General features: G+C 37.6%; 2 protein-coding genes across 4 annotated transcripts; one reads left to right on the forward strand and one right to left on the reverse strand.

The window, feature by feature from the left end:
* The first annotated feature begins 31,068 nt into the window (after positions 1–31,068).
* KIF2A (kinesin family member 2A) lies at positions 31,069–105,719 on the forward strand. Of its 2 annotated transcripts, none has more exons than XM_065905723.1 (20): positions 31,069–31,334; positions 74,583–74,677; positions 75,073–75,192; positions 76,973–77,027; positions 78,062–78,184; positions 78,743–78,843; positions 80,634–80,729; positions 82,690–82,744; positions 83,116–83,278; positions 85,422–85,512; positions 85,610–85,673; positions 86,234–86,325; positions 86,684–86,826; positions 87,136–87,340; positions 88,621–88,731; positions 91,759–91,826; positions 96,026–96,176; positions 99,438–99,539; positions 101,763–101,898; positions 104,012–105,719. In XM_065905723.1, exons 1-20 carry the CDS (start codon positions 31,271–31,273, stop codon positions 104,095–104,097), a joined length of 2,121 nt encoding a protein of 706 aa, XP_065761795.1. In that variant the 5' UTR covers positions 31,069–31,270; the 3' UTR covers positions 104,098–105,719. The 2 variants fall into 2 exon arrangements, with proteins under 2 accessions (XP_065761795.1, XP_065761796.1); XM_065905724.1 differs by having other exon boundaries at positions 31,070–31,334; positions 78,062–78,127.
* A 1,579-nt stretch (positions 105,720–107,298) lies between these two features.
* Positions 107,299–118,363, reverse strand: DIMT1 (DIM1 rRNA methyltransferase and ribosome maturation factor). 2 transcript variants are annotated; one of them, XM_065905725.1, is made up of 12 exons: positions 118,128–118,363; positions 117,706–117,779; positions 115,682–115,768; positions 113,916–113,977; positions 113,737–113,830; positions 113,599–113,648; positions 112,685–112,808; positions 111,953–112,045; positions 111,071–111,135; positions 110,394–110,457; positions 109,109–109,215; positions 107,299–107,663 (listed from the first exon to the last, which is right to left on the reverse strand). In XM_065905725.1, exons 1-12 carry the CDS (start codon positions 118,204–118,206, stop codon positions 107,621–107,623), a joined length of 942 nt encoding a protein of 313 aa, XP_065761797.1. In that variant the 5' UTR covers positions 118,207–118,363; the 3' UTR covers positions 107,299–107,620. The 2 variants fall into 2 exon arrangements, with proteins under 2 accessions (XP_065761797.1, XP_065761798.1); XM_065905726.1 differs by lacking the exon at positions 117,706–117,779 and having other exon boundaries at positions 118,128–118,286.
* Positions 118,364–128,237: the final 9,874 nt, after the last annotated feature.

Consider the following 128,237-nt stretch of genomic DNA (forward strand, 5'->3'; position numbering starts at 1 on the left):
ACTGTTCTACCCAGAAAGGCACCACAAGTGGTGAACTGATTTGACTCCACTCCCTCCTTTAGGCCACCATGCAGACCTTCAGGAATTCCAATTCATTTCAATTCTTAAGACCCTATGTTCACTGCCACACCTTCATTTAGGCGCACAACTTGAAGTCATAGAGACCTAAATTCAAGTCCCAGTCTTGCCACTTACTAATTGTGTGACCTTGAGCAAGTTACTGAACCTTCCCCAAATAGGGATAATAGTAGTAGTTGCCTCATGAGATTGTTATAAAAATTGAATAATACTTCATGTAGCAAAACACAGACCCATAATGCCCAATAAATATCTATTATTATGGCTATACCCCTACTGGTTTTACTTATATTATACTATTGTTACGGCTTCCCTGGTGGCTCAGATGGTAAAGAGTCTGCCTGCAATGCAGGAGACCAGGGTTCGATCCCTGGGTCAGGAAGATCCCCTGGAAAAGGAAATGGCAACCCACTCTATTATTCTTGCCTGGAGAATCCTTTGGACAGAGGAGCCTGGCAGACTATGGTCCATAGGGTCATATAGGGTCGTGACTCAGTGACTGAACACACATACTATTATTAAAGGAGAGAGTTTAAGTTACTGAGAGTTCCCAACTCAATTGCTAATAGACTCAATCATAATTTTTTTAGGAATCTATTTTAATGATTGCAATAATGTAAATAAAGGACTTTGTTTTATTACAGCATACTAAAGTTATTTTAATTTAATTCAGGTTTCTAAAAAGTAGGATATATTGATATTTATAGAAGATTTGATATACCAGATACTCTAATAAGCATTTTTACATACATTTTCTAGTTTAATTTATAAAGATGATACTATCTCTATTTTAAAGATGGCAGAACAGAGGCTTACAAACATTAACTTACCAAGGGACAGATCTGGGGTCCAAATCCATGTCTGTCTGACTCTGAAGTCCCTACTCTCTGCACAGTACTATTTAATCTCCTGATTCCTGGGTATATTTTTTAAATATTCATTTCGCTGTGTCAAGTCTTAATTGAGGCACGCGGGGTCTTTCTTGTGTCATGCTGGAATCTTCCCATCGCAGCACACGCACTGCGGCTGCGGTGCTCGGGCTCAGTAGTCACTGCGCGTAGGCTTCAGCAGTTGTGGCACCTGGGCTTAGCAGCTTTGCAACATCTGGGATCTTAGTTCCCTGACCAGGGATCGAACCCAAGTCCCCTGCATTGCAAGGTGGAGTCTTAAACACTGGAACATCCTGGATATATTTTTACACTGGACAGAGATTTAGGAAGATTCATGACAACAATTTTGGTATATGCTCTTGTAACCGTATCATTTCAACCTCGTGTGATAGCTACCAAGAATCTATTTTTAAGGAAATAATCATCTGAGCATGTTGAGTACCCTGAAACTCTGCTATCCCTAAGTCGAACCCCTTCATTCCACCTTGCTTGCACAGCAAACTGAAATGACAGTACTAGCCGCTTAGATGGCACTCTGGGCAGCTTTAAAATAAGCAGAAATTTGAATTGTTGATGTAACAGATATAAAGAGTCTGTCAATATACCAAATGTTATTGAGGTATAGATATAGGCATAGATGGAAATACATACTGAATTCACAAGATATTTGGCATCTAAGGCTTTAATAATAGTTAATTAACATGAATTTGGAATACATACAATTTTTCTTCTTGGTAAGAAAATTTAGAGCACTGCAACTTTTCCAGAACTTTCTCTTTTTTGATGGGAACCATTAATGCAGGCATGTTTATAACTCTTCTTGTCTGAGGGTATGTATTACTTTCAGATAAATTTAAGAAAAAGGAAACAAATTCAAAGGACTTTTGATGCATCAAAAATTAAAAATAAAAACTAAAAAAGGTATTTGCTTTTATCATTTCAAAGACTTTTGATGTTCTGAAGGTTATAAAAACAAGTTACACTGTAACAAAATATGCTTTCCTTAAATACAAATTCAGATGAAATAAAAAGAAAATACTTTAAAAATGTGTGCTCAATGTTTAAAAAATCACTGTCTTGTTTAAGAACAAAGTTTAATTTGCTTCAATACAAAAAGCAAAACATATAGTTCATCTCATTCTTTAAAAATCTGACTGGTAGGTAAGTCACTTGGCCTAATGCGAACAGAATATAATTTCTCCTACACAGTGTTTTATGTTGAGTCCTCATAATGTGAGAATGCCTTGCAACACAGACCACTGTTTGGATCTTCTTGAAACCAAAATATGTTTGAGAGTGCACTTTTACTGGGGTGTTTAAAAAAAAACACTCAGGGATATTTTAAAATAGGAAAATATCTTTAGTCGAGCATGTTGATTATATTGCTACTACTGCTATGGTATTTTCCTAATCCTATTTTCCCCTCCATAAGCTTCTTCAGTGTGCATTCTCTGCTAAAATTGAGGGTCAGAAGAGAATCACATTTCTGGTTCCTGCTGATAGTGTGAACCCAGAATAGCAGCCAATGAAAGCAATCATCTGTCAAAGCTTAGTCAGAGCAGTTACTCACTAGTAACATCTCTTGAAGTGCCCCTGCTTTTACTCTCAGAAAAAAAGTCTGATGTGCTTGTTCAGTGTTTAGACCAGCACCCTCTAATCACCAAAGCTATCGTCTAGGGAAACGATGTGTACAGAAAAATAGCTTTCCCACCAAAATTGAAGTGGGAGATAATGCACACCACCAAAAGTATTGAGAACTCAGTAGTACAGACATCAATCAATACAAATGGGATATAGACATCAGATTTTCCAAATTCAAAATATTTTATGGCAAAGCCATACCCGTCATTGAATAAGATCATATGTATTGATACAATTGGTGCTTTTCACTAAGTAAATATCATTAGTTAAGAGTGACATGTTAGTATTCAAATTCATCAACAATCCACTGAACAAAAAATTTATTTCTCAGTTTTAAGGATACTGATGGAAGGCTTGGATGCAAATGGAACGACACTGATTCTCCCTTGTAGATGACTCATCCAGGGAAAAATACCTCGGAAAAGCAAAGCTATCTACACATGGTGTATATATTTATAAATCTATGTAGCTTTCCTAACATAGATTCCTAGCGGTATGGCAAAGTTCCTTTTTAAAACATTTTTGCTGACCATCCTTAACAGCAAGGAAAAGCACAGATTGCCCCACCACAGACTCTAGCAATATCACGATGCCCAAGAAATCCATTCATTCATCCAGCAGTTCTTTACTGAATGAATTATTGGGACTTCCCTAGTGGTCCCATGGTTAAGACTTCAAGCTATCATCGCAAGGGACACAGGTTTGATCCCTGCTTGGGGAACAGATCCTGCAAGCCATATGGTGTGACCCAAAAAAGTATTAAAAAAAAAAATTCACTGATTATTAAGATATGATTAAGAAAAAATGTTATAGAAAGTCTCTTTGCCAATTATTCATACGTCACAACTGGATCTGACTGATTTCTTGCACTTCTAGCCAATGTGTTAGAAGTGTTGAAGTGAAGTGAAGTGAAAGTCGCTCAGTTGTGTCCAACTCTTTGTGATCCCATGGACTGTACAGTCCATGGAATTCTCCAGGCCAGAAAACTGGAGTGGGTAGACTTTCTCCTCTGAGATCTTCCCAACCCAGGGATCGAACCTAAGTCTCCCGCGTTGCAGGCAGAATCTTTACCAGCTGAGCCACAAACATCCATTTTACTAGAACAACTATCTTATCCTGAATCTGAAATTATACATTTGGATTTCATTATTTTATGAGTAATTAGGGTCACCAGAAGTCAAACGATGGACACTCTTTGTCCCTGGCCTTGTTTTGATGCATTTTGCATGGCCAGCCCTATCAAGGTCAATTTCTTAGACTGCCTCATATCATTGACTCTACAAAGAAATCTGCTGAAAATGTGGATATGACATTCTTGATTTGCTCTCCCATCCCCATTCTGTAGACTCTAATTTGCACATTATGTTGACCCATTTCAAAGTGGCACTAATGGTACAGAACCTGCCTGACAGTGCAGGAGACATAAGAGACCTGGGTTTGATCCCTGGGTCAGGAAGATCCCCTTGGAAAAGGACATGGCAACCCACTCTAGTATTTATGCCTAGTATTCAGGCTCCCATGAACAGAGGAGCCTGGTGGGCTATGAACCATAGGGTCACAAAGAGTCAGACATGACTGATCAATTAACACTTTGCATTGTTTGAAATTAAGAGAAGTCAAAGAGGAATCTGGCTGTTGCAAAAGGATACTGTGGTAGGTTAAAAAGATGGCTCCCTGAAGACCTGCCCACATGCTAATCTCCAGAACCTGTGAATGTCATCTTTAGGTGAGATTGCCCTAGATTCTCTGGGTGGCCTTAATGCCAACATAAGTGTCCTTATAAGAAAAAAACAGAGGACAGTTTAACACAGATACATAAAGGAGAAGATGATATGAAAATGGAGGCAAAGACTGGAGTGATGGGACCACAGACCAAGGAAACTGAGGAATGCTGATAGCCACCAGAACTTGCAAGAAGCAAAGAACAAATTGTCCTTAAAGTCTCTAGAGCGAAGTCCTTTATTTTTGAGCTTCTGGCCTCTAGAACTGGAGGAGAATAAATTTCTTTTGTTTTAAGTCACAAAATATGAGGCAATTTGTTACAGAAAACCTAGGAAGCTAACACAAGTACCTTTATTCAATTCATCAACTTGACTTTGCTGGTCCTGAAAATTCAGTTTCATTAGTCCAATCATACATGCTCTGATGCTACATGCCTACATCCCACTAATCAAATTCACAAAAAAATGAAATAAAAACCAGATTATGAATCTATTCATTTACCAAGGAAAACATCCATGCTTTAATAACTGGAGCTAATGATATACTTAGAACTTGTTCTATGTTTAGAAAGAACAGGATTCCTCAGACTCGGGCACTAGTTTCCGGGACCTCATTAGCTTAGTCTGGGGAGAAGACAGACAAGACCTAGGGACAGCGGGAGAGGTTAGGAGAAAAGTGATCCTGCTGTAGAACCAGTGTTGGCACAAGTGAAAGTGTTAGTTGCTCAGTCGTGTCTGACTCTTGGCAACCCCATGGACTGTAGCCCGTCAGGCTCCTCTGTCCCTGGAATTCTCCAGGCAAGAATACTGGAGTGGGTAGCCATTCCCTTCTCCAGGGGATCTTCCCAACCCAGGGATCAAACCCAGTTCTCCTGCACTGCAGGCAGACTCTTTACTAGCTGAGCCAGCAGGGAAGCCCGCTAAAGGCCACTGGAAAATAAAATGTCCAGTACTCTAAGAAATGGAAAAAATCATGTTTGGGACAGGCAGGTAATAGCATTGGTGAGAACAGATACAAATAACATGACAGTGGGAGAAGAACCAACAAAGAACAAAGAAGAAATCTCAAAGTCAAGGGGTAAAGTCATCAAGGTTCAGAACAATGAATCATTATCATTAGTAGGCTCTCCAGAGAAACAGAACCATTAGGATGGAAAAAGAAAGAGATTTTAAGGAAGACACTCAACTGTGGAGGCTGGCAAGTATGGGATGGGCAGGGGGGCCAGCAGCCTAAAGACCCAAAGGCAGACTAGAGCCGGAACTCCTTCTTCCTCAGTCTTTTCTCTTAAGGACTTCAATCAGTTGGATGAGGCCCACCCACACATAATTTAAGGTAATCTACTGAAAGTGTGCTGATGTAAATGTTAATCACACCTTAAAAATACCTTCACAACATCTGGCCTGATATTTGACCAAACAACTGGGTGACATAGCCTAGTCAAGTCAACACATAAAGTTAACCATCACTCTGCCTATTCCTGACAGGACTCCAACCAAGAGATAGAGAGCAGGAAATGCAGGCTCTAGCTCTCCAGAGAAGAAGGTGAGGGAGTGGAGTGAAGGACCCAGAGAAACCAAGCCTAGGAATTATTGAAGATTATGAAGAGGAGTAAAGAGCGCTAAGGATTGAACCCTTATCTATGGCGACGTTAGTACAAGACACTATCACCAATAGAAAGGGAACATCTATCATATTTAAAGTGGGGTCAGGTCTTAGATAAAAGTGTTTACTTTGCGTTTTACCTTAAAATATAGTTGCAACCTACTGACCTCTCTACATTTCGCATTAAGATGTAGGTGGCTGCCCAGTAAGTCTAGAAGCAACTGGAATCATCATTCCAGCCAGCTGGGTGACCGCACAACTTCTGGGCTATGATGTCAGTAGGCACAGGGAGACACAATCAAAATCAATTCCAAAATCTACAATCAGAATGACTGGAAACAAATCCAAAACAAACAAGGTGATGGTGCCATCCAAAGAATTAAAGCCACACAGGGTGAAAAACAAAATCAGAAACATGTCTTTAAGATTTTGTTGATTAGAGGGCAGCGAGGGTGTGGTAAATAAATACCTGTCTGAAGTATCATTTATTCCTCTGGAGAGAGTGGGAATAGGGGAACCTCTGAGGATTACCTGCAGGAGATGAAAGGCAAAGAGCGAAAGTCGGAAGGTCAACTTTCAGAGAGACTTTCGGAAACTCTGGGCACAGTAGGGTTACTTTGGATCCTGAGATGAAAAGAACTCTATGACCCAGAGTTATGGAGCAGATGCCAACATCAGGAGATGGCAGCCTTAGTACAAGACACTGTCATCAATAAAAATTTCAGATATTTTTATACCTCATTACAGTTGTTACAGATGTCTCAAAAAATCATTATAATCAGGACTGCAGCCCATAGGGCTCCTCTGTTCATGGAATTCTCCAGGCAAGAAAAGTGGAGCTGGTAGCCATTCCCTTCTCCAGGGGATCTTCCCAACCCAGGGATCAGACCCAGGTCTCCTGCATTGCTGGCAGATTCTTTACCATTTGAGCCACCAGAGAAGCCTGTATTCATCACCATGTACTTCAAAATTATGGTAATTATTGGACACAATCACTTGATTTAATGGATTGACAAAGAAATCCATGCATTATTTTAATCTCAATTTTCAGAAATACTTTATTTCTTCAATATATTTGATTTCCTTTGTAATTTTGCATGTTTTATTTTATGTATTAAAAGCTTTATTCTGAAGTGGCTTCGTTAGACTGCCAAAGAAATCCAGACACAGAAAGTTAAGAAGCCAGAATAAAATAATCTATTATTATATCCCTATTTATATTTATTCATTTAACAAATATTTATTGGAACTTACTTTATTTCATGCATGAATTCCTAAGTCAAAAGTGTTTGGGAGGAATTTGGGAGAAGGTTTTTAAAAAGAAAACATAGAAGATAGTAAAGTATTAATTTAAACCACAACATAAATGCCACAAAAATAATGACACAACGAAAGCCATGAATTTAGAGACAAATCCATTTGAAGGATTTCTTAGCACTGTGTAATTTGTTACTGCTAAGCTTTTGATTACTGTATAATCAGGCTGACAGATGACTAATACTGGGCAGGTCCACACAAGTGAATTCTAGCTTTGTTTGGGACTCTGTCTCCCCATCTCTGTGCAGAGTCTTACAGAATGTAATGGCCCTACCTCCCTTTGAGCTGTCTATCTCTCTGTAGGACTGACAAAAGTTTCATAATTTTTCTTATCTAGACCACAGACAGATTGATTACCCAGAAGCTTAGAACACATTAACTTTACTTATTATTCGTTTTTAAAAATTATATTCAGAAGTGGAGAGAATATACAGATTTTTCCAAAATGTGAAACATTTTGGTAATAAAATACTTGAAAATAAATAGAAGACAGAAAGAAGTGTATATCTGCCAAAATGCATAGAATTCACTTTTAGGAGTTGACCATTGATTATTTAAAGGAAACAGAATTATAATAATAATGAGCAGTAGATGTTGGCCTTGATGAGTCTGAGAAGAACATTACATCAAAATTTGAACCTCAAAGTAGATAAAAAATCAATGAATGAGAAGAGTCTAGATGAAGGCTAGAGTTTAATGGAAAAGCTAGTGGCATTAAACATAGTCCCAGAAATGTGAAAAAGCCCAAAGTCAGGAAACATGGAAGGCCAGGGAAAAATGAGCACGGTAACTTAACAGGCAGTGGGGGAGGTTGGCATATGCTTCCTCCTCTTTCAGCCCACACACAGGTGGAAATGAGTGGATTGCCACTGGTGTTGTGGCAATCATGCTTCCCTGGTTCTAATGCTGACTTCAGTGGTACCACTAAAAACATGGTGAGTGTAGTCTACGATAAACAATAAAATGGGTAGTTTTGATTGGGGGGCATTGAAGAAAGGATCTAATAGGCTTCATTCTTCCTAATCCCTCCCCTCATAACACACACACACACACACACACACACACACACACACACACACACACACACTATCTTATCCTTGCTGATTTGAAACCATTTATTTGATAGTAAACTACTGGGGCTTAAATATTTTTGTTCCCCCTAAATTCATATGCTGGAATCCTAACCGCCAAGGTATTCGGAGGTAGAGTCTTCAGGAAGTAATTACGTCTTGCAAGCAAAGCCCATGGAATTCCACCCATGGAATTAGTGCCTTTTAAAAGAGACCCTGGGACTTGCCTGATGCTTTAGTGGTAAAGAATCTCCTGCCAGTGCAGGAGACAAGGTTCAATACTTGATCCTGGAAGATTCCACATGCTGCAGAGCAACTAAGCCTGCGTGTCCCAGCTATTGAGCCTGTGCTCGAGAGCCGGGGAACCATGACTACTAAGCCCATGGGCCACAGCTACTGAAGCTTGTGTGCCCTAGAACCTGCACTCCACCAGAAAAGAAGCCACGGCAAAGCCTGTGCACCGCGCCTAGAGAGTGGCCCCCACTCACCTCAACTAGAGAAAAGCCGGTGAAGCAACAAAGAGCCCGCACAGATAAAGTAAGTAAATTAATAAAATTATTTTAAAAGAGACCCTGAAAGTTTCCTTGCCTGTTCTGCCGTGTGAAGTTATGACAAAAAGAGAGCCATCAAAGACGCCAGCTCTCACCAGATACTGAATCTGCTAGTGCCTTGATCTTGGACTTCCCAGCCTTCAGAACTGTGAGAAATGAATATCTGTTGATTATAAGCTACCAGTATTTTGCTATAGCAGTCCAAAACAGACTAAGAAAGGAATGTTGTAAAGAAGTAACTTTACCGTGATCATAATTTCTCTCCCTTTAAAAACTAGATCAAGAACATATTCTTCTATACTTTCACATTCAGTAGTCTTACATTTTCTGTTTCTACTGTAATAACATTTGTAATGGAGGTCTTAAAACCTTTTAGAGACACTTTCTTTTTTGCCAAAGTACATGAAACAAAAAAGAGTAGGTAGCATCAAAAAACATTTGTGTTTAAATATAGGCATTAAACTCCCAGATGCTGAAGTCAGTTATTAGCAAATCTACCGCTGTTGTCACCAAAATTTTAGAAGGAGGTAGGTGTTATAAAAGTCATCTGGATCCTCCTTTACGGCTAAATAATGTAGTTAATGCTGTAATCTATAGTTAATCTCTTCTGACACCTCAACACATCAGGAAAGGAAATTAAAATCTTAATTAAACCCTTTTCATTACATGGAGCAATACAGACAGTGATTTCACCCCAGCCAGGATGATGTTGTAATTATGACAAGAACATGAGAAATATTACCCTGCCTCAGACCAAGATTCCAGCCAATCATTTCTCACAGTGACATGAAGACTATCTTGGGACTTCACATCAAGCTCCAGACACTGTGTTGGACCTTGGACAAACTTCATGTTTTATAATGAATATGTCATCCTTTAACTTATCTAAATCTTCATGGAAGAGATGCCTATTATTTTGTCTACCCAGCAGCTCTTTTCCAGGAATTGCCTCCACCCCATGGTCCAATCTCTAGGGTTGCAGCAGCTTTTGCAGTATTTTTTACAATGTGACACTGCCCCCCAAGCATGATCAGTTTGCTTTGGGAAGGGAGACTTGACCTTAAAGGAGTCTATCAGTCATTTCCCAAGAATTTTACAACTGGAACTGAGAGGAACAGATCATCTCTCTCTAATCTACTCTACTATAAATACTAACTTGAGAACCATTCCTACTGACTTGTGGTTTGAAAACAAGAAAGCTGGTCAACACTGAAAAAGTGAAGCAGATGTGCGAAGAGAGCAGGGATAAGGGTCACGAGGAGAAGAATTTCTGGGTTTCCTTTTGTACTACAGTTAGTGGTTCTAGTCTTGAGGACCTGGAGCCTCTCGGATTCCATTAATCACCCCAGTTTACCCTCTTTTTATTGTTAAGCTAATTTGAGCTGGGCTTCTGTTCCTGGCACCAACAAATAAGTCTTATCAAATTTTCATTTATTCAATAAATGTTATTTATTTAATGTTGAATATAAATTATTCATACTTTAGCCTATTCTAACTTTTGCACTTACAAATTCCATAAACTTCTAACTCATTTCATCTATAGAGCATGTCTTTCAAGTGTCAAGAAATTTAATCTGAGATTTGATGTTGATTCTATACACTAACCATACCTTGAATTATTTAAGAACTCTGCTCATGTCCTCCTCTGTTTGGTTCCATTCAATTCATGTATATTTAGCTGTCTACTTTGTGCCAGGTAATGTACTTGGTGATGTAGACTCAAAGATGAAAAAAGAGATCTCATAATCTAGTAGAAAAGAGACAATTGTAAATTGATGACTGGGATATAGAATGCCAAGAGGTAACACAGAGATTCATTCAAAGCATGAATAATAGTGTTTTTAACACTGTGACTAGTATCAACATTTATCTTTCCCCCAGCAATCTTCCCCTGATTTTTCCAGATATTTCTTTTTCATCTACTCTGTCCATATAGTGCCTCTTCCCTTCACTCAAAGGAGTGGAATGTTTTCCTGTGATATCATATTTTATCCTCACTCTGCCTACATAGACCAAGAACCTAATGCAAGCTGTGCAAATTACAAACACCTTGGCATCCATCGCCTCAAATTATCCCAGTGAATCTCACCTCCTGTCATTCACACATGCGTGTAGTCTCCTCCCACACTGAATGAGGCTGACCTATATAACTACTAGGATATTAAGGAAAAACAGAGTATGACTTCTATGTCTAGGTCACAGAAAATATTATAGCTTCATAATATATTATTATATGTGTTATACCTCAATAAAAAATAAAAATAAATTTTAATAAAAAGTAAATTAAAAATGATATTACAGCATCTTTCTTGCTCCTTTAGATCACTCACTCTGGGGGGGGAGCCAGATGTCATGTCATGAGAACATTCAAACCATTCAAGCAGCTATGAATATTTCCAAATGGCATGGAACTGAGGCCTCCAGCATTAACTTAGCAGGTGTGTCTATTTTTTTTTTTTTTTTTTTGCTTTTATTTCCAATATTCTGGGAGGTGGGTCATAGAGGATCTTGCTGTGATTTATGTCGGAGAGTGTTTTGCCTATGTTCTCCTCTAGGAGTTTTATAGTTTCTGGTCTTACATTTAGATCTTTAATCCATTTTGAGTTTATTTTTGTGTATAGTGTTAGAAAGTGTTCTAATTAAACTTAAAAGCTTTTGCACAACAAAGGAAACTATAAGCAAGGTGAAAAGATAGCCTTCAGAATGGGAGAAAATAATAGCAAATGAAAAAACAGACAAAGGGTTAATCTCAAAAATATACAAGCAACTCCTGCAGCTCAATTCCAGAAAAATAAATGACCCAATCAAAAACTGGGCCAAAGATCTAAACAGACGTTTCTCCAAAGAAGACATATAGATGGCTAACAAACACATGGAAAGATGCTCAACATCACTCATTTCAGAGAAATGCAAATCAAAACCTCAATGAGGGACCATTACACGCCAGTCAGAATGGCTGCTATCCAAAAGTCTATAAGCAATAAATGCTGGAGAGGGTGTGGAGAAAAGGGAACCCTCTTACACTGTTGGTGGGAATGCAAGCTAGTACAGCCACTATGGAGAACAGTGTGGAGATTCCTTAAAAAACTGGAAATAGAACTGCCATATGACCCAGCAATCCCACTCCTGGGCATACACACCAAAGAAACTAGATCTGAAAGAGACACGTGCACCCCAATGTTCATCGCAGCACTGTTTATAATAGCCAGGACATGGAAGCAACCTAGATGCCCATCAGCAGATGAATGGATAAGAAAGCTGTGGTACATATACACAATGGAATATTACTCAGCCATTAAAAAGAATACATTTGAATCAGTACTAATGAGATGGATAAAACTGGGGTCCATTATACAGAGTGAAGTAAGCCAAAAAGATAAAGACCAATACAATATACTAACGCATATATATGGAATTTAGAAAGATGGTAACGATAACCCTATATTCAAGACAGATAAAGAGACACAGATGTATAGAACAGATTTTTGGACTCTGTGGGAGATGGTGAGGGTGGGATGATCTGAGAGAACAGCATCGAAACATATACTTTATCAAGTGTGAAACAGACCGCCAGTCCAGGTTGGATGCATGAGACAAGTGCTTGGGGCTGGTGCAATAGAATGACCCAGAGGGATGGGATGGGGAGGGAAGTGGGAGGGGGGTTCAGGATGGGGAACACATGTAAATCCATGGCTGATTCATGTCAATGTATGGCAAAAACCACTACAATATTGTAAAGTAATTAGCCTCCAACTAATAAAAATAAATGGAAAAAAAAAAAACTTAACAGGTGTGTAAATGAGTCCCCTTGGAAGTGAATCCTTCAGCCTGGTCAAGCCTTCAGATCATTGCAGCTCCAACTGACATCTTGACTGCAACTTCATCAGAGATGCCTTCTACTTCTGCCCAAGACAGAAATCTAGCAAAGCTGCTCCTAAATTCCTGGTGAACAGAAACTGTGAGATAACAGATAGCCATTGCTTTCTAAAGCTTCTAAATTTTGGAGTAGTTTATTATACAAGAATAGATAATTAATATCTTACTCCATCCTTTGATACTACATAATTTATCCAAGGATGGAAAACTAACCCAAGTAAAACCACTAAGTAATTTCCCCCAGATTTTTTTTGATGGACTATCACAGAAAGTACAAAGACAGTTTAATGATTTAAGTGACCACATCTCTACCAAGTGAAGGAAAGCTGTTTTAAGTGAAAAAGGATGAAGTTGACACGGACAAACAGAATAGCAGGAAGAAAGCCATGGTGGTTTAAGATGTTAGTTCCAACTATTCCTGACACTCAGCTGAAACTTGCCTTTCCTTTGACTTAGGTATTTTACTCTTCTCCAGAGTTCCCCATCCTGATATTATTGCTTTAACACCTTTGCATATCTTGGTCATCTTATTCTGTTGGCCCAATCTCTCACTTTAGTAGCTGTGGAAATGTCATCTCACCAATGAGACCACCCTGCCCAAACTAGATTATTCAATGTGTGCTGTGTTTCTTAATTTATCAAATGGGCTGAGTGGAACATTTCTTAGAATTCACTTTCTTTTTTGTGTCCACTTACAGCGAACCACAAGGAAGATTCTTGAAAGATTTAGAGGATATTAAGGAAACAGCAACTGCTCTATCTTCCCCTGGATCATCCTTCAGCTCCTCCAACTTCTGGTCCAAGTGTGTATTTTTTGTCTCCACACTGAAGAGCCCTAGCTTCTGCAATATACACTTATCATCATCAGGTATCATCATCAGAGGCAACAAGAACAAAAATACAGGTTACTGTTTGTCCTTGTGGGATTGCACCTCAGGGTTATTGGATCCCTGCCTGTCCTTAGTCATCTTTCCCGCTTTACATCCTTCTTCCTTCCCAGTATCAGCAGAGATAGAGATAATAGTCCCACATGGAGAGCACTCAACTAGCTCCAACAGTTGCATAAGGCCAAATATAGATGATAGATAAGATGTGTGTGTATGTGTGTGTATCTACATTAGAGAGAGAGAGAGAAAGTAATAAAATTTTGAAGGTTAAAATGGTTTTCATGAGCTTAAAGAGAGTTGAGGGAGAAAAATGCTCCAAACCAAGGAACTAGCATATTCAAAGACAAAGAAATATGAGATGGCTTATTAGGAAACATGTTTCCCAAAACAAAGATGGCAGTGATAGTGGTAGCACAAAAAAATTAAGAGGTGATAGAAGTCAAATGCTATAGAGCCTTATACACTCTGAAAAGTTTAGATTTATCTTACAGATTAGCATTCACACCTAAATTTGTGTATAAAAACCACTTTCTAAATATACAAGTCAAAAATGCAAACTTCAGGGTTATATCCCCAGAGATTCTAAGTCTTCTGTAGGGCCTAGGAATTTGTATTTGTAATATCCCATCCAAGTGATTCTAGCCAAAGGTGTTCTAAGGACCACACTTTGATAAACAACATAGTAGAGGCTTCCCTAGTGGCTCAGACTGTAAAGAGTCTGCCTGCAATGCAGGAGACCTGGGTTTGATCCCTGGATCGGGAAGATCCCCTGGAGAAGGGAATGGCTAGCCACTCCAGTATTCTTGCCTGAGAAATCACATGGACAGAGGAGCGTGGCAGGCTACAGTCCATGGGGTTGCATAGAGGCAGGCACGATTGAGCAACTAACAAACAAACATAGTACAGTAGTGACCTGCTGGAGGGTTTTATTTTTTTATTTTTTATTTTTTTTCTGGAGGGTTTTAGACAGGAGCATCACTTCATGAGATCTGAATTTTAGAAAGACTGCACTAGAGCAGTGTGGGAAAATTTGAAGGTAAATCTGGATGTAGAGAAATTGGTTAGAAGGTTGTCGCAATAATTCAAATGGGAAGTAGTCATAGCCTCAACTAAAGCAAGAGAAATAGTGACGAGATTCTAGAGAGATGTAAAATATAAAATCTGTTGATTGACTGGGATGATGGGGAAGCTAAGGAGAATCCAGGATGATTTTCTATATTTTTTCCCATGAATAAGTAGGTGGGCGATTAGATAAAAATACAGTTGAAAATACAGATTGGAATGTATTAGAAAATAATGAGTTCAGTATGAAAGACTTTATGTTCAATATACCTATGTGACATATCTTAGTGTAGTTGTATACTAGATAGTTACATGTGAACTATTAATCAGGAACATTTCTCCCCCCACCTGATGTTACCATGTCATGGTACTTCCGTTAGAATAACACTTCAGTCCTCCTTTTTTCTCATCACCCACTGACCTCCACAGAGCAGAGAGGCATCTGATTGATGAATTTGGAAGAAGAAATTAAGGCAAATTCGATTCAGCCCATTCTTTCCTCTTCCTCTGAGATTTGCCTGCCTGTAGAATGCAAATATTGTATGGATGTGCAATTACATATAGAAAATGTATCAATTAAGGGGACTTGAGGACAGACGCTGTAAGGCTGTCCCGGCAACCACCAGCGGAAAGAGGTGATGTTCTTTCGGAGAAGGTCTTTGGAGTTGTCCTAGTCTACTCAGAGTGCTGCAATAGAATACTATGGACTGGGTGGCTTATTTGTTAAACTTTATTTCCCACAGTTCTTTAGGCTGGGAGATTTTAGGAAGCCCAAGATCAAGGCACTGGCAGATTCTTTTGTCTGGTGAGGACTTGCTTCCTGGTCCATAGCTGGTCACCTTCACATTACATCCTCACATGGTGGAAGGGGTGAGGGACCTCTCTGGGTTGTCCTTTATAAGGGCATCAATTCCACTCATGAGGGCCCCTTCAAGAGCTAATCACTTCTCAAAACCCCAAGCTCCTAAAGCCATCACACTGGAGGTTAGGATTTCAACATATAAATGGGGGGGGGGGGGGAGCGGGCTGGAGAACATAAACTTATTTAGCCCATAACAGGAGTAAAGGATGAAAGAGATCCTTAGTATGAGAGACAGCCAAGATGACTCTGAGAAGTACCCAGAGAAAGTCTCACTTGCCATCTACAAGGTACCCAGAGAAAGTCTCACTCGCCATCTACAAGGTAGAAGCCATCACCTGGCAGAGTCCAGCTACTGAGAACAGGTTTGAACAGAGTCAGAGGAAGACCTGTTATACAAGGCAATCCTACCTCTCCTCCTAGAGAATTCTTACCCAGTGAATGAGAAGAGAGGGGTCGAGGGAAGAGCCAAAGAGCTGACTTTGAAGGTCCTTAGACCACCGATCAAGTCTCAGTTGGTGGAAAAGTGAAAATGTGGTTAGAGTTTAAAGTGGAGTCCAGCACTGTTTTTAGTCTAGAAAGCTGCGGGTTCTTCCTGACCCATCATGAAGGACCTATTTTAAGGAAGAGTTGATATAACATTGCTAGAGATGGGAAAAAAGTAAAATCTTTACTGTTGGTATTCTATTAAGTTATTCTACTAAATAAATTGGTGATGTTTATATGGACAGTTTTCTGGGGTTGAAGGTCATCATATTCTCAAAGAGTTATATGAACCAATAAAGGAAAGGAATGCACAATGATTCACTGTGAGAAGAGGAGAGGACTAAGGGCAGAACCTAGGAAGCATCCCAGCTTTAAAGAGTCAAGAATGGGAAGAAGAGACAATAAAGAAGACTGGGAAGTCAGACGAGGCAAGCCAAGTGCGGAGGTCAGGAAGGAAGTTGTTCTGTGTCATTTATGTTGCATTAATGCCACCTGACTGGCCCCAAGTGCCACCAGTCTATGAATACAAATCTCCTTGCATTCATTCCCAGACTTCACAGGCCTCACCCCTTATCTGTATAAGTGGTAATAGCCTTCCCCCATAAAGTCTCCTCTTCTGTGAGTTCTTCAAGGTAATATTGTCTCTTTGCTGCCTTTCAATTCTGCAATATCTGAAACCATGAAATCCTGAATAAGCTAAAAGGACTGCCTTTCATTTATTCCTCTGTGCAGCAAAACCACATTCTCTTCCCTACAAAAATGGGGAGCATGATAGTAGCAGCTATTGTATTCGATGTCCTTTCTGTCTGTTTGCTGTCCTAGGCCACCAAAAATAAAGGCTACGTAATCCAGATTTCCTTGAAGCTAAGTATGGCAATGTGATTAGATTCTAGCAACAGACTGAGCAGAAGTAGCACATGCAACTTATGGGACATTTGCTTTTCTTTCTCTCCCTTCTTCTAGCTGGGTGAATACTGGAGTTACAGCAGCCGTCATGAACCACAGGTGACCTTGGGAATGAAGAGGCCACAGGAACAGATACTGAGATGTACCTCCCAGCATTTCTTCAATGAATGTTGCTAGGAGTGATGGTAGTAGATAGTCCAGAGCTTTTAGTCCCCTTAGCTGCAGAGAGCCACCTTGCTCAAGGTCACAGCCATTCCAGGGTGGCCCACATCCAATAACAGATCACTGTGGGAGTATAAAGGTCTGACTATTTAGGCCTGACTCAAGACAACTCTGAGGGATTGGCCATGGCTGCATCACAGCTTGCATCATCACCTCTGTTCACTCCTGCTCTTCCTCAGACCAACCAGATAGGACTTTGTGTGACTGCTTCCTCAGGCTGTGGTGCTCTTTGCCCATGTAGTCATGTAGTCACAGAGTTAAATTCCTTCAGATCCCTCTGATCTGTGTTCACAACCCACTATCTCAATGAATCTTGCCCAGATTCTCCTCCTTCATCCTGCAGACTATCCGCCCCACCTACACTTCTCGTCCTTTTTATCCTGCTCTACTTTTTTTCCCCATATACCTATCACCCTCTAATATATCACTTAGTCACTTATTTATTATGTTTTTATTTACTTTCTTTACAATAGGATGTCAGGTTCCAATAACATGTGGACAAGGATCTTGGTTTTGTACACTGATGTGTCCCATGCACCTACAATAATGCCTGGCACATAGCAGGTATTCAGTAGATATTTGTTGAATGAGTGAACAAGTGAATTATTTTCAAGGAGAATTTGGCAAAATTCACTCTTCAGGATCTCCATCTCAGAAACAGTTCAGGAAGGATTCTTTGGCAGCAGATTCACAAATATAATATATTCTACACTATCTAATAAGACAAAATTGGTCATGTATTTTTATGGAGTATCCTAAACTCTTCCTTTTATAGTTTACATTCATTAGCATTTCATACACTGACTCACACATACACACACACGTAAGTATTATGAGGCTTTATTTCCTAGGTAAGGCCTATGACTTCTGTTCCAATGAGATAACCATCAAAAAGATTGATTGTCCCTAGAATAGGAAACTTAGAAAAAGCAAACCTGAATTTCTCAAGTGTGGTAATCCAGGGCAGTTTGCTGGGCTACATGATAGGGTACAGTTACATCTAACAGGAACTGTCTGTTCCCAAGTACAATTCATTGCAACTGAGTTTGGAAACTTTGTTTTGCTTCATATTACCAGCTTCTGAAAGAGGTCAGTATTTGTAAGGTTTCAGGAAGTTTCCTTTGAAGTCAGCACTCCAGTAGAAACATGAACTAGATCAACTGAGCACCCTTGGAATTGGCCTGAGGATTTATTTCTGTAGCTCTGAACTCTTAGGGGGATTTCCTCTCCTGGGCAAGTTCCCACTTTTTCCATTTGTCTTAAGAGTTAGTAAAGGTTATCTAAATGTCATTGTGTGAATTAGAAAGTCATGGGGTTATGAATGAATATAATCAAACCAGTCATTTTTATAAAAATTAAAGAATATAATTTTAAAATATTTACAAGTATAAAACATCTTTAACTACGAATAAAATAATTATTATTTAGTAACAAATTATTAGCTATTAAAAGTACTGGTGCCAAGATATGGAATCAACCCAAGAGTCCATTAAAAGATTAATGGATAAAAAATGTTGCATACATATATGCAAACTTATATAAGCAATAGAATAGTACTCAGTCACAAAAAAAGATGAACCTTGCCATTCACAACATGAATGAACCTATAGAGTATTACGCTAAGTGAAATATCATAGGAAGACAAATATATATAATTTCACTTACTTGTGAAATCTAGAAAAAAACAAATAAACAAACATAAGAAAACAGAAATAGACTCATAGGTACAGAGAACAAGTTGGCAGTTGCCAGAGGAGGGGGATGAATGCAATAGATGAGAGAGATTAAGAAATATAAACTTCCAGTTATAAAATAATAAGTCATGATATGTAATGTACAGCATAAGGAATGTAGGCATTAACATTGTAATACTTTTGTATGGTGACAGTTGGTAACTAGATTTATAGTGGTGATCATTTTGCAATGTATAAACACATCAAATTATTATGCTCTACATTTGAAACTAACATAATATTGTAAATCAATTATACTTCAGTAAAAAATAAAGAGAAAGATTATATAACAATAAAAAAGTACTGGTGAGTATACAAATGTTAATTGTGTTCTTTTTTGGGGGGACGGTAATGTTAATATCTTTGAGGAAAAAAAGTAGATACTCCATCAGTGCAGTTCTTTTGTTACCCCTGGAATATTATTGCCCTCAATCTACAACCTCGGTCATTCAGAGTCTATGAAGCAATCAGAGTTTGGGATGTAATTTTAAAACTTTAGACTATGCTCCAAATGTGGTTTATCTTTGGGCAACTTTTCTACTCGTTCAAGACATTATTCTGAAGCAAATACTAAAGACTCATTAAGAGAAAGATTGCCTTCTTTAAAAATGTATTAAGAATCAAGTTTTAAAGACCCTACTGAACCTTTGTTTTGATCATTTTAATAGTCTCCAACTGGTTTTCAATGAAATATTATCAACAAATGGGTAATCAGAAAGTCAGTGAAGGGTAACAATTAGAAGCTGTGCTTTATTTCAAGCAGTTATCTTTAACCGGGTCTTTTGGTTAAAACCTCCAGGGAGATTCCCCTACTTCCCCCATCTACCCATCTTCTGCTCTGTTAATATTATTTTCTCAAACTCCTTGGCATTCAATACAGACTTTACTAATCCCTTGGCCTTAGTAGGCAGTCTCCCTCGTAAACAATAAATAGCTCCTTGGCTTATTCATTAAAAGCATATTGTCACTCACGACCCAGCTTCTGGAATATTTCTGAAGTGGATATGTATTGCACTGCCCAGACCCATCTTTAAGGCGTTAATTTCCCGTTACAGGAGTGTTGGCTTCTGAGGACTCCCAGCCGAATTCCCCTTCAGGCGCTGCCCACTGCCAAAGGAAGCTGCCTCATCCAACATCTTCTCCCCTCCCCCAGGAAAACCCATATGCAAAAACTGGCCCTCATTCAGGGATACAACTGCTCCCTCATTTCAACTTGAGAATCTTTGAAAGAATATCCTAGCTCTAAAGCTCTCCATGCAATTGCATTGCCCTTTGTTGCCACGGCATCTCAATACAACTTCTCCTTCCGCCCAGTCCTGCTTATTATGTTCTCCTGAAGGTGTTGATCCTTAAGCCACTTCCTACTAAATTTCCTACATACGTGTAATCTCTATTTCAGAGTCAGTTTCCTAGGAAACCTGTGCCCTGTGAGAATTCTCTGGTCATAATCAAACCACCACTTTTAGTTATCATTTAATAATCTAAAATGCTGATGGTGACTTGTGTATTAATCGTAACAGACTAACTTCTGTAATAAACAATATCAAACTATTAGTGACTTAATCTGATAAAAATTTGCTTCTTATTCAACACATAGTGCATTGTAGTTCAGTGGGGAGAGGGACAGTCATTCAGGATTCAAACTCCTTCCAGTTTTGGGCTTCACCCATTTCTGGGAGTTCTGTCCTTTCAACTGAAAGGTGAGGGGAAAAAATGAGAACAACGTAGGAAGGTTTGATGGCTTGAAAGAGTGCATATCAATTCTATTAACCTTCCATTAGCCAGAACTCTATCATATGGCCGCTCTAAAACAAGGGAGACTGAGGATCACCAGCAGTTTCTGCTATTCCTTTATAGAACTCTTGTGATTTTCATATCTTCCATTTTCCATGACATGTGACATTCTTGTATCAATCTTCAACTTGTAAGGACTGAAAATTTCATCTTTATCAAAGAGTTTAAAAGATTCATGGTGTCTCCCCTTTGATAAAAGTCTCTGTATGGTGTGGGTGTGCATGTGCACACGTGCATGCATGTGTGTGTGTATCTTTAACAAATAAGGGATATTTTTAAATACAATTTTTTTTAAAAAAGAGAACAATGATGTCACTTTCACACCCAATAAAATTAAAGATGATTCTTTAATATTTACAACATTCAGTATGTGTACACATTCTGATTGTTCCTCAAAAGTCTCCTTCTGAAGTTCTTTTAATTCCTGGACAGGTACTGATGGTTGTGTCAGAGTTCAGCAAAATCTTCCCAAAACTTCTGCAGGATCCACTTATTCCTTCTCTTTGAACTGCTCTGAAGGTTTTTGTCACAATCAGAGCCATGCATATTTAAAAACCATAAACTAAACCAGCCTGGATTCTCTAACATCAACTGATATTTTACTTATATTTTCTTTTCCTTTTTCAGATAGTCTTCACCCATTTCCTTAGTCATCACTCTTTTAAACATGGCTCCGGCTAGCCCTTCAACAGCAACTCTTACAAATGCAAGTCTTGGGGCCACTCCTGCTACAGTCTTTCCAGGTCTAACATGATTTATAGGGAACTGCTTCTACATTCTGAGAAAAATTACTTTTTATTTATTTATTTATTTTTTTATCAGTGATTCCTATTTTTTTTATTTCATAAGCTGATTCTTTAAAATTACTTTTTAAAAAAGGATTAAATCTTTAAGTTCAATAATAAGGACATATGTTTACTCAATGACTTGTTTCAAATAGCACCTTAAATCTTCAGATTGTATTTGGGATCTTACATAAAGCCAAGTTTGAACTGATTTCAAAATGAAATCTTAAATTTCTCATTTTTTTAAACAGCTGTTAATGTAGTACAAAGACTTCTCATCAAGAGGTTAGAAAATAAACTAAAAGGACTCACCCAAGCTACTTTACATCTTTAGCCCCATTTCTTCCAGTACTTGGCTAAAGGTAAAATGAAGCTTGATAGGAGATTGCTAAAAATAATTTTTAGAAGACAATTGATAATAAATCTACTAGTGAGACTATTTTAAATTCTATATCCCTGTGGGAATTTGAACCTTAGGGACTTCAGCTTCTGCTATAAACTCTGTCAAAGCACAAATTCAAACCCTAACCTTTGATCCATTTTCTGCACATGACAACGTCCTACAGAGTTCAAGACAGTACTAAGTGTCTGACACACAAGTGCCATGTCACCTGTATTTACTGGGATTTTTGGTTGCAGAAAGGAGAAAATTCAGCTTCAATTAGCTGAAACATTGAAGTGAATTTATGGATTATGTTGCAGGAAAACTCAGAAATAGATACGCCTTCTGGTAAGCTTTCACTCAGCCCAACAGGTCAAGAATCAGGACAAGCACCCAGTTTCTCTCCCTCAAAATTTTGGCTCTGCTTTGTCAATGTTGAGTCCATTTTTTTCACCAGGCTCTCACTTTGTGGTCACAAAGATGGTTGCTAACAACTCTGGAACTACTTTCTTCAGGTTCATTTAATAGCAGAAAAGTGGGAGTTTGTTTACCTAATTACTCAAACCAGTTCTGAGAACGGAGACTATTTGCACCTATTGGAATATTTTCATCTATGCAACAAACATTGAGTCAGGGGGATGAAATCTACTGACTGGCTTATACTAATCAGGACCTACCCTTGGAGCTGTTGGAGGAGAGGTCAGTCCCACTCAAACTGTATAATTGAGAAATTCAAGGTATTACTAGGAAGAAAGAAGAGATTATTGAGAAGGAAGCAACACATGTTCACTACAATACCTAATCTAAATTGACTGACTTGGGCATTCTATCAAAATAAAATACAAAGTAAATTATAGCTTTTTAAATAAATTGGTTTTTTGCTTTGTCATACCTGTCCTCAAAGGAATTCCCCACTGATGTCTCTACCAAGGGTCAACATCTCTGCACAATGTTCAAAGCCCATCACAATAATATCCATCTTCAAGGTGTCTCTTATCAGCTGTGTCTCTTCAGTCTCCCTCCTATAAACACTGGTGATTCTATATTTTGTGAAAAAAATCTGATTATAAGAAAAACACGTGCTAATTTAAAGGTCAAGCAATACAAAAGTGACTAAAGTAGAACGCAGAAGTCCACCATATTTAGCATGAGCATTAGAGACAATACAGATATCTGGTTGTACACATCCACATTGATTTAAGGCAGAAATCATGACTTTTACATTTTAACTGGGCTGTCCTACCTATGATCAAAATGGCTTCATTAAGTGGTTGTATGAAAAATATCCTACTTCTGTTTATGGGTTTTGGTTTTTTTTTGGCTCGTTTGCTTTCTACTCTGCTATTTAGATCTCTGTCTATATGGATCTCAGTCACCATTCAGGGCCTAGCTGAAATCATACCTCTTGATCCCTACTCCTTTTTTAAAACTGAACTTCTTCAATGGTCATAAACAAAATATAAAAACATGAAGAGTATTTTAAAAATTCTTTCCTGACTTCTCTAGTTCAGATGGACTTTCTTCTCTACTTAGAGCCCACACTACACAATCAGCATGTAACTACAAATTATTTATATAGTTTGTTATTGTTCCATATGTGTAGGAGTAGGTGAGAAGGATGTGGGCGGAACTGTTTTATGGAGTCCTGGGCTGGGGTGTGGACTGACAGAATCATGACATAGCAGTGAGTACAAGGGAGGTGTGGAAACAGCTAGCCCTGGGAAATTACAGAAAATTGGGCCATAAATTTAAAGCAGGGGTCTGAATCAACTCCTGAGGCAGGCTTTGTACACAAGTTAGAAGTCAGAACAAGGCAGTATGTCAAGGCCAAGAATTTGGTTAGATATCTGGAAATCTATAGGAATATCAGGGCATAGATTAACATGATGATATATTATGCTTAGTTCAAATAATGTGTGAAACATAATTGATGTATAACATCAAAAATATCAAAATAACATAAAGATTGCTCAATTTTACCCAAAATTGTAAATGTGACTATCCTTTGGCTCAGCAATTCTACTTCTAGGATATTATCCTATAGAATGATTCACACAACTGGACAAAGTGAATGTATTCAACACTGTTGATAAGAGCAAGAGATAAAATGGAAACAATCCAAATAATTATCTAAATGCTTATTTGCCTATACTCTACTATTCAAACATACAGTGGAATAATAACCAGCTATTAAAACAGAGATAGATCTGTGAACATTGTCATGGAAAGGGGTCCAAAATATATTTTAAAAGAAACTTTCAGAACAATATATAAAGCATGATTTCTTTAAAATATAAATTATAGGCATTACTACATATGTTAAATGATTTTTAAAAAATTTTTTGAAAGCATCATCATCTATTTGTATGAAAATCACCTAAAGTACCTAGAGTACATGTTAAAAATACATATTCTTGGACTTCATACAAGATCTTCTGATCTATTAGATCATATAAGATCTTCTACTGAACTAGCATACTAGACCTACTGAATCAAAGTCTCCGGTGACTGAACCCTCGACTCTGCATAACAATCAACCCACATGAATCTTATGCCCAATACAGTTTGAGGATTACTGGATTGATATAGTATTAACAGGGGTTCCACCCAGTCCAAGGAACTTGGAGGGCAAACGAGGGTGAGGGAATATGTGAGAGGTCGAGGGGGGTGGGGTGGAGGGCTAAGAGTTTTCCCTTTCATTTTACTTTATACTCTTTCACATTTAAAAATTCTTTATGAGAATTCATTACTTAATAATTATCTGTATCTACTAGAGGTTTTTGAGGTTTAGAAGAAAAAACATTAAATATGGATTTTCCAGGTCTTGTAAATAACAAAATACATTACCAGCTTAGCCAATTCAAGAAAAGACTATCATATCAGGAGTTAAACTTTCATTCTTTCAACAAATATTTGCTGAGCATCTGTGTTTCAGGTACTATTGCATGAGTCGAATATGTAAGAAAGAACATTAGACAAGAGTTGGGGGGAGGCAGATAAATCCAAAAGTAAATAATGGCGCAAGATAATTGCAGGTCATTTCATGTAACAGAATGATGTGATAGAGAGTGAAGTGGGGTTAAGTTTGGGGGTAAGGGAAGACTTTTATCAGCAGGTATTTTTTTTACTCAGATCTGAAAGATAACAGAAAAAGTCATATAAAAAGTTGAGCAATAGCCACTATCTTGATCTGGGGAAGAGCTTGAAATATTTAAGGGAAAGTAAATAACTCAGTGAAGGTAGAGCAGAATGAGCAGGAGTGTGTGGTACCAGACTAGGGTGGAGAGATCACCAAAGCTAGATCATGTGTTGTTTTGTAAGGAATTTAGATTTTATTCTAAGAAGCTGGTGATTGGTTCTAAGAAGGAAGTGATGTTATCTCCTTTGCAATTTAAGTGATAACTTTCATATCCTTTGATGTGATATTTTCATTTAGAGGAATTTTCCCACAAAAAATTTTTTTCAAAGATGTTCCTAATTAGAATTTTATATTGAAGATAACCCAACAATACAGTGAATGTGTAAGCAAAAAATGATTTAGAAATACATGGAATAGCACAGGAATTCCCTGGCAGTCCAGTGGTTAGGACTCTGCTTTTCTGCAGTAGGGGTCATGGGTTGGATCCCTGATTGAGAACTAAGATCCCATATGCCCCAAGGTGTGACCAAAAAAAGAAAAAGAAGAAGAAATATATGGAATAGATATGGCTATTAAAAATTATAAATATATGGGACTTCCCTGGTGGCACAGTAGATTAGAATCCACCTGCCAATGCAGAGGACAGGTGTTCAATCCCTAGTCCAGAAGATTCCACATGCCACAGAGCAAGTAAGCCCATGTACAACTACTGAGACCACGCTTAAAGCCTGCATGCCTCAACAAGAGAAGTCACCACAATAAGTCCGTGCAACTAGCCCCACTCTCTGCAACTAGAGAAAGCCCGTGCGTGGCAACGAAGACCCAGCACAGTAAAAAAAAAAAAAAGAAAATTATAAGTATACGGACTATAAAAAAACACTGAAATAGTCATAAGAAGTGAAGTCAAGCAAAACTAATATTTTAAGAGATTAAATCTACAATGAAAAAAATGTCTTTGTTTCCACTGTTATGTGCTTACTTTGTCCTAGCTAGGTTCCGATCATGGTACATAACATGTATGTTTGATTTAAAGAATGAATCCAAACAGCCATAAAAGTAAGTATGTATATTAACAAAGATTAGGGAAATAAGGTATGTTTGGGGTCTTAATATTTATAGGAAACTTTGCTTTCTGTAAAGATTTTTATGATTACATCATAACAGCAACCAAAAAATCAGATGGTATCCTTTAACGACGAGAAATATTTCAGGGAAACTTATTATCTCTAGCTAAACTTGACTTACATTGAATACATTGAACAAACTAACACCAGTCATAGTTTTTTAAAATAATGAGTATGGGTAGCACAACATTAATCATTCTATTTTACTTCATTGATGTTCCACAACAACTCTATACAAGAGTTTACTAAGCTCTCAAATTAATAACTATTGTCAGTTCAGTTCAGTTCAGTTCAGTTCAGTCACTAAGTTGTGTCCGACTCTTTGTGACCCCATGGACTGCAGCACACCAGGCCTCCCTGTCCATCACCAACTCCTGGAGTTCACTCAAACTCAAGTCCGTTGAGTCAGTGATGCCATCCAACCATCTCATCCTCTGTCGCTCCCTTCTCCTCCCGCCTTCAATCTTTCCCATTATCAGGGTCTTTTCAAATGAGTCAGTTTTTCGCATCAGGTGGCTGAAGTACTGGAATTTCAGCTTCAATAACTATTGTAATAATATACAAAATAACTATTGTAAGGATATATAAATGATTTTCACTTTGAATATATTACTCCAAATGGTGAAAAGACCATTTCTTGTTATTTATGAGCTATACTCATCAAATTACTGAAAATCTGGTGTAAGGGAAAACCTCTACACTTCCTATATTTGAGAGGCATCAGTAGTGTAAATGAAAAGGCAAACACTTCATGACAAATATAAGGATTAGGAATACTTCAATGCAGACAATAATTGAATATGATGCCACATTATTGATATTTCTATACAGATCTAAGTCCGATATGGACCTTAAAAGGCCTTAAAATTAGCTTTCTACCAAAAGTTTACTGTTAACATAATCCAATACACTATCAAAAGGTATAGATGAAAGTATACTATCAAAACAAGTTTGATAAGGAGACTATCGAAAAGTATACATGAAAGAATTATAACAAAGAAGGTGGACTAGATAAATAACCAATCAATGTCTGTTCAGTACCTAGTCTCTAAGTGGCCAGTGTATAGAAAATACCAAATTATGGAAATTCAGGGATAATCAACAGTTCTCAACCAGCTATACATACATTTCAGAATCTTCCTGATGAGTTTTTTAAAAACAGACCACATTAAGTTCCCCTCTGGAAATTTTAAACTGTTAGGCCTGGAGTAAAGTTTGTGCTTACGTATTTTTATTAAAATATTTCTTTAGTGTGTCTGATGATCATGGCTGGGGGAGAATCACTCAGACAGAGCAGTCATTATGGATTAGATTGAGTGGACAAAACATCATAAAGAAAGCCCGCGTGCCTACAGCTGCGCTTTGCCACATGGAAAAGGTTTAAACAGAGAATACGGGAATTCCCTGGCAGCCCAGTGGTTAGGACTCTGTGCTTCCACTGCGGGGGTCATAGGTTCGATCCATGGTCGGGGAAATAAGATTCCGCAAGCCATGCAGCACAGACTAAAAAAGAGGAGAGTAAACCATTTACTCTGTGAGCATAAACTGAGGTGAGAATGGGCAAGGTATCATTTGGGAGAGAGCAGGTCGGCCATTCTCCAGAGAATTCAAGGTATTAAATAAAGATGGTAGTGTATACTGAATGAGGTAATTACAAGGTAATTGCTGACTTTAAAAAAAATAATACAGTAGAGGACTGAATCCAGGTTTAGGGGTTAGAAAATGAATGAGTGATGTGGAATCAAGGTAGTGAGTATTTAAAGCAGTCATTTGAGAATTTGGCAGGGGAGGGCAAGAAAAAAAGAGAATGGAATTTGAATAGGAAGAGAAGGATCAAGAAAATTTTTTTCTGAGACAAAGGAGTCTAAAAATGTTTGCAGGCAGGAAGAGAAATCCAACAGAGAAAAAGCGCAGATATTACAGAGTGGGTACAATTGGGATTCTTATCTCCCAAGTGTTTTTAATTTATTCATTTAAGGACTAAAATATATTACAGTAAAATTACAACAGTTTAATTAGAATTAAAATCTGAGTAAATTTAATAGGAATGGGAATCACTGACAAACAGAGTCTCCCAAACAGCCTAGGACAGAAAGTAGACAATAAAGTCAAAGAAACTTTCTATCAACTCTATTATCCCTCCATTCGATCCTAGATTCACAAACTTTGTGGAAGTAACTGAGAGCAGATGCAAACAATGAATGGAAAATTTCAAATAAGATGTAGACAAGTACATATAATTTGAGCTAGAACTGAAGCCAGGCCCTTTCTCTGCTCTTTGCCAGAGGAGCAGTAACTGGTTCTGGTGAGTGCTGGCCTCTGCTTCAAATCTTGCTCACTGACTTACTAGCCTCTTTCTTGGAATAATCTCTTAATGTTTATGTACTCATGACTCCAAAGCAGAGAAAAAAAAAATTTAATCTAGGCTTTATAAGGAGATTGGCTTGACTTTATTACAGAAACTATGATTTTTTTGAAATGGTTTATCAATTTAGTATAGGGAAGGACAACAGCAGCCACTATTAATAGGATATGACTTGATGGAAATTATCCTTGAGCAAAATTATTCTTTAAGTTAAGGTAGGAAGGACTCAAGTCGGTAGAAGAATACAGACAGGTCTGTTAAGCTCTTGCTATCCTCTCAGATATGAGGTGTCGAGGGTCAGAGGCAAACTGCAAAATGTGTTTAATTTTATATCACTGGATATAAGATTTGAACTAATGATTTGAAGATTACAGTAAAGTATTAGGCTCTGTTTTATAGGGTGGTTTACTCTCTTTTTTAACTTGATTATACTTATAAATACAAAATACTATCACATTTTATTATTTCATTTGATCCGCATGAAAATTTTCTGCATTTGAGAGAATAGAAGTTATTTTTCCAGGCTGTTCAAGAAAGTAACAGAGATTTGGAGCAATTTAACAAGTTAATTCATTGAACAAATGTCTGAGTGCCTACTATATGCCAGTCACTGTTCTAGTCAGGGTTGTGCAGTTTGCTAACGCTGGAGCCAGAGTCAGAATTCTTGATATATGATGTTGATGGAAACGTAGCCGCACTGCATTTATTTACCTGTGCTCACTTCAGAAGGCCATTGGCATAAAGCCCAAGATGCGAGTCTAGGGTAATATAAATGCTGGGTGGGGTATAGGGAAAAACATACGCCTTTTGGGTATGACCTATAAAGGAAAGGTTTTTATGTTTGACAAGTAGCACATCTCATACATTTTTTATAGAGCAGGATAATGTAAATATTTTTTAAATACCTTTGACTATGGATTAAAGGTTTAGGCTTCTTAATTATATAGCCCACGGAGGACAAGGTATGTGTCAGCAACCATGATAAAACACATTTTATGAAGCAATTTTAAATTTAATAGATGTATAGCTTGATTTCTTTGTATTCTTTAAAGAATTTGCAAGCAAATACATAGATACTTTATACGTCAGTCATAGAGACATCAGAGGCATTCTACTAGACAGAAGCTCAGAGTTCAGATAAAACGCTCAAGATAATAAAAAAAAAAATAAAAACTGAATCCTGATTTGGTCGAATCTTATTTTGAAAGAGGTCCTAAATTGAGATTTACAGTAATGTCATTTCTGATATGTAAAAGCTGGTTATTTTCAAAGTTGTCTACCTAGTGTTTTTCTCACAGATGTTATTTTTACTTTAGACTGGATCTAAGAAACTTTGTTCTTTGACAAGTATGCCTTCAATACATTTAAGTTACAAACAGAATCTAAATCTCTCAACAAAATTTTTAGGGTCTACTTGACTTGATTATATTAGGATAAAAACTCTAGCCATTTGCATATATTCCTACACACACTTAACACACATATGTCCAGTTTCCAATTTTTAAATTTTAAAACCGTTTTATTTTTATTTTTTTAAACTGTATGTTTTAAATTATCATTACAGGGAGATTAACAATGATTAGAGAAAGTAGGGCACGGTAAGTGTGTTTCCTCCATGTCAAGTCCTAAAACTAGAAGCAAATGTCACACGTTTGGAGGTTTGTACACAGTGCTGTAAAGTTTCCACGGTCCCTGTCCACAAGGCCTTCCTGTTCTGCCAGGATGAAGAATCCTGCTCTCCACACGCTGGTGTGGTCAGACTCATCAACTGACTACCGAAAAGGCACATTCCTTAGTCAACTTTATTCGGCCCTCCGTTCTTGAATCATAGTTACTGGTTTTATGGTCCAGGACAAATAGTCTTGAACTCCACAGCAGAGCCAAGACATCTGCATCGGATGCCTCATAAATCCAGCAGTCAACCCCCCCAGACCCCGCCCACGCCGTTTCTTTTTGAATGGCGATGAGCTATAAGTCAAGGCCATGAAAAGCGGATCTTCATTCCGACCAAGTGTGGGTGACACCCCAAAGGTGTTTCTTCTTCTACCACTGGATGGGAAGCCTTGGGGCATCTCCTCGCACAGGCCACCTCTAAGAAGCAACGGAGGTGACAGTGTCAGATGAGACCCTGAACCCATGCTGTCAATGGCCGCCCCTAAATGCACATCCCCCAGCCTCGCGCTACCGCCGGAAAGCCCAGAAACCGCAGGGCGCTTAATCTATTCCAGCAACAGTGCAAATTCTTGGAAGCGCGGATTCCCGCCTCTTCCAGGCCGCGCGCAGAAATCAAACTAGACGCAGGCTCCCTAGGGGCCGTGCCGCGCGCGCTCCGCTCGCTCCGCCGGCCTAGCCTCGGCCGCCGCCCGCCCAGCCGCGGAGCTGGGCGGGGCCGCCTCCAGGCAGCGGGGCAAGGCGGGCTGACCAGGAAAAGACGCGGGAGGCACGCTCTGCGCAGGCGCGGCGCCCCGCCCCCCCAGCGTCGGCTCTTGGGCGGGCGGCGCGGGCCCTCCCACTCTCCCCCGCGCCGCCGCACCGCCCCGGCCCTCGCTTCACCCCGACGCCCCGGCGTGCGCGTCCTCCCGCCGGCCTGCAGGCCAGGGGCCTCTGCCTGCCAGCCCGCCGCTGCTCCTCGCGGCCCCGGCTCGCGTTCACGCTGTCGCCCGGGCCGGCGCGGCCGCGGGCAACCGCTCCCCCTCCCACACCTACCCCGCCCCCTCCCCGCCTTTTCCGCCCTCCGGTCCCCCTCCCTCGGCCCGCCGCCGCTGCTCCAGATGAGGTGATGGCAACGGCCAACTTCGGCAAGATCCAGATCGGGATTTACGTGGAGATCAAGCGGAGCGATGGTGAGCCTCGCCGCCGGCCCTGCCGTCCGGCCCCGCTGTCGGCTGTGCGCGGCGGAGACGCGGGTGCCGGCCGCCTCATTGATTGCTCCGCCGGGCTGTGGGGGCGGGAAGGCGGCGGCCGCGGCGCTTTTGTGTGTGGCGTGTGTGCGAGTGAGGCCAGCTTGGGGTCCGCCCCGGGTGCCGCTGCAGTGCCGGGCCGGGGAGGGGCCCTGCGGGGGCCTGGGCCGGGGGGAGGCCGACGGGGAAGGGCCCGGGGGTCTTCGGATGGGTGCGCCGGGGGGTCCCGGGTTGGGGGGCCCCCCGCTCCTTCCCCGCGTTCTCCATTCTCCCCGGGGACCCCCGCCCAGGGACAGCAGGCTCCGAGAGGATTGACCCAGCCTCGCGGCTCACCCCGGCCTGTTCATTTTCCGGCCTCATCTCTGAGGGGATGGGGGGTGGGGAGAGCGTGAAGAACAGAGATTTCAGCATTTAGGGAACCGACTACTGGTCCGAGGCCAAGGTGGGAGAGATAGGCCAGCCCCACTGGTGTAAACTGTTCGGTTGTCAGGTTTCTTCGTTTTTCATTTCTCGAGCACGCCTCTTTCTTTTTTGCCAGTCCCTTCCTTGGAAGAAGGATGGGGAGCCTGTGATGCTCAGCCATGAATAAGGGTGGGGGAGCGAAGGGAAGAAGTATTCGATAAGCTTCTCAAAGGTGATGAGACAGGAAGCGAAGGAGCAGGATGATGTGAGGCACTCCTGAGAGGGTGGGGGCGGACGACCGGATGTTGATATTCTCACACCCTCCTGAGAGGTAACAGAGAGAAGTGTAAGTCGAGGTGGAGGCACATGCCTAATTAAAATTATAAAGAGAGAGAAAGCCCTAGGCTTGTGTCTCTTTCTATAGGTTTCTCTTGGGGAAAATGTTTTACGCCCCTAGCCAGCCAGGTTTGGAAATTAATTTAAAGGGGAAAACGCTTGGAGGCGGGTAAAATCATGTTTCAATCCAAACATTGAGCGAAGTAGAGGTGTGTAATACCGAGAGGCGTGCGGTGTATCTTATTCTGTACCTTTAGGTTATGGCTTATTAGCGTTTAGCCTAGTCAGTGGTAACTGTCGCTGTCTCATCGGCTTCTACCAGGTTTGATCAAGTTATGTGAAGCTTAGATTGATTGTCAGGTTTATCTTTGATAACATATATTGGAAGACCCTGTGCAGCTAATGATTTTTTTCCCTTTCCCTATATCTGGCATAATTTGTGTCAACAGCTGGAAGCATTATTATCCTGTATGTGAAAAGAATTAATATACCACATAGTGCTTTAGAAGTTACCCATAACACTAGCGGGAAAGAGATGTCTCTTTTACTTTGGTTGGGGTTTCTTCGTATTTTCTCTTCAAATTGCTTTCCTTAAGCTGTGCTATTACTGTAATTTCAATTTTACTTAAATGCAGGTTCACTGTGTACTAGCAAAAGTAGGGTTTATATATATTATTTAAAATTTGGGGGAGAGGCAATAAAATGTGTGAGGTTTTTACGTTCTAAGACTTTTAACTGTGATTGTAGGTTTAACTGTAGAATTTGTCAGAAAAAGTATCATGATACTTGAAAGGTTTGGTTAATTTTATGTTTTCTGGGCTGACATCTTTTTAAATGTGTCAGACTGGAGACAATTTTGGTTTGGGGGGATTCTAGGATATTCTTTATTTAGTACTTTATTTAGTACTCTTTCTGCCTTCATCTTCTGCCTGTGTCAGAAACCCAGACATCTAAGAGCTTTGTGTTCTTACATAAGTGCTAGTAACCTAAAATCACATTTCAAAGCAGTTTGCCCTTGAGAAATAATGGAAATCATTACAGTGTATCCCATCTTCACTTACAGTCATGTATGTATTTATGCTTCTCAGGTGCATAGTAGAGTTGAAGGTAACAGATAGTAGAGAACTTAAGGGAATGATCATTTGCTTTGGGTAGTGGTGTTTCCTAGTAGAAATTGACGTCTGGGAGACTCACCTAAAGCTTTTTCCCTTTCTCACTTTAAAGAAGCTGTTTCCTCCCATTTCTATGGTGTATCTGTTTGGATAAAACGCTAGTGATCATTTTAACAGAAATAAACTTGGTAGTTGGATGAGCACTAATGTAATGCCTGAGACAATGGAAACCACATGAATGAAGAAGGGCTGTTTTAGACTGCTGTTCACTGGTGATTTGATGTTTCTCTGCATGCTTGCTAAGTGGTGATCCTTGTCCTTGTTTCTGAGCATCCCATCTGTGATGCTCATATATTAAAAAAATATATATATTTCCAGGCAATTAATGTGAACTTGTTAGTATCTTTCAACACCCTGCTCGAAACTAATTCCCAATATGTTTTCATTGATTACTAAAACTGGATGGCCAGTCAGTCACTGAATTCCTAAGTCATTGGGAGACTCATGAGACAGCATATTTCCTTAAGTATTAATGTTTGGGTACATTTTTCTTAATATTATGTTTTCAGACTGCACTAGAGAAGGGGTGGTGTGGAGAATGCTATTGATGGATGGCAGACTGCCCACTCCCTCTTCAGCCACAGGCTGGTCATTACAGGATTTTAAATGTTCAGAATTCATCTGCTCCTCGATGAGTTCCTTGCATATAGTTTTTGAGTGAATCATTCATTATTGGACTTAGTTTTCTAACATTATTTTGATTAATCATTATGACAAAATCTTACCTGGAAGGAAAACAGTTCCATCTATGCGCATCCTATGCTGCCACTTCCTTATTCTGCTCCCCCACCCCCACCCCCATGCCTCATACAGGCCTCTTAGTTCAAGATGCCCATTGTTGATTGAAATTGAGTGATCTAGCAAGGCTAATTGGACTGGTTTCTGGAAATGAACACTCAATGTTTGTTTTCTTGCATGTGTCTTTCGATTATCTTTCTGATTCAGTTTCTCTTTGAAATCTAATGACTCTAAAAACTGCATTCTTAACTGTTGTGTGGCTAGGTAGTCTTCATTAGGAGGCCTGACACACACACGCACACACACACAAAACTACACTGTTAAATTATTTCTTGTTTGTTCTACAGTAGCTTTGACTATCCTTTGGAGGCTGGGGGAGTGATGAGAAATGTTTTGCATATTTGGAAGCTGCAGCCACAATGGAATTAGTCTTCGAGATGTCTTAGTCACAGAATTGATAGATGTGATCTGAACAGAATCATACACTATTTCAACCAGACAGATCCTTGGAGATAATCAAGTTCTCATTTTTGAAGATGTGGAAACTGAGTCCCAAGTCACTGTAAGTGACTTATTTAGATTCATACAGTGGCAGCCAAGAACCTGGATTATGTAGCATAGAAACCAGACTATTAACAACTGTGACAGGAAAGGAAGAATTCTGTTAATTTGGGAACCATATACAGCTTTCTCTAGCCCAGTTAAGAAGTAGGAAATTGTTTCTCACTCATGGGAAAGTCACTGGAGAGCAGCGTTATAGAGCCCAGTTGGACTGATCCCGGTAAAAAGTGTTGTGGTATGTTTACTAGGTTACAAAACTCAAAAATTGTGAGAGGAAAAAATACATCTGTTTTTTAATTAAACAGTGAAAAGAGTGCTTTAATTAAGCATCTGAAATCCAGAGGAAAGAAGATTTCAAAGGACCCATCAGGAATCTTGGAGTTTAGGGCAGGCCATCTTTAGAAAAGAATTTAGTGACCTAATTCTCTACCTAGTTTGCCACATTTATTCTTCTGCTTGTTCATTTTTCTATGTCATTAGATAGGCTTTTAGAGAATGGACTGTGAATTTAGTTAATCAAAATGAACCACATAGCAGTATAGTTCCTTTTGGTACAATTATGTGATTCTGATTATGGAGTGGGTGGAATGGAGGGAATTGTGGATTCGGTTCAGGTCAGTTCAGTTGCTCAGTTATGTCTCTTTGCGACCCCATGGACTGCAGCACGCCAGGCTTCCCTGTCCATCGCCAACTCCTGGAGCTTATCCAACTTATGTCCATCGAGTCAGTGATGCCATCCAACCATCTCATCCTCTGTCATCCCCTTCTCCTGCCTTCAATCTTTCCCAGCATCAGGGTCTTTTAGTGAGTCAGTTCTTCACATCAGGTGGCCAGAGTATTAGAGTTTCAGCTTCAGCACCAGTCCTTCCAGTGAATATTCAGGACTGATTTCCTTTAGGATGGACTGGTTGGATCTCCTTGCAGTCCAAAGGACTCTCAAGACTCTTCTCCAACACCACAGTTCAAAAGCATCAATTCTTTGGCGCTCAGCCTTCCTTATAGTCCATCTCTCATATCCATACATGACTACTGAAAAAACCATAGGTTTGACTAAACACATCTTTGTTGGCAAAGTAATGTCTCTGCTTTTTAATATGCTGTCTAGGTTGATCATAACTTTCCTTCGAAGGAGCAAGCATCTTTTAATTTCATGGCTGCACTCACCATCTGCAGCGATTTTGGAGCCCCCAGAATTAAAGTCTCTCACTGTTTCCATTGTTTCCCCATCTATTTGCCATGAAGTAATGGGACCGGATGCCATGATCTTGGTTTTCTGAATGTTGAGTTTTAAACCAACTTTCTCATTCTCCTCTTTCACTTTCATCAAGAGGCTCTTTCATTCTTCTTCGCTTTCTGCCATGGTGGTGTCATCTGCATATCTGAGGTTATTGTTATTTCTTCTGGCAGTCTTGATTCCCACTTGTGCTTCATCCAGCCCAGCGTTTCTCATGATGTACTCTGCATATAAGTTAAATAAGGATGACAATATACAGCCTTGATGTACTCCTTTCCCTGTTTGGAACCAGTCTATTGTTCCATGTCCAGTTCTAACTGTTGCTTCTTGACCTGCATACAGATCTCTCAGGAGGCAGGTTAGGTGGTCTGGTATTCCCATCTCTTTAAGAATTTTCCACAATTTATTGTGATCCACACAGTCAAAGACGTTGACATAGTCAATAAAGCAGAATTGTGGATTAATGATTTCTTTTTACATGGTGATTAGCATGATGTTGGATATATTTTAGGTCTTCATAATTTTTCAAATAGGTTATCTACTTGGATCCTCCTAGAAACCCTGTGAGGTAAGTAGGGTAATTGGGTGGCAGATGCGTTGCTTTATAGGTGAGGAATCTGAGATTGGAGAACTTGCCAAGATCATATGGTTAATAAAGAGGCATGACTTGGACCAAAACCTGAGTCCTTTTGCTCCCAGCTCTCTTCAGATGCTGGCAAATGTTTAATGATGATAGTATGAAGTTTATCACTTTGTGTGCTTTGATTTTTTTTTTTTTCTTTTTTGAGATATAAAAGCCTCTTTAGCTTTAGATAACCTACAATTAGTAATGTTGCTTAAATTTGCCCAACCGGTGAGATCAAATTGATTTCTCATATTGTATTAACTGTAAGTGTTAAGATTCATGAATCTAAGGCTCTAAAGCCCCTTTCAATAGTCTGTCACTTGTTGCCTCCAGAACTACCACAGAAAGAAATCTATATTCTTTGCCTAGTCACTTGAATTTTGTGACAGAAATTTTGGAACTGTGGAGAAAGGCTATTTGTTGTTTTGTGTGTAATAATTTTTTAAATATCTAGAGAAAAGAGCAAAGAACCAATTAAGCTTGTGTCCCTTCAAATAGGAAGAAGGTACAAATATGGAAAATCCAGACCAAGATTCCTTGGAAGATCATCCAGATCCATTCTTTCTAGTCACAAGTATACTTGTCATTAATATTGCACTTACCTTTTGCAAAGCTTAATTCTTAGAATTAACCACCCACTTTGCTTTTAACACCTCTATCCTGTAACTTGAAATAATCTTTTAAGGTGTTTGTTTGTTATAAGATTGTAGTTTTGAGCTTGAGAATAGATACAGCTTTTAAATCCTGGGTAAAACTAGTTTTTCACTCTTGTGGTCCAATTGTGGAGCAAATATAGGAGGGTTGCCCTTCTGTCACATACTAACTCCTATAATTAAAATAGTACTAATGTTATTATAGTGTGTAAGTGAAAATAGATGTTAGAACCTCACCGTATTAAGCATTTAAGTCCCTAATTACACATAGTGGATGCTGTGCCATATACTATGTGTATGAGAACTAAATACAAGTTACCGATCATGGGAAATGTCTAGTGAAAGCTTACACAAACTGAAATGGAGTATCGCTTCATTGTAGGTTAACCTTTCATTTAACTTTTTGCTACTATATCCCAAGGGTAAAGGCTTCCCAAGTCGTACTAGTGGTAAAGAATTCGCCTGCCAATGCAGGAGATGAAAGAGATGTGGGTTTGATCCCTGTGTTGGGAAGATCCTGTGGAGGAGGAAATGGCAACCCACTCAAGTGTTGTCTGAAAAATTTCATGGACAGAGGAGCCTGACTGGCTACAGTCCATGGGGCAGCAGAGTCAGACACGACTGAGCAACTGAGCACACACAGTCTAGAGTGAAATAAGGGGGGAGTGTCCCTTCTGAAAGTGGTGCTTCTCAATCTAGTCCTGGGCTTTCCCTTTTGGGCCATTGCTGATTTGTCTCTGTACCTACTGCAATCAGCTTGCTGTTCAAATGGGCATTTACTAGAGTGAGAGAGTATTTTTGTGTGTAGACCTTAAGTGATTATGCCCATATCACAAAATAATGTGATCTCATAATTCTTTGTTTCCTTATTACAGAGTTAATAAATACATCTTAAAAAAAACTTTATTCATTTATTTTTGGCTGCACTGGGTCTCCGTTGCTACTCGGGCTTTTCTCTAGTTGTGGCGAATGGGAGCTGCTCTAGTTGTGGTGCCTTCTCTTGTCGCGGAGCACAGGCTCTTGGGCACACGGGCTTCAGTCGTTGTAGCAGGTGGGCTGGGTAGCTGGCACCTCATGGACTCTAAGAGCGCAGGCTCAGTGGTCGTGGCACACCGGCTTAGTTGTTCTGTGGCGTGTGGGATCTTCCTGAATCAGGGATCAAACCCGTGTTTCCTGCATTGGCAGGCAGTTCCTTTACCACTGACCCGTCAGGGAAGCCCGAAGTACGCTTTTATTAATAGTTACATATGAGGCATTCTGATAGGTGCTGAAGTTCCTGCCCTCAGAAACAAATAAATGATTTTTGTGTAGTATGATTAGTACTGATAGGACTATGCCATTCTGTGGGTACATCATTACCACTTACCTTTTTTGATGTAGATTCTCAGATTACACTCTCTAAGGTATGAGTCTTCTGGATGGAAAATATATGTCATACATGCTGCCCCCTTCACGTCCTCTGCCCATGACAGTATCCATTATCTCTCATGGCATGCTTTCCTGATGAACTGATATATTCAGTCTCAGAATTCTCCTTAAAATACAGCGCCACCAGTTCTGGTAGCCCTTGTCAGTTGAAATTGGCATTATTTGTCATTCCTAGCCTATTTTCTATTCTCTAATAATCATTTGAAATTTTTACTTTATACCTTTTAATCTTTGTTTTGATACCTAAAGAAGCAAGGTTTATTTACTCCATTTTAAATTTCTGGCAGACCAGACCCTGGCAGCAGGTTCCTCTCTTGATATCCTATGTTGGGATGCTTGTAAACACAGGGACCAAGGAAGCAGATAGAGCCAGCTGCTGGCGCGTCTGTGTAATTTGAGAACAGCCTCCTCACACGGTGTGGCCAGGGGACTGTAAGAATTAGGCATGTCCCTGGGCTGTGTTTTACTTACTTTCAAAGACTTTTTCTCCAGGTTTTTTTTGTTTGGTTTGGTTTTGTTTTTGGCATTAATTTTAACCAGATTTCACCTAAATAGGATTTTTTAAAGGAAAGTTTGCATCAGAATGAGACATTCTTGTGGTAAAAAATTTGTCGAGTGTTTATACTATAAATGAACGCTTTGATTAGAGCTCTTGTCCAGGAGCTGTCTACTCAGCCTCATCCAGATAGCTGTGTCTTCCACACTGCCACTTAAGTTTTGTTTCTTAAAAAGTGAGTCCACGTGTTATTCTTGATACCTGGAGGGGTTTAACGTTTGTGCCTTTTATAATTCAGTGCTAAATGTATGATAATCTTATTTGACTTTTGTGACATCCCTATAATGTACACAGTATCTTCCCCATTTTACAAAAGTGAAACCCTACACTTGAGTGTATAAACTACTATAAAGTGTTTAAGCCTAATGATGGACTATTTTAGATACTCACATTTTATGTGTTGGTCAAGGCTGTGTAGTAAGTGTATTTTATGGATGTGGATATGTTTAGGGAACATAAATGTTATGGGAGTTCTGTTTCTAGCCTGGGTAGAGTTAATGTAGTGGTTCATGGCCTTGATTGATTAAAATCACATGTAGGGCTTTGGAATAAACAAGCAGATATGAAAAGCTCCCCACCCGTCACCACCAGTATCTGGGTACTTTGCCCAGAGATTCTGTTTTAATTGATCTGATATAAAGCCAGGGCCTCAGTATTTATGACAACTCCACTGGTGAAACAACTTCATACACACTGATGATTCTAGTATATAACCCAGAATTATGATCCATTATGTTAGAAAAAGTAGCATTTTCTAGCAGTGATCTGACAAGACCTCATGGCAAGTGAAGTTAAAATGATGGAAGATGACCAGTAGATTGTCTTGGGGGAAATGAGGGATTCCAGGCACATGGCACCAACATGTGATCTGGAAATAGAGGACTGTCAGGTAAAGGGCATTTAAACCTGGCCTAGCAGGGCTTCCCTGGTGGCTCAGTGGTAAAGAATCTGCCTGCCAGTGCAGGAGACATGGGTTTGATCCCTGGTCCAGGAAGATCCCCTGGAGAAGAAAATGGCAGCCCACTTCAGTATACTTACCTGGAAATCACCATGGACAGAGGAGCCTGGCAAGATACCATCCATGGGGGTCACAAAGAGTCGGACGTGACTTAGCAACTGAACTGCTGAACAACGAGAAGGTGATAGATGAGGAAGGGAAGAAAGGAGGAGTAATCTGGGGCACCTTATTAAAAAGACTTGGCAACAAAGGTAAGGTAATGCACCTTGGAATTAATTTCTAGGACACTTGGAAACTGCTGTAGGACTTAATCTCCTAAGAGCAGTAATAGGAGTTAGCTAGTGATTAGTGATAGATTAGAGGGAGAGAAGTACTGAAAATGAGAACTAGCAAGGATAAGATTGCATCAGTTGAGGAGGGTAAGCAATGATTAAGAAAGAGATGAGACACAGAATACTGAAAAAAGAATTGATGCTATATGCATATATCACTTGTGCTGAATAAAGGGCAGATGTGTTGAAAAGAATGGACTTAACATTTGAAAAGTCTGAGTGTGGGTTATAAAATCTCTTCAGTCTGTTTAATCAAGCTAATCCTATTCGTGAGTACAGCATAGAGAACTGTAGAGCCAGTGTACAGTGTGCTGTCCAAAAGCATCCAGTCAAGAGTGTTCGTAGTTTTGCCACTAGTATCTTAAAAGTGAGTGAGTCTAAGATATGAGTCACTTCCAGTAAATGTTTATATGGAGATCAGGAATTTACTTAAGCTATAACTGCTTTGCCTACTTAAGAAGACTCAGTTATAGTGTATTAGCCAAGACCCTCTTAAAATTCCTAGAACGGAAAGGAAAAACAGTACTTAAAGGATCTGGCTTTGGCTCTTTAAGGGGTGGAGTGTTTTGATTCTTAAAATGCAGCTGCTCTCCTTTACTTTTCCTTTGCTCTTATTTTTGGCCTACTTTTTTCTGCCCTGACTTTTGCCTTCCCTTTTCATCCTCAAGATTCTGAATGTCATTTCAGCACTTAGAATCTCTTAGCTACTATTTGCAGTTTAGGAGTTAAAAATCGGTTTTTTCAGTAGTCATGTACGGATGTCAAAGTTGAACGGTAAAGAAGGATGAGTGCCGAAGAATTGATGCTTTTGAACTGTGGTGCTGGAGAAGACTCTTGAGAGTCCCTTGGACAGCAATATCAAACCAGTCACTCCTAAAGGAAATCAACCCTGAATATTCGTTGGAAGAACTGATGCCGAAGCTGAAACTCCAATACTTAGGCCCCCTGATGCGAAGAGCTGACCCATTGGAAAAGACCCTGATGCTGGGAAAGTTTGAGGGCATGAGGAGAGGGGGGCAACAGAGGATGAGATGGTTGGATGGCATCACTGACTTAATGGAGACAGTGATGGACAGGGAATCCTGGCGTGCTGCAGTCCATGGGGTGGCAGAGAGTTGGACACAACTCAGCAACTGAACAACAACAAAGTAAAAGGATGAATAGACAGAACCCAGTGGATTTTTAGGGCAGTGAAATTATTCCTTATGATACTGAAGTGGTGGTTTACATGTTGTAAATTTGTCAAAACTCAAAGAGACAATACCAAGAGTGAACTCTAATGTAAAATATGTACTTTGAATAGCAATGATGTGCCAGTCTAGGTTCATTGATTGTAACAAGTGTTCCCAGTGTGGGATGCTGACATTATGGGAGGCTATGGGTATGTGGGGGCAAGGGATATATGGAAGATTTCTGTACCTTCTGCCCAGTTTTGAAAACTACTGCTCTTAAAATTACTTTTAAAGGAGGGAGGTAGATGCAAGCTTTAGGGGTTAAGTCAGAGCTATTCTTGAAATAATTGACCCATTAATGACAAGAATTTATACACTTTAAGAATAAGAACCCAATAGTGTTGCAGTTAAGGTAAATTTTTGCTCTTCATTTTTGTTATGTTTAGTCTGTTGGCCAATATGAGAGACTTGGGGTTTGCTGACAGAATTTTTAAGTGAACTGTAGTGAGAGGATTCAGATAATGCTTACCAGCTTTAGCTCCATCTCTTTACTTTGGCCCACAGACATTTTGAGTTATAATTCAAATACTATAACAAATGTCCAAGTAGTGTACTAGAAGTTTCATCCTTGAAATTGGCCAAGGTTTAGTTTAAATAAGAGTTTACCTGTTCTAGTTAAACTTTAGGTAATTCGTGCTCTTAAGATATGCATATGAAATCGAATTATGTGTCATCCTATGAAAAGTTAGTTGGGAGTGCAAACAGCATTAAATTTTGGAAGGTGAGGAACGTGATATTTTTAAGCCTGAAGTTTACTATGGACAGCCTAAAGAGAAATGGATATAGTGATTTACCTAAGTGGTTCTTAGGAAATTGGAACAAATTTGAAGCCATGATTAATGAGGTAAGTCTTAAAATTTAAGCACAGACAGTTCTCTAATGAAATACTGCTACTGGTCAAAACTTGGTTATTTTTCTACAGTGAGGAAATTGACTTGTCCACAGTCGTACATAAAGTAGCAGAAATGGCAACCCACTCCAGTATTTTTGCCTGGAACATAACATGGACGGAGCCTGGCGGGCAACACCCCATGGGGTCACGAAGAGTCGGACACGACTGACCGACTAACACACATGAGATTGGAACATAGATGATCTGCCTATAATTCCTCTACACTCTTAATTCCTTCAGAGTTCTTTGAATGTACCAGGCATTGGAAGTCAGATCATTAATTGAATAATGCTTTTACTTTTCTTTCTATAGTAGAGATTGCCTTCAGGTGTTTTTATTAATCCAGCTAGCATTTGCACCATGACTTATGATGAGTCCCTTCATCTGATTCCTTTGAGGAAATAAAAGACTTCCCCCTAGAAAAGACTACTTACTTTGTTAGTTACAACAGAATATTAAATAACTATTGTACTCAATGAAAGTACTCTGGCTATATAATTTCTTCTGAAAAAGAAGTTCTAGGGGCTTCCTTGGTGGTCCAGTGGTTAGGATGTCCTTTCAATGCAGAGGATGTAGGTTCTGTCCCTGGTCAGGGAGCCAAGATCCCACATTCCATGACCAAAAAAAATAGACTGTCTGCATTGCCTAAAGTTTAGGCTCTCGTTCACAAACTTCCAAAAGTTGGACAAGTACATATGCTGGCATGTGGAAGAATTCTTCTTACTAGATGAGCAACTATATTGTCAGGGAAATATAACTACTTGCTAGGAGTCCGCTGGTAAACTTGATTAATTTGGGGGCCTATCGAAGATTCAGTGATCTTTATTTTTATGAAACTGTTATTTGAAATTATTTGGGGATAATATGTGTTGCATTTTTACAAATTGTTTTCTGTCAGTTATAACTGATGTTGAGAGTTGACTAAAACATGGTCCTAGAAGTTGGGATGTAGTTTTATTAAGACTGATACTCATCAGAAAGTCTACAAATAATAAATACTGGAGAGAGTGTGAAGAAAAGGGAACCCTCCGACACTATTCGTTGGAATGTACATTGGTGCAGCCACTATGGAAAACAGTATGGAAGTTCCTTAAAAAATCGAAATTTGCACATTATGACTTCCCAGGTGGTGCTAATATTAAGGAATCTGTCTGCCTCTGCAGGAGACATAAGAGACGCAGGTTTGATCCCTGGGTTGTGAAGATCCCATGGAGCAGGGCATGATAACACACTCCGGTACTCTTGCCTGGAAAATTCCATGGACAGAGGAGCCTGCTGGGCTATAGTCCATGGGGTCGCAAAGAGTCGGATACGACTGAAACAACTTAGCACATACTTCATTTAAAAAAAAAACTAAAAATAGAGTTACTGTATGATCCAGCAGTCTCATTCCTGTGCATATATCCAGAAAAGATGAAAACTAATTCGAAAAGATAGATGCATCCCAATATTCATAGCACTGTTTATAATAGCCAAGATGTGGATAAGTGTCCATCAACAGGTGAATGGTTAAAGGTGTGTGTGTGTGTGCGTGCCTGTACACACAGAAAGAATATTACTCAACCATAAAAAAAGAATGACATATTGCCACTTGCAGCAACTTGGATGAACCTAGAAATTACCGTAGTGGGGAATTCCTGGCGATCCAGTGGTTAGGACTTGGCGTTTTCACAGTGGTCCAGGTTCAATCCCTGGTCAGGGAACTAAGATTACACAAGCCATGAGTTGTGGCCAAAAAGAAAGAAAGAAGTTATCACACTAAGCAAAGTAAGTCAGAGAAAGACATGTTATATCACTGTATGTGGACTTTAAAAAATAATACAAATGAACTTATTTACAGGACAGAAACAGACTCACAGACATAGAAAAAACTTGTTACCAAAGAGGAAGTTAGGGGAGAGATAAATTAGGAGTGTGGTATTAACATATACACACCACTGCATGTAAAATAGACAAACAACAAGGGTTTGCTGTATAGCACAGGAAACTATATTCAGTGTCTTGTAATAACCTAAAAATGGAGAAGAATCTGAAAAAGAATATGTATGTCTGTGTAACTGAATCACTTTGCTGTACATCTGGAACTAACACAGTATTGTAAATCAGCTGTAGTGCAATGGAAGAATTCTTGGTGTAAAACTAAAAACCTTACCTGCTCTTTTGGATCTATGAAAATGCATCTTTCACTCTCCGTTTTCTAAATGTTGGTGTTCTTCAGGGCTTGGTCCTGACCCTGCAGTACTTGGCACAGTGTTCTCTCTGGGTGAGCTTAATGCCTTTGTTCACCTCAGACTAGCTGAAGACCTGTACTATTTGTATGTCTAGTGAATTACTGATTATTTCCACTTGGATAGCTCATATATACCTCAGATTCAGCATGTCCAAAATTGAACCTAGTACCCATTCCCCAGATCTATTTCTTCTGTATCTCTCACCGCTTTCATTCACCCTGTTGCCCCAGTAAGAGACCTAGATATCTTTCTTGACTCCTTGTTGTCTCTTAACCTCCTATCCTAACATCAGGTTCTCTTAATTTAACTGCTTAAGTACTTCTTCAGTCCATGCACTTTTCCCCCCAACTCTCTACTGTACTTTGGTCAGACTAGCATTATGTCTCATCTGCCACAAATTCATAACCCTAAGGTCTCTTTACCTGTAGTTTGATTACTCTTAAAGCTGCTTAAAACTTTTTAATAATGTCCTCTATCTCGATTATGCTTTGGATCAAGCCCAGGCCTGTAACATAGGTTACTGACTAAGCGGAACCGCCTGCCTTTGTTTCCTCTGTCATCCCTTGCCACTGACCTGCGACTCTCCAGACACGCTGAACTCTTAGAATTTGTACCTAACCAGTCTAACTGCTGTTGCTCCTTTTTGTCTCTGTTAATCATTTCGTCCTCCTTTGATTCCTAGACCACGGTGTGTCCCCTGCTTTATGTTCTCTGAATCTGTCTGTTTACTCTGTCAGAACAATCAGGACGGTGTTATGTGTTTTATTGTCTCTGGTCATACTCCAGTTTTGTCATATCCACAGTGCCTGGCACAGGACCTCTATATACTTACTAAATGATCTATTTGCTAATTAAATGAATAAATATCTAGCTGTGCTATTCTGTCACTATGTCTATTCAGATTTTGACATTCTGGTAAAAGTTGATTTGCGTTCATTCTCCAGGTGTCAAGAATATGACTTAATTCAGTACATGTCATTGCTTTTCTTATCTATTTATTTGGCTGCGCTAGGTCTTCATTGCAGCACGCAGCCTCTTTGTTGCTCGGAAGACTTCTCTAGGTGGGGTGAGAGGGGTTCTCTAGACTCAGTACAGCGACTTAGAACAGCGCACAGGCTTAGTTGCAATATGTAGGATCTTAGTTCCCCAAACAGAGATCAAACCTCGGTCCCCTGCATTGGGAGTTTTTAGTCTTAGCCATTGGACCGCTAGTGAAGTCCGAAATGTCACTGCTTTTTTAAAAATTTTATTTACTTAATTTTGGTTGTGCTGGGGCTTGCTGCACGGGTTTTCTCTAGTTGGGACAAGTTGTAGTGTGTAGGCTTCTCATTGCAGTGGTTTCTCTTGTTGTAGAGCACAGGCTCTAGGGAAAGTGGACGTCAGTAGTTGGAGCGAGTGGATTTGATAGTTGAGGCTCTCACGTCCTCCAGAGTGCGGGCTCAGTAATTATGGCACATGGGCTTAATGGCCTCACAGTAGGTGGGATCTTCCTGGAGCAGGGATTGGACCTTTGTCCCCTGCATTGTCGAGTGGATCCTTAACCACTGGACCACCAGCGAAGCCCTGCTTCGTGATTTTATTTTCGTTTAATAATAACAATCTCTTGGAGAACCTTTGAGTATGTAAATAACAATTATTTTTCTTTTTTTAATTTTTATTTTATATTGGAGTATAGTTGTGTTAGTTTCAGGTGTATTATTCTTTTTCAAATTCTTTCTGCATTTAGATTATTACAGAATATTAAGCAGAGTTCCCTGTGCTATGCAGTAGGTCCTTGTTGGTTATCTATTTTAAATATAGTAGTGTGTACGTGTCAATCCCAAACTCCCATTCTGCACTGTCCCCCCTTTCCTCCATGGTAACCATAAGTTCCTTCTCTAAGTCTTTGAGTCTGTTTCTTTTTTGTAAATAAGTTCATTTGTATTATTTTTTTAGATTCCTATAAGCAATAGCATATGATATTTGTCTTCCTCTGACTTACCTCACTTATTACTTTTCATAGCTGTATTTTATTAGTGATTTAATATACCACTAAAGGTTATGCCCATTCTGTAGCTATTGTAGAGCTAGTACTATACTGAATAACCTTGAACTTACATCATTTTTTACATGCATGATTATATCTGTAAGATAAAGTCCTAGAAGGATGATTGCTGGGTCAGAAAATTGTACGTTTTAAAAGTTGATAGAGCTTGCCAGTTTGCTTTCATAAAGAGTATGTGAATTTACCTTGTTTGCAGAAGTGCCTGTTTCCTCATACCGTGTCCATACAGGATACAAAAACACATTTTTGAGGTTTGCTAGCTTGGATCATGGAATTCATACTGGACCTAGAGAATGTGTTTTTCTGAACTTAAATGGCCCATAGAAGGTAACCGGTTTAATTTTTAAAGTGTTTATGATTTCTGGACGTATAATGAAAAACACTCAAGTTCTTGTGTTGTGAAAGCCAGTGTGAAAAAATAAGATTTTGTGTATTGTGTCTGATTATGAGCAGAAAGTGATTTTTTTAATGAAAAATTTTGAAAAATGGACATTATTGTTTTTAACTTAATAAACTTGAACAGCCTTACTAAATAATTGATTGGGATTTTTCAAACTCTGAAGACAGTTATACTAATTATACTAATGAATTATTTGCCTATATTTCTATCAGTTTGTACTTGGTTAACTCACTTAATTGTCTGATTATGTCAGACCAGAATCAATTAACTTAATCTCTATAATAGAGATGAAAAGATCAGTGATTGCTTATGATTATTAGTGATTATTGGAGGAATGGGGAGGTAATAGCTAAGGATAAAAGGGTACTGTTTTGAGGATAAAAGGGTATACTTTTGAGGTAATTAAAATGTTATAAAATTGACTATGGGAATTGCGTTTAAAGTCAAATCTCAGACCCACCAGAGACACTTGGCGGGTGCAGACAAAACCTTGTGCACACCAGGAGCCAGGGAAAGGAGCAGTGGCTCCACAGGGTACTGAACCAGACGCACCCTTGAGTGTTCCAGTGTCCCCTGCGGAGGCACAGGTCAGCAGTGACAGGGGACAGGGGCTCTGGCTGCAGCAGACCTGGGTGGCACGGCCTGTGGCGTGAAGTCCTCTTGGAGGAGGTCGCTGTTAGTGCCACTATAAAGCCGTCGAGCAGACGACCCACAAACTGGATAATAATTATACCAAAGAAGTTCTCACATTATTGTAAAAGTTCTAGGACTCACAACAGGTTTCTCAGTCTGGGGATCCTGCAAAAAGACTGAGAACCCCCAGGGAATTTGACTTGGAAGGCCAGTGGGATTTGATTACAGAACTTCCAGAGTACTGGGGAGATAGACTCTTGGAGGGCACAATAAAACCTTGTGCACACTGTGACCCAGGAGAAAGGAGCAGTGACTCCACAAGAGACTGAGCCAGACTTTCTATTTCAAATCCTAAAAGATGATGCTGTTAAAGTGCTGCATTAAATATGCCAGCAAATTTGGAAAACTCAGCAGTGGCCACAGGACTGGAAAAGGTCAGTTTTTATTCCAATCCCAAAGAAAGGAAGTGTCAAAGAATGTTCAAACTATTGCACAATTGCACTCATTTTGCATGCTAGCTTAGTAAGGCTCAAAAATCTCCAAGCTAGTCTTCAACAGTACAAGAACCGAGAACTCCCAGAAGCTCCAGCTGGATTTAGAAAAGGCAGAGGAATCAGCGATCAAATTGCCAACATCTTTTGGATCATAGAAAAAGCAAGAGAATACCAGAAAAACATCTCCTTCATTGACTACACTACAGCCTTTAACTGTGTGGAACACAACGAACTGGAAAATTCTTAAAGAAATGGGTATACTAGACCACCGTACCTGCCTCCTGAGAAACCTGTATGCAGGTCCAGAAGCAGCAGTGAGAATAGGACACGGAACAATGGACTGGTTCCAAATTGGGAAAGGAGTACGTCATGGCTGTATAGTGTCACCCTTCTTATTTAACTTATATGCAGAGTACATCATACAAAATGCTGAGCTGGATGAAGCATGAGCTGGAATCAAGATTGCCAGGAGAAATATCAATAACCTCAGATATGCAGATGACACTACTCTTGAAAGCAAAGAGGAACTAAAGAGTCTCTTAATGAAGGTGAAAGAGGAGCGTGAAAAGGATGGCTTAAAACTCAACATTCAAAAAACTTGACCATGGCATCTGGTCCCATCACTTCATGGTAAATAGATGGGGAAACAATGGAAACAGTGAGAGATGTTATTTTCTTGGGCTCCAAAATCACTGCAGGTGGTGATTGCAGCCATGAAATTAAGAGATGCTTGCTGCTTGGAAAAAAGCTATGACAGATCTATAGACAGCATATTAAAAAGCAGAAACATCACTTTGCAGACAAAGGTCCATCTAGTCAAAACTATGGTTTTTCCAGTAGTCATGTATGGATGTGAGAGTTGAACCACAAAGAAGACTGAACACCGAAGAATTGTTGCTTTTGATCTGTGGTGTTGGAGAAGACTCTTGAGAGTCCCCTGGGGTGCAAGGAGAGCAAACTAGTCCTACAGGAAATCAGTCCTGAATATTCATTGGAAGGACGGATGCTGAAGCTGAAGTTCCAATACGCTGGCCACCTGATGCGAAGAGCCGACTCATTGGAAAAGACACTGATGCTGGGAAAGATTGAAATCAGGAGGAGAAGGGGCTGATAGAGGACAAGAGGTTGGATGGCATCGCTGACTTGATGGACATGAGTTTGAGCATGCTCCAGGAGATGGTAAAGGACAGGGAAGTCTGAGGTGCTGCAATCCATGGGATCATAAAGAGTCAGACACAACTGAGCAACTGAAAAACAGCAAAATTGGTGTGGCCACTGTGACTACCATATAATCCAACAATTCTATTTCTGGGTGTTAGTGGAAACAAAGGTCTGTCTCGGAAAAATATCTGCATTTCCATGTTCATTGCAACATTATTTATAATAGCCAAGACATGAATTTGACTTAAGTGTCCATCAGTGGATGGATGGATAAAGAAGATACAAGGGTGTGTGTGTGTGTGTGTGTGTGTCTGTCTGTCTGTCTTCATATATGCGGCAGAATATTTCGCTGTAAAAAAGAATGAAATCTTAACTTTTGCAACAGCATGGATAGTCTTTGAGGGGATTATGTGAAGTGAAGTAAGAAAGAGAAAGACAAACACCATATGATCTCACCTATATGTGAAATCTCAAAACAAAAAATTCAACTCATGTGCCTGAAATAGATTGATAGTTGTTTGAAGTGGGAGGTGGAGGGGTTTGAGGGTTAGGAAAATGGGAGAAGGGTTTGGATCAAAAGGTACAAACTTCCAATTATTAAATAAGTAAATCATAGGATATAATATGCGGTATGGTGACTAGTTAAAACTTTATTGTGTTTTTGAAAATTGCTTTCAGAAAATTGCTTTCAGCAATACGTGAACCGTGAACTTCCAAATGGTTTTAGAAAAGGCAGAGGAACCAGAGATCAAATTGCCAACATCCACTGGATCATCGAAAAAGCAAGAGAGTTCCAGAAAAACATCTATTTCTGCTTTGTTGACTATGCCAAAGCCTTTGACTGTGTGGATCACAATAAACTGTGGAAAATTCTGAAAGAGATGGGAATACCAGACCGCCTGACCTGCCCCTTGAGAAACCTATATGCAGGTCAGGAAGCAACAGTTAGAACAGGACATGGACCAACAGACTGGTTACAAATAGGAAAAGGAGTACGTCAAGGCTGTATATTGTCACCCTGCTTATTTAACTTATATGCAGAGTACATCATGAGAAATGCTGGGCTGGAAGAAGCACAAGCTGGAATCAAGATTGCTGGGAGAAATATCAATAATCTCAGATATGCAGATGACACCATCCTTATGGCAGAAAGTGAAGAGGAACTAAAGAGCCTCTTGATGAAAGTGAAAGAGGAGAGTGAAAAAGTTAGCTTAAAGCTCAACATTCAGAAAACGAAGATCATGGCATCTGGTCCCATCACTTCATGGGAAATAGATGGGAAAACAGTGGAAACAGTGGCTGACTTTATTTTTTTGGGTTCCAAAATCACAGCAGACGGTGATTGCAGCCATGAAATTAAAAGATGCTTACTCCTTGGAAGGAAAGTTATGACCAACCTAGATGGCATATTAAAAAGCAGAGACATTACTTTGCCAACAAAGGTCCGTCTAGTCAAGGCTGTGGTTTTTCCAGTGGTCATGTATGGATGTGAGAGTTGGACTGTGAAGAAAGCTGAGCGCCGAAAAATTGATGCTTTTGAACTGTGGTGTTGGAGAAGACTCTTGAGAGTCCCTTGGACTGCAAGGAGATCCAACCAGTCTATCTTGAAGGAGATCAGTCCTGGGTGTTCATTGGAAGGACTGATGCTGAAGCTGAAACTCCAATACTTTGGCCACCTCATTGGAAGAGTTGACACATTGGAAAAGACCCTGATGCTGGGAGGGATTGGGGGTAGGAGAAGGGGACAACAGAGGATGAGATGGCTGGATGGCATCACCGACTTGATGGACCTGAGTTTGAGTAAACTCCAGGAGTTTGTGATGGACAGGGAGGCCTGGCATGCTGCAATTCATGGGGTTGCAAAGAGTCGGACACGACTGAGCGACTGAGCTGAACTGAAGACTAGTCTCATCACTAGAAAAAAAATTGTAGCTGTGTGTGGTGATGGATGTCAACTTATTGTGCTGATCGTATCACAGTATATACAGATCATTATGTTGTACACCTGAAACTAATGTTATATGTCAATTATATCTCTGTAAATAAAAGGAAAAAAGTAAAATTCCAGGTGAAGGGGAAAAATTTGCCATTGAAAAGTGTACAGGTCAGTGATTTTAAGTATATTCCAACGTTGTGTGATTGTTGTCACTGTCTGATTTCAGAACATTTGCATCACCCCAGAAAAGAAACCTATACTCTTTAGTAGTCCGTTAGTGGTCACTACATTCTCCTTCACTTCAGCCCCCAACATCTATTAATCAGCTTTCTGTCTTTATGGATTTGTCTGTTCTGGACATTACATATAAATGTGTTAGTGTTAGTCACTTAGTCATGTCTGATTCTTTGCAACCCCATGCACTGTAGCCCACCAGTATCCTCTGTCCCTGGAATTTTCCAGGCAAGAATACTGGAGTAGGGAACCATTCTCCAGGGGATCGAACCTGGGTCTCCAGCATTACAGGCAAATTCTTTATCATCTCAGCCACCAAGGAAACCCCAAAAAGTAAAACTGTTAGTCACATCTGTCTCTGTGACCCTATGGACTATAGCCTGCCAGGCTCTTGTTCATGGAATTCTCCAGGCAAGAATATTGGAGTGGGTAGCCATTCCTTTCTCCATTGCATCTTCCTGACCCATGGGTTGAACCTGGGTCTCCTGCATTGCAAGGAGATTCTTTACCATCTGAGCCACCAGGGAAGCCCCTACATATAGGTGGAACCATTTAATGCGTAACCTTTAATGTCTAACTTCTTTCACTTAGCATAATCCATGGTCAGAGTTTATCCATATTATAGCATGTTTCAGCACTTTATTCTTGTCTGTGTCTGAATAATAATTCATTTTACTTATTCAGTCATCAGTTGATATTTGAATTGCTTGTTTTTTTTTCTTTGCTATTGTGAGTAGCATTTACCTAGAAGTTATTGTGTGGACATAATATTTTTAGTTTTTTTGAGACTATATATTTACACCTATGAGTGGAATTGCTGAGTCACGGGGTAACTGATGTTTAACATTTAGAGGAACTGCCATGCTATTTTCCATTGCTACACCATGTTTCTCCACATCCTTGCCAAAACTTGTACATCTTCTTTGGAGAAATCCCTTCAAATTCTTTGCCACTTAAAAAATTAGGTTATCTTTTTATTGTTGAGTTGTAAAAGTTGTGTAAATATTCTAGATAATGTTTTCTTCCCACATATATGCTTTGTAGATATTTTCACCCATTACATGGTTGTCTTTTCTCTTTCTTGATTAGTATCCTTTGAAGCACTAACAATTTTGAATTTTGATGAAGTCCAATCTCTCTTTCTTTCGTTGCTCTGCTTTTTTTTTATCTAAGGAGCCATTGCCTAATTCAAAATGTGATCTGCTTTTGTGTCCTTTTACTTCTGTAGTCCTTTACTTGCCCTGTATCACCTAAAATATTCACATATGTTCTTCTTTGATCCTAATACTCATTCTTTATCTTTTAACAGAGAGCAGATTAATTTAGCATTGTCAGCAAGTACACTGCAGTTTTTTTTGATATGGGATGAATAAGGTTTTGAGATATATTGGAATCCTAACTGGGAAGTCAGCTGTCTTTGTTACCAGAGTTGAAAGATTCCTATAATATGTGTAGATATGCATATGTGATATAACATATCTAGGGTTTAGAGGAACCTTAATAAGCACAAAATCAATCTTAGAGAGATATGGGAAGTAGAATTTAAACTTGAACTGTGGTAAAGGTGATTTATTTTGGTTTGGTTTCTTTCATGATCATATACTTAATATTATTTTTAAACAGATCAATGGCATGTAGTTTGATTTATTTAAAACCCTTCCAGCTGTACTAAATCATCTGGGAGGAGAGAAAAATAAATTCATAAGAAGTAATTTCCTTTTAAAGAGAGAATGTGAAAACCCCATAAATTATATCTCCATACGTACTGACATAAATATGGATAAATTGATATGATATCTTGGATTTGCTTCAAAATTGGTGGTGGGAGGAATGGCAATAGAATTGGCCATTTGGTAAGATTAATGGAACTGGATGAATGGTGTTTGTATGCTTGTAATTTTCATAATGGACTTCCCTGGTGACTCTGGTAAAGACTCCACCTGCCAGTGCAGGAGAGATGGGTTCCTGACCCGCTCAGATCCGCTGGGTGAGGAAGTGGCTGCCCACTCCAGTACTCTTGTCTGGAAAATTCCATGGAGCCTGACATGCTACAGTCCACAGGGTTGCAAAGAGTTGGACATGATTTAGCGACTGAACAATAACAATTTTTCATGATAGATTTAATATTTTTAAATAAAAACTTCTAAAAAAATGCCCCCTTAAACCTAATCTTTCTCTTTAGTTTCAGATCCAACTTCCAGATATTACCGTATGACTTTTCTGATATTTCTAATTAAATTGATCAAAGATGGAATCCATTGCCTTTATCTCCAGATTTCTGTATTTTCTGTATTCCTTATATTGATTCCTGGTAGCTTCCCTGGTGGTTCAGATGGTAAAGACTCTGCCTGCAATGTGGGAGACCCAGGTTCAATCCCTTGGTCAGGAAGATTCCCCTGGAGAAGGCAATGGGTAACTCACTCCAGCATTCTTGCCTGGAGAATTCCGTGGACAAGAGGAGCCTGGTGGGCTACAGTCTGGGGTCACAGAGAGTTGGGCATGACTGAGTGACTAATACTTCACGGTGTTGGTTGATGGAAGCACCATATACCTGGTCTTCCGAGATAGAAACTTCAGACATTGCCAACTTCCCTAATTCCTTGAAGATTTTTGCTCCTGTTATTCTCTCCTGTGCTCTTCCTATCATAGTATTTGGTAATTGCATCATTCATACATAGATGATCTTTCTAATACCCTCTCCTCGAAGTTCTTTGTGCTTGTTTCCTCCTTCCCTCCCATCCCTTCGGTCCCTCTCCCTCCCTCTCCCCTTCCCTCCTTCTAGTGATCTTGCCCTTCTCCTTAGCTCATCACATTCCTCACATCTCCATATCTTAGTTTCAAGCATCCTAGTTTTCAGTCACCTTTCTGTCTTTCCAGCATATTCCCTCTCGTATCCTGACTCGACTAATCTTTTGACCCCACCAACATTTATAATCCTACTACTTTTTTATTGTTCTTATCTTTCCCTCATGTCCTCACTTAGCTTTCTTATGAACACCCCCTTATATGTGTAACTTAAACCCCCTTGTCCCCTGTTTTGACTAGTAGAACCTCAAATCATTCCCTTATATATGCTTTAGACCTCCTTCCCCTTCTAGATTGTTTGAAAATGACTGGAGGGGGAAAAAATCATAATTTTGCTAACTGGTCACAATTTAAATTCATGATTACTTCCCTTTGAATGAGCAATCATATCTCTAACCCATTCATTCTTTCCTAGCTGATTTTTCATAAAATCCTTAGTGTTTATTTACTCACCCATACTCTGAGCAGATGACCTCGCTTACCATTTCACCACTGAGAAATACAAGCAATCAGGAAAGAACTTTTACAAACCTACCATCTACCCAAGTACCAGTACCTACACCTGTAAATCTTCCTTCCTTCCTTTGCCATGGATAAGCTCTTTCCCTCACTTGTGCACTAGATACTATCTCCGTTTACTTGCCCAAAATTACTACTTCATCAGTTCTTTGTGCAGTATCATCAATATTTTCTTTTGTACTGAGTTATTTCCATCAACATACTGGACTGTTATTTTTCTCATCTGAAAAAATGGTAACTCTTAATCCCACTTTTCACATTCAGGCATTGCTTTTATTTTACTTGATCTGTTAATGGCATTTGACACAGTTGACTCATTCTCTCATCCTTGAAATACCTTCTTAACTTGACTTTTAGGACTTTATTCTTTGGATTTTTCTTTTTTTCTCTGACAATTTTTTACCATTCTTATAACCTTATATCTGGTAATAATACCTCATTGATTTCAAAAAATAAATGCCCGTGCTTTTTTCACTTACGTCTTTCTAAAAACTGAGCATAGTAAAGGACCTAAAAAATCATTGGACTCAGCTAGCTCTCTGGCTAAGTTAGGGAATGTAGAGATTTTTCAGTGGCTACACTCAGAGGCAACTTAGCTGGATGGACAGAACAAAGGCTTTGGAGAAAGTCTCTGGCACTTTCTTGATCTCCCTTGCTGGTATCTCATTATGTCCTTGACTCTATACGTTGAAGATCTGTAGACATCCACCTTTGTTCTCTTGGTGGTCATGTCTGCTTTCCTTGCCTTAAATACTGTCTATATGGGTGTTTCTCAGATACTGTCTGTATCAGTGTTTTTTCTTTATTGTTCCTCTCCAAAGAGCCATTTTAGATTTTTTTCCCCACACCTAGTCATACTTTCCCATGAAATTTTAATACTACATATACTCTGTTTGTGTGTTATGTTCTTCTATGACTCTACTTTTCTTTATATACCTTTTACTCTGGCCACACTGAATTTGCTATTCCACATTTTACCTTAGTGGTAAAAGGGTTTAAAAGAGTGATTATCTGTTTTCTTAATCTGCATTAACCAGGCATTGAAAGTAGACATTTCCTTGGATCAGGGCCTCTACCATCACAGGCTTCCATAGGTAGAGTGGAGCAGAGATTGCGATGACAGGTTCTTGGAGGAAGTAGTGACATTGCAACTAGAGATTGAGTTTTGGCACAGAGCAGAGAATGCACCTTATTTAGCTGTATTCATACTGCCTGATTATGTCTTTTACTGTTTGAAAGAGGGTATAGTAGTCTGCATGGGCTGCTATAACAAAATTCCATAGAGTGGGTGGCTTAAACAATTTCTCACCCTCCTTGAGGCTGGAAAATCCAACCAAGATTAAGGTGCTGGCTGGTTGGATTCCTGGTAAGAGTCTTCCTGTCTTGCAGATGGCCATCTTTTCACTGTGTCCTCATATGGTGGAGAGGGAACATCTCCCCTTCCCCCTTTACAAAACCACACATCCTCCTAACAGGAGGACCCTGCCCGCAGGACCTCAGTTCAGTTCAGTTCAGTTGCTCAGTCGTGTCTGACTCTTTGCGACCACATGAACTGCAGCACACCGGGCCTCCCTGTCCATCACCATTTCCCGGAGTTTACCCAAACTCATGTCCACTGAGTCAGTGATGCCATCTAACTATCTTATCCTCTTCTCCTCCTGCCTTCAATCTTCCCCAACATCAGGGCCTTTTCAAATGAGTCGGCTCTTCGCATCAGGTGGCCAAAATATTGGAATTTCAGCTTCAACATCAGTCCTTCTAATGAATACCCAGGACTGATTTCCTTTAGGATGGACTGGTTGGATCGCCTTGCAGTCCAAAGGACTCTCAAGAGTCTTCTCCAACACCACAGTTCAAAAGCATCAATTCTTCAGTGCTCAGCTTTCTTTATAGTCCAACTCTCACATCCATACATGACTACTGGAAAAACCATATCCTTGACTAGATGAACCTTTGTTGACAGGTAATGTCTCTGCTTTTTAATATGCTGTCTAGGTTGGTCATGTCTTTTCATTTCATGGCTGCAATCACCATCTGCAGTGATTTTGGAGACCCCAAAAATAAAGTCAGCCATTGTTTCCACTGTTTCCCCATCGATTTGCCATGAAGTGATGGGACTGGATGCCATGATCTTCGTTTTCTGAATGTTGAGTTTTAAGCCAACTTTTTCACTCTCCTCTTTCACTTTCATCAAGAGGTTCTTCAGTTCCTCTTCACTTTCTGCCATAAGGATGGTGTCGTCTGCATATCTGTGGTTATTGATATTTCTTCTGGCAATCTTGATTCCAGCTTGTGCTTCCTCCAGCCCGGAGTTTCTCAATGATGTATTCTGCATATAAGTTAAATAAGCAGGGTGACAATATATAGCCTTGGCGTACTCCTTCCTGTTTGGAACCAGTCTGTTGCAGGACCTCATCTAACCCTAATTAGCTTTCAAAGTCGCCATCTCCAAATACCATCTCATTGGAATTTAGAACTTCAACATGTGAATTTGAGGGTGGGGCATGGGGAACACAATTCAGTCCGTAGCGGAGGATCTGTGGGTGAACATTCTGAGTCTGGACCACTGTTTAAAACCATAGCAAGACAGTGTTGCACCAAGGAACACCTTTTTGTATAGTGGTTAAGAATGTGACTGTTTAAAATTAAACTGGTTCATTTTCAGTGATTAGTAATTTAATAAAGACTTGACATTTTCAATTAAGCTTTCTATTATATCTGTAGCAGTTTTAAAGTTAGATATCATTATTTGTCTTGGGTAGGTATTTCCTACATTCTCTTCTAGTGTTGGCATGTATTGCTGTTTCTACTTCCATAGCAAGTTTCTCTTCTAAGTGTTACAAAAATCAGGTAAGATTTGCCTCCTGGGGTAATATTTAAATTGTCTAGCCTCTTTTTATCAGTGCATATTAGTGGTATTTTTGTTTTGGGGTTTTTGTCAGGGGGGCAGGTGTTTTGTTTTTGTTTTTTTAAAGATTCTAAAGTTACCAGTCTGCTTGAGTCGGCTTGGTGTTCACGTTAGCACATCTGCAAAGCACTTATTGCACTTCCTCACCTGAATTCAGACCTTAAATTCCCTAATCAAAGTTAGGAGTGTAGGTGAAAACTAGAGGGATGGTCAAACATTTTATAAAGTTTTCAGCAGCTTTCCTAGTTATGTTTAAATCTTGTTAATAAATACATGTACAAATCTACTTTGCCTGGGTTACTGCTGTTGAAAACTGTTGAAATACATCCCAGAATATCCCTAGCTCTTGTTAGAATATAGTTAAGCATGAGAGAAGATGATGTGTACATGTAGATAGAAAAAGTTCACAGACTAATGCAGCTATATTGGCATGGAATTCCCTTTTGAGTAAATCAGAATTTAAGCCAGGAAGCAGTTAGATAGCATTGCTCAATATATGCAGCAGATATCTGTGAAAGTAGTTCACAACTTTGGGTTAGTGCTTGCTTCGGGAGCACATATCCTAAAAAATTCTGAATTATCAACAACATGTTATTTTAACACCACCACTTTTAAAACTTCGCAAATCTTTTATTGTTAATAAACAATTGAAGAACGATGCATTTTGGATACTTGTCACCCATGAGAATGACCTTCAATTAAAATGTGTTGAGATTTATTTAGTTATTCAACATTAGTTAATATACTCTATAACTTTATTTAATGCAGTTTTCCAAGGTTTGTTTGTTTAAATTTTCACTAGTTCAGTTAGCATCATAATCAAGTAACTTATCGTGATTTTAGAAATTCATATTTTATGTTTTCTTTATTAATGGTTTTAGATACTTTTTAAACCCTCTCTTCCCCCAACCGGAAATATGCAGCATAATGTTAGAAAACTGCAGTGATTTAATACTATTTAATGTGATCATGGCCCCTTTTGGCCCCCTTGTGACATTTTTCTTATTATTCTTGTGGATAAAAAAGGATGGAAATTTCCTAAAAATCTGCACAGTGGGCTCTTCTAAATGATAATTTTACCCAAATTGTTAGTGTGCAGTGTGCTTCAAACATTGCCATAAAAACCCAACAAGATTTGAAGTTCCCTGTCAGCCCAGAGAATTGATTGGGGTTGAATTTTCACAGGACTTTTCAAAACAATAGACAGATGAGGTAAGAATTGCAAATTTTGTGGTTTGTTTACAATATAAGTGAGATTTGTCCCATTTTAAGTTGTATTTTCTTTATGAAAATTCTTAGCTGTACCATTCCCACTCTTGGAAGTTAGAGCTTTGGGTTTAAAAATCCAATTTTATGTTTAAAATTGTGTCAGAATTCCAGCTTTGTGTTTAAAGTCTAAGAAAGGAAATGCTAGAACTTTTGAATTTAGTTATAAACAGTAACATCTTAAATGTGATAAACCACAACAAAAAGGTCTCTATGTTTGGCAAAATCACATTCCCCAGGGATTTAGGAAACAGCCACAGCGCTGTTAGCAGTGTCAGCTGAGGCTTTGTTTGTGCCCTTCTCTAACGGCTCCTTGTTCCTCCGAAGCTGTTGAAGAAGGTGTGATGCTCACACAGTCCTCATTAAGGATTCTTTTCATCACTGCTTAGATTAGCTAAGGAAACCTAGATATCAGAGTTTGGGAGTTTGACTTCTACTGGATCTGCTATAATGATCCCTGGAAAATCACAAGATTGTTTTTTTCTGTCCTTATTTATTGGTTGGTGGTATCTAGGAACAGATTGACATCTACTGTTGGAGAGAATATAAATAATTTATCAATAGCTTTGCAGTAGCTGGCAAGATAAAAAATAATGTATGGATATTTGCATTTGACATTTTTCTAGATAGTGCTCATAGTAACATCCTTTGATTGTCAAATCTAGTCTTTGTATTTTAAAGCAGCACTTTGGAAATCTCCTGTTTTTCCCAGTTTTTTCCCATTGAAATATCATCATGTTCCTGAAGGAGCATCCTTTTAATAAGTTGAGGAAAGGAATTATATGTTTTAAAAGACAGCTTTAAAACAAACCTCCTTAGATAACAAAAGTTAATTAACATGTTTTGCTATGATTCTACTTGAAAAGATGCACTCAGATTTGCCTTCTTTACTGGCACTGGTTCTTTTAGCTAAACATACAGGTGATTTATTTTACTGGAATCAATATTTTGTACAAAACTTAGAAATAATAAGAAACCTATTTAAGACATTTTAACCACATGATACGAGGCTTCAAATGTTTTGAATTCATTGTGTTTTAAGAAAATTTATCAGGATTCTCTTCTGGTAGGAACTGACTTGGAAGAAAGTGCTTCTTTCAAATATTTATTTACCAGCTACTTTGAATTGAGTAAGCATATGCTTTTTACTCATCATCTAGAAACAATATTATACCCAGCACTTGTTATGAATGTGTGATTTTATGATTCAGAGCAATATTTAATTTTTTGTTTTTCCTGGTATGGATATTTATACTTTAGTCCCTGTTTGCAGAGAGTAGAAATAGTTTCTATTACCATTTTTTGAAAAGTCAGTGTAAAAAAAAAAGAGCCTTTCAAACTATGCAGTGGTGTTCTATTGAAAACTGAGGAGGTTACTATATGTTTTACCAAGAATAGATATCCTGGAGAACTATTTATTTAAAATTATTAGCATTTAAGCTAGATTTGTTTTCCTTTCATTTTCACATGAATGATCAGTGACGACTAGTTTATCCAAAGTTTGTGTAAAATTTTTAAAAAATATTTTTAACTAATGATATTTATAAAGCATTGATTTTTGTCATGTGTTTAAATTTATCAAACTTTAAACAAAAATAGACATTAACTTTTAAGGGTTTGTCAATTGCCATTGTAAACCATCACTGTGCAAGTTTTATTTTTACTAATCATTTTAGTTGTGTTTTTCTTTCATGTTTCAGTTTTGAAATTTTTATTTGCATCTTACTACTTTAGAAATATGAAAAGAAAATTTCACATAAACAGCTCAAGATGGACTGATAAAAATAATGTTTACTTGAAAGACTTGTTGCATGTATACTCACGTAATACCTCAAACTCTGATTAGGATAATTAGAAATAGAAAAAAAAAAAGCATGGAGTTTGTAATCCTAGGTATGTCAAAAACAGCTGCAGCTTTTTTTTTTTTTAAAGCATGGGTCTGAATTGTTGCTTTTTCATAATTTTCCTTGCGTTCTACCACTGTATCCTTTTAATAATATACATATATTTGTTAGCATTTTAAATATTCAGACACTTACATACTTGTAATGATATTTTATTAGTATTCTTGGATGTTTTATTTTAGCTCTTGCCTTCTACATTTGCAACCAAATTATACTTTATATGCTAGACAAAGTTTATGCCAGCCTAATTGGTTGCTGGCATTTCTTAGCCTCACAGCTGCTGTGAATTCAGCTGTGAACTACATATAATAGGATCCTGTTTTCAAAGACCAAAAGGCAATTGTCAACATGTAAAACTTGTTTTTGACAAATAAATATATGAGGTTTTATGGCAAGTTAAATAACACCAATAGCAACCTTAAGTAGCCATCTTAATTTTAGAGAATAGAAAATCCTGAAATGTAGAATTCATATGTTTGTTATTTTTTCATCACTGGGGCAAAGGTGGCTTGAATTCAGGTGTTTGTTCTTCTTTCATTTGCAGGTTTTTTTTCTTTTTAAAAAAAATTTTGTCTTCTTATTTACTAACAGATTTTTAGAAATTGAGAGCTGGACTTTTTCCCTTTGATTTCTCCATGACAGAACGTTGAGGCTTAAAATGATGTAAAGATATTTCCTAAAATGAACTAAACATAAAACTTTGAAATAAAAAATAAGAATTCAAAATATTTTCTATATTTACATTACTTAGTAAATATTATTTTTATAAATTATTCTGACATCTAAATTTGGCATGAAATTTACATTTCTCTTAGGTTTAACCTTATGAAATTGTCATTTTTTAGGTTAAAAATAAAAATATGGACTATTTTTTCCTTCTTATAGTTATGATGGTTCTTATGTGATTTAATTATATTTAAAAATCTGTTAGTTCTCAGTAGTAGAAACCAAGAAGATCCTGTTTTTAAACAATACATTCATCTCCCACTGAAGTCAGTAATCTGTTTCTAAAAGTCAGGTGTTTTGTGTAGAAACTGCTGCCTGGGAATCTATTTGCCTTTATTATAAATAGGAAAACGTTGCGATGTGAATCATCGACTCCGACTGGGACTTCCTCGTGGCCCAGTGTTTAAGTCTCTGCACTTCCCATGCAGGGGACGCGGGTTCCATCCCTGACTGCAGAAACTAAGGTTCTCTTTGCCATGCAGTGTCATTAAAAAAAAGTAACTGACATCCACCTGCATATAAGATACTGTTAGGTTTAACAATAAATAAAGATTCCAAATCCATTCAGTTCAGTTCAGTTGCTCAGTTGTGTCTGACTCTTTGCAACCCAAATCCATTACATATACAATAAAATCTTTTCTTCCATTATAACTGCTGTTTCCCTGTCCTCACTATATCCTTTCAACATTTTCTAAAATGTTTGGGACCTCATTCAGCGCTGGGCCAAACAAGGACTAAATAAATATAAAAAGCTGTGGAAATACATTTAGGACAAGCACACCATGTCAGAAAGTAGCTGACACTAAGTATCATGCCTATGTTTTGTATCACTTTGATGCTTGATGTGCATTTTTATTATGATTCTGACCATGTATCAGTTATATTTGAAATGTAACTCAGAACATTTCTTTGCACATTCTTGTTAAAAATGCAAATTGAATTTTGGCATACAGATATAAATCTTTTCCTATTTAAACACTGGCCAAAATATCTTATATTGAGAAATAATTTTTTGAAGTTTGGGTATTAAAAACCAAGAGGTGTTTTCATGGGAAAATAATTGGAAAGACATTTGCAGGATTTCCCTGGTTTGTCAGAACTTTGCAACTATTTTTTTTACTTCTCTCTCAACAGATGACATTTTCTACACTATAGTTTATCTTTATAAGTAGGTTGAAGTAAAGCTGAAAACTTTAAAATCTGTCCCTAGATTATTGTTTTAAAAAGTAGTGTTTTGAAACTAAGAGTTATTAATTTACATAATATTGATTTTAATATTATAGTGTGAACTTAATAGCTTTCAAATCTAACTTTCATTTTCTATGAATATGAAATATAACTTAAAGATGGATTGACACTTGTGGTCAAAATAGTAGAATAAAATTCATGTACTGGCATCCATCTACCCCAGATATGAAAAAACCTTTAAAAAGACATAGCTGAGCTCAAGAAGAAGGCATCACCATGGATCAGAAATGCTAAGGGGTGAGTGAGGCTGAGCAGGTGGTGGTGGTCTAGTCGCTAAGTTGTCTCCAGCTCTTGTGACCCCATGGACTACATACAGCCTGCCAGGATCCTCGGTCCATGGGATTTCAGCCGAAGGTAGGTAGCTAAAGTTTGATTCTGAAGGATGATGGGGGACCAAAAAAAAGAATCAGAGTCAGGTTCACTGTTTGAAGACAAAGACTTGTGACTCCTCTTTAAAGACGCTGATAAAAAAAAAATTCCTGGTGATTTGCTCCCCAGAGCTAGATTTAAAGGATATTTTCCTCCAAGGGAGGCAATCCAGTGTAATTAAGGTAGAAATACAAGGGTACTACTCGGCCACTGTGCACTGGGTAAGTCAGACCAATTATTTGTGGCTTTATCTGTTGTGATGTATCTCACAGTAGGATTACTGAGAGTCAAAGAATCATAAAGAAAATTAGAAAATAGTTTGAACTGAACAATAACAAAAATACTACCTATGAAAATTTTTAAGATGTGCTAAAAGCTGTTCTTGGAAAGAAATATGTAGCTTTATTTGCTTATAAAGGAAAAAAAAGATTAAGATGAAAGAACTAAGCATCCACCTTAAGAATTTAAGAAAAAATACCCAAAGTAAGTTGAAAGAAAGAAATAAGGACTAAAAGCAATAATTAAATATTTAATAACATATAATAAAGGGGCTTAGCAAACAGAAGTGTTGTTCTTGGGAAAGACAAAATTGACAAATCTCAGATGACTTGTCAAGGAAAAAAGTTGAAAAAGGAATAAAAAGTGATTATCATTACAGATGCCATAGGCATTCAACATAATTACGAACAACTGTATGCCCCAAATATGAAACCTTAAAAATATAATTATCAAAACAATCAAGAATAGAAAACCAGGGCAGTCTTATATTAAGGAAATTGAATCTTCTCACAAATAAAACCCTAAACCAAAGTGACTTTAACCACTATCCACCAAACATTCAAGTTTCAAATAATTCTTGTTTTATACCAAGTATTTCAGAATAAAGTTGGTATGAGAAGGAAAAACTTATGGCCAGTATTAAGCTTGATAAATGATGTAAAAGTCTAAATATTCAGTGCAATTCTAATCAGAATCTTTAACATTAACAGGTGGGTTTTTTATTGCTAATTTATTTTATTTTTGGAACTTGACAAGCTGATTCTATAATTTATACAGATCTGCAAAAGTCTTAAGACGACCCAAAGAAACTTAAACAATAAGAATGTCTGGTAAAATAAGCTCTTCACCAGATAGCAAGATTTATTGCAAAGCTATAAAAGTAATAAGACAATGTAGTTTTGATCCAGGAGTAAAGAAATAGACTTGTGTGAATGCTTGGAATTTGATGGGTAGTTTTGCAGATAAGTAGACGGAAGGGCTTTTCAGGAAATAGCACTGGATAAATTTGTTTTTCATGGGGGAAAAATGGAACTTGTGTTATCATACACAAAGATCAAAATAACAGTGGATTACAGCCTTGAATATAAAAGGCTTTGTAAAACTTCATTTAAAAAAAAATGTTGCATTTGTTTCTGCTCTATTGCAAAGTGTATCTGTTATATATAAATATATAAATATATATATATATATATTCTCTTTAGATTCTTTTCCCATATTGGTTATTACAGAGTATTTAAAAGAATTCCATGTGAGTCCTGTAAAACATTAGAAGAAAATATAAGAAACTCTTGATGACCTAAATCTCAGGACGAATTTTTTGACTTAAAAAGCCATAATTGAGAAATACATACATATGTGTATATTTGACTACATTAAAATTAAAACTCATCTAGTTCATCATAAGACACATAAAAAAAGTGAAAAGATAAGCCATGACTTTGGAGGAAGTGTTTGTTATCCAGGTAACAAGATTATTACCAAGAAAATATATAGTGAATTTCTGTAGAGAAGTAGTTAAAAAAAATTTTAAAAACACATGAAAGGCCTCAGCGCCCAGTGAACTCAAATAGGCATAACTTCATTAAGTTAGAGAAATTAGAACCACAGTGTGATATATTAAATATAAATTAAATGTGACAAATATTTTAAGTATTATTTTGAATATGAAGTAATTGCTAGTGGGATTACAAATTTTTACAGGTACAACTACTATAAGAAACGTCATAACACTAAGTTGAAAAGCTATAGATGTTTTTTACTCTGTATTTCTTCTCCTTGTATGTTCAGGATACTTGTATATTTGTATCAGTACGTATATGTAGGAATGCCTGCAGCACCATTCTTAGCAGTAGAACCATAAAAACAGATGTCAAACAACAGAATAAATTTTGGCATATTCATATATAGTGAAAATGGACATAAATGAGTGAACAGTGACACAAGTGAATCGTGGGGAAAAATCTGTTAAGCAAAAGAAAGAAGTCTTAAAAGTAGTGTCCATTTCTGTACAGTTTAAAAATAGGCAAACTTTAGGTTGTTGTGTGTGTTACATTTATAAGTGAAAAAACTGTAAAGAAAAGCCACAGTATGATTATCTCAGATATCAGAGTTTTGGTTACTTCAGTTGGGGTGAAAGGGGGAGGAAGAAGGAATTTCACTTAGGCGGGGGTGAGGGGTGGTGGTGGCGGGAGTGGTAGGGGGATGTGAGGTTTCAAAGGTATTGATTCTTAACCTGGCTCATACACGGGTGTTTGCTCTATTATGTTTTAAAGTGTAGACGTGAGTGTGATACAGCTTACAAGTTACAAGTCAATGGGGAATCAGACAATTAGGATAGAGGATGGGGAAACAACAATTTAGGATAGAGTATAGGAATATTTTCAAACCAGAGAAATGGGATGGTCACTTGGAGGGCCACATGGAAAGGTTGTCACAGATTCTAGAAAAGGTATTTCTAACCTTGATTTGTCTATGAGCTTGTGATTCTATATCTGTAGTTGTCTTATTAACACCAGTGCATGACTGTTAAGAACATAGACTTAGGATAAACTACATCGTTGTTCCACCATTTCGTAGCATCATTTTCCCAGTCATCCAGGCTCAAATTTTCCTATAATACTTGCACATTATTTATCACTAAATCATGGTGATTTTTTCCCTTTGAAAAACCTCACATATCTGTCCCTGTTTTTATTATATAACACCTCTGTTTACAGCTGATTACCATTTGACTTTTGAAGAAATCAAATTGTAAATTTTTACTACAATAAAGTATAATAATATTTGTGTATCTCAACTGAGCCTTATATCAAACAGACAAAAAAATCTTCAAAGGCATTTTGGGAATTCAGTCTTAGAATTTTTTTCAAGGACATCATTTGGTAATCATAATAAAACCCTCCATGCTGCATAGATGCTCCAGATATTTCTAGTTATCTAAACCACTGGCAAAAAGCAAACACTCAAGACTTCATTGGTTCATTCAGATCCAGTCTTTTTGTTTATTTCTTATTGCTGGAATTTCACATTCATTTCTTGTTGATGAATAAACTGAACTGTGGTAGAGATAAACCAACATTTTCTCAATTCTGCCCTACTAAATATCTAGAGTTTAGTCTTAACTGGTGGATCAGCTGCTTTTGACTCGAGAAGCTCTATACAGTCAGCAAAAACAAGATCAGGAGCTGACTGTGGCTCAGATCATGAGCTTCTCATTGCAAAATTCAGACTTAAATTGAAGAAAGTAGAGAAAACCACAAGACCATTACATAAATCAAATCCCTAACGATTATACAGTGGAAGTAACAAATAGATTCAAAGATTAGACCCGGTAGATAGAGTGCCTGAAGAACTATGGATGGAGGTTCATAACATTGTATAGGAGGCCGTGATCAAAACCATCCTCCCAAAAAAGAAATGCAGAAAGGCAAAATGGTTGTCTGTGAGGACATACAAATAGCTGAGGAAAGAAGAGAAGCTAAAGGCAAAGGGAAAAGGAAAGATAAACCCATCTGAATGCAGAGTTCCAAAGAATAGCAAGTAGAGATAAGAAAGCCTTCCTAAGTGATCAATGCAAAGAAATAGAGGAAAACAACAGAAAGGGAGACACTAGAGATCTCTTCAAGAAAATTAGAGACCAAGAACATTTCACGCAGTTGGGCAAGAACATTTCATGCAGGTGGGCACAATAAAGGACAGAAACGGTATGGACCTAACAGAAAAAGAAGATAGTAAGAAGAGGTGGCAAGAATATACAGAAGAACTATACAAAAAAATCTTCATGACCCAGATAACTCCAGTGGTGTGATCACTCACCGAGAGCCAGACATCCTGGAATGTGAAATCAAGTGGGCCTTAGGAAGTATCACTACAAGCAAAGCTAGTGGAGGTGATGGAATTCCGGCTGAGCTATTTCAAATCCTTAAAGACGATGTTATGAAACTACTACACTCAATATGTCAGCAACTTTGGAAAACTCAGCAGTTGGCCACAGGACTGGAAAAGGTCAGTTTTCATTCCAATCCCAAAGAAAGGAAATGCCAAAGAATGCTCAAACTACCACACAATTGCACTCATCTCACATGCTGGCAAAGTAAGGCTCAAAATTCTCCAAGCTCGGCTTCAACACTACATGAACTAAGAACTTCCAGATTTTCAACCTGGATTTAGAAAAGGCAGAGGAACCAGAGATCAAATTGCCAACATCCACTGGATCATCGAAAAAGCAAGAGAGTTCCAGAAAAACATCTGCTTTGTTGACTATGCCAAAGCCTTTGACTGTGTGGATCACAATAAACTGTGGAAAATTCTTCAAGAGATGGGAATATCAGACCACCTCACCTGCCTCCTGAGAAATCTGTATGCAGGTCAAGAAGCAATAGTTAGAAGTGGACATGGAACAACAGACTGGTTCCAAATAGGAAAAGGAGTACGTCAAGGCTGTATATTGTCACCCTACTTATTTAACTTAATATGCAGAGTACATCATGAGAAATGCTGGACTGGATGAAGCACAAGCTGTAGTCAAGATTGCCGGGAGAAATATCAATAACCTCAGATATGCAGATGACACCACCCATATGGCAGAAAGCGAAGAAGAACTAAAGAGCCTGTTGATCAAAGTGAAAAGGGGAGTGAAAAAGTTGGCTTAAAGCTCAACATTCAGAAAACTAAGATCATGGCGTCTGGTCCCATCACTTCATGGGAAATAGATGGGGAAATAGTGGGAACAGTGGTAGACTTTATTTTCTTGGGCTCCAAAATCACTGCAGATGGTGACTCCAGCCATGAAATTAAAAGACACTACTTGGAAGGAAAGTTATTAAAAAGCAGAGACGTTACTCTGCTAACAATGTCTGTCTAGTCAGGGCTATGGTTTTTTCCAGTAGTCATGTATGGATGTGAGAGTTGGACTATAAAGTAAGCTGAGCGCCGAAGAATTGATGGTTTTGAACTGTGGTGTTGGAGAAGACTCTTGAGAGTCCCTTGGACATCAAGGAGATCCAACCAGTCCATCCTAAAGGAAATCAGTCCTGAATATTCATTGGAAGGACTGATGCTGAAGCTGAAACTCCATTACTTTGGCCACCTGATGTGAAGAACTGATTTGAAAAGCCCCTGATGCTGGGAAAGATTGAAGGCGGGAGAAGGGGACGACAGAGGATGAGATGGTTGGATGGCGTCACTGACTCAATGGACATGAATGAGTTTGTGATGGACAGGGAAGCCTGGCATGCTGCAGTCCACTGGGTCGCAAGGAATTGTACACGACTGAGCTGAACTGAACTGAACAGAAGATTCCACATGCTAAGGGGCTACTAAGCCCAGGAGCTGCAACTATTGAGCTTGCGTGCCTAGAGCCCAGGCTCTTCAACAAGAGAAACCACCCCAAGAAGAAGCCACCACAACTAGGAGTAGCTTCCTCTTAACCACAGCTAGAGAAAAGCCCATGTATTAGCCAAGATCCCGTGCCACACCCCCCCAAAAAAGACTGGTCATGTTGGTCTTGCCTTTTGAACCATTCACATGCTTTTCCCTAGTCTCATTAATGTGATAATTCTGTTGGGAATTGCATGGAGATCCTATCTGTACTGCTCTTCAACAACTTCAAGCACAGCCTCTCCATTTCTTGCTGGAAGTTATTTATGGTAGTTCAGTGCTCAGATACATCTTCTTTGGGGTCATTTCCTATTGAAGAAATTGTTATCAATGTGTTATGTTAACCTTTATAGCAATAATCTTCTTGGCCCTACTTGTGGTTATTATGGTTGGAGGCTGCTAAAGGTGTTGGGGTGGGGGACGAGTGGCTGCTGGGTCTCAGCCTCACTACTCATGCTATAGAGATGGTGATAAATTTGGAGGCTTATGCAAGCCGTGGTAGCTCCTCTTAGGGGAACTTCTTCCACTTCAGGGAGTACATTTAGCTGATAGCCTCAGCTGTTAATATCTTTAAGGCTCCTTAGCTCTTGAGCTGAGGCCTTGATGTTTCCTGGGAAACCTTCAGCTAGTGAGTGGCCATGAGTACTAGAGCATTTCCATTTTGGCCCTCTGTGGGGCTCCTTTAATGGTCAGTCTTTGCTCTGGAGCTCCGTGAAGGGTTGGCCAAGACTGTCAGATCTGCCTCACGATCTCAGGCTTCCTTTGCGTCCCCTTTCTTTTACAGGTTTCAGCTAATGCATCACAGTCTGAAAGTTTTCCATGACCAGTAGTCCTGTTTCCCTTCTCCTTTTCTCTTTTACAGTAAACCTTTTGTTCCCATAACTATCTCAACATCTGCTTCCCAGAGGACCCAACTGACACATACTATTTGTACTGGTTATTTACCTAATTTCTGTCCAAATCAAATTTCAGTGAACGTTATCTAATTTCCCTAAAAAGCCTCTCCCTTGAATCCTCTCAGTATTTTCCAGTTCATCATTTCCCTCCACTCCCAACACTTGCTTCCCTAATGTCCACTTAATCTGAATAAATGACCCCACTATTTACTCAGTTGCTTCTATATTTGCCTTCACATTTTAGTCCTTGACCCATTTAGAACTTTTTGAGGGGAGCGAAAATACTGTGAGACAGTGATCAGTCAGTAAAACTGGAGAAATACTGTAGTCAGGGTGACTGAGGTCACAGAGGTAGGGAGGGGTCAGATCGGGTAGGGCTTTGTTTCGGGACACTAAGGGCCATTGGAAGCACTTTGGCTTTTACTCTGTGTGGGATGGGAGCCCCTGGAAGGTCTTGAGCAAAGGAATAATCTGACTTGGTTTTTACCAGGAATTTTTAGACTGTTCTATAAAGAATAGGCAGTAGAAGAGAGAGAGTAGTTGGGAGAGAATTGCCCTAATCCAAGATTAAGACCTTGGTGACTTATACCAAGGTGATTGCTGTGGAATTGGTAACAAATGATACTATTTGGGGTAAAACTCAGGCCAACATCATTTTATTTTTAAAAAAAGAAACCTCTCTAGGAGTTTCTGGGTACACAGTGAGTGTTGAGGATCTGTGCTACAGCTTATAAATGTTTCCAGGGGTATTTGGAATTTAAGCCACACAGGCATCTTCCTCGTCAGCTTAATTTTGGGAGAGTAGAGAAACATAGTGATGATAGCAAGTGCTTTTTCTTGTGACTGAGGTTCAGATACGCGCCAACTAATAGCTGTGTGACTGTGAGCCTCAGTATCTTCATTTTAAAGAAAGAGACTTCTTAGGTGTGTTTGTGATGTTAAATGAGCCAGTGTGGATTTTAGATGAGCTAGTCTTTGATGTATGTGCGCTCACAAAGTAGTAGCTTAAAGGTCTAACCTATCATATTGGTAAAAATGTTTTAAATTGATAATGCTCAGTGTTGATGAGGATATAGAAGAATAGGCCCCATCGTTGGTGGGAATATAGAGACCAATTTTCAAGGAACTGTCAAAATTTCAGTTTCCTTAACCCAATCTGCTTCTAGAAATTTTATTAATGAAAAGATTCATACTATGTACTTATACTCAGTGCAACATCTTTTAATGGCAAACAATTGGAAACAGTTTAAATTCTTCTTATTAAAAGAATAAATTATGATGTATTCCTTTTAGAGAATGCTTATGAAGTTGTTAAAATTAATGTTGATCCATAATGCTGTCGTGGAAAGATTCCAGTATATATTTTAGTTTTTAAAAAAGCACTAATAAAAAAAAAGCACTAATATATTGCTGACAGTATATACTTAAATCTTCAAATAAACTTTTTTTTAATAGAGCTCTGGAGCTCTTTTCTAATAGATATGCATTGTTAAGTGTTAGTTGCTCAGTCATGCCTGACTGTTTGCGACCCCATGGACTGCAGCCCACCAGTCTCCTATGTCCATGAGATTTTCCAGGCAAGGATACTGGAGTGGGTTGCCATTTCCTTCTCCAGGGGATCTTCCCAACCCAGGGATCGAACCCGGGTCTCCTGCACTGCAGGCAGATTCTTTACCGACAGAGCTACAAGGGAAGCCCCTTAAATCTTCAGTATTTGAAATTTTAACAAGATTATATGTATTCATCACTTAATTTTTATATGAACCCATATAGAAAAAATAACGGGACTTTTTGGACTCAGATTCCTTTTCCTAATAATTTCTAAACAATTTGATCAATTGTACAGGAAATGATAGTGAAATTTAAGTTAAAAGTATTTTATATCTATATAGTATTAAAAATTGCTTCATGAATTTTTTTTATGTGTTCTTCAGGATTATTGTTGGCTCATAGTAAAGACACTTTAACATTCGAGCTGTTGTAACAGTATAAAATTTCAGGCATTCCATGTCATTGTGTAACTAACCATTTATCACCTATGCTGAAAATAAAACTTTCAGTCTAATCCAGTTTCTTGAGTTCTTGGTCTTGACAAGTAGCAAATTCATTTATGGTTCTATAGACAAAGTTCATTCCCCAATCCCAAGAATCTGTGCAAATCCCTCGTATCATAGTCTTTTAAACTTGTAAATTATAAAATTATTTTTGACAGTGTTTAGGGATACCATAATTTGTAGCATTTTAAAAGTGTGTATTTTAGAAAGTGTTCTAGTTTCATTCTTTTACAAGTGGTTGACCAGTTTTCCCAGCACCACTTGTTAAAGAGATTGTCTTTTTTCCATTGTATATCCTTGCCTCCTTTGTCAAAGATGAGGTGTCCATAGGTTCGTGGATTTATCTCTGGGCTTTCTATTCTATTCCATTGATCTATATTTCTGTCTTTGTGCCAGTACCATACTGTCTTGATGACTGTGGCTTTGTAGTAGAGTCTGAAGTCAGGCAGGTTGATTCCTCCAGTTCCATTCTTCTTTCTCAAGATTACTTTGGCTATTCGAGGTTTTTTGTATTTCCATACAAATTGTGAAATTATTTGTTCTAGTTCTGTGAAAAATACCGTTGGTAACTTGATAGGGATTGCATTGAATCTATAGATTGCTTTGGGTAGAATAGCCATTTTGATAATATTGATTCTTCCAATCCATGAGCACGGTATGTTTCTCCATCTGTTTGTGTCCTCTTTGATTTCTTTCATCAGTGTTTTATAGTTTTCTATGTATAGGTCTTTTGTTTCTTTAGGTAGATATACTCCTAAGTATTTTATTCTTTTTGTTGCAATGGTGAATGGTATTGTTTCCTTAATTTCTCTTTCTGTTTTTTCATTGTTAGTGTATAGGAATGCAAGGGATTTCTGTGTGTTAATTTTATATCCTGCAACTTTACTATATTCATTGATTAGCTCTAGTAATTTTCTGGAAGAGTCTTTAGGGTTTTCTATGTAGAGGATCATGTCATCTGCAAACAGCGAGAGTTTCACTTCTTCTTTTCCTATCTGGATTCCTTTTATGTCTTTTTCTGCTCTGATTGCTGTGGCCAAAACTTCTAACACTATGTTGAATAGTAGTGGTGAGAGTGGGCACCCTTGTCTTGTTCCTGATTTCAGAGGAAATGCTTTCAATTTTTCACCATTGAGGGTGATGCTTGCTGTGGGTTTGTCATATATAGCTTTTATTATGTTGAGGTATGTTCCTTCTATTCCTGCTTTCTGGAGAGCACTTTCTAACACCATACACAAAAATAAACCCAAAATGGATTCAAGATCTAAATGTAAGACCAGAAACTATAAAACTCCTAGAGGAGAACATAGGCAAAACACTCTCCGACATAAATCACAGCAAGATCTTCTATGACCCACCTCCCAGAATATTGGAAATAAAAGCAAAAATAAACAAATGGGACCTAATGAAAATTAAAAGCTTTTGCACAACAAAGGAAACTATAAGTAAGGTGAAAAGACAGCCCTCAGATTGGGAGAAAATAATAACAAATGAGGAAACAGACAAAGGATTAATCTCAAAAATATACAAGCAACTCCTGAAGCTCAATTCCAGAAAAATAAACGACCCAATCAAAAAATGGGCCAAAGAACTAAACAGACATTTCTCCAAAGAAGACATACAGATGGCTAACAAACACATGAAAAGATGCTCAACATCACTCATCATCAGAGAAATGCAAATCAAAACCACAATGAGGTACCATTACACGCCAGTCAGGATGGCTGCTATCCAAAAGTCTACAAGCAATAAATGCTGGAGAGGGTGTGGAGAAAAGGGAACCCTCTTACACTGTTGGTGGGAATGCAAACTAGTACAGCCACTATGGAAAACAGTGTGGAGATTTCTTAAAAAACTGGAAATAGAACTGCCATATGACCCAGCAATACCACTTCTAGGCATACACACTGAGGAATCCAGATCTGAAAGAGACACGTGCACCCCAATGTTCATTGCAGCACTGTTTATAATAGCCAGGACATGGAAGCAACCCAGATGCCCATCAGCAGATGAATGGATAAGGAAGCTGTGGTACATATACACCATGGAATATTACTCAGCCGTTAAAAAGAATTCATTTGAATCAGTTCTAATGAGATGGATGAAACTGGAGCCCATTATACAGAGTGAAGTAAGCCAGAAAGATAAAGAATATTACAGTATACTAACACATATATATGGAATTTAGAAAGATGGTAATGATAACCCTATATGCAAAACAGAAAAAGAGACACAGAAGTACAGAACAGACTTTTGTACTCTGGGGGAGAACGTGAGGGTGGGATGTTTTGAAAGAACAGCATGTATATTATCTATGGTGAAACGGACCACCAGCCCAGGTGGGATGCATGAGTCAGGTGCTCGGGCCTGGTGCACTGGGAGGACCCTGAGGAGTCGGGTGGAGAGGGAGGTGGGAGGGGGGATCGGGATGGGGAATACGTGTAACTATATGGCTGATTCATGTCAATGTATGACAAAACCCACTGAAATGTTGTAAAGTGATTGGCCTCCAACTAATAAAATAATATTTAAAAAAAAAAAAATAAATAAATAAAAATAAAAGTGTGTATTTTATTCCCAATTTAGGCCGAATACATCAAGCAATGGTAACATCTTTAAATGAAGATAACGAAAGTGTAACTGTTGAATGGATAGAAAATGGAGATACAAAAGGCAAAGAGGTATGATCACTAGGTTAAATTTTATTTCTGGTCTTAAAAATCAAGATTCTGAATATGAAACAAAACAGAAAACTGTATAGTTTAATATAGTGCATGTATCTGCTATCATTCCTTCAAAAACTTTCAAAGTGATTAAAAAATTTCACTCAAAGAAAGTTAGATACCTCCTGCCTATCTTATGTAATTAGACATATAATCAGACCACAAAATACTACCTTAAGAGAGATTCTTTTAAATTAAATAGCTGTTGGTTGTAATTCTAGGTAATCTAATTTTTAAGGTAATACTATTCGTTAGGCTGAAATTGTTTAACATTTATCCTTTATGTATAAATTTATTTGAAAATGAAAAATTGTCTAAATTCACTCTGAAAATATATGCATTTTGAAAAACAGATTGACCTGGAGAGCATCTTTTCACTTAACCCTGACCTTGTACCAGATGAAGAAATTGAGCCCAGTCCAGAGACACCCCCACCTCCAACATCCTCAGCCAAAGTAAACAAAATTGTAAAGGTTAGTGATACAAATTCAGAGCAGGGTGTGTGTGTGTGTATTCTTGTTTGAAATGGGACTGTGAAGAGTATATTTTGTTTGCTTTTAGAAAAACCTTAATTCTTTCTGCCATCTACATGTATATATACACACACATACTTTAAAGGATTGAAAAGTTATCTAATTCACAATTCTAAATCCTAGAAATTTCATGACTGGTTACGATTTTCCTAAGACTAGTAGTTTATTAGAAGACATTGGTCAAAATCGTTTGCTTGTTAGTATTTGTTGAGTGAATACATATGACTTTGATAAAGAAAAAATTAGTTTCTTTTTCATAATAAATTCCCATTTTAGTAGTCTTTTCAAATAGTAATTCTGCTGTTTAGATTTATTTTTAAAAATGAGATGACATTTTAGATTAACTATTTCTGTATTATCTGTGAAGATAAATTTTAAAGCCATGCTACTATGTCCCTCCTAACAGTTAAAAATGTATGTGATTTTTAAATTATTTTAAAGTAATTCCTCTTCTCTATTGAAATGTCTCAATGTTAAAACTTTGTATCAAAATACAACTTTTTAAAAATCAGAAAACTGTCAGATAGTCCCTGACAGTTGTTAAATCTGCAATTCTTTGTGTTCAAAAATTTTTACTACATTGTTGATTTTATATTCTACAGAGATTAATAAGATTTTAGCCCTGTAGGAGCTCACTGTCTTGCATGGAAGACATTCATAGGCATCCACATATAATATGATAGAAATTCAACAATATCAGCAAAACATTGTGCTTTTATGAACGTAAGACATTTTCATCTCATATAATTTCAGCATATTGAGAATCTCTGCTTAGTGATCCCCCTTAGAATTACTCCCTTGTAAATGGACTGTTTTTCATATTTGGCTTCACAGCTTTGAAGGATCTTCATAGTTTATCCTTATTGATATGTCCTTAGCAACCTTTGCTGTGTATTAGAATCACCTGGAAATTTTTCAGAATACACTTGATTCCTAACCCCACTCCTAAGATCCAGTTTTATTTTATCTAAAGAGTGGCCCTAGCATCAATATTCTTTTAATAGTAACCATCTGATTTGATGTGCAGTTAGCATTGAAACTCACAGCATTATTTGGTATCTTTTTTTAGGTGAATATTAAATAAAATCTTGGTAAATAAATAATAGGAGCAAAAACTTGCTGCCCTTATGTACTCAGTTTGAAGTCTTTAAAAGTCTAATGAAACCTTTTAGTAAAAACCAACAGTGTATTTCATAGTATTTTGATGTTTCAGTTTAACAGTGAGCTGTACATTGCCTAAAAATTGTTTTGTTACTTAACCCCTGACGTCCAAAGATGAAATGTATTACATGATTTTGGCAGGATAGCATGATGATTAAAAAACACCCACTTTAATGAAATTATTTAATCTGTTTTTGCTTTAGTTTCCTCATCTGTGAATCCAGAATAGCAATAATAATGACCTCATAGGGTTGTTGTGAAGATTAAATGAGTTAATACATATGAAGCCCTTAGAACAGTACCTGGCTCATTTTAATTCCTCCCTATTTTGGGACAGTGTGGCAGGATATTTAAATAAACTTGAATATTGATGGCATTACTGGTAATTTATTATAAGATAATTTTAGTTTTTCTCCATTTATTTTTTCCCTTTTTTCTGTTTAGTTTTGTATTACTGTATGTCTTATCTATTTTTGTTTAATTAAAGGAAGCTGATTATGATAGATGTACATATGAGGAATAAAGAGAGAAAGTAAAATGAATGTTTTCTTTATTATAGAATCGACGGACTGTGGCTTCTATTAAGAATGAACCTCCTCCAAGAGATAATAGAGGTAAAATTTTTATGTATTAATTTTGCCTATGGTCCTGCCAAAGTAAATCAAAAGTAAACATTACCCCTGGTGTTATTATTCATTTAAACTTTACATGGCTAATTTTTAAGATTGGTATCTTCTTGATTTCCCAAGACAATAATGTCAGTGTATCTAAAAATGATTTGTAAAGGTATATGATAAATGTGAAATTCCGTGTTATGTGCAGTTTTGATTCATCTTATTTACTCAATTATTTTTCAGATTTGAAGAGAGTATTATGAGAAAGAAAGGAATGGGGAAGTAGTCAATTGATTTAACAAGGGCAAATTTATCATTGACATTTTTACATAATTTTTTGGCTAACAGAGTTTTAAAAAGGATCATGGGTAACTGAAGACAAGTTGAATAGGTATAAATTGTAGTTAATTTCAGGACTCTCATATGTTTTCAGCTGAGTGATGTAAAGCGTCGTTAATCCTTTTCTGCTGTTCAGAATGGTCCTTTCTAGTAGTGATGTTTCCTTGTACGTACGGATGATGAGGCAGGATAGCCGTAGGTATTAGAGGAGTCAAGGTAGACGGAAAGGCCTCCACTCTCAGCATTATTCTTTGAGTCTTGTGAAAATTTACATTTCTTTGTAAAATGTGATGTTTATATTTAACTCAATATTGTTTTTTCCACTTTTGTAACATCGACAGTAGGAAATTTTCTGTTGAAGATTTGCCTGTTTGAGGAGCAGAGTGGGATCTAAAATATTACAAAGAGGGTTGAAACACTTTTACATTGTTACTTTCTATATGTCTGAATTGTTTGAGTTTTTCGAAATGAGAGTGCATATAAAATCTGTATTTTGTCCACTTTTTTTTAAAATGATTATTTAAAATCAAGCTTGGCTTTGGTTTTTATATAAGTTATTCAGATTGAGTTTTGTAGCTACAGTTACATTGGTAAAACCTAAGTCTGTACATGTTACTTTGAAAACCTTTCAGCTTGTCAGTGTATTGACCAGAATTGATTATTACATATATTTGAAAATTGTGTTTCCCTTTCAGTGGTTGGTTCTGCACGTGCGCGGCCTAGTCAGCTTCCCGAACAGTCTTCCTCTGCACAACAGAATGGTAGTGTTTCAGATATATCTCCAGTTCAAGCTGCAAAAAAGGAATTTGGACCCCCTTGTATGTAAATCATGTATCAAGGATTCAGTCATTTTAGTCATACATGTAACTTCTCTTGGTCAATTTTATAAGTCCCAAATTGCAAACTTAATTGCAGGTTTTATTTTTACCATTGTAGAAAATTTTTGTTGTTGTTAGTTTAGTGTGTTAATTGGGTTTTTTAATGTATATTTTGGAAGAAAAAAAGTATAATATAAAACTATAACAATGTTTCAGTTGCTTTAAATTTAAAATACTGGCCAAATGATCTTGACAGATGTTACAGAGGAAATATGCTTCTTTATCCTTATCAGTTCAAAGATCTTTGATTCTAAACCAAGAGATGACATGTATCAGTATGTTAGAGTCACTTTTCATGACTCTTGTATTTTGTCCTGTTCCTAGTTTTGTTAAAGCAGCTCATAAGTAAGTTCATATTTTTGTCATAGGCATGTTTTGTCACTGTGTACCTTTTTTTGGGTGTATGTGGTAAAATTACATTGATACATAAAATTTTGTGTATAAGTGCAATACTCTAAAAAGAAAACTGTACTTCTACAGCTCATCTTTTTCTTCTAGCACGTAGAAAATCTAATTGTGTGAAAGAAGTAGAGAAATTGCAAGAAAAACGAGAAAAAAGGAGACTGCAACAGCAAGAACTTAGAGAAAAAAGAGCACAGGTTTGTAACAGAAACATATTTTGTTTATGCATCAACCAAAGATTTTACTATATCAGTGAATGGGATTGGCTTATGAAAAAATAACTCCTTTAAAGATTTCAATATAGTTCCTTAGATTGGCATTGAGGAATAATATAAACTCTTGAGAAAATAAGTTATTAAGAGATTTTTTTTTTACTACATAAATTTCTCAAGTTTTAGTTGGTATGTCTTAGTCCTGAGGCTTTTTCCATTTTGAATAGTAAGCCATTGTGCTGCAAAATTCTAATAGATTTATAACATCAAGAATAATAGGATTTTAGGTTTTTTAAAAGGACTAAAAATGCATTCTGAAAGTACCAGTTAAAGTGTATGGTTATACTATAAATGTTACTGTTGTTTTTCCATGATTAATAAATTGAACATATCATAATCAAAGAGTGGAAATTTGTTGTGTGTTGATTTATGCTAGATGTTGACAGTATAGCTCTGTCATGCCCCTCTTCTCACATTTCCTTTAGATGGTTAGCAAAATTTTACCAGCAATGGAAAATTGCATAGAAGACTGGTTTTTTATCTCTCTACAAGACTTCACATTTTTTACTGTTGTACAAATAATTCCTCCGTTGTGCTTATATTGTAACTATTATATTCTCAGAACTCGTTTACTGTAATGAAATACCAGGATTGTTTCTTTATTTAGGAGTATGTTCAAATGCCCTTAATCATAAAGATGTTGTGTTGTGGAATCAATGTAATATTCAACCTCAGTAAAGCAGCTTATATCTGAAAGGGACCTGAGAATGACCAGTTGGGTTTTGAAATAAACGATGCTGTTGTCTACTGATACTTAGCACAGATGCCACCTGGTGTCTCTTGTGGGTACTTCATAATATTTTTATCTGAACTGTTTACATTCTACTTCTCAATTGATATAGTTGGTGTTATTTCCCAATAAGGTTAATTGAGAGTAGTGACATTAACAGTTTTGAAATTGAGTTGTACTAGAAGCAAATGTGCAATAAAATACATGGGGAAAAAAACTGACTTGAAATATTTAATAATTTATATTCATGGCCTGGCTAGGAGAGGCTGTTAGCTCTTGCTATTTGTATCTTAATCTGAATTTTCTCAATTTTGAAGCAAAAAAGTAAATTGCTGTTAGCATTCAATAATTTGAATTTTAAAGATTTAAAAAATTGTCTTGGCTTCCAGTTCCTTTAAATCCTATATCCTGTTGATTTGGAACTGTTTTATACCAGGCCTTAGTTTTTTTTTTTTAGAGACTGAGTAAAAATAGGAAATGAACATGAATTGGGCTTCCCTGGTGGCTCAGCTGGTAAGGAAATGAACATAAGTGAATCCATAGTTCTATTTTCCTGAAACATTGAATTAGGAATTAGAAATAAGAATCTGATTAAATGCATTTTTCTAAGAATTTCAGCTTTTCTAGAGTTCTTTTTTTGATGTTTAGGATGAGTACTTTCTCTTGCTTAATTTTCTAGGACAATTAAGGTATGTGTATAACATTTGAAATAATACAAGGGTGGGTTTAATAAGCAATATATGGCTTGGAGTTAACAGATTGCACGTAGACTAACAGAATTATGTTTTTAAAATAAAAGTGATTTCTGGGCAATTACTGATCTTGAACTCTGAAACTATATCACATCTCTGCTTTGAATTTGGGCATGGCTGTTACTAGTGACATAATTTATTACTTTAATTTTAATTTTCAAACCATGTATAAATGCAACTAATGCTACTTTATTGTAATTATAATAAATGATGAATTCTCTGTCTTCTTACAGGATGTTGATGCTACAAACCCAAATTATGAAATTATGTGTATGATCAGAGACTTTAGAGGAAGTTTGGATTATAGGCCGTTAACAACAGCAGATCCTGTAAGATTCTTTGTAAATGATTGCCCTGGAACTTTTTATGCTGTGAATAAAAATATGTTTGATACCCCCTAAATTAATATTGTATTTAGCTCTGTAACTTTTTTTCTCTTTTTATGGGTGTTCCTTCTCCATATTTTAAGAAGAAAATCAAGAAACCATTGAGAATGCCCTGGTGACGTAATGGTTAGGACTCCAAACTGAGGGCCTAGGTTCAATCTTTGGTCAGGAAACTAAGATCCCACAAGCCACTTTGTGCAGCCAAAAAAAGAGAAAGAAACTACCCACATTTACTCTTAATTCCCATAACTGATATATTAGACATGCTTCTCACAGAGATACTTGTTTCACAGCAAAGCCTTCAAGTCCTTGGTGGTGGTCATTCAGTCACTCAGTCATGTCTGACTCTTCGTGACCCCATGGACTGCAGCACACCTGGCATCCCTCTCCTCCACTATATCCCAAAGTTTGCTCAAGTTTATTAGTAGTAAGTGGGAATGATGGTCAGATCGACAGCCCAAGACAAGAGGAAATGACTTGGAGTTGACGTAAATGATGGTCAGAAGGCAGATTGGGTCTTCTGACATCATCCTTGGCTGTTGCTCTGCCCTACCAAGGACTTTGCTAAGCAACCATCACTTACACTTTTATCTCAATTCCAAGTTTATTTCCTCTTGACTTGGGCTGTGGATCCCACCATCATTCTAGCTTACTGCTAATTAATTTTTTTAAAATAAATGTTTATTTTGGCTTTTAACAGTAATGATTGTTGAGGACTACTGTAAAACAAAACTCTAGTGCTTAAAAAATGTCTTATTATGCATTCTTTTCCTATTAAAGAATGAGAATTTAGGGACATCCCTGGCTGTCCAGTGGTTAAGACTTTGCTCCCCAGTGCAGAGGGCGCAGGTTCAATCCCTGCTTGGGGAGCTAAGAACCCACATGAGGCCAAAAACTAAAACATGAAACGGAAACAGTATTGTAACAAATTCAATAAAGACTTTAAAAGTGGTCCACATCAAAAAAAAAGAAAAGAATGAGAATTTACTAGACAGGGAATACTTTTGTAATTTGTATTTGTGAAAAATAATACATATGACCTAGCGTACATGGAATGTATTGGGTACACAAAATATGTTTATTTTAGGCAGATGTATTATATATGATTTAACAGTAGTTCATAACATCTGATCTCATGTATTTTAGTTCTTGTTGCCCCTCCATTTGTTTCACTTACATCTGAGCTCAGACTTTACAGCAGTGTTTGCAGAACTTTTTTTGAGAAGGGCCTGATATTTTTGGCTTTGTGAACCATAATTTCTGTGTTACAACTTCTCAATTGTGACTTTGTAGTATGAAAAGCAGCCATAGACAAGTGAATGGGTATGGCTGTTTCAGAAAAACTTCAGTAGTGACTTGGGTTGGGTTTTTAGGCCATACTTTGTAAATTTCTACTTTATATTAAATATCATTACAAGACAAACATTGGGAACTTTTATAAGTTTTATGAAAAAATATTTATGTCTAATTAATTGGCACATTATGAAATTGTTCAAATTATTTTGCCTAATAATCTTCTGATAATCCTGTTTCTTGTCTATAGCTAGTTATCTTTGCCAACAACTTTCCCTCCAGTTCAGTCTGATAGGAAATTTGACTTTTGTCGTATACAGCCCATCTTGACTTGAATAAGGTGGCTTCTTAATGTGAACCTGTTGCTATCAAGAGTAGTGGTGTCATCTGCAAAGTTATTTCCTAGAGGTTTACCAAATGACACAATCAGCAAGTTTCCATTATACTTTGAATTTTTTAAATAATTGTGTCTGATGATTCTTAAAATTTGTGTATTACATATCCTATTTTTGCTGTACATAAATTTCTAAAACCTTAGAAATATCACATAATTAATTTTTCAGTGTTTTATAATTCACAGATAATAACTGGAAAATTATTTTATTTCTAGATTGATGAACACAGGATATGTGTTTGTGTAAGAAAACGACCACTCAATAAAAAAGGTATGTTTGTTGAGCTCTAATCAAAGGTCGATTTTTGTCCTGTTTACAGTTTATTTTGATAATACCAGAAATCAAATTGATTTGGAAGAGTTAAGTGTAAATCATTTCATTTGTATATAAGCATTAGGCAGATTTCTGTGGTTAGGGCTGTTGTGTTATTGCTGTAAGACTGCCTTTCCTGGCTTTACGGAAATCTTGGTTTTTTTAGCTTTGTTGTTGAAATATTCTATTTGAATGGCATGTTTATGGGATATTTATATTTACAGGGTTACTACTTTTATCTAAATTCTTACTACTTAAAATAACTTTTGTTCATTAACTCAAATGATGTGAAAATTACTGGCCATTGACTTTTTTATTTATTCTTTTAGAAACTCAAATGAAAGATCTTGATGTAATCACAATCCCTAGTAAAGATGTTGTGATGGTACATGAACCAAAACAAAAAGTAGATTTAACAAGGTACCTAGAAAACCAAACATTTCGTTTTGATTATGCCTTTGATGACTCAGCTCCTAATGAAATGGTTTACAGGTAGGTAAATTTGTTGTAAATCATAATTTGTTCTTGTTCTATGTTCAGGGTGTTCACCATCACCCTGAAACTTATATTGATCTTGGCATATCTCTCCAGAGGTGCAATATTCTTTTTTTACCCCCTTAGTTTAAACAAATAAGAATATTTAGTAAACACAATAATAAATAGTAATACTTGTTTTCTTTAATGCTCCCCAAATCAGTTTTCATTACCAATTAACTTATACACTATGTAACACACCATATGTATGGATAAGAAGTTTCTAGACAACATTTTCTGTACCTCTAGAGATGGGATGTGGTTATTTTTCCTTTTTAATATCCACAGTATTTCAAAGAAATTTAAAATAACTGTTATACATCGGACACTTAATTTGTCTAAATCTTTATTGACCACTTAAGGAAAAAAAGTTCTGAAATCTACGTGCATTTGCCTAGTTTATCATATTTAAGCTTTGAAATAGTTTTAGCATGAAGTTCTTATGTGTTTGCATATTTAACCTAAAAATAATTCAAACTTGTGTATTATGTATGCATTGATGTCCCACATTTTTATCCAAATTTAGATTTTCATACATAGTTTATAAACATTTACTTCTCATTATTTAACAGGTCAATTTTAGCAGCATTGTTATTTCAGTCTATATTAAATGGTCTTGGCAGTCACCTGAATGCTATGCTTCATTGCCCTTTTATCTTGTAAATTTGACTGGAAAACAAAATTAATTAGTGAGAATGCTAACAAGTTATGATAAATGAGATCCTGTTAAGATCAACTCCTTTGGTCTTAAGCCAGTAAACTGTGAGTTCAGCTCTAAAGAAAGAGGACAAAATTAAAGAGTACGTGAATGCTAGATAGAGGTATTATGAAGGATTTGTTTTAAAAGGGAATTGTAAATTGTATGTTTTTTACCTTTCTGAGAGCTGAGTCCTCTCCTTCTCACTCACTCCCTTGTCTCCTTCCACTACTGTCTCATAAATATATCTGTCTGACTTTTATAATCATTTTCAAGAGATCATTATAAAAGGTGTGTTTCTGTGTATGTGCTAGGTTTAGTAAACATTTTTGTTTCACTCTGTATTTATGCTTCTTAATTTTACCAATATTAATTCTGTCACCTCTTATCCTTAACTTCTGTGGATTGAGGAATTAGGCTTTTTTTTTGTCCTGTCACTCTCCAGACTCATTTCTGATTCTGTTTGATTAGAAGTTTTTTCTCCTTCTTTTGTTCTATACTTTCTCCAGTTGTGCCTTTGAAAAAATCAATAGAGCTATATAAAGTGTTCACATATGTTCTTTTGAAGCCTGTGTGAAAAACCCATTTGTTTTGTATCATGCATTTTAGAGCACTGCTCAAAGAAATATTTTTTTTGTCCCTCCTTACCATTTTAATCTTGACTCCAGCAGTGAGTATACCAATACATAATACTGGGCATCCTTTTCCTGAATCAAGACTGTCAATTCAGAATTCATTGTCTTATGTAAAGATCATTTATATTTACTTATTTATAATATTTGGGCATCCTTTTCCTGAATCAAGACTACCAGTTCAGAATTCATTGTCTTAGAAGCGTCGTTCATATTTGCTTATTCACATTCAGGAAAATTTTTTACCACTTTTATACTTGTTAAGATAATATTTTTGTACTTTTTTTCTCCCTCTAACTTATCTTTTTTGAGATTACCAGTCTTGATTCTGTTTCTGTTGAAACCTTTGATATATTTTTGAGTTTGGGTTGGGGTTTTTTGTTTTGGTTTTCATGTATGTCCCACTTGTCTGGCTGATACTACCATATTTTGTTGTTATTTTTTAAAACTTTCCTATTGTCTTCTATTAATGTATATGTCTTTAGCTCAGCTACTATCTTTTTTTCCCCTGGCAGTTATTAATTATTGTGGCCATTTTTTATTATGGAATTATTGCTTGAAGATATGCGTTAAAGAGCTTTAAGCAATTCTAGGACATGGACATTTAAAATTTTAAATCAGTGAATTCAGTTGTGGTCTTAGAGTTGAACCTACTGGTTTGTTAAAAATTTTGGTGTAAGATTTGTTTATTAATAACACTAGATACTAGTTTTATTACTTATTTAATTAAAATATTAACTGTACATTCTGACTGGTGCATTTTATTTTTAAGGTTTACAGCTAGACCACTAGTGGAAACTATATTTGAGAGGGGAATGGCTACATGCTTTGCTTATGGGCAGACTGGAAGTGGAAAGACTCATGTAAGTAATTCGTTAGTTATATCCTGATAGGAAGCTGGTTTATTTTTCTTATACCTTAATTGTAAGACCTAAATTCTTTTTTCTTTTTAACATATAGACAATGGGAGGTGACTTTTCAGGAAAGAACCAAGATTGTTCTAAAGGAATTTATGCATTAGCAGGTAACTCCTTTTTTGGGTATCATTTATAACATTCTTTCTGAATATTATTCAGGTGGTTTGGAAAAAGATTTGGAAGTGCTGTCCAGAATTTTAAGGGTAATTAATGCTCCACTTACTACGTATTTTGTCAGCTTTAGGTTATCGGACTGCTTTGGAAAGAGCTTTGCTTTGGGATCAGAAATCTTGATTGTGTGTGTGTTGTAATCTGACACATTGTTGGAGCTTAGTATTGTTGAATAGCTGCTTTGTGAAAAGTTCCCATTTGTTATAATTATGAAAGTACCCTTATTATGACCACCTATAGTTTTATGCTATTTATAAAGATAAGTAGTAGCATTCTTTTCTTGAATATGAAGGAGAGTGACTTCTAAACTGACAATGTAGACAAACTTGCTATTTTTTGTAAAGTTAGTATCCACTTTAGTCTTCATTTTTATAATTGATACTATCATTCTGGGTAAGCATAAACTGATTCCTCTGAAAATAGAAAATTTTAATTTCTTTTTAAAAACAATTTTTTTGCATCTTCACAAATTTTCTCCATTTGAAATTATTGGCAGCTCGGGATGTATTTTTAATGCTAAAGAAGCCAAACTATAAGAAGTTGGAACTTCAAGTGTATGCAACCTTTTTTGAAATTTATAGTGGTAAGGTAAGTTGAAATTTTAAACTAATTTTTGTAAGCTTTTTAAATTGTGGTTTAAAAATACATAACATAAAATTTACTGTTTTAACTTTTTTAGTGTAGAAGTTCACCAGAATTGAGTACATTCACATTGTTGGACAGTTGGTGCCACCACATAATTGCTATATGTATTTAGAATATTACTTTAAAGTTTCGTGTATGAGATTTTTTAAAAATTCCCTTTGAAATTCTTTAACTTCAATATCAATCATTATTATTCTATAACAATTATTAGGATTCTCTGAAATAATTTTTTAGAATCTGAATGAGTCATTTTTATAGAACTGTTCTTATTTTCAAATGCTTTTTTTTTTTCTTTTTTTAGGTGTTTGACTTGCTAAATAGAAAAACAAAATTAAGAGTGCTTGAAGATGGAAAACAGCAGGTTCAAGTGGTGGGATTACAGGAACGGGAGGTCAAATGTGTTGAAGATGTACTAAAACTCATTGACATAGGCAACAGTTGCAGGTAACTCATTTTAATAAAGAGAAACAATCTGATGATCAATTTTAGATACTTTGATTATAACTTGAGAGCAAAGCAAGATTGTTATTCAGTGTATCTTGAAAGTAAAAATCATTGTTCATCAAGATTTTTTGAAGTGTGCCAGGTTAAATTGCATTAATCTCATTATGTTTGTGTTGTTAATTCACAATAGCTCTTTTGTATTTAAATAATAAAAACGGGATAGTTTTTTGTTTCTATTTTTAATGAAAATATTGTGGCTTGCACAAATTGAACTTTTTACATATCAAAATGTTCTTAATTACATTGTAGAACATCCGGTCAAACATCTGCAAATGCACATTCATCTCGGAGCCATGCAGTGTTTCAGATTATCCTTAGAAGGAAAGGAAAACTACATGGCAAATTTTCTCTCATCGATTTGGCTGGAAATGAAAGAGGAGCTGATACTTCCAGCGCAGACAGGCAAACTAGGCTTGAAGGTGCTGAAATTAATAAAAGCCTTTTAGCACTCAAGGTAAGTAAGTCCTTTTAATTGTGACAAGGCTCTTACTTTGGACTTTAACTTTGTTTACTCAGTTACAAAATGATAGGGTTTGTTTTTTCTAATAAGTAAGAGAGATTATCAAAATTTAGTTGTCTATGTTTGCAGTTATAGATTTTTATTGTTCCCAGAAATTTTCTTTATACATATTATTTTTTCTTTTTAGGGTAGTTAAAAGATCTGTTAGTTGGCAGGCCACTTCCAAATAGTTGACAGGCTGTTTAGGGAGATTCCAGGGAGCCTTAATCATTAATCGGTCTTTTTTCATGAAGGAGAGTAAGGAACCATAAAACTGAGCTAAGAAAGTTTCTTTGAAAAATGTGGAATGGCTTTCAGAAAGTTAGGCCAATATTATATATCTCCCTTGGCTTACAGAAAAGAAAGCATTCTGTGTTTTCTTTATGGAAAAAGTTTAACAAAGCTATGACAAATCTAGATAGCATATTAAAAAGCAAAGACATCATTTTGCTGACAAAGGTCCATAAAGTCAAAGCTATGGTTTGACTATAGTCAAACCAGTAGTCATGTATGGATGTGAGAGTTGAACCATAAAGAAGACTGAGCACTGAAGAATTGATGCTTTTGAACTGTGGTGCTAGAGAAGACTCTTGAGAGTCCCGTGGACAGCAAGGGGATCAGACCAGTCAATACTCAAGGAAATCAGCCCCGAATATTCATTGGAAGGACTGATCCTAAAGCTGAAGCTCCAATACTTTGGCTACCTGATGCAAAGAGCCGACTCCTTGGAAAAGACTAATGCTGGGAAAGATTGAAGGCAAAAGGAGAATAGGGTGGCAGAGGATGAGATGGTTGGATAGCATCAGCGACTCAATGTACATGAAGCTGAGCAACCTCTGGGAGATAGTGAAGGATAGGGAATTCTGGTGTGCTGCAGCCCATGGGATCACAACAAGTCAGACATGACTTAGCAACTGAACAACAGTTACCCTACTGCCTGTCACTTCTAAACACCAATCATAGTCTCTGGCAGAATCTCTTGGAATTAACAAAGTAGTCTTTTGGTTAGATTGTTTTTTGGGGTTTGTTTCTGGTATTTTTATTTCCCAAATTTCATTTTCTTGAATAATGATTTATGAGAACATTTTTACTATGCTGTAGACCTCTTGATAGAATTTTCAGAGCTGATCAGATCTTAAATGTTAGGGCTATTGTAAGAGATCTTTTCAATACTTTTGATAAGGTTAATCTTTATAAGAAGCATAATCTGTGAAATTTGCTTTCTTAATTTTCAGGAGTGCATCAGAGCCTTAGGTAGAAATAAACCTCATACTCCTTTCCGAGCAAGTAAACTCACTCAGGTGTTAAGAGATTCATTCATAGGTGAAAACTCTCGTACCTGCATGGTAAGTTTATGTTTGTTTTGTCTTAATCATAAATGAATAATTATACAACATCTATGGGGAATTTATGAAATACATTAGTGGCATTTAAAGTCTTCTACTGTGATACAGTGAAACTTAAAAACGTGGTCCCTGCCAGTCTGATAGGATTGTATTGCTGTTATAACACATTCATGCATTCTACTAATTAAAACATCTGAGTCCTCTTGAGATTGGTTTCAATTGCTTTCTGTTTTTCTTACATATTAGTCACACTTCTGTCTTTCTTCATATGTCTAGAATTTTGGATTATATAATTTTCGTTATGAATGAATATCTTATAGACAGTCTGGATTCTGTTATGTTCTTCTGAAGATTATTGGTTTGTTGTTGTTACTGTTATTTTAGCAGAAAGTTAACTTAGCTGAACTCCAAACTCTTGTCTCCCCTGCTGTGGGCAGCAACTGACCTTGAAATCTCTGTTTAGTTCTTTTAGAGTTAGCTATGTTTCTTATAGTCAGCCTGTGTACTCCAGTTTGGGGGTCAGGCAGAGATTCGGGTAATGTGTGTGTTTGGGTAGAGTACTCATGTGTGTATATATATATATGAATACACACACACACACGAGTTTCTCCCTCTGTGGTTTCTCTTCTGGGACACACACACACACACACACGAGTTTCTCCCTCTGTGGTTACTTGTCTTCTGGGACAACTTCACTTCCCAGCTGCTGGGGGACACACACACACACACACACACACACACACACACACACACACACACACACGAGTTTCTCCCTCTGTGGTTCACTTCCCAGCTGCTGGGGGACACACACACACACACACACACACACACACACACACACACACACACACGAGTTTCTCCCTCTGTGGTTCACTTCCCAGCTGCTGGGGGACACACACACACACACACACACACACACACACACACACACACACACACACACGAGTTTCTCCCTCTGTGGTTCACTTCCCAGCTGCTGGGGGACACACACACACACACACACACACACACACACACACACGAGTTTCTCCCTCTGTGGTTCACTTCCCAGCTGCTGGGGGACACACACACACACACACACACACGAGTTTCTCCCTCTGTGGTTCACTTCCCAGCTGCTGGGGGACACACACACACACACACACACACACACACACACACACACACACACACACACACACACACACACACACACACACACACACACACACACACACACACGAGTTTCTCCCTCTGTGGTTACTTGTCTTCTGGGACAACTTCACTTCCCAGCTGCTGGGACACACACACACACACACACACACACACACACGAGTTTCTCCCTCTGTGGTTCACTTCCCAGCTGCTGGGGGACACACACACACACACACACACACACACACACACACACACACACACACACACACACACACACACACACGAGTTTCTCCCTCTGTGGTTACTTGTCTTCTGGGACAACTTCACTTCCCAGCTGCTGGGACACACACACACACACACACACACACACACACACACACACACGAGTTTCTCCCTCTGTGGTTACTTGTCTTCTGGGACAACTTCACTTCCCAGCTGCTGGGACACACACACACACACACACACACACACACACACACACACACACACACACACACACACACGAGTTTCTCCCTCTGTGGTTACTTGTCTTCTGGGACAACTTCACTTCCCAGCTGCTGGGGGACACACACACACACACACACACACACACACACACACACACACACGAGTTTCTCCCTCTGTGGTTACTTGTCTTCTGGGACAACTTCACTTCCCAGCTGCTGGGGGACACACACACACACACACACACACACACACACACACACACACGAGTTTCTCCCTCTGTGGTTACTTGTCTTCTGGGACAACTTCACTTCCCAGCTGCTGGGGGACACACACACACACACACACACACACACACACACACACACACACACGAGTTTCTCCCTCTGTGGTTACTTGTCTTCTGGGACAACTTCACTTCCCAGGGACACACACACACACACACACACACACACGAGTTTCTCCCTCTGTGGTTACTTGTCTTCTGGGACAACTTCACTTCCCAGCTGCTGGGGGACACACACACACACACACACACACACACACACACACACACACACACACACACACACACACACACACACACACACACACACACGAGTTTCTCCCTCTGTGGTTACTTGTCTTCTGGGACAACTTCACTTCCCAGCTGCTGGGGGACACACACACACACACACACACACGAGTTTCTCCCTCTGTGGTTACTTGTCTTCTGGGACAACTTCACTTCCCAGCTGCTGGGGGACACACACACACACACACACACACACACACACACACACACACGAGTTTCTCCCTCTGTGGTTACTTCAACACACACACACACACACACACACACACACACACACACACACACACACACACACACACACACACACGAGTTTCTCCCTCTGTGGTTACTTCCCAGCTGCTGGGGGACACACACACACACACACGAGTTTCTCCCTCTGTGGTTACTTCTCTTCTGGGACAAACTTCACTTCTCACACACACACACACACGAGTTTCTCCCTCTGTGGTTACTTCTCTTCTGGGACAAACTTCACTTCCCAGCTGCTAAGGTGCCCACGTCCAAACTGCCCTTAACTAGTGACACTCCAGGTTTTTATTGAAGTTTTAGTTGTCCCATGCGACAGCAGCACAGTTTGCCCTTAAGCAAAAGAAAATTTATTGAAAAGAGGGGCAGTCAGTCACTCAGTGTTATTCCCTTCTTTGAGGTGTTGACCTCCACTTTCTGCCTGATGTTTGATCATTTTGTGGTGCTGTTAGAGCTGTTTATATTTTAACTGGAGTTTATAATTACTATATGATTATGGGTGAGATACTGAATTATCTTGGAGTTTCTTTTCTTTGGATGACCATATTAAGATTAGACCTTAAGGAACCATGTGTCAATATTACTGTCATCTATAACATTTTCTTTATCTTTGCACTTTTCCCCCATAGATTGCTACAATATCTCCAGGAATGGCATCTTGTGAAAATACCCTCAATACATTAAGATATGCAAATAGGTATGAGATACGGTTATTTTGAAATTTGAAAGGAATAGAACAGTATATTATTTTATTTAATATCTTACAGGGTAAATCTTATTACATTTTTCTTTCCATTTTCAAAAAATTGTTTGCATATTTCTTGAAATGATATTTAAAATCATCTTAGCACATCCTAAAAATAAAAATAATTAGAAATGTGTTGAGTAACTTGAGAAGACAGTTATATTTTTAGTAGATTTGGTCTTACTCAAGAACATGATACATTTTTCCATTTAACCAAGTTATATTTCGTAGTATTAGTTCTCATTATGTTGAGACTCAAAAAGTAAGTATCAGGCACCAGTTTGTATTTCTTAAGTTATTTTGCTATATGCTAAAAAATTATTTATGATAATGTTAAATGTTATACATGGGGAATCTAGGGATTTAGTAGTGATGGCACCGTTCTTTGTGGTGTTCTATATGGGTTGCTGCTACTGCTGCTGCTAAGTCACTTCAGTTGTGTCTGTGCGACCCCATAGATGGCAGCCCACAAGGCTTCCCCGTCCCTGGGATTCTCCAGGAAAGAACACTGGAGTGGGTTGCCATTTCCTTCTGCATCTATATGGGTTACATTTAATTATTTATGAAAATACTGTTACAAACTTTCATAGACAATTGGATTATTACGAATGAGAGGACAGAAAGCGTTATACACCGTTAAAGCAATTTGTTCCCATTGCTCTTGTTTTAAATGACTATTTATATAGTTTTAAATTTCTGTTACCACATACTGCATTTGTGATTTTAACCTAAAGATAAAATTCCTCTTTGTATTACATTTCTAGTGTGGCGAGTCTTTTGATTTTGCTAAACATAAGTATTTGTACTGTTTTTTTGTTTTAGTCACTACTGAGATTTTTTTTTTAAATCTTTCATTAAGATGTTAAATATATATGCATATAGGAAAGTACCCAAACATAATGTAATAAATGAATACTTCATACATTACATAATGTAATGTAATGAATACTTACGAAGTGTAAATTCTGGTGATTAGACCAGGAAATAGAACATTTCCAGTCCCCCCAGAAAATTCCCCATGTATCCCTTTCTGATCACAAATCCTGAATAACATGCCTAAATCCATTAATCTCAATCCATTATTCTACTTTGGAATAAATTGCTCAGTTTTCTTTCTTTCTCCCTTTTTAAAAATAGTTTTACTACCTATGAATGTGTCTTTGAACAATATAGGTAGCTGTATTTGAACTTCACATAAATGAGAACACCCTTTGTTCTTTTGTATTTTGCTTTCACTTCAAGAGATTTTAAAAAATCATCAGTAGAAACTGTTGGAAAGTATAAACTTACCTTTTGCCAAAAGATGAAAAATAATTTCTTTAAAAATACAATAGAATTTTATTTTTAAACTTACTCCCTTTTAAACTTTGAATTATAAAATCCTAGCTGTGAACCTTTAATAATTCTTTGTAGTGAATATTTTTGGTATTGTGGGGTTTTTATCACTAATTTAAAATGTTTCTTATTTCAGAGTTGTTCATGGGAGAGATGAGAACAGCCTTAGTGTTATAGTCCTATTGTAGAATTAAAACCCTCATATCTTCAGACTTCTGTATTTGGTCATTCCTCTAGTTTATTTAGACCCAAGTAAAATGCTTTAATTTATTATCATGTAATGTGATTCATTTGCAACATTACTGACCATCTGGGACAAACAATTCTGTCTTTTATTTCCATATCTTTAGGAATAAAGATTTTCAATCTCCTTTGATAGCTCATTTGAGAAGTATAATTCCTGCATATAGTATAGTTCAGGTTGGGCAAGAGAGCTTTGAATAGAGGGAAAATGTGTGGTTAGGGGCTAAAAGGGTACCTAAATGAAGATATTCTGAAAGAATAAGATAAGTAATGGGGTTGGGAGTAAAAAGGTGATTAAGTCAGTATTAGAAATTTGGGTTTGTCAGCATGTATGTAAATAAGCTTTCCAAAGTAACTATAAAGGAAAAAGGGCAAATGCATGTGATATTGAACCTTTGAGAGCAGACATTACCAAAAGGTCAAAGAAAGATTCTAAGACATTACTAGTTTTATCTATGTGACTATTTTTGATGTGTATAAACAGTAATTTCATTTAGTTAAACTTGAGAAGTAATGAGAAAAACAGAGCATATGGTTGGTATATATAGAAATGTTCAAACATAAAGTTTGTACTCAGCCAGGTTTGAACCTCAGTTATGCTACATTCTCACTGAATGAACCTGGGTAAGATACTTTATTGCCCTGAACCAATTTCTTATCAGTAAAATGGTGGCAGTATCACAACTTTGTTGTAATGGTTAAATAATGTCTAAGAAATACTAATCATGCTATCTGCTGATAGAAAGTAATTAATAAATATTGTGTATGATTATGAAGTGAGATTGGCCCATAGAGGATATAGGAACTCAAAGAAGTTGGTTCAGAAAACCCATGCTTTGGTTAATACACCTGTTAGAGACATTGGCAAAAACAATTAAGATTCCATTGCTAAAGGATTTTCTTTGCCATGATTCATCATCTGAATCACCAAACACAGAAAATTATTTGAGTGACTGTTTTTTCAGCTTATTCCAAAGTTGCTTCATAACAGATACATTCTAGGTGCATAGGAAAGAAGTTAATTCATTATTAAGATTGTATGCCATTAGGACTTTAATTCTCTTCCGTCCTGTTTGAAAAGACTGCAAGACTGTTGAGGATTCATTAATGCTAATAAAATACTCATGGTATTGACTACAGAAGAAAATTAGACACGAGTGGTCATGTAGCTTAATACAGGGCATTTCAAATTTAGTTGATGGTCTAGTTACACTTCTATAAAAGATCATAGGAAAAGGAAGTATTATGGAGTAGGGACTCAATAGAACAGAGGGGTTCAAAAAACCTGTTAACTTTAATTATTTTTAAGACCCTTTTCTAGCAAATTGGTAATAAATGAGAACTTGGAATGTGCATTCCTGTCTTTACAAGAGCGTTTTCTTTTAATCTGTCACTGTTGTGGTGCTGCAGAGTGAAGGAGTTTGGAATTAGCCCGTCAGACATCCCCTTCTCACAGGGCAGCGGCAGCCGCCCTGACCTCTCTCCTTCTTACGAGTATGACGACTTTTCTCCTTCGGTTGCCAGGTCTACTTTATTCTATGCATACAGTGTTTGTTTCAGTAGTTTCTTTTGGATGGTGCTATATATAAATGTTTCATAGCATTTACTTTCATGGCATATACTTCTTTTGTCCCGAGCCATTTTATTTTTCATTTTCAGTTTGTTTGACAGGTGGTGGTTATACTGCATGATCTTAATTTTTACATACTTTATTCATTTATTTGCTTTAAAATGTTGATTCAGAATTCAGGCTTCCTTTTCCCCTCTCATATTTTTAAGGATGATGTCATCTTTGCATATTTCTTATTGAAGGATAGACTGTCTTATTTAAAAGGAAAAGTTTACATTCTTTCTGCAAGGAAATCACAGGGATCCTCTTGACTTAAAAAATGGATGTTTGGGGGCTTCCTTAGTGGCCCAGTGGTAAAGTGTACCCTCTTCCAAACGTGCAAATTTAAGTAAAGGGGGTAAACTTTTTTTAATGATAAAACTTTACAGCTTCTGTTCTTTATGGATTAGAAATATTTCATGTGTAGGTATTTTAATTGAGCCTTATAACTACCAAAAATCTGCAAAGTATATTAAATTCTTTGATTTTTGGAGGACTTCCCTGTTGGTCCAGGAGTTAAGACTGTGCTTCTACTCCAGAGTGCATGGTTTCGAACTCTGGTTGAAGAGCTGAGATCCCACCTGCCATGCAGTGCAGCCAAAAAAAAAAAAACTGATTTTTGACAATGATGCATTTATTAATCTAAGTACTGTTGTTAACATTTTTAATTGTAACAAATGTCTCTTATTTATTTTGAAGTTCTGAATCACCATACTTTGATTCTCAATTTATTATGCACAGTAATTATATTTGAAGTAATTATAAAGCTGTACCTAACTTCCTGAAGTTTAATATCTCGGCATACCTTTAATAATATTTCCACAGATTTCAGTTAGATTTGATCTGGAAAGCTGACATCATCAATATTAATATGTTAATTAAATTGCTTTTATATTAAATAGGTTGATATTTCTTGTCCCTCATGAGTCTTTGTTAATTAAAGATACCTCTCATGTGTTTATAGGGTTAAAGAACTGACTGTGGATCCAACTGCTGCTGGTGACGTCCGTCCAATAATGCACCATCCCCCAAATCAGATTGATGACTTAGAGGCACAGTGGGGTGTGGGCAGTTCCCCTCAGAGGGATGATCTAAAACTTCTTTGTGAACAGAATGTAAGTGACGTAATATCATTGTAATTATCTAATCTTAGTTGTGTCATACATACCAGAATAAGTGAAAACTGTTCTCTAAATCAGGAATCAATAAACTAAAGCCTGTGGGCCTGCCACATACTTGAACATACTTCAAGTTTGTTGAAGTATGACCGTGCTCACTAAGAACAGAGGCGACAATGACCATATGGCTCACAAGCCCAAAATACGTACTAAAGTTCACTGACCCCTGATCTAACTATTCTTTTTTCCAGATTTTATACGGACTAAAATTTGGGGACTTATATTTAGCTATGCTGGGTCTGTGTTGCTGTACGGGCTTTTCTCTAGTTTCGGTGAGTGGGAGCTACTCACTGGTTGAGTTGCACAGGCTTCTCATTGCAGTGTACAGACTTTAGGGCATGTGGGCTCAGAAGTTTGGCTTCTGGGCTCTAGAGCACGGACTTGATAGTTGTGGCTCACTGGCTTTGTTGCTCTGTGAGATGTGGGATCTTCCTGCCTCAGGGATTGAACCCGTGTCTCCTGCATTGGCAGGCGGATTCATTACCAGTGAGCCACCAGGGAAGCTCCTAAAATCAGGGAATTTTTAAAGTAATACAGGAAACAGACAAGTTTGAGAATTGTACATGCAATATATCCTATACATAAAGCTTAGAAACAAGATTAACTTTAGACACATGAATATATACTAAAAGGACTCATGAACTATATCAAAAATGAATAAAATCTGACATTTGTTACACCTAACTGCTTTCTGTATTTTTGAATGTTTGGTGACATTTCATTATTTAAAATTTTGATTCCCCTGTTGCTTAAAAATAATAAGGCATAAGGACAAAGATGTATTAAAAAATAACAAAAAAGCACAGATATTTTCACATACTTATTTAACTTCATTTTTTAAATGTATTATCTGTATAGTTTTGTATCACTTTTCCCACTGATAATCCTATAGTGGCACTTTCTTATAATGATAAAAGATAGCATTTATTAGTTGCTTGTTACCTCATGACACATATTTGCTAAGCATTTTATTAACTGACATAATCCTCACATTTTCTAAAAGATTAAGTAATAAGTGCCGAAGCCAGGCAGGATTGAAGTCTGGGTCTTTCTTATTCCAGAGTGAATCTTGTGTCAGCTAAATTTATTGCCTGCTGCAATAAGATATTCTTTGAAAACAGTATAAGTTTAATGTGTTAATACTTTCCAGCAGATATTTTAGAGTCCAAATATTCTAGAGTAAAAAATGGACATACTAATTTTGTTATCATGTTCCAAAATACTTCCTATTAATAAAGCAGGACTTAATGCAGCAGTTCTCAACCAGGAATGACTTGGCCCCTCTCCAGGGAAAAATGTATGGAGACATCTTTGGTCATCCCAAGTGGGATGGTGTTGCTAAGATCTTGTGGGTTCAGGCAGGGGATGATTCTCAATATCATCCAATGCACAGGGACATTCTCCCACCACAAACCCCCACAAAATGTCTGTGATGCTGAAGTTAAGAAACCTGGTTTAAATAAGAGTTCTCAACTTTGAACCATAGATAATAAATAACTAAAAATGAAATCCTGGTGTTAGTCTATCCTCTGTCCCCCAAAAGCTTTGAAAGAGAATGTAGCTGCTTTTGAAATCCTTAAAGCAAATCCTGCCTTGCTCCTACATATGATGCCTCCAAAGATATGAAAAACCAAAATGAGGTAGGCACTCCCTACAGCATCTCTCTCTCATTTTATTCTTGTATCTGTTGGGTCTCTGTGGGACCTTAATTTGGAGAGCTTGGCTAGGTCACTAGAACTAATCTAGACACTTTTTAAGCGTGACATTATGGGTTCTTGCAACTTTCTCCACGTATGAGAGAGCGTGAATTTCTTTCAACTTTGCTTTCCCCAAGGAACTATCTTGAAATAGTTCAGCATTAGCCTTCAGTTAAGTATTGATGCATGTGTTACATATTCTTACTGCTATATTAAATTTTAACAAGGTAGGTAAAATGGAATCGTGTCTAGGACATACTCTGGAGATAAAAGTAATACAGTAGACAGACTAGAGAATAATCAAGTGCATTAGAATTCTAAAAGTAGTTGTACAGATAAAAAAGTACTCTGCGTGGACTGCATGGAAGTGATAGGAATTTGCATAGTATCTTGAAGCAAAGGAAAGACAGGATGTTCTGGGCTTGGCAGGGAGGTGGGCAGATAAAATAAGTAAAGGTTTTGATTGTGGATTTACCACGAAGACAGAATATGAGAGAATCATGCCTGCATGTCTTGATTAAAAACAGATAGATGGCTCTTTTCGCAAAGAGAAAATAAAAAATTCTTTAGCTAACGTGATTATATAAACTTATAGGGATGGTAGTGTATTGATGAAAGAGTCAAATGTCTACTTACAATATTTAATTTAACCAAGATACACCCAAATATTTAGAATTGTGTATTTTGTTTGAAAAATGTTGCTTTCGCACTGACATTTTATAAACCAATTTTAAGTGAACTTCTCTATCACTGCGGCTGCGTTTTGAGGAAATAAATCATTAGATACTAGAGTTGGAAAGGAAGCTCAAAAAAGAAAACAAAGCTGGAGAAGTTTGACTTGGTATAGGACCAAAATATATGATATGTACATTTGTAGGTATTTGTGGATGAAGTAGAGTCGTGAATTATCCATTAAAACTTCTGTAAAAAAACAGTAAGTAAATTATGTAGTGCAGTTCAGGGTTTAAATTTAGTAAGAGTTAAGACCTCCAGAATACCAGTTTGATAGTCACAGTCATGAAGGATGTAATATTTACTTCTCTGTTACACTGAAGTGTTATTTTAAACGAACATTGAATGAACGTAAAACTCAACATTTTGCTTCTTGTACTGAAAAGAAATTTAAGACATATATATGAATTGTTAGTGAAAGTAAACAATGCTGAAGAAATATTTCAGTATATTTATAACCTGTGATAAATGTACTTTTGAAAAGTTGCACTCCTGAAAGAGACTGCTTTTTTAGAGTTATTCTGTAGTAAAACTTGGACTAAGTGAAAACTATCTCTTATTGATACGTTTGAGTTATCTTACTGAATGTTAAATATTTTTGACCCATGAAAAGAAATTCTGGTTTTGCCTTTCGTTTTTTATTTTTTGTCTTTAACATTCAGGCTTCTTCAGTTGCTCAGTTGCATTTTTGTAAGTGACATAGAAAAATAACTTTTTTATTATAAAATATAAACTTATGTCATAGTTTTTAAACTGTTTTTATTTTAAGGAAGAAGAGGTATCCCCACAATTGTTTACTTTTCATGAGGCTGTCTCACAAATGGTAGAAATGGAAGAACAAGTTGTAGAAGATCACAGGGCAGTATTCCAGGTGAAGTATAGCAGAATCCTTAATCACATGTTTTTCTAGAAAAATTAACTACTAATGACTTTTGAATGTCACACTAATCTAAAAAAGTGCTTGTTTATATTTATGCATATTTGTGTTTGTAGGGCATATGACACAGTAAATTTTGAGTAGAATGAATGATGACTGCAAACAAACTTTCTTTGCAACTGTGGTAAAAAGATGTGGTTGATTTTTACTATTCTCCCACTTTATTTGCTTTTGTTAGTTGTCTATTTTTAGAGGAGTTGATCTTCTGCCCTCCTTTACCTGTTTCTTCTTGGTAGGCAGCTGGAAAACTTTACTAAAGGGTGTCAGAGCAGTTGAGGAAGAGTTAGTGTTTGCAGAAAAGGAAGGTTTTTTCAGGAGAGTTACTGCGCTGACTGAGCTGTCAGTCACAGATGAGTGAGGGGGAATATATCCCTTCATATAGCTATAACTCCTTAGGTATTTATCCTATTGTGTGTTCAGCCTATTTATAAAACCTTCTACTATATGAACCTCCCCTCTTTATTAAACAAAATATTCTGGAGGGTGATACCTATTTGAACATCTTTATGGAGACTTCACGGTCAACTTGCTCCTGAACCCCACTCCCTTCCCACAGTACTATAAATCCTTTGTCCTATTAACTTGTATATCCTTCTCTGATATTGAAGAAATCTTTATCTGTAAACAGATATTAACATTCCTCAACTCTAGGCAATTCACACCCTTGGATGAAGGGCTCAAAAATACGAGAACTATTTATAATTGTAGAGTTGGATACACAATGATTAAAACTGTTAAAGTCAAACCCTTATTATGAGGCTCTCTTAAGAGCCCTAAGTTTTTTAAATTAAATCAAAAAGGACACTTGTAATTTTAAGAAAATTGTTAGAATAATATGAACACCCGTAAAACTCAAACAGGGTCCCCTGGTGGCTCAGTGGTAAAGAGCCCGCCTGCCAAACGAGGGGATGCTGGTTCGATCCCTGGGTCGGGAAGATACCTGGAAGGAAATGGTAATGCATTCCAGTATTCTTGCCTGAAAAACTCCATAGACAGGAGACTGGCAGGCTACAGTTCATGGGGTTGCAGAAGAGTCAGACATGACTTGGTAACTAAACAACAAAACTCAGTTAAGTGAGGCTTTCAAGACCCTAATGCTGGGAAGGATTAGGGGCAGAAGGGGACGACAGAGGATGAGATGGCTGGATGGCATCACCTACTCGAAGGACATGGTTTTGGGTAGATTCTGGAAGTTGGTGATGGACAGGGAGGCCTGGCATGCTGCAATTCATGGGGTCACAAAGAGTCAGACACGACTGAGCGACTGAACTGAACTAGTCATTAAACTGCATTGATGTTTGGAAAAGTGAAACTGTGTGTACTGTAAAAAGCTAGAAAATGTCTCCTAACTCTTTAATTTAAAATGATCTGACCTTGTTAATAATCTATGGTTCGTGGCATTGTGAGAAAATGAAATTCATCAGTTCCACATACCTAAACTGAGTTAACGGTGGTTTCGTTAAAGCACTTAGAATAGTAGTAATTAGTTACTATTTAGTGTCTCATTTGACTCTTCTAAAATGGGCCTTCTTGGGGATTCGTTGGTGGTCCAGTGGTTGGACTCTGCACTTTCACTTCTGAGGGCCCAGGTTCAATCCCTGGTCAGGGAACTCTCAAGATTCTACAGGCTACACAGTGCAGCCCCAAAAATGGAGCTATCCAGTGTTTCCTTACAGTCAATAATTTTGAAGAGCTAGTGTTTGAATTTATGATTACCTCTTTGCGCAACCTCTGTGAGGTCCAAATGGATGTTAATTTCAGTTATAGTCTCCCATAGACCTCCTGAGATGCTCAGAAGTTTTATCACACCCATTGTTTTAGGGACAGCTGTGGCTTTGAGAGTTACTCTGCTCATGGATGGGCGTGCGTGTGTGTGATTCACTCCCACTTGTTCATGTGTTTGCTTCATTCCCTTCCCCAAACCCCGCTCAAAGTAAACATAGGCCTTTTTTTATACCTATCATGTTTATATTTGAATTCAAAGAAATATTTCTTGATTTTATTCTGTAAATAAAGATGTTTTATGGTTATAAATATTTCAGAGAATATTGTCTTGAGTATGTTTGGTTATATTTAAGATAAATCTATAAATTGGTTTCTGTCTTATAAAGAGGCTTACTGGATTTTTTTTTTTTTTGCGGGGGTGGGTCATTTTAGGAATCTATCCGATGGTTAGAAGATGAAAAGGCTCTCCTAGAGATGACTGAAGAAGTAGACTATGATGTGGATTCATACGCCACGCAACTTGAAGCTATTCTTGAGCAAAAAATAGACATTTTAACTGAACTGCGGGGTAATTTTGTTTTCATTTTATCATTTGAAATCTGCCTAATATTTGTATGTAATTAGTGGGAAGATTTCATATTGTAAGATGACATCTGAAGTGAAAATTATGGGCATGTTTAGCATCTTTCTAGAGTTATAAAGACCAACCCACCATTCTGGGGTTTTTTCCTGAAAATGAAACATGAAATATTTTAAGTGCTTTCTAGTCATCTTTTTTGTTTTAGTCTTTGGAGAAGATAAAGACATCTTATGATTAAAGAGGGAAAATATATTTTAACAAGTTTTTAAGTTTTATATACCCACGCAGAGCTTTGGTTTGGTAGGCCAATTCTTTTCAGTATTATTTTCCTTGGTTTAGATCTATTCCAGGTCATTTTTCTATCACCTCCTACCTACATCTCCTTTCTGTGCATATCTTGTCATGATTTTCCTTTGAACTCTTGTTTTAAAAAATGAAGGGGAAGGTTCCAACCAACTACTCTTTCTGCTTTGTTTATGAAGGAAAGCATGTGGCTTACCCACATGCCATGTCTTCTTTCTTGACTTTATAGTTACTAAGCTCATCTGTGCGACTTCAGATAAGCACGTGTTATATGTGCTGACTTCTTAGGCTTTGGCAAATTAGCTATCTTCATTTATATGCAAGTAGGCTTCTTTGTGTGTACATGCAGTGCAACATGAAACTAGACTGAAGTTGCTGGATTTTTTAGCACTAAACAAGCTGCTTAATTTTTTAAACTAGGTTCTTTGTAAAGTTAGTTATTTGAAATCATATCCTATAGAGTCAGCAGTGACCATTTTGCCAATTTAGAATTGTTTGTGCAGATGTAGGATTTCTAAAATTTGCTGTTTTTTCATGTTCTTCATATTCAAGCCTTGATTTAATGTATTTTGATCATTTTTCTAATCTGCCATAATGTACAAGCAGCTTTCTGTATGCATTTTATTCAGGAGGCAGATCACAATGCATCCTAATTTTTTTTTCACTGCAAGATGTAGCTTTCAACTTAGTTCCTGTCCTTTTCTCAGGATTTATGTAAATATTAAGTATATCCAAACTTTGAAGAAATTACTACCTAAATATTGTATAATTCAGTCCTTACTTAGAAAAAAAATTTACCAAATATAATTTTGATATTAATATAAATTTGAGAGCTATTATGTTAGCAGGCATCAGATTCAGAAGTCCTTATATTCCTTTCTAAATTTCAGAAAAAAATCAACTTTTTCAACATCACTGTACTTAGGAAGAGGGGAAAGAAATCAAGATTCCAACATTGTATCTTTCTCTTTTTTTTGAAAGCGGTAATCTGCACTATTAACACGTTTTAAGTTGGGAAACTATTGGAAGGTGCCATTTCCTGTGCATTGTGCAGGGCTTAGAGCTGTCCTGGATCTGCACTGAGTAGGTGACGGTAGCACCACCCCAGTCTGACAATCAAAAATGTCTGAGGATGCAACCAGATGTCCCTGGGAGGGGAGCAGAAATCACCCCAATTGAGAACCACTGTTGGAGAGAGATTTCTCATCTTCACACAGCAGACAGTTACTTGCCTCTTCCAATTTTTACTCACCTATTTCTTACTCTATGTGAATCTGAATCAGTACATGATAGACAGTAAGACAATTTAAGACCAAGAAATGTATATTTTGTAAATCTCCCTTCTTCATCGTACCCTTTGTAATCCCCAATAAGGAAAAAGTGACATGTCTTAAAAATTCAAGTGAACTTAAAATTTCATAGCTTGAGAGGTAAAAAAAGAATTGAAAGTAGACATTTTCTAATACTCTGAGAAGAAATAACTATTTTACATACATATATAGCCTCTTTACACTGTAAAAAGGAATTCAAAGAAATTAAAGTTGAACACTGTAAAATATGCCAAATAGAACAGAAATCCGTTGTGAAGATAACAACAAATAAAACCTGCAAGCATTTCTCAGAATCTATGAATTTGTTGCTAAGCAACAATGTTTAGTTCCGAGTTTCTGTACCACAAAGAACAAAAGAAAAAACCCTGAGTTGATACTGTAAGAGATGATCTGATAGGATGCATAAAGTTGTATACTGCATCTCATATAATGCAAAACTTATTCCTTTTTTCTTTTCTTTTTCCAAGATAAAGTGAAATCTTTTCGTGCAGCTCTGCAAGAAGAAGAACAAGCCAGCAAGCAAATCAACCCGAAGAGACCCCGTGCCCTTTAAATCAGCATTTGCTGCTAAAGGATCCCCAGAACCCTCGCTACTGTAACATAGCAATGGTTCAGCTGTAAGGGCCATTTGAAAGTTTGAAATCTTAAGTGTCTGTGGAAAATGTCTTGTCCCTTCACCTGAATGACATTTCAATTTTGTGAAACACTCCTTTGTCTACAAGATGCTTCTAGTCAGGAGGCACAACCAAGATTTGGGAATAGTGAAGCATTTTGTTTCATTTACCCAGATAGTGAGTTACTTTTGGAGATCCTTGCCAATTTTATTTTCTATATGATGAAGTAAGATTGTGGACTTGATCCAGAGGTGAATAGTAAGGGGAAGCCACAGCATTTCCTTTTAACTCAGTTCAGTTTTCTTAGCAAGACTGAGCAGTTTTAAATCCTTTGCGTGCATGCATACCTCATCAGTGATTGTACATACCTTGCCCACTTCTAGAAACAGCTGTGCTCACCTCTTCCTGCTTTGTGCCTTGACTAAGGCTATTGACCCTAAATTTCTGAAGCACAGCCAAGATAAATTACATTCCTTATTTGTCATTGTAAATTACCTTTATTGTGTGTACATTTTTACTGTAATTGAGACTTTTTTTTGTGTGTGACTAGTTAATTTTGCAGGATGTGCCATATCATTGAATGGAACTAAAGTCTGTGACAGTGGACATAGCTGCTGGACCATTCCATCTTATATGTAAAAAAATCTGGAATTATGATTTTAAAACCATATAACATGTGGTTATAATTTTCTTAGCATTTTCTTTGTAAAGAACTAAAATATAAACTAGTTGGTGTATAATAAAAAAATGAAATTCTGAAAAGAGTTTTATCTTAGGATAATACATATATACGCAGTGTGTGTTCCAGTGTGGTATTACCAAGACTAATAGTGCAATTTGATCTTTACCAATACCATTACTTAAGTTGAAGTGTCCATTAGCACCCCAAAATGTACCTTTTAAATGGTACAGTTAAAGGAAATTGGCTTCTGATGCATGAATATGTACATGTACATTGAAAGTAGTCCATAATAGAACTGTTAGTTTAAGCCAAGTGTAGACAGTACATAACTATGTTGAAAAAGAATTTAAGCTAAAGAGTTGACTTCGCCGTAAAAGGCAGATCTAACCCAAGCTCTACCCATTACCTAATGTTTGATGTTTCACCACTATGGTGAGAACCACCAAATTCTCACCAATCAGTTCATCTAGGGCATGCTACTTTTTAAATGGTGGCACTTATTTTTACAGATTGCTATTCCAAGGAAGAAAACTGGCCACTTTTCATGTAAATATTTTGTTAGAAGATTTCTATCTCTCTAGGAGTTTTCCCTCAGTTCCCAGGATAGTGTCTAGGAGTACATTAACAAAAAGTCTCCCAGGGATATCTTGTTTTGATTTACCCTAGGGAACTACCAGCTCATTCCTGTGGGCCAAAGGGAAGCTATGAATAGAGAGTCATATGAGCCAGACTCCCTACTTCACTGTTCATAGAATTCAAAGGGTAGTCATGGGAAATCCTAACACCATGGTGAAAAGCTCCTCTGTAAACTTGAAATCTAGTACAAATGTAGATTTTCACAGTGTGCTTATTATTAATAAATTAAATCTGTGTAATGAGTTTTAGAGACAATTTACTTCAATACAATCACCTTTGTTTTGGAAGGAACTCAGGTTTTCTTGCAGCTGTGAAATATGTTCTACTTGTGTTTATTTCAAGGAGAAGAGGAAGAATGGAGAACTGTTAGTATTGACCTTACAGAGGAAGTTTAAAAAGGTGGTTTCTGAGCCTAACCAACCTTCAAAGGGCATAAAGAGATACGTGAATTTACTCATTTTAAGCACAACAGATTAGTCTTAATTTATTACTTAAATTAAAAGGGTACTATCTATGGAAGGCCTCCTGAAGTTGAAATACACTGCCTTATACTATATAAAGGCTTCATTCTGAATAGCATTCAAGGTATATTAAACATCAGTATCAGAAAGGATCTTGGTAGTATAATCCATTCCTTCCGTTCTACAGATAGGGAAATCTGAAGATTATAAAAGGGACTAAAACTCAGCAGGCAGTTCATAGGAGGACAGGGAAATAAGAGGGAAAGCTGAATTAAACCTTTAAAGATAGAGATGGTACAAGTAAACTTGGCTAAGTAGTTTTGTGAGATTAAAAAAAAACCTACTCTTATTATGTACTACTTATGTACAAAAGTGGCTTTATGCAGTAGCTATTTAAAGAATAACTTAAATTTTTTGGATCTGGATTAAATGTTCTTTACTTTCTCAGACTTGAAAGCTGATATCCCTATTAATAATTAAAATTAACTAAAAATATACATTATTTTAGTTATATAGGAATGTTTTAATATATAACTTTGAGGCCAGATTTCTAAAAAATCTATTTAGGCAAACAACCTAGCTTTCCTTCTAGGTTCACTCGCTGTATGGATCTCTGTTAAAAGTAATCTGGAGATATTCCTTCTATTAAATTAGGTATAAAGAAAACCAAATGTCACTGAAAATATTTTTATTAATTTCTTTATATAAATAGTCAACTACTATAATTTTCTCTTAAAGCACATTTACAATATTGAATATAATATTGATAATGATTTAAACATTGTAGCTAATTAAGACTTATGACATCTATTGAAATTTTTAATTACCCAGAAATCATGAATCTTGGGAACCTGTGGTTGTAGCAGAATGGCTGATTGGGTTGGTTTGTTTTGAAATTGAAGAGCAGAGATTTTAACTTTAAAGTCAGTTTTGATTTATAAAACTCTTTGAAATTTTAAGTCTATGACTGTCTCCCCAAGAAAGAAATCATACAGTCTTATAATTCATTTCATTCTAGTTGAGATGCTCATTTACAAGGAATGCCCAGAAGTAATATATCCCTGGCACCATGTGGTGGCGGCAGCAGGCTCAGGCTTACCCAAAACCCTGATGTAGCCTGTTAACACTACAGGATTGCTAGAGGGAAGGCAGGGATAGAAACTGGACAGGAAAACAAAGAATTCGAGAAGCAAAATAACATTTTAAGACAACTGATTTACTGTACACATGAATAACAAGAAGAAAGGGTATGGGGAACATGTGACTAAACATTTTAACTTTTTTATGACTTGAAGGACAAAGGCCTGAAGAGCTAAAAGCCTAAAAAAGGTTCTCACAATAATATATAACACAGAAAATAAAAGGGTAACATCTTTATACACTATTAAAAATAACTTGAAGTGTAAAGTTGTGCGTATCTGCGGCTCTTGAAGATTATTATCACCCTGCCTTGTATTATATATTAAACCAAAACAAACAAACAAGAGCAAAATACAAAGAAACCTTGGACGCTTAGAATTGACTTACTTTCTTAAAAATTCAGAGAAATAAATGGTGACAACAGTAGTACATCAAAAGAGGTCAAGCACATAGTGTCCAAGCATAGCTCATTTTTTCAAATTATTAAGAATATATAATTCCACTTTTTTCCTTGAGCTTGAAAAACTTCTCTTTTTCAGATACCTAAGAAAAATGGATACCTTCTGCATTGAATCCATGTAGCAATCTGAAAAAAAAACCAAGTGGGATGGTATTGAAATGCTAGTTTGTAGTAAGTAAAAATGCGTACATAGTCCCTATACCATGAGTTCTAAAACACAAATACTCCTAAGATGTCAGTAAAGAAACTTTATTCTTCAATTAAGTTTATGACATGTATATTGGTTAAAGCCACCTCATTTTGGTGCCTCTTCCTGTCGTAGCCTATATGTATTAAAGCATGATGAATTTAACTAAAATAATCTTAGACCTTACAGTAACCCTGGCCTAAGAGCACATTGGTACTTGTTCCATTTCAACCTGGTAAATGAATGCAAAGCTATTTGGAATTAGAGACGGGGAGAGATGAATGGCTAACCTCGTGTCCGTCCTTCTCTCTGAGCTCAATTATTCAGACTCAAATACTTATTTCTCTCTGGATACCTATGTACTTATCAGATCACTGTTTTAGTAAGCTGCATGTTTAGTAACCTTGCAGAAAATTAATAAGAATGAAGGAAAATAAGATGAAATATTTCTATTTAGACCTGCCTGAGATTATTTTCAGGATGGCCCATAAGAACCAACAAGAAGGGTTAAGATATCTAAAGATGGGTACTTATGGATAATGTTCAACTCCTGGCATTAACATCTAATGAAAACAGTAGTACTGCTAGCCTGCCAATAAAATATGTGTCATTTGTCTCAGCTACATACAACTGTGTTTCTAGCATAAGTAAACCAGTGACTTTCATATCAATCTACCCTATTTTTTTCAGCCTCTAGATCATGGAAGTTTTAAAAATGGATAAAGAGACAAAACTTTATGGTTTTTTAATTAGGAAATCAAAGTGTTAGTGATTAAAAACAATGAATCCAGGTCAATTATTACCTGGGTATTTGACACCTTACTCTGTTTTCATAAGATTTACTTGCTTAATTGAAGGAAAGGAAAACAAATTTTTCTCTATACTGCCCAGTTAATTATGACACCGTTCTTTCTTTTTTTACTTCTGGTGTGTAGAACTTGCCTCAGTCCATGAAATAAGTTACTGAACCAGTTAGGAATGATAACCAGATAATGATTGTAACGAATATTATTTCATACTTAAAAGCTATTCTTTGATTCTTCTACCTGACATGCTACTTTGAATAGACAAACTATTAAGACTATGAATGGGAGTTTGGGGAGGGGGCTGGAAGGGAGAAGCACGCACACCATAACTCACACTGTCACAGAGGTTATCTCCAGGCTGGGACTGTTCTTCACTTCCTGTTCTTACAGAAAATGTTCATTCTGCTGCAGCTAACTAGCCTCCATCTTCTACACCAAATACTATTCCATGCCATGGAAGTGCTATGCAATAACTCCCAGGTAGCACCTTATAACCGCTTAAAAGCCTTTAAATCTCTAAATATGAAGGTGTCACAGTAAAGAAATGTAAACATGTAGTAAAAGGAAAATGTAGTTACCTGATGAAATCATCTATGTCCATGGAACGGGCCCGCTTGTCACTAAAACCTGTGCTGGTTAGGATTTGCTGTATTTTATCTGCTATGCTGAAATCTTCTGGTATTATCTATCAATACAAGATTCAGAATAAATGAACAACAGATCTTTAATGAAGTCACCTTGACTCTTTTTTTTTTTCCAGTTCAGTAAGTCATAAACAGTCACTATCTCTTCATGATAGTTTTGGAAAGCCTATCTGTGTCAATAAGACTTGCATCTCTTAATTCATTAAGTGGTTGATCTTCAGCACATATCAAATACTCATTGTGTATACTGCCCTATTTCTTAGAAATTCTGAAACAGTTACATTTCAGGCTTTGCAAAGTACTTCATCACATAAAGCTGTAAACTAAATTTTACAGCAATTGTTAATATCTTTTAAAAATAACATTTTCTTGGCACAAATTTCATTAAACTAGCTAGCTAGTTTTTCTCAAAGATAGCCTCTCTAACCCTTGAGAATACTTCACACTTCACATTTTTCATCCAAAAACTTCTTAATCCCACTTAGTATTTCCTATGTAGGTAGTTGTTCAGAGACTGTATTCATAAAATGGAGGTAGCTATGCTACTGGTACATTAAACCACGTAAGAGCTGAGTGGAAAAAAAAAAAAAAGGAAATTTCCTTTAATCTGCCACTGTTTAGATTGGAAAACTAAAAAGTTATCAAACATCACAGTCATATATAGATGTCTGTGTGTTCACCCAACTAAAGAAAATGTTGCACAGATAATGGTAAAAGACATGAGGTTCACAACCAGAGCTTGCTATTTATCACTTGCTTTATTCTATTTCAATTTCTATTTCAATTCTATTCTAATTTCAATTTCTGGGTATTAAAATAAGTCACTGAGAAAATGGTAACTTTGTAATTTCTATGTGAGCAACAAGCAAGAAGGGATGACCACAATTCAAAGGCCAGCAAATAACTTTAAGCTGAGTAAGTTATACATGGTTAAAACTTGGGAGAAAATTATGACTCAACTGAATCTTTCTATAGCCAAAAGAAGACAAACTGTCAGTAAAGAAGGACAGGGTATTCAGGCTGCTCAGACGCGTTCTGCAGAGTACACAGCAGCACTGAACTGTCAGAGCTGACGTTCTCCTGCTAGTTAGACACGACGTACTGTCTTAAGGGTCCTATGAAATGGTCATAACTAAGAGTTTTGTAATGATACATGAAACAGTAGGAAATGGACATTTTAGAACAAATTATTGAAACAACAAAAACATTTTCTGCTTACAATATTATGGACCGAACAGTGAATTCTGTAGTTTTTTTCCAGTAGCTGTTGCACTGCACTTGACCTATATTACATAAAGAAATGTTGTCACTATTATTCCAAACAGATTATAAATTTTCTTTACTGTAAGATTAAGCCTATGTTCCACATAGTAAAATTAAAGAACTAAAAAAGGTTGAATATTTAAAACTTCTGAAATAATCACAACTACTAATATTTAAACCCAATAGACATCTCTTACATTCTTAAGAAGTTTCAGATAACAAAAAACATCTCAAAAATTAATTTTTTCACTGTGGCTTTCACCATTTTTTTGACCTTGAGCCCCAAATTGCTATTATATGTTTCCAAGTTAAAATGCCATGAATCTTTCAAAAGTGCGGAAGGGGTCCATCTGTCACCTCATTTTTCCAAAGAAACGCAGATGTGGGGTATAGTTTTAGGGTTTTTCCCATTTCTCAAAAAAACAAACCTGATCTAATCTAATTCCGAAGTCCAGGAACTTTTCTTCATTAAATTCTCTTGCCTCCTAAAGTACAAAATTAAAAGTGTGTCTGGACATGGATCATGTGTATGCTTTAGGGTAATACTGTTCAGGAAAATGACCAAATTTTAGCGCTTAGCACAGTATTTGAAGCATTGATCCCTCATATATCATAAATTAGTAAAATACTTACTTAAATGCAGCAGACAGGGTCTTGTTTTTCCTAACAAAGGTGATCCTTACTAGGCCATCCCATTCCTGGAACAGTAGATGGTGTTTTCTTAGAAAACATTAAGTCCCACCAATACCTAGTAGGTACTATTTTGTCTTAATATATAAAACTGAAAGCTTCTGGAGTGATAAAAATGTTCTGTATCTTGATGTGGCTGGTTCACATATGCAAAAGTAAGATCTATACTTGATTTTCACACTTTTGTGCACCTCATTGACTATTTTACCCTCAGTTTTAAAAATAGAAAACATTTGTGCCACATCAGAACAAAGAACATTGTATTTATTTAAATCTAAGTATCATTTTCAAAAACATGACTCAAAATAGACACAATTTAGAATACAGCCTGTGTAATACACCTAGCTAAACCTTGCAGGAAAGCTGACAACCACACCACTGCCATCAGCTACTGGCCATGTACGTATGTTTTTATCCAATGTGATTATAGTGAGGTTTTACATCAAGTCATCTGACTTTCTTCTCTTTAAATGGCAAAAAGTATAATTCTGATTAAACCGTGTTACCCACACTTTAACACAACTATTTTCATTTTATCTTGTTTTCCATGTCTTATTCAAATAGACACATGTTTTCTGTAGATATAATCTTCAGCAAACTGCAATGGTATTCTAATCTTTATCTTTTGCAAACATTTTCCATGCTCTTGAGGTCTTCAACAACTATGTTGTGCAAATAATTCCACCTATTCCATCACAGGATGTATTATAATTAATATTTTCCTACTTAGACATTTAGGTTGACTCATTTTTCTGCTGCTACAGACACACATCTTCCACCTTGGACTTTTTTTCCTTTTATTGAATGACCCTATTTTAACCTCACCTGAAAATTGATAGGTGGTGGTGGATTCTTAGGTTCTATCCTTACCACACTGGATTCCACCTTGGGTGGTGGTCTGAAGTTATTCTTTCCAACCTGTTAATCAGAAAATGTTTAAGTAGTCCTCTCAAAAACAACTTTAATTAGTAATCAGGAATTCCCTGCTGGTGCAATGGATAAGTGCCAATTCAGGGGACATGGGTTCAATCCCTGGTCTGGAAAGATTTCCACATGCCAAGGAGCAACTAAACCTGCAAGCCACAACTACTGAGCTGGCATGCTGCAACTACTGAAGCCCACACACCTAGAGCTTATGCTCTGCAGCAAGAGAAGCCACTGCAATGAGAAGCCTGTGCAGTGCAATAAAGAGCAGCTCCCGCTTGCCACAACTAGAGAAAGCCCGCACAAAGCAACGAAGACTCACTGCAGCCAAACATAAAATTTTTTTTCAAAATAGTAACCATACATGCTCTCCTCAGAGAAGGCACAGCTAGATGCTCAATGATCAGTTCAGTTCAGTTGCTCAGTTGTGTCCAACTCTTCACAACCCCATGAACCGCAGCACGCCAGGCCTCCCTGTCCGTCACCAACTCCCGGAGTCCACCCAAACCCACGTCCATCGAGTCAATGATGCCACACAGCCATCTCGTCCTCGGTCGTCCCCTTCTCCTCCTGCCCTCAATCTCCCAGCATCAGGGTCTTTTCCAAGTCCCATCATTTCAACAAGTCACTTACTTTCATTAGATGGTCCACACGTGCTAACAGCTGTGTGTTAATTGACAGTCTGCAGTATAACTTATCTCCAGGTTTTGCAACCAGTCGGAGAGCAAATTCTCTTTGAAACATTAGTACAGCACATCTGAAAAGACAGCAGAAAGGAATAAAAAGAGAAAGGTCATTTTCAACTATAAATGTATTTTAACTTCAACGATTTTTCTTAGGTGGGAAACAGTAAATCAATAGCTGTGGTTAATAATAGTCCAGCTGGCCAGAAGGGAGGAGAACAGTTTCAGCCTGAGCTTTATTCCCACAGAATAAAGCTGGGTCACAGAATGACCCAGCTGTCTTTTTGTTTTTATTGTATAATGGCTGTAGCTCTAACCCCTTGTGAATGTAAGCCCTCAATGATCAGATGAGAGAGTATTTCAGGTCAACAAAAGTTTCACAAAACTATAATCACCGGGATGACATGAAATGAATGCCCTCTGATATATTCCATTCCATGTCATTTTTAAAAAAAAATGATAGTCATGGCTCATTAAGTTTACTTTGTACCTACTAAGGAGTTTTTGACCTGCAATTTGAAAATCACTGCTACAGAGTGTACTAGAAACCAGTTAGCAAGACACTTAAGAATCTAGATATAAGAAGTGTGACCTGGGCTAAAAAAACAAAAGTATAAGAAAATACAGAAAGGCCATCTGGTCTCAGAAGCACGACTCAGACCATACCTTTTTCCAAAATAACTCTTAGCAACTGCTGAAGACTGTGGGACAGAGAGAGCAGCACACAGACTGACATTTTCTACAAAACAAATTCCCCAGTAGTTTTTCAATTGAATTAACCTTAACCTTTAGCTATCCATGTTCATGGCCTAAACTGTAATCTTTCTAAGATATGGCAGTAACTTTAGTCTTCTTGTCACAAACCTGAAAAAAGGTCGGTGCAGCAACAGCTTGAAGACAAAAGGAGAAGAGATCTGGAAAAGAATTAACTGGTTATTTCTGGGAAAGACCCACCAGAAAACCATTTAGTAAATATAATGTTACTACATTTTGAAAACATACCTGATAGGGCAAATTTGCCACACAAGCATCAAAGAATGGCAGATCTGTTTTTAACACATCACCCACCATTACTTGAAGTTTGCTGGCCAGAGGCCTGATAATAAGGGAAAAAAAAGCAATTAAAAAGAACATTGTTTCATGAGACTGAAATGTACTTTAATTGTATTATGTATACTCACGTGCCCTGAACTCTTTTGTGAAGTTCAGCTACTAGCCTTGGGTCAAGTTCACAAGCAATTACCTAAATTAAAAAAAAACATTTTTTTTGTAGGTTAATTATGGAGAATAAATCTTTTCCTGTTATCTCAATAGGGACTTAAGTTATTGAAATGAATTAAAATTCTTTTCCCAATTCCACCATCATTATTCTTCAATTGTACTCTACCAGTACATTTTAAAGAACTTATCTGAAGAGAATTTAATGAAGAGACGATTTTACAAAATGTGTCATGGGGGTTAAAGGAACAACAAAAAACATCACCCAGACAAGTAGGCAGCCAGATTACATGACCGTTCTACCCAAATACTTGACAGAATCACTGTGCTCATATGGCTCCATGCTTTTTAATTCAACTGATGATGAAAAAAAAATACACAATATGTCTTTGCAGTAAATGTACTTTAGAAGCATACAAAGCAATTGCTCTGGAATGAGTAAATCACTTCTCTCACCTACTAAGATCCAGAGCATATAGCACAGATAACCTCTCAAGTAAATGAAAAGGGATACCAGATAGGCTGAAATTTTATTTCAGTATAAGCTGAGGTTTTGCTGACTTCCAGGAAGACCCTGCCTACAGAGCAGATATATGTGAGGTTTAGTCTGTTTAGCTCCCAGATCCATTCTCCAGCTTTGCTGTGCCTATAGGGTAATACAGTCCAGCTCCCTCGCCCTGTGACTTCTTGTTGGGCCAGGCTAATGGAAGGCATTACTGGATCCAAGGGGTGGGGTTGAGTACTTCCTAATGCCTGTGCCTGCCTTGCAGAAGTTCTGGCAGCGGCTGTGTCTGGCTATGAGTGGTCCCTGTCCCTGCTCTTTCTGGGCTCTGGTAAACACATTTCCCTCCGCCTGTCCCTTGAGGTTGCTGGATGGTAACTGTTTTCTGCTGTTGCTAGTCCCTAGGTTTTTCACTAAATGTTTACTGGTTCCCTTAACATTCCCACACCTTGTCAATGGTCTCTTCACTGAACTCTCTCCAGATAAGTTCTTTAAAATGTGTTGCCTACATCCACCAGAAGACACAGCAATGATCCGATTTAACTGGAACTGGATCCACCAAGAGAAAAAGAAGGTACCAGCAGCAACCAGTCTCAGAGGCCTGTGCTAGATCTCCTCCAGCGTTCTAAGTCTAATAACTCCAATCCCCTTGCTTTGTTCCCCTGAGCCGAGAGGTGGTAGCTGCTCTTTGTAATTCTACTCTTGGGTTAACCTCAGTGTTTCATTCTCTTGGTCCTCTAACAACCATGTAACCAACTCCCTGTATTGAAGTATCCAATGTCGTTTGTTTTCCTGATTGATATACCCATATTTTTTTCTTTTAATCAATTTTAAAAAATTGAGACATAATTGACATAAAACATTATATTAGTTTCAGGTATACAACACAATGATTTGATATATATAATACTCATGACCGCATAATTACAATTTTTTTTCTTGTGATAAGAATTTTTACTCTATCAACCTTTAAATATACTACAGTGTTGTTAACTATAGTCATCATAATGTCCATTACATCCCCAGGACATGTTTATTTTATACTGGAAATTGGTACCTTTTGACTCACTTCACCCAATTTGCTCATATTTTCTAAGATAAAGTTTCTAGCAAAGGAGCAAGAGTTAACTGTTAAAATAACAGCAATTGATTAAAACAGATTTATACCTGTAGACCACCTGAGCTTACTCACATGATATCTGATACCAAACACTAAATCCTCTCTACCTTTTTTGCCTTTTCCAGCAACTTTACAGTCATATTGCCAGTTCCAGGTCCAACCTCCAGCACCACATCAGTCGGTCGTAAGGCAGCCTACAAGCAAGCACAACAACTTTAACTTTACAGGCACATCTGAAAACATAATTTACTGTACATCAGAATATCTTTACTCAAAAGTGCACAGTTAGGAGATCTTATTCTGACTCCATTTTTAGGAGACTGCTTCATGATCTATGTTTAAAAAAATTATCTCATTAACATCAGACACAAGTGGAAACTGAACAGCTCTAACTTGGGGCAATAGTTAGGAGTCAGAGAAGTAGGAACAGCGGTTCTAAAAGTGGCATTCTCCTTTCTGTCTTTGAAATGATTCCAATAGCACCTTGTTATCAACACTATTATCACTAGGTTCAAAATGGAAGGACCAAATGATGAACCATAGCATGTTGTACTGGTATTTCTCAATTCCATATCCATGTATGGTTTCAGGGGTGCAGAAGGATCCAGAAATTGTACACAAAAATTAATGTCAGTTCAAAGGTTAGGACTCCATGCTTCCTCTGTAGGAGGCAGAGGTTAGATACCTAGTGTGGGAACTAAGATCCCACAACCCTCAACATGTGGCAGAAAAAAAAAAGTGTATGTATGCACATAGCTGGAGTATTCTGTCCATAACTTTTAATCAGATAATTAAGAATTCATGAGCAAAAAAGGTTAAAAAGCTAGGCCAGTTCTCATTTTGCACACGACACTAAGCTGACATCTCTCACCTGGGTAATGTCCTTTCTACAGCGCCAGGATACTTCCTTTGCAACCATGCAAGTAATCTGCACCACCTAGCATTTCCTGTCCTAGCTCCCAATCATATGAAACAATAAGAAAACATCAATAACCCAATACTCTGAAGAGTTTACATGTGGCATTGCCTTATAACATACAGGTTCCTCTGGCGAAAAAACTTCCAAAGGTGTCTGTTTAGATATATTTTTAGGGTTCAGTTCAGTCGCTCAGTCGTGTCTGACTCTTTGCAACCCCATGAATTGCAGCACGCCAGGTCTCCCTGTCCATCACAAACTCCCAGTGTTTACTCAAACTCATGTCGATCGAGTCAGTGATGCCATCCAGCCATCTCATCCTCTGTCGTCCCCTTCTCCTCCTGCCCCCAATCCCTCCCAGCATCAGGGTCTTTTCCAATGAGTCAGCTCTTTGCATCAGGTGGCCAAAGTATTGGAGTTTCAGATTCAGCATCAGTCCTTCCAATGAATACGCAGGACTGATCTCCTTTAGGATGGACTGGTTGGATCTCCTTGCAGTCCAAGGGACTCTCAAGAGTCTTCTCCAACACCACAGTTCAAAAGCATCAATTGTTCGGCACTCAGCTTTTTTTATAGCCCAACTCTCACATCCATACATGACCACTGGAAAAACCATAGCCTTGACTAGACGGACCTTTGTTGGCAAAGTAATGTCTCTGCTTTTCAATATGCTGTCTAGGTTGGTCATAACTTTTCTTCCTAGGAGTAAGCGTCTTTTAATTTCATGGCTGCAATCACCATCTGCAGTGATTTTGGAGCCCCCCAAAATAAAGTCTGACACTGTTTCCACTGTTTCCCCATCTATTTCCCATGAAGTGATGGGACCAGATGCCATGATCTTAGTTTTCTGAATGTTGAGCTTTAAGTCAACTTTTTTTTAGGGTTTGGAGTAAACAAAAACTAACAGTGATAGATGCTGCCTAGAAAAAGTGATTGGTAATAGAAGAAGAATCTGGAATTAAACAAGTAGAAGTGTCAAGCTAAGAAGTAAATAATCTACGGAAACATAAAACAATTTGGAGTCAGAACTCGAGACTCATAGAATAAAGCAAATCATATTGAAGGGAACTTGCGAATCCTACACAATTCTTCAATTCATTCAACAAGTATTTACACAGCATCTATTTTGTGTCAGGAATCCTTTCTGTGCTCAGATATTCCTAAAATCAAAATCAATAACCCAGTAACTCTCTCCCTCTCCTCTTCCACACCCACCTTATCGATAATGCTGTTAACAATGAGAGGATTTTTCAAAATATGCTGCCCAATCCCCGTGTTGAACATGAGTCCTGCAATAAAACATTAAATAGCCTTAATTTCCCAACTAAAAACATTAGACCGTCCCAGAGAAGAAGAGGATAGCTAGGGGACGTTATCCGCGCCAGCTAGGGGCGCCAAACGTCACGGTAAGGAGCCGGGATGACAGACTGTTTTAACTCCACCCCTTCCGCGAAAGAAAGTCAGAGGTGGCGCGCGGGGCCTGCGCTCGTGGCTCGGGGAGCCCGGGAATCGCGCGCTCCCGGAGCGCGGGCCCCGACCGGTCTCACTGTCCCAGCCAGAACTCCGCCCTGGCCCCGGCTAGGTCCTATCGGATATCCCAACCCAAGAGACCCCAGCTCTCTGGCGGATGTCCCCACCTCCGGCGCTCTTCAGCTGCCCGCGTTGTTGCTGCCGCTCGCGGCGGCGGCCGCTAGCCGCTGATTTGATCTTCGGCATCTCTGCAGGCAGAGAGCTCACAGGCCGAGGAAGTCAAGAAGGACCCGAACCGGCAACCGCGAATCTCCGCACCACGTGGGAACCCGCCGGGCCGCACCACCAGCGCCGTATCGGGCTACGTAGGGGTGGGGCGAAAACACGCCCCTTGGTTTGCTCCGGGGTCCGCCCCCAGAGAGAGGGCGGGCCTTTGGAGCCCGATGGCCGCCGGGAATAAGCTCGGCCGCCGGGGGAAGCCTAACCTCGGAAGCCTACCGATCCCAGAAGACACCGCGCTGCCGATTCTGGCAGTTTGGATTGGCTAGTTTAGAATCGTGGGCGGGGCCTTGCCCCTACACGCACCAAGCTAGTTTGGGTGTGGTACCTCAAGAAGTGGAGGGAGCTTAAGTTACGTAATACAAATAGGCTTGGAGATGCTTTATCAGGCTAGGTTGTTGAATCGCTGAAATGCAAAGAAAACTTGTTTATGTCATGCATTTGTCTCGTGTATCCCAACCGATTGTGGGTGAGGATCCCAGGAGCTTGGGAAGAGGAGCTTGCTCCTCTAGCGGGAGTGAATTCTCCGCTGCTCCTGTTGTGGAAAGTAACTCTGAAAATGTAATTAAGTGTTTAATTTGACTGGACCTACTGGTGGTTTCGCTTCTTTCTGTGGCACGTCATTAATTTCCTAAACCTTTCCATATTGAGCTCTTGCTGGTGTTAAACACTGCTGGGTGATGGAGATTCGAAGGTAAATAGGAAACTGACCTCAGAGTTTATTCTATTGAGAGGGTTAGACAAAAAGTCTGAAACTGTAAATGTGGTCATTGTTATGTATTGGCTATTGTGACAGGACGGTGTATCTGACTGTAAGTCACATGAACACAATGTCCATGTCTGTTTTAGCTCAGTGTAAGGTTTCCATGTGTACCTCATTTACCTGAAGAAGCAATCTGTTTTACCAAAGCTGACTTCTCTTCCCTGCACAATTTATTGTGTGCATTCCCTAGCCTTGCTCTTTCTTTGCTGTAATTCTAATTTAAGAAAAAATGTGTGTATACCTTGGTAGCAATTTCAACTATCTCTTTAATTCCATTGATCATTAATTTATTCCACAATTCTGGAACATCTACAGTGTGCCAGGCACTGTGTCAAATGTTAGGAATTTAAAAAATTAACGTGAATGACAGTTCCTGCTTTTAAAGAACTTTCAAGAGAGGAAGACATGCAAATAATTACAATAAGAGCACTATTTGCTGATATATCTTTTCATCATTTCAAACAGTTCTCTAAAATAAGGGCTTATCATTGTGTTCATATTACAGATGAGGAAACTGAAGGACAAAAATGTTAAATATCTTGCTCAAGATCACACAGTAAATGACAACTGCGTCTTGAAACTAGTTCTGTATTCTGAAGACAATGTGCTCTAAAAGAGGAATGATCTTAGCACTATGGCTAATACTTGAGGTGACTGGGGAGCATTTTCAACATAGAATATTTGAGCTGAATCATTAAAGGCCAACCGAAAGTTTAGCCAGGGAAAGTTTGAGAATTCAAAGGGAAAGCACTAAAAAAGACAGAATGTAAGAGGATTTGAGGAAGAAGAAGAAACTTGGTATAACTGAGAAGTAAACAGGTAATGTAATTAGGAACTTATGGTGAAGGGCCTTGAATGTTATGCCAAGGAGCAGTGGTAATCACTGAGAAATCAAAATAGCCATTTTGCCCTCTCTGCTCCTCCGCAGCTGTGAGAACTGCTGGAGATCATACAATAGAATGTATCGGAAACATAAATGGGCTCCCCATATATGCTGAATTCTGAGGCCTGCCTAGCCAGCTCTTCCTGAATTCGCTCTAATCTTCCTCTCCCATTCTCCATAGGAATCTTCAAATCTTAATTCTTCTCAAGCCTCCTGCCTTACCACCTCCTTAGCTCCTTCTCAGCAGAAGACCTTGCTTTTTACTCGACAGAAGGAACACAAGATCACCTGCAGCACACTCTCATCCTCCTGGGTCACTGTTCTACCCATGGGGTGGGGAGGGAGAGTACAGTGTGAGCAAAACAAAGTGGAGCTTACATTCTAGTGAACAGTGTCAGTGATGGTAAGTGTGACGAAAAGAGTGGAGGAGACAGGGATTGACAGGATGAGCAGGAGACGCTATTTTATGTAGCATGATGGACAGTAAGGATGGAAACCAAATGGCACTTTTCTTTAGGAATGAGGTAGCAAGACCCTCCTGAAAGAGGTCACATAGTAAGTCACATAAAGCTAAATGACTGAGGTGAGTGTGCACATTTAGGTGACCTACAGCCTAAATTGGTGTTTGCTTAGGTATGAACCTTGAGTCACCTGTGTCTGGAACACTGGGACGTACGTTAGGAGCTGACCTGTGTTGCCACCAAATTCATGCCCTAACTTCTAGTATCTCAGAATCTGGCTGTATTTGGACATAAGACCTTAAAAGAGGTGACTAAGTTAACTACTGATTGACCAGAGTCGTCTTATGTCTTCTGTAAGACAAACGTTTTTGACTGGCGTGTTTCAGTATTCACTTACATAACAACTGCTGGCCACAGAGGTTAGTTTCTGCAAAAATTCCCCCAGGCAATAATGTGTTCAAATGAAACCTTTAGAGTGTGACCTAATCCAGTCTGAATGGTATCCTTATGAAAGGAAGAGATTTGGATACACGTAGACACACCAGGGGTGTGTGCACACAGAGGACACAGCCAGAAGGCAGGCGCCTGCAGGTTAAGAGGCCTCAGGAGGAACCAACCCCGCTGACACCTCAGTCTTGGGCTTCCGGCTTCCAGAATTGACAGAAAATACATTTTTGTTATTTAAGCCACCCAGTCTGTGGTATTTTATTATGGCAACCCTAGCATACTAATACCACATGTAATGAAAATTCACATTCCCAAGCCCATGCCTAAACATTATGCATCAGAACAGGATTTGGTCTTGGCAAAAGCATCTTTAAAAGACCCTCTAGGAGATTCTGATGCACAGCGATGGAAGGCATTCACTGCTTTCTGCACTAAGATAACATAACTGATTGAGGAATTTCTATAGAAGTGAAAAAGGATGGGAAGGGTTGCCCTCATCAATACAGGGAAATTGTTCTCCAATTTTTTTCTATTAGTACCAAGGTAGCATTTGAAAGTGAGACAACATTGGGAGCAGTGTGGATCCATGAGTACTAGGAAGTGGATGATGCTGAGACATGAGCTGCCTTAAAGAAATCAGCATGAAGTTATCTTTGCAGCTGTGAATGGCTTTGCAATTGTAAAAAATAATTTTATGCTTCTCTGCCTCATATTTATATCCTTTGTTAATTAAAAGTAATTATTTTTCAGTTTGGGAGTGCACAATTGAATCATTGCCCTTCTTATAGTGTTTATTAGGTTAACAAAATGTATCTTAACTTGAAAAAGAATTACAGTAGTGTTTGCTTTGGTAGAAGATGGTTATTAAATTCATAGCATGCTTGAAATGATAAAATTTTAAGGTGCCAGGAAATATAATAATAAAAATAAAACATTGTGAGCATTTTTTTGTATATATTTCCTTACAGACTTTTAATGTAGTTAAAAGTCATAAAGGCATTAAGACTGAGTTTCACACTTTTAATAGGTTTATTAACCGAAATACTGTTTCTTTGAAAAAAAGGAATGTAGTTCACCTGCCCAAGATAAAACACAATTAAATATAACTCTACTTACTATCAAGCTGTTAAATTTTATTAAAACACAAAAAAATATTGTGACAATATCCAAATCTAAACACTACAATGAAGTGCTGCCTTACAAAGTAGGATTTAACTTATAAGTAGACTTAATTTCTACTGTGCTGTCTAAAGTGTAACAAAAATAAGATGAAATTTGGCTGAAAGAAGTGATGTACTTTGAATACTATGAAAAAGAGAAAAGAAAGTGAAGTCGCTCATGTCGTGTCTGACTCTTTGCAACCCCATGGACTGTAACCTACCAGAGTCCTCCGTCCATGGAATTTTCCAGGCAAGAGTACTGGAGTGTGTTGCCATTTCACTCCCCAGAGGATCTTTCTGTGAATACTATGAGATTCTTAGTATTCTTCTATTACAAATGTTATAATTTTTCCAGATTACTAAAATGCTATTTAAATTAATATAACTAATGAAGAAAGATGATTTTGGTCTCTGTTTAATACTAGCATGATGAGTCTAAGCATTGTTAGTAATATCTAATAAATTGTTAGTGAAAATCTAATATGTAACAATTAATACCTTCCAAAAGCATCTATGGAATAAATGTTTTCCCATCCTTACTATAAAAAAAATATTAAAAAAATTAAAAAAAATAAAAATAAAAAATATATATATTCTGTTGCAAAATGAAGCACTTTGAACCTTTCCAAATACAACAGAAAAATTATTTCACTGAGAATTCTATTCATGGATTGTAACAGAGCCTATGTTATATTTTTATATTTGTATTTATATATTATGTTTTCATATTGCATTTTATGGGTTTCAAAGTACTTTTCACTCAATTAGATTTTCAGTGAAACCTTGGAAAGTTGTTAGGGCAAGCATACTTATCCTATTTACATACGAAAAAGCTGAGTGTCACAGAGATTAAAGGTACTTGTGCAAGACCTTTCATGTAGTTGGCAGCAAAGGTAAGGGTGGAAGTCTGTACCCTTGCCACACCAGCCTGCCTTTTGTTGCCTCCCTTGTTCTCTGTAATGAATGTTTCCATTACAGTCAATTCGCTGATTAAACATCCGTGGATACTAAGGACCCAGTGTACTAAGCCATCTTCTGTAAGAGACTTAGTCATTTGCAGATTTTGGTATCCAGGAAGGTTCCTGGAACAACTGTAGAGGAATGACAGGAGAGTAAAGGATACTGAGTCAATCTAGATACAAGTTAAGTTAATTTCCCTCTTTAATGACAGACTAATATAAGATTCAGGCTTCCATGGTGGCTCAGTGGTAAAGAATCTGCCTGCCAATGCAAGAGATGTAGGTTCAATCCCTGGGTCAGGAAGATCCCCTGATCCAAGAGAAGGAAATGGCAACCAACTCCAGAATTCTTGGCTGGAGAATCTCAGGGACAGAGGAGCCTGGTGGGTTATGGTCCATAGGATTTAGTCACTAAATAACAACAATATGAGATTTAAGTGAATTCTAAAGTATGGAGTTACAAAATTAAATCTTTGCTTACTATGATGAAGAATAGTGTATAAAGTAACAATTAATGAGAGAGATGAAGTAAGTAAAACTGATTTATTTTCCCCTGCTGTTTCCAGGGCCCCAAAGATAGGACAAAGACATTGTAAAAATAACAAAACCAAAAACTTAACTTGCAAAAATCCTGAAAAATACAGAGGTGAAAAAAGAAGAAAAAGTTACTCTAATTTCACTATTTTGGGATAACTTCTGTGAACATTTTTACATAGACTTTTCTCCTATTGTTTTACCAATACATATTTTTACATGGTTGAGGTCATATAATTTACAGTTTTTTCCATAAAAGATAGTTAACATAAAAAGTACACTTCCCAGGTATTATACAATCTTGATAATAAATATTGAAAGCTGCTGTGGATGATTTCATTTTGTGAATGTTAAGAGTTCACTAAATCTTTCCTATACCATCATTGTTAAAATAGATCCATACACATTTTACTGCATTTATGAAAAATATTTTCTAAACTTTGAATTGTTTCCCTAGTAGAGATATCCAAGAATGGAGTTATTTAGTCAATATGAACTAAATATTTAGTCAATAATTGACTAAATAATTGACTAAAAAATATTTAGTCAATAAAATATATGAACATTTTAGTCTCTGAAGATATACTAATAGATTATTTTTTAAAACAATTTTCATTCTTACCAGTAGAATATGAAAAAATGTCATTTCACCTTAAAAAATACATAGGTCCATGGTATTCTTATATTCTTTTTTCCAAAGGAGAAATATTTTATTATTTTTCTTTGATTATTAAAGTAATACTCAAACATTGCAAAAAAAATTTATTATACAAAAAGGTTTTAGAAAGTGAAATCTGCATCTAACTTACTGTCCTAACCTAATTAAACATGATAAACTATTTTTTTAAATTTTGGCTGCACTGCATGATATACAGGGATCTTAGTTCCCCCCTGCCCGCCAACCATGGATTGAACCTGTACCCTCTGCATTGGAAGCACAGAATATTAAGCATTGGACCACCAGTCCAGTCATTAATGTTAACTGGCATAAATCTATGTCACCATTTTTGATAGATAGAGAGTATTCCATTGTATGAACATACATAATTTATATAATCAGTCCTTAGTGAAAGACATACTGTTTCAAGTTTTTTAAAAATTATAAACAAAATTGAATCTGCTGCAAAATTATATCACCAAGGGCAGATTGATTAGTTTCTCTAAGTCTTATTCTCCTAACCTGGTAAGCTTCAAGTGAGTTAATGTATAAGCAGCTAATATAAACTATATTATAGAGCTGCCCAAGACCCGATTTTATCCCAGTTGCAATATTAAATGGTGTGTAGCAAATTGGAAATCCTATGACTTGGGAGTGCATATTAGTTTTCTATTGCTACTATAAAAAATGACCACAAATAGTGCTGTGCTAAGCTGCTTCAGTCGTGTCCGACTCTTTGTGACCCTATGGACCATAGCCGACCAGGCTCCTCTGTCCATGAGATTATCCAGGCAAGAATACTGGAGTGGTGTGCTGTACCCTCCTGCAGGGGATCTTCCCAACCCACTGGTTGAACCTGTGACTCTTAAATCTCCTGCATTTGCAAGCAGATTCTTTACCACTGGTGCCACAAAAACAGATTTATTGTCTGAGAGTTCTGAAGGTCAGCTGTCTAAAGTCATCTGCAGGACTGAGTTTCTTACAGAGGCTGTAGGGGAGAATCCATTTCCTTGACTTTCCCAGCTTCTATATGCTGCCTGCATTCCTTGACTTATGGCCCACATCACTGTGATCTCTGCTCCCGGAGTCACATTTCTCTTTCTCTGATACTCCCATCTCCCTCTTATGAAGACCCCTGTGAATACATTGGGTCCAGTAGATAACATTCCCATCTCAAGATTTTTAATTTAACCATATTAGCAAAGTCCCTTTTCTATGAAAAGTAGTATCTGTTCAGTTCAGTTCAGTTGCTCAGTCGTGTCCGACTCTTTGCGACCCCATGGACTGCAGCACACCAGGCCTCCCTGTCCACCACCAACTCTGGAGTTTATTCAAACTCATGTCCATTGAGTTGGTGATGCCATCCAACCATCTCATCCTCTGTCATCCCCTTCTCCTCCCGCCTTCAGTCTTTCCCAGCATCAGGGTCTTTTCTAATGAGTCAGCTCTTTGCATCAGGTGGCCAAAGTATTGGAACTTCAGCTTCAGCATCAGTCCTTCCACTGAAAAGTAATATATTCACAGGTTTCAGGGCCTGGGGTTTGGCTCTTTTATTCTATCTACACATTTATCTACACATTCTATCTATCTACACATTCTATTCTATCTACACATTTACCTACACATTCTATCTATCTACACATTCTATCTATCTATTTATCTAAATTTCAGTTTGTGCTCCTTCACTTAAGAATTTGGAATTACTTAATTCATATGAACCTCCCAAGTTGCTTCAGTGGACTGGGGTAAAATTGGGTCTTAGGCAACTCTATAATATAGTTTTTTTTTTTTTTTTTTTTTTAGTTGCTTATAAATTAACTCATTTGAAGTTTACCAGGTTAGGAAAAGAAATCTTTGCATTCCCAAGGACTGTAACCCACCAGGCTACTCTGTCCATCAGATTTTCAGACAAGAATATTGGAGTGGTTTGCCATGCCCTCCTCTACGGGATCTTCCTGATGCAGGGATCAAACCCACATCTCTTATGTCTCCTTCATTGACAGGTGGGTTCTTTATCACTGGCACCACCTGGGAAGTCCTGTGCCGTCTTCTAATCTGTAAAATAAAGCAAAGAATGTTTTCCATTTAGGTTGGTGATGAGTATAATTAAATCATATGTGATGTCTTCAGTTTAATGCCAAACACAAGAACACTTAGAACGGTAACTGGCACACAGAAAAAATCTAGAACTTAGTAATCACAATACAATTACTGAGACCAATGAGTTGCATTATTATTATCTTTATCTGTATCTTGGAACCTACTTGAGACTGACAGGTGAGGAAAGCTCTGATGCATCTTTAATTTAGCATTTGTTTAATCAACTTTCTGTTTTTTAGTTTTCAACTGTTTTGGGGGAAAAGCACTGAATATATATTTATATTTTAAATATACTCTGAACAGTCCAGTGATTATTTAATTTAAATTAATATTTGTCTTTTTCCTCCAAAGACTGTGAGAATGAGAATATAGCAGCAAAGTGCAATTATATGAAATTATTTATCCAGCTGTACACATTTTTTTCCTACTAGATTTTACATTCATAGTAGCTGAAGCTAGGACCTCCAAGTGCATATTAATTTGGTACCCTGAAATTGTAGGGAAAATGTATGTATGTGTATTTTTCTGTTACAGCTTTCCTTCAATATCTAAAGAACCCATTATTCCAAAGAGGAAAGAGCCTCCTAAACTGATTTTTTCATCTTAATTAAAATTAGGTAATTTTTTTCTCTACTTTGTAGCATATTCCTTATAGCCTTGTTATGCAATATGTGATCTATGGATGAGCAGCATTAACTGGAAACTCATTAGAAATGAAGACTCTCAGGCCCCATCTCAGACCAACTGAATCAGGATCTGTTTTTTTTTTTTTTTTTCTAACAAGATCCCCATATGATTCTATGCAAATTTAACAGTTGGGAACTATTACCTTTCAGTAAAATCAGAAGATACAATCATGCAAAATAAACTAAAGCACAAAATGTGCCAACAATACCATCTAACTAATGGAAAACCTTGTTAACATTTTGGCATATACTAATTTCCAAAAAACCATGCCAAGCATATTGTTTGTGACCCACTCTTTATTGCATTGTGAACATGTTAACATAACTAAGACTTTTAAAAATTTAATTTTGCAGTGGAGTCTAGTTAATTCACAGTGCCCTGTTAGTTTCTGGTGTAGAGCAGAGGGATTTAGTTTTATATGCACATGTTGCTGTTGTTGAGCTGCTGAGTTGTGTTCGACTCTTTCAACTCCATGGACCGTAGCCCACCAGGTTCTTCTGTCCATGGGATTTCCCTTGTAAGAAATGGAGTATTTCCTGCCACATCAGTGAACAAGGATGTCACAGCCATCAGCGATTCCAGCCCTCCAGGGTACTACAGAAGGAGAAGACCTGCACCATCTGGCAGCCATTAGGATGCAGCCAGGCCCTACAGTGAGCACGGAGGTACTCAGGATATGAAAAAACACGGAATACTGCCCTCAGGATAGCTAAGATGCATATGAAAGCAGTGGTTTCAGTGAGCCCAGCCTCTTGCATCTTCCCAAACATAGAAAAACGCTAAATTCTTTAACGTGGGATATCTGGTTTTCTTTAATTCACAAAAATACTTTTGATGTTCAGACTACCTGCGCTTTGTTGCAAACTTCTACCCCCACCCCACCTCCTCGAAGCAGTTCTCTCAGGGCTACTTGAGATGCTCCCTCCCAGCCTTAGGTCCTAAACATTTCTGCCAAATAAAACATGACTCAACTTTCAGACTGTGACTATTTTTTAAGTCAACACAGGCAAGAATACTGGAGTGGGTAGCCATTTTCTTCTCCAGGGCATCTTCCCACCCCAGGGATTGAACCTGCATCGCCTGCATTAGCAGGCGGGTACTTTACCCCTGAGCCACAGGGAAGCCTGTACCTCTACATATACCCATTCTTTTTCAGGTTATTTTTCAACATAATTTTTAATGCTTGCATTGTATTGCCAGTTTGTATTATACATGCATCTGTCATAATTTAATCATCCCTTTCTTGGTGGTCATTTAGGTAATTTTTTAATATTTTTACTTTGTAAAACAGCTCTTGGGTGATGAACATCCTTGTAATGCAAGGCTTATGATTATCTGATTCAAAT

Source organism: Muntiacus reevesi, chromosome 14 (genome assembly GCF_963930625.1).
Source record: "Muntiacus reevesi chromosome 14, mMunRee1.1, whole genome shotgun sequence".
NCBI lineage: Eukaryota > Metazoa > Chordata > Mammalia > Artiodactyla > Cervidae > Muntiacus > Muntiacus reevesi.

Coding starts and splice junctions, on each gene's coding strand:
- KIF2A (XM_065905723.1), top strand. CDS start 31,271: ATGGCAACGGCCAACTTCGGCAAGATCCAGATCGGGATTTACGTGGAG. Junction 77,028..78,061: donor TCCTCCAAGAGATAATAGAG/GTAAAATTTTTA, acceptor TTTCCCTTTCAG/TGGTTGGTTCTGCACGTGCG. Junction 78,185..78,742: donor AAAGGAATTTGGACCCCCTT/GTATGTAAATCA, acceptor TTTTTCTTCTAG/CACGTAGAAAATCTAATTGT.
- DIMT1 (XM_065905725.1), bottom strand. CDS start 118,206: ATGCCGAAGATCAAATCAGCGGCTAGCGGCCGCCGCCGCGAGCGGCAG. Junction 113,831..113,915: donor CACAAAAGAGTTCAGGGCAC/GTGAGTATACAT, acceptor CCTTATTATCAG/GCCTCTGGCCAGCAAACTTC. Junction 110,458..111,070: donor ACCCTGTCTGCTGCATTTAA/GTAAGTATTTTA, acceptor TATGTAATATAG/GTCAAGTGCAGTGCAACAGC.